This window comes from Salvelinus fontinalis, chromosome 17, assembly GCF_029448725.1.
Source record: "Salvelinus fontinalis isolate EN_2023a chromosome 17, ASM2944872v1, whole genome shotgun sequence".
In the NCBI taxonomy this organism is placed as follows: domain Eukaryota; kingdom Metazoa; phylum Chordata; class Actinopteri; order Salmoniformes; family Salmonidae; genus Salvelinus; species Salvelinus fontinalis.
In genome coordinates, this window is record NC_074681.1 from 23,959,885 (window position 1) to 24,104,063 (window position 144,179).

General features: G+C 42.2%; 4 protein-coding genes and 2 long non-coding RNA genes across 15 annotated transcripts in view; 2 read left to right on the forward strand and 4 right to left on the reverse strand.

The window, feature by feature from the left end:
- Window positions 1-17,446: 17,446 nt before the first annotated feature.
- On the reverse strand, window positions 17,447-21,551 carry LOC129814011 (uncharacterized). Its single transcript, XR_008753217.1, has 3 exons — window positions 21,396-21,551; window positions 20,794-20,873; window positions 17,447-18,175 (listed from the first exon to the last, which is right to left on the reverse strand). It is a non-coding gene; the product is annotated as an uncharacterized LOC129814011 (long non-coding RNA).
- An 18,091-nt stretch (window positions 21,552-39,642) lies between these two features.
- On the forward strand, window positions 39,643-42,024 carry LOC129814010 (uncharacterized). Of its 2 annotated transcripts, none has more exons than XR_008753215.1 (5): window positions 39,643-39,976; window positions 40,123-40,187; window positions 40,472-40,578; window positions 40,859-40,985; window positions 41,309-42,024. It is a non-coding gene; the product is annotated as an uncharacterized LOC129814010 (long non-coding RNA). The 2 variants fall into 2 exon arrangements; XR_008753216.1 differs by having other exon boundaries at window positions 39,643-39,971.
- Window positions 42,025-46,035: 4,011 nt separating this feature from the next.
- Window positions 46,036-91,713, forward strand: LOC129814007 (oxysterol-binding protein-related protein 1). Of its 5 annotated transcripts, none has more exons than XM_055866735.1 (14): window positions 46,036-46,343; window positions 74,004-74,213; window positions 79,962-80,037; window positions 81,257-81,391; window positions 81,535-81,632; window positions 81,831-82,013; window positions 82,291-82,398; window positions 82,609-82,698; window positions 83,175-83,301; window positions 84,077-84,193; window positions 84,439-84,562; window positions 84,673-84,763; window positions 84,928-84,948; window positions 90,248-91,713. In XM_055866735.1, the coding sequence occupies exons 2-14, from the start codon at window positions 74,161-74,163 to the stop codon at window positions 90,348-90,350; spliced, it is 1,326 nt and encodes a 441-aa protein (XP_055722710.1). In that variant the 5' UTR covers window positions 46,036-46,343; window positions 74,004-74,160; the 3' UTR covers window positions 90,351-91,713. The 5 variants fall into 5 exon arrangements, with proteins under 5 accessions (XP_055722710.1, XP_055722711.1, XP_055722708.1 ...); XM_055866733.1 differs by lacking the exon at window positions 46,036-46,343 and adding an exon at window positions 73,687-73,794; XM_055866736.1 differs by lacking the exon at window positions 84,928-84,948.
- Window positions 91,714-92,021: 308 nt separating this feature from the next.
- LOC129814004 (mucin-12-like) lies at window positions 92,022-112,493 on the reverse strand. Of its 4 annotated transcripts, none has more exons than XM_055866726.1 (13): window positions 101,760-102,177; window positions 100,734-100,787; window positions 99,639-100,541; window positions 99,055-99,513; window positions 97,998-98,957; window positions 97,447-97,848; window positions 97,015-97,299; window positions 96,227-96,880; window positions 95,906-96,052; window positions 95,301-95,771; window positions 94,635-95,159; window positions 94,377-94,550; window positions 92,022-92,790 (listed from the first exon to the last, which is right to left on the reverse strand). In XM_055866726.1, the coding sequence occupies exons 2-13, from the start codon at window positions 100,774-100,776 to the stop codon at window positions 92,120-92,122; spliced, it is 5,694 nt and encodes a 1,897-aa protein (XP_055722701.1). In that variant the 5' UTR covers window positions 100,777-100,787; window positions 101,760-102,177; the 3' UTR covers window positions 92,022-92,119. The 4 variants fall into 4 exon arrangements, with proteins under 4 accessions (XP_055722701.1, XP_055722700.1, XP_055722703.1 ...); XM_055866725.1 differs by lacking the exon at window positions 101,760-102,177 and adding an exon at window positions 101,403-101,753; XM_055866728.1 differs by lacking the exons at window positions 92,022-92,790; window positions 94,377-94,550; window positions 94,635-95,159; ... (5 more) ...; window positions 97,998-98,957; window positions 99,055-99,513 and adding exons at window positions 102,420-103,289; window positions 103,397-103,801; window positions 103,910-103,963; ... (3 more) ...; window positions 111,553-111,672; window positions 111,782-112,493 and having other exon boundaries at window positions 100,508-100,541; window positions 101,760-102,187.
- Window positions 112,494-113,038: 545 nt separating this feature from the next.
- LOC129814008 (uncharacterized protein DKFZp434B061-like) lies at window positions 113,039-115,269 on the reverse strand. The gene is made up of 2 exons (XM_055866737.1): window positions 114,282-115,269; window positions 113,039-114,146 (listed from the first exon to the last, which is right to left on the reverse strand). Exons 1-2 carry the CDS (start codon window positions 115,099-115,101, stop codon window positions 113,659-113,661), a joined length of 1,308 nt encoding a protein of 435 aa, XP_055722712.1. The 5' UTR covers window positions 115,102-115,269; the 3' UTR covers window positions 113,039-113,658.
- Window positions 115,270-120,977: 5,708 nt separating this feature from the next.
- Window positions 120,978-144,179, reverse strand: part of LOC129814006 (tetratricopeptide repeat protein 39C-like) — a 23,969-nt gene continuing 767 nt past the window's right edge. The window contains exons 2-14 of one of the 2 annotated variants that reach the window (XM_055866729.1): window positions 133,205-133,253; window positions 132,414-132,542; window positions 131,000-131,111; window positions 130,373-130,751; window positions 127,949-128,117; window positions 127,642-127,735; window positions 127,432-127,539; window positions 127,091-127,200; window positions 125,246-125,369; window positions 124,938-125,035; window positions 124,704-124,808; window positions 124,539-124,577; window positions 120,978-122,543 (exon numbers count right to left, since the gene is read on the reverse strand). In XM_055866729.1, coding sequence (XP_055722704.1) covers window positions 122,451-122,543; window positions 124,539-124,577; window positions 124,704-124,808; window positions 124,938-125,035; window positions 125,246-125,369; window positions 127,091-127,200; window positions 127,432-127,539; window positions 127,642-127,735; window positions 127,949-128,117; window positions 130,373-130,751; window positions 131,000-131,111; window positions 132,414-132,542; window positions 133,205-133,253 — 1,609 coding nt within the window. In that variant the 3' untranslated portion in view covers window positions 120,978-122,450. Of the gene's footprint in view, window positions 122,544-124,538; window positions 124,578-124,703; window positions 124,809-124,937; window positions 125,036-125,245; window positions 125,370-127,090; window positions 127,201-127,431; window positions 127,540-127,641; window positions 127,736-127,948; window positions 128,118-130,372; window positions 130,752-130,999; window positions 131,112-132,413; window positions 132,543-133,204; window positions 137,905-144,179 lie in introns of those variants that run through there. The other variant, XM_055866730.1, reaches the window with a different exon arrangement.

Below are 144,179 nucleotides of genomic sequence, written 5' to 3' on the forward strand. Positions count from 1 at the left end.
CCGTTTCTAGCTCAGTGTGCCCTCATTTTCGAGCTTCAGCCAGCCTCCTTCCCCTCAGATCGCTCCAAAATAGCTCCAAAATATCTCATCATGCTGATGTCTGGAAGGGCTCTCACCTGGCCTACCGCCGTATGGGAACAGCATCCGGCCACATGCACGAGCCTGGAGGGGTTCATGGGAGAGGTGAGGAAGGTCTTTGATGCCCCATTCTCCAGGAGAGAAGCTGCCCGGAAGCTGATCCGGACAGCTTCTCGGATTAGCTTCTGGAGAACGGGCATCCGTTCGGGCATCCGGGCTGGCTGGGGACGCGGCGATTCAGACAGTTAGCAGGCCGGGGCTAGCAAGCTAGCAGTTAGCAGGCCGGGGCTAGCAAGCTAGCATAAAGGCCTTAGAGGGATGTCGCAATGGGGGAAAAGTCTGTTTTTGCCTCCTCGTGCGGTGACGTCGATAGACGAGTCGTGGAATTAGTAGGGTTCCAAGTAGCAGAGGGGTTCAAGTCCAATTGGCAAAATGGGTTTAGTGGTCCAAGAAACTGGCCGGTGAATCAGCTAACAGTCCAATAGGCTATAGATAGCTAGCAGGCCGCGGTTAGCAAAATGGGCCTTCAGGGGACGTCGCGCCTGAGTGGCCTGTTGGGATCCTCGGGCAGATTATGTCGGTATTCCAGTCGTGAAGGATCGGCAGGGTTCCGTGCCCCGTACTAGCAGTAGAAGGGGTCCAGATATTGTAGCCGAGGAGTGGGCTTCAGGAGTAGCCCAGGAGCCCTAGTCGGGAGATGGGTCTAGCATGGACTAGCCCCAGGAAATGTTAGCCAGGAGTAGTCAACCCGGGTTGCGGTTAGCTAGCTGCCATGATCCAGATGAAAGGGTTCAGAGTTGCGGTAGGAATCCAGAGATATGGAGAGAAAAATAGGTCCGGTATGCTCTGGTTTGAAACGCGTTGTACGAACTGGCGAGAGCTTTCCGAGCTAAAGGTTAACTGACTGATAGCTGATAGCTGGTAGCTAGTTAGCTAGCTTCAGTTTAGGTATTCCAGCTCGGAGATAAATAGAAACACTTTCGGTAAAAAACAGATCCACACAACACTGAGTGAGGCGGGTTGCAGGAGAGTATTTTGAAGTTGAGGTTTATGAAAAATATTAAAAAGAATGCGAAAAAAAAGATATAAAAAGATATATACATGGGACGAGACAAGACAAAGACAAAGACGTCTGACTGCTACGCCATTTTGGATAGATATGTACAGGCCTCAGCTTACGTCCAGGGTGCAGCTGCAATGCTTCCTGGGGTTTGCCAACATTTTTCTCCGCTTTATCCAGGGTTACAGCACCCTGGTCTCCCCCGTCTGCCCTCACCTCTACCAAGGTTCCATTCACGTGGTCCACAGCCGCGGACCGGGTGTTCCAGGACCTTCAACACCGCTTCACCACGGTTCCAATCCTGGTTCATCTGGACCCTTCCCGTCAGTTCACGGTGGAAGCCAATGCTTCGGATATGGGGGCTGTTCTGCCCCAATGTTCTGCCCTGGACCATAAGCTGCATCCCTGCGCCTTCTTCTCCCATCGCCTCACCGCCACGGAGAGGAATTACGATGTGGGGAATCGAGAGCTTCTTGCGGTGAAGAGGGCATTGGAGGAATGGAGGCACTGGCTCGAAGGGGCGGAACATCCGTTCATTGTGTGGACCGACCACAAAAACCTGGAGTATCTCCGCGTCGCCAAGCGACTCAACTCCACGCAGGCGAGATTGGTACTGCTGTTTACCCAGTTCAACTTTCAATATCCTACCGGCCGGGGTCCAAGAACGTCAAGCTGGATGTCCTGTCTCGCCACTATAACCCCACGGCTACCACCCCGGAGCCTGAGACCATCCTTCCCACCTCGTGCCTGGCAACGGCACTCAGCTGGGGTATTGGGAAACAGGTCTGGGAGGCACAGTGGTCCGGGATGGGGGGGGTAGATAACCAGATGTTTGTGCCTGACACTGTCCGCTCCACGGTCCTGGAGTGGGCCCATTCCCCCAGGCTTGCCTGCCACCCGGGCTCCCGGCAGACCCTGGCCTTCGTGCGACAACGCTTTTGTCGTCTTTGTCACCACCTGCACGTTGTCGCCTTTGTCACCACCTGCACGGTCTGTGCACGGAACAAGACACCTCGACAAGGTCCGGCTGGCCTCCTCCAACCTCTGCCTGTCCCTCTCGACCCTGGTCTCACATCTCCCTGGACTTTGTCACGGTTCTCCACCCGTCTGATGGCAACACCGCCATCCTGACCGTAGTGGATTGCTTTTCCAAGGCTGCCCACTTCATTCTTCTCCCCGTGCCAAGAACACGGCCCAGCTCATGGTGCAGCACGTCTTCCGGAGCCATGGACTGCCCGTGGAAATGGTCTCCGACCACGGCCGTGGAGCGGGCGTTCTGCACCCTCATTGGGTCATCTGCCAGCTGGTCCTCCGGGTTCCACCCCAAGTCTAACAGCCAGTCAGAGCGAGCCAACCAGGACCTCGAGACCACCCTGCGCTGCCTGGTTTCCGCCAACTCCACCACCTGGAGCCAGCAGCTGGTGTGGGTGGGATACACCCGCAACACCCTTCCCTGCTCTGCCACGGGCCTATCACCGTTTGAGTGTTCCCTGGGGTATCAGTTCCCGCTCTTCCCTGAGCAGGAAGAGGAGGTCGGCATACCTTCTGCCCAGATGTTTGGCCGCCGCTGTCGTCATACCTGGAGGAGAGCCCGGTCGGCCCTCCTCAAGACCACCTCCGGGTATTGACGACAAGTGGATCGCCATTGAACCCCGGCTCCCCGGTATCATCTTGGGCAGTAGGTATATGGCTATCTACCTGGGATCTGATCCTACGGGTGGAATCCCGCAAACTCTCCCCCCAGTTTATTGTTCCATTCCCCATCTCCAAGTTCATTAGCCCCTCTGCTCTACTTTTGCCCCGTATCTTTCGTATACATCCCACCTTTCATGTGTCCAGAGTCAAACCCATGTCTCACAACAGAGCCCTTTGCCCTCTGTTGCCAGTTCGTCTTGTTCATTCAAGTCAACCAGCGTTTTGTGTCTCAGCTCCTGCTGTTTTGACCCTTGCCTGTCCTGACTCAGAGCGCCATGCCTGACCACTCTGCCTGCCCCTGACCCTGAGCCCCCCTCTGGATTCCCGACCTCTGCCTTACCCTGACCCTGCCTGCCGCCCGGCACCGTTGTCCCACCTCTGGTTTACTGACCACTGCCTGCCTTGACCTGTCTATTGCCTGCCCCTGTTGGAATATTAAACCATTGTTTATTCGACGTGGTTTGCATCTGGGTCTTACCTTCATACCTGATAGGATTGACTGACCTTCATGTTTTAAAGTAATGATGGACTGTAATTTCTCTTTCATTATTTGAGCTGTTCTTGCCATAATATGGACTTGGTCTTTTACCAAATAGGGCTATCTTCTGTATACCACACCTACCTTGTCACAACACAACTGATTGGCTCAAACGCATTAAGGCGGAAAGATAATCCACAAATGAACATTTAACAAGGCACACGTGTTAATTGAAATGCATTATAGGTGACTACCTCATGAAGATGGTTGAGAGAATGCCAAGAGTGTGCAAAGCTGTCATCAAGGCGAAGGGTGGCTACTTTGAAGAAATTAAAATATAAACTAGATTTTGATTTGTTGAACACTTTTTTGGTTAATACATGATTCCATGTGTGTTATTTCATAGTTTTGATGTCTTCACTATTATTTTACAATTTAGAAAACAGTAAAAATAAAGAAAAACCCTTGAATGAGTAGGTGTGTCCAAACCTTTGACTGGTACTGTATATATAGATGTATTTCTTTATTTGTGCCCATCTCAGTGAACTAATCCATTGTGGAGGCCTACACTAAAAGCCAATTTATGCTTGATTCAAAAATGTGGTTGGAGGCTCCATATGGAGGGTGTGATGCAATTGCAGAGCCTCCAGAGGCATGCAGAGGCCAACTCGAGTTCTATACCTCATCACCATGCGCCTCCCAAATCTTGTAACCATGCAGAAGGCTCTGTATAGCTCCACATTGACATGATTGATTGACTGTAGGTGGGGGTGGTACATCCTGTATAAACACAAACTCACTTCCTTGACAGCAGCTCTGCACTGCTCCTAGAAGCACAAGAAGTATGAATGTCCTGACTTCTGCTGAGGCCATTCTTGCCATGAGGTCATGTCACCGTAAATGCTGCATTGCCAATGCAGACTTGGGATTGATCCCAGATGCACAATGCACTTCTCTCTCCAGAATGCGCTCTCTCCCACCAATTTGTGCGCATTCATTGTTTCATAACTTCATTGTGTGAATTTTTTGAGTTTGATTGTTAGTGTACATCAATTCCCCATTAAATGTCACCAGTAGCAGATTTACTGTTAATTTCTATAATTTCTGATCTACAATGTTTGTTACTTTGGTTACGGTCATTTATTTTAATGCATTCAATATTATTATTCCAATCTTCCTGTTCTCATTGTCGGAGGGGACACATTGTTTGCGGAGTGCACAGCCTATGCTACACTTGTGAGAAACAAGTTTTGGTTTATTTAATTCCATTTACGAGGTCTGTCAATTTAGTCATTGTCTTTAGTTTGGAGTGCTCCTATAACTGTTGAGTAAGGACTCTAGTGCATACAAGTAGGCCTATAGGCCTATAGAAATGTGCCCATTTGGGGATCTGATAATATATCTGAATGGCTTAACGCACCACCACTAATGACCTGTGGAGTAATGTTTTCTTTACCTCAAGCAGCAAGCAAACAAAGTATGTTTTTACATCCATTGAGAATTACAGTAGGTCCCCTAATGTATTTGAAAAATCTTTCCAGCTGCCTCTCTTTCGATAACCACTCAGCATTAAAGTGAAAAATGTCATGCTCTGATCCAGTGGAAATATGATAAAATAGGCTTCTTATCAGTGCTTAACTTGGACTGAAATAGGTTCCGGTAATCATTTTGGGTGCTGGTACTGTTTATATTTAGGTGCAGGAGCTCTACAATACTTTTGAGCTAATTCTATATGAGGAACAGGAGCTCAAGCAGTACAACATTTGAGGTGCTGGTACTCGGCTCCGGTGAGCTCCTGTCCAAGTCAGGCACTGCTTGTTATCCCTTGCACAAATAGCCTACAGCTGTGTCTGTCCCGAGCTCACATGCATGGGAAAGTCTGAGTGCCCAGAATATTTTATAGAATTTTGAAAGTTTGCTGGCGCAAGCTTCAGGCCAGGCCCAAGTTAATAGTTGGTCAATGTTTCAAGTTCGTTGCAGACAGGCCATGTGTAATCAATGTGGTTTATAGGATATTTATTTTTATCTGGATATTTTCTACCTGCAATGTTATTATTTGTTGGCTTTATGTAGGCAATTTTTTACATAGATGGCAATAGAAGTAATGTTTTACATTTGTATCATTTTCATTGAGATTTGGATTTAATTTTGATTAATTGAGGTGTTATTATAAATTAAATGAAACTGTTCCACGAAAATGTGCATATGAAAATCATAACTGGCATGCAGATTGGTAGAAATGGAAAAAAAAAAAATTGTCATTCCACATGAGAAAGGTTGCCGGCAACTTCAGGAGAGTAATGGCAGAATCTGCGAAAGCCAGCAAGAGTGGGAGAAGAATAGTTGGGTCAGGGTGAGGTTATTTTCTTCTGGTTATCTAGATCTCTGGCACCCTCGAGGCATCAAACCCTACACTTAAAGCATCAGACAAGCTCATTGAATATATTTGATTTTATTAAAACACATAGGGTGTGTCTATATACTGTATACAGTTGAAGTCAGAAGTTTACATACGCCTTAACAAAATACATTTAAACTCAGTTTTTCACAATTCCTTAACTTTAACTTGGGTCAAACGTTTTGGGTAGCCTTCCCCAAGCTTCCCACAATAAGTTGGGTGAATTTTGGCCCATTCCTCCTGACAGAGCTGGTGTAACTGAGTCAGGTTTGTAGGCCTCCTTGTTCGCACACGCTTTTTCAGTTCTGCCCACAAATCTTCTGATGTGATGGCCACTCCAATACCTTGACTTTGTTGTCCTTCAGCCATTTTGACACAACTTTGGAAGTATGCTTGGGGTTATTGTCCATTTGGAAGACCCATTTGCGACCAAGCTTTAACTTCCTGTCTGATGTCTTGAGATGTTGCTTCAATATATCCACATACATTTCCTTCTTCATGAAGCCATCTATTTTGTGAAGTGCACCAGTCCCTCCTGCAGCAAAGCACCCCCACAACATGATGCTGCTACACCCGGGCTTTACAGTTGGGATGGTGTTCTTCGACTTGCAAGCCTCTCCCTTTTTCCTCCATTATGGCCAAAGAGTTCTATTTTTGTTTCATCAGACCAGAGGACATTTCTCCAAAAAGTACGATCTTTGTCCCCATGTGCAGTTACAAACCGTAGTCTGGCTTTTCTATGGCGGTTTTGGAGCAGTGGCTTCTTCCTTGCTGAGCGGCCTTTCAAGTTAAATCGATACAAGACTTGTTTTACTGTGGATATAAATACTTTTGTACCTGTTTCCTCCAGCATCTTCACAAGGTTCTTTGCTGTTGTTTTGGGATTGATTTGCACTTTTAGCACAAAAGTACGTTCATCTCCAAGAGCGGTATGATGGCTGCGTGGTCCCAAGGTGTTTATACTTGCGTACTATTGTGTGTACAGATGAATGTGGTACCTTCAAGGCGTTTGGAAATTCTCCCAAGGATGAACCAGACTTGTGGAGGTCTACCATTTTTTTTCGGAGGTCTTGGCTGATTTCTTTTGATTTTCCCATGATGTCAAGCAAAGAGGCACTGAGTTTGAAGTTAGGCCTTGAAATACATCCACAGGTACACCTCCAATTGACTCAAATGATGTCAATTTGCCTATCAGAAGCTTCTAAAGCCATGACATAATTTTCTGGAATTTTCCAAGCTGTTAAATGGCACAGTCAACTTAGTGTATGTAAACTTCTGACCCACTGGAATTGTGAAGTAGATGTTCAAACCGACTTGCCAAAACTATAATAATTTGTTAACAAGAAATGTGTGGGGTGGTTGAAAAATTAGTTTAAAACTTCTTGACGCTACGGATCCCGTTACCGGGATCATTTATCAACAACAACCGCTAAACTGCAGAGCGCCAAATTCAAAAGAAATACTAAAAATATTTATAATCATGAAATCACAAGTCAAATATACCAACACACAGCTTAGCTAGTTGTTAATCCACCTATCGTGTCAGATTTTGAAAATATGCTTTACAACTAAAGCAATCCAAGCGTTTGTGAGTTTATCAATCACTAGACAAAACACTAGCCTTAAATTAGCTTGGTCACGAAAGTCAGAAAAGCAATAAAATTAATTGCATACCTTTGATAATCTTCGGATGTTTGTACTCACGAGACTCCCAGTTACACAATAAATGTTATTTTTGTTCGATAAAGATTAGTTTTATAACCAAAAACCGCCATTTGGTTTGCGCGTTATGTTCAGAAAACCACAGGCTCGTTCCGGTCCTGAAGGGCAGACGAGGGCAGACGAAATTCCAAAAAGTATCCGTAATGTTCGTAAAAACATGTCAAAGGTTTTTTATAATCAATCCTCAGGTTGTTTTTAAAATACATAATCGATAATATTTCAACCGGACGGTAACCTATTCAATACTACAGAGAAAGAAAATGTCGAGCTACATCTGTCGCGCACATGAACTAATCAAAGGACGCCTGACGTGTTTTGGAAAATCTTGCTCATTTTTCAAAATAAAAGCTTGAAACTATGTCTAAAGCCTGGTCACAGCCTGGGGAAGCCATTGGAAAATGAATCTGGTTGATACCCCTTTAAAAGGAGGAGGGGCAGGCAACGGAACAGCGATTTTTCCAAATAAAAGGCACTTCCGGGTTGGATTTCCTCAGGTTTTCGCCTGCAAAATCAGTTCTGTTACACTCACAGACAATATTTTGACAGTTTTGGAAACTGTAGAGTGTTTTCTATCCTAATCTGTCAATTATCTGCATATTCTAGCATCTGCACCTGAGAAATAGTCAGTTTACCTTGGGAACGTTATTTTTCCAAATATAAAAATTCTGCCCCCTAGCTGAAAGAGGTTAATGACTCCAACCTAAGTGTATGTAAACTTCCGACTTCAACTGTGTATGGCAAAAATACACGTTAAAACGTTTTGAACAATCGATTGGTTGAAAGAACAGACGACATTCGGTCAACCAAGATTTTTTTGGGGGGGGGGACAGCCCTATAAGAAAAAAAGATATGAAGTCAGAAAGAGTTGTTGATTGCCATTGTTACTTCTAATGTTAAAAAGGGGATAAATCCAGTTTTTCTAAATTAGCTATCTAGGCTACTCACCATCTAATTAATCAAATTATGAATCTATCAATAAAAAAACGTATTATTTTGTAAGACATGTAAGGTATTTTTACATGTTGCAATAAAGTTGACTAAAGTAGAAGCTCATATATTGTTTTCACTTGGTAATGAGCATTAGGCCTAAGTAATTATATAGAAATAGCTAAATCTAGACCTCCTGGGTGGCGCAGTGGTCTAGGGCACTGCATCGCAGTGCTAGCTGCGCCACCAGAGTCTCTGGGTTCGCGCCCAGGCTGGGCTGGGTTCGCGCCCAGGCTTTGTCGCAGCCGGCTGTAACCGGGAGGTCCGCGGGGCGACGCACAATTGGCATAGCGTCGTTAGGGAGGGTTTGGCCGGTAGGGATATCCTTGTCTCAGTATGTATGTATGTAATAAATGTAATAAAATGTATGCATTCTCATCGCAGTGCTAACTGCGCCACCAGAGTCTCTGGGTTCGCCCCCAGGCTCTGTCGCAGCCGGCCGCGACCGGGAGGTCCGTGGGGCGACGCACAATTGGGCTAGCGTCGTTCGGGTTAGGGAGGGTTTGGCCGGTAGGGATTTCCTTGTCTCATCGCGCTCCAGCGACACCAGTGGCGGGCTGGGCGCAGTGCGCGCTAACCAAGGGGGCCAGGTGCACGGTGTTTCCTCCGACACATTGGTGCGGCTGGCTTCCGGGTTGGAGGCGTGCTGTGTTAAAGAAGCAGTGCGGCTTGGTTGGGTTGTGCCTCGGAGGACGCATGGCTTTCGACCTTCGTCTCTCCCGAGCCCGTACGGGAGTTGTAGCGATGAGACAAGATAGTAATTACTAGCGATTGGATACCACGAAAATTGGGGAGAAAAGGGGATAAAATTAAAAATTTAAAAATTTAAAAAAATGTATGCATTCTACTGTAAGTCGCTCTGGATAAGAGCGTCTGCTAAATGACTAAAATGTAAAAATGTAAATCCTGTGAAACATTACATATTACATTACCACTCTGTGGTGTACTACCACTCTGTGTGTGTTTATTTTTCACTTGGATGCCGCTTTCAGAAGCTGACAGTTAGATTGTCTGGATGGGTAACGTACTTTGCTGATACACTATAATTACAAGTCTATACCCATCATGACACACTTAATTTTAACCATCCAAATCCTGTGTAACACTGTGAATCCAAATCCTGTGAATATTACATGTACTCTATGGTGTACTATTGTGTTTATTCTCCCACTTGGATGCCGCTTCCAGAAGCTTTAAATTGAGGGCCAGGTTGTCAGGATGGGTAATGTACTGTATAAGTATATATTCGTAACAACTAAGTACCATGTAAGATAGTTCAAAAATAAGTGTAACAAATCCTGTGTAACAGTAATTACATTGTACTTAGGCAAACATTGCATGTATTATGCTTGGAAAGTGTATTATTCCTCATCTGGGGTGTCACTCGTACTAGATCTGTTTTTGTAAACCCAATCAAGTTAACCCAGATGGTACGCTTTATTTTGGGGGAAAGTGCTAGCAACAACGTATACTGGAGATATATTTTGAACAGTGCATATCCATGGTTAAGTATTTAGAGCCTATTGAGCATAAACTATAATCTCTCAGACACCCAGTACATCCACAAGGGATCCCAACCTGTCACAGTTGTTAATGAATCGGATAGAGCTGAGAAGTAAGTTGGTGAATTTATTGGAAACCTGCCCATTTCTAACAAGAATTTGTGTCATCGATCTACACACAATACCTGACAATGTCAAAGTGGAATACTGTTTTTAGAAATGTTTACAAATGAATAAAAAATGAAAAGATGAAATGTCATAAGTAATAATAATAATAAGTTGCATGGCTCACTCTGTGTGCAATAATGATTTTTATATGAGTACCCCATCTCTGTACCCCACACATCCAATTATCTGTAAGGTCCCTTTGTTGAGCAATGAATTTCAAGCACAGATTCAACCACAAAGACCAGGGAGGTGTTACAATGGTTAGCAAAGAAGGGCACCTATTGATAGATGGGTACAACAAAAATGTGCAGACATTGAATATCCGTTTGAGCATGGTGCAGTTATTAATTACACGTTGGATGGTGTATCAATACACCCAGTCACTACAAAGAGACAGGCATCCTTCCTAACTCAGTTGCCGGAGAGGAAGAAAAACACTCAGGGATTTTACCATGAGGAAAATGGTGATGGTGAAAAAATGTATGCTGAGATAGGAGATAACTGAGGATGGATCAACAACATTGTAGTTACTCCACAAAACTAACATAAATGACAGTAAAAAGATGCAACCCTGTACAGGATAAAAATACTCTGAAACAAGCACCCTGTTTGCAATAATGCACTAAAGTAATAATGCAAAAAATGTGGGGCAAATCCAACACAACACATCAATGAGTATTTTCAAGCATGGTGGTGGCTGCATCATGTTATGGGTATCGACTCGGACTATGGAGTTTTTTTTAGGATACAAATAAACGGAATAGAGCAAAGCACAAGCAAATAAATTCATAAAAAATCCTACAATGTGATTTTCAGGATTTTTTTTTCTCATTTTGTCTGTCATAGTTGAAGTGTACCTATGATGAAAATTACAGGCCTCTCTCATCTTTTTAAGTGGGAGAACATGCACAATTGGTGGCTGACTAAATACTTTTTTGCCCCACTGTATATACATATTGTGTAGATTGTTTTTTTTTTTTTTATGATTATGAAATAAATTTTAATCCCACATTGTCACACAACAAAATGTGGAAAAAAGTAAAGGGGTGTGAATACTTTCTGAAGGCACTGTAACTTGTTTGAGTTACACAATACATTTTGAGATACTTTAGGATGATTTGGACATGTAGGGCAAAAATAAAAAGAGGGGCCATACATGAACACCTCATCATACTGAGCATATCAATACTGCGATATACAATGTAATTTTGCTCAAATATTTTATTTATTTAAAATAAGATACCTAGACTTTAGCTTTTAAGAATCAATTACTCAAAAATGCACAAAATAAAATGTATACAATTAATTTGAACACACTAATCACTAATTTGGGAGGACGTTTTTCCCCAATAGTGGGGCAAAACAGCCCATTTCTAAAGTTTCTGTTTTTATTGAATAACAACAACAAAACATTCTGCCCACTTATTTCCCTTCAAAATGTGTTGGCCTAATGATAGCCAGTATGCACATATCTAAATCTTACCAAGCTTTGTGTTTTCATGTAACGTTTTCTCCCCAATTTACCCATTTCCTGCTTGCAATGCAATACTTCAACCACCAGTAATTGTGCGCATGCATGGTCTACAATTTGCGGGTAGTTAAGCACATTCTAACGTCAAGTAAATAAATGCCAGTTTTGGGGTATATTTTGTACGTACTCAGCGTTTGTAAATGAGGCCCCAGGTCCCTAAATCTGTCACAGAGGATGATGAGAGGAATGATTGATGGTCCCTCTTTGTACCTGTGCAGGGTTATGTTCAGTATGTGGAAAAAGTTTAGAAATGGGATAGTACTTTCTGAACTTGTCCAATTAGAACCCTTTCCTCTCCTGTTCCATAACATATTGTCCTGGCCCTACAGAACAATATTTTTTTCACAGCTGCAGAGAGAAGAGACAAAATCTTTGTATATTGTCTTCCCTTGCCTTAAGAATGTCTTCAGATTTCGTTATACTGCAGCTCAGTCATTCTCAACACATATCAAATCTGTGATGTTGCCAGAACACAACACACACCAGGAGGTGTAGATTGACTGCTGGAGAGTATGCCTGTGTTATATGAGATAGCTGTCCCCACTGTCCCATTTGGTTGAGACATTGATCGATTGATCGATGAGATGTGTACTGTCAAAATGTACAGTGGCTTGCAAAAGTATTCACCCCCTTGGCATTTTTCCTATTTTGTTGCCTTTCAACTGGAATTACAAAACAAAACAAAAAATCTGTGGGGGGGTTGTATCATTTGATTTACACAACATGCCTACCAATTTGATGATGCAAAATATTATTTATTGTGAAACAAACAAGAAATAAGACCAAAAAAAATAAAACTTGAGCATGCATAACTACATACCCCCCCCCCCCCCCAAAAAAAAGTCTGTACTTTGTAGAGCAACCTTTTGCACCAAGTACAGCTGCAAGTCTCTTGGGGTATGTCTCTATAAGCTTGGCACATCTAGCTACTGGGATTTTTGCCCATTCTTCAAGGCAAAACTGCTCTAGCTCCTTCAAGTTGGATGAGCTCCACTGGTGCACAGCAATCTTTAAGTCATACCACAGATTCTCAATTGGATTGAGGTCTGGGCTTTGACTAGACCATTCCAATGCATTTAAATGTTTCCCCTTAAAACACTTGAGTGTTGCTTTAGCAGTAAGTTTGAAGTCATTGTCCTGCTGAAAGATGAACCTCTGGCCCTGTCTCAAATCTCTGGAAGACGGAAACAGGTTCCCCTCAAGAATTTCTCTCTATTTATTGCCTCAATTCTGTCCAGTTTCCCAGTCCCTGCCAATGAAAAACATCCCCACAGCATGATGCTGCCACTACCATGCTTCACTGTGGGGATGGAGTTCTCGTGGTGATGAGAGGTGTTAGGTTTGCGCCAGACATAGCATTTTCCTTAATGGCCAAAAAGCTAAATTTTAGTCTCATCTGACCAGAGTACCTTCTTCCATATGTTTGGGGAGTCTCCCACATGTCTTTGGTGAACACCAAACGTGTTTGCTTATATTTTTTTCAAGCAATGGCTTTTTTTCTGGTCACTCTTCCGTAAAGCCCAGCTCTGTGGAGTGTACGGCTTAAAGTGGTCCTATGGACAGATACTCCAATCTCTGCTGTGGAGCTTTGCAACTCCTTTAGGGTTATCTTTGGTCTCTTTGTTGCCTCTCTGATTAATGCCCTCCCTGCCTGGTCTGTGAGTTTTGGTGAGCGTCCATCTCTTGGCAGATTTAATGGTACTCCGTGGGATGTTCAAAGTTTCTGATATTTTTTTATAACCCAACCCTGATCTGTACTTCTCCACAACTTTGTCCCTGACCTGTTTGGAGAGCTCCTTGGTCTTCATGGTGCCGCTTGCTTGGTGAACCACCCGAGCTACTGCCTGTTCACCCCGCTACCATCAAGAAGGCGATGTCAATACAGGTGTATCAAAGCTGGGACCGAGAGACTGAAAAATTTCTTCTTTCTCAAGGCCATCAGACTATTAAACAGCCATCACTAACACAGAGGCTGCTGCCTACATACAGACTTGAAATCATTGGCCACTCTAACAAATGGATCACTAGTCACTTTATGAATGCCACTTTATTAATGATGTTTACATATCTTGCATTACTCATCCCATATGTATATACTGTATTTTATACCATCTATTGCATCTTGCCTATGCCGCTTGGTCATTGCTCATCCAGATATTTATATGTACATATTCTTATTCCATCCCTTTACATTTGTGTGTATTAGGTAGTTGTTGTGGAATTGTTTGATTACATGTTAGATATTGCTGCCCTGTCAGGAACTACAAGCACAAGCATTTCGCTACACTCACAATAACATCTGATAACCATGTGTGTGACCAATAAAATTTGATTTGATTTGATGAGCACCATGAACCTGAATTGCCTTGAATTTATGAGTCCATGTTTACTGATTATATAGAATTTGCTTCCTTTGGCATAGGCTACACCACATTCATTAATAGACTTATGCATTTGGCCTCGCTACCTGCAACAGGCATGGTCATCCCATCTCACGGATGAATACTAATAAAAATACATTTCCATCAATTGACATGCAAGTTACATAACGTACAACCCTCCAGCCTGCTGAAATCCCAGGATCCAGGACCGCCTGGTGAGGGCACAGTGTTGGCATTTCCCTGCAGGTAGGTTAGAGCTAATTTAGATGCAAAAGGGCATGCCACATCATGACTACACTTTGAGCAGTTAAATGTTTTATTTAGTTAGGGCTGAATGCCGTTGTCGCCTGCTGGCTAATCCCATAGCAGTGTACCATGACACCCCTATAGACTGAAACAATACTGGATGAGACAAAACAATCACTAACTGAAAGTAACTGATCAAGAGGAACTGTGTTAGTTGAGGGTATGATTTCTCTAGCCTATTGTTATCTTGTTGTATATATATATTTTTAACATTGTATTGTATTCAAATTATTGCTTTAGTTAAGTTTCTATGATGTAATATTGGTGTACAATTCAGTCTATTACTTCGAGAAACCAATAAAATATAGCCTACTACTAGAGAAATATTAATCTGTTCAATATACTTTCATCTTGATATGTCATGGACAGGTGAGAACGACTGCCCCATCTCATTAAAGCCACGGAAGTTGCAGGCATTGTTAGCAGAAAACAGGATCCCCCATTTTAGTTAATGGAAAATGTCGATCTTCCTAATCAATCTTCGTGGTAATAAAAAACATTTTAGAAGACAATCATGGTACAAATAATTGCTGCTAATATACCAGATGTATGTTCTTGAACTGAATAGTTTTAAATCGCACACAGAAAAAGTTTAATAATTTAGTTGCATAATCCAGCCTGCAGTACCCCGGTCAGTCTTCAACTTCAGCTACACAATGAGAGGTGGCAGCACTGAGAGCTTGCAACGTCACCTCATGGAGTAGCTCAAACTGCACATGTTATGTCTCCATGAGATGCCATCTAGACCAACTTAATTTGGCTTCAATTCGTTACTGAGTCTTCACATAAGAATGAACGGTGTCACGTGATCAATGGCTTTGTCATTGGTCATGGGCTGACAACACTGGTGGAGGCAAAACAACCAACAGATGATTGGCATAAAATAAGGTCCTGTTTTAGGAGTGAATAAACAAAACAGAACACAACTAAAAGGCCTCTGGCAGGTTAAATGAAGATGACCTGCATGCATTTTGATTTTCTATGGCAACACTTGCCCCCACGAACGTGTATATAAGGGAATTTTTACTTTTCTTAGACAGCTCATGGTCACCTTACTGCTTACATTTAATGTTTGTCAGCATCTCCACATACAGCAACCTACCGAAAAATAAAATAAAAACTCCCTCACTTCTTAGCTTCCTGCCAAAAAATCTTTGTTTCCCAGACAACCACGTGACCTTCATGACCTCTGGTACAACAGTAAAAGCCTAACTGTGTGATTTGAATTCAGACCTGATGCTTCATGTTTTGCACATCCTCCAGCAGTAGGGAGCAACATGTGCCTACCAACTGGGGAAAAAATGGTTGAATCAATGTTGTTTCCATGTCATTTCAACCCAAGAATTCACCGTGATGACATTGAAACAACCTCAAAAACTGATTGAATAATACAAAATAAAAAAGTAATCAACGTAAGGTCTTTTCACCCAACTTTGAACTTAAATCCAATAACATGGTGAAATGTTTTGTTGATTTCATGTTTAAATCATGTTAGTTGACAAGTCAACCAAATGTAAATCAAAACTAGACGTTGAACTGAAGTTTGTGCCCAGTGGGTAAGCAGCACGCTGTGATCAAGGCAGCTACCAGTATGTCTGGAGTGTGTGCGTGTGTCACTATGTATCCGTTTGTCACCCCCACCCCACCCCATCGGTCTGTCTGTCTGCCTGCTATATGAGGGATCACAGGTCTCCTGCCTAATATTATGAAGTAAACAAGAGGAAGGTGCATTTCACTGTTGGGGGAATACATTAAGCAACTGCGTTGAAGCTTTTCTCTACTCTTTAACAGTATAGCAGTAGTTTGGCAAAATTGTATAGTTGTATTCACATCTTACCCGTGGCTGTTTCTTTCCTTAGATGTTTTGAGTGTCCTGCTCATTAGTACAGATAAGGCACTCACCTTAGCTTTGAACTAGTTGCCTTGGAAACATGTAAATTTACATCCTCTAAAAAAAAATCTAATGTACTATTAAAAAATAAAATATAATTTTACTTGACATATCATACAGCATTCACTCATATGATATTGGTTTTAAATCAATGCAATACATTGTGTATCTCTCCATAATAAGTGTTGGGATATTTAAATTAACACAACTATGAGGACTAAGGTACAGTAACTACTGTGAAACCACATTTAGTGGATTTCAGAATGATATCTCTATCAATCTTCCTCCCTCGCTCTCTCCCTAGCCCTCTCTCCCTAAAAGGTCCCTTTGGAGGATTCTATCCGCAGGTTCCGTAAGGAGCAGTGGCCTCTCTCTGGCTCCATTATCTTGTAATTTGAGGACGATTATATTCCAGAGCACACACGGTCCAGACTGACGCTAAATAACTATTACAGCTTACAATAATTGCAAATCTAATTAGAGGGAACGAGTTCAGCATCATTCCCCCTATTCTCCCTGACCAGTCCTGGTTTGATGAATATGGTTTGATTAATGCATGCGGTGGAGTGGCGTGTTTTTGGTGACTTCCCTTTCTCTGAATCAAGTTCAAAGCCATCATCATGCCTATTAATGACACTTCTAGAAAACACTTCAAGTTGATTTGTCTGTAGTGATTATAATGCAGGGGTCTCCAACCTTTTCTAGCATGAGAGCTACTTTAAAAAAATGAAACGTGGCGAGCTACTAAATCTTTTTCTGCCGATCAAATAGGCACATTCTTCTCTTCTTTTCACCCTTGAAACTCTTCCCCAGGTCCTTAGTGTACAAGATAAAGTAGTGCCTATGTTATCTGTCAATATAGCTTGTAAAATAAAGATGAATAAAAAACTCTAAGGGACCATGTCTTGCCAAATAATGTCCCCCTGTATCACAATGGGATTTGAGAGTCCTTTGCTAGGGCCGTTGCTAGAACATGCTATGTAATTAAATACGTGAATCTCTTTATTTAGCTAGGTAGCCAGTGTCTTTTCAGAATACCCCCAAAGGTAGAGCAATGCTAATTCATATTAATATTACCCATGCACCATGATAGTATATTGCAACTGAATTGAAAACTATAACAAAGTACAAACAGCTGTAACTGTCACACCCTGATCTGTTTCAACTGTCTTTGTGATTGTCCCCACCCCCTCCAGGTGTCGCCCATCTTCCCCATTATCCCCTGTGTATTTATACCTGTGTTCTCTGTTTGTCTGTTGCCAGTTCATCTTGTTTGTGAAGTTATCCAGTGTTTTTGTATTCAGCTTCTGCTTTTCCACAGTCTCTCTTTGCTCATCCTGTCCTGACCCTGTACCCGCCCCACCTGACCACTCTGCCTGCCATCCTGTACCTTTGCCCCACCTCTGGATTACCGACCTCTGCCTGACCTGACCCTGAGCCTGCCTGCCGTCCTGTACCCTTGCCCTTGTTCCTATAATAAACATTGTTACTTCGACACGGTCTGCACCTGGGTCTTACTTTGATTCCTGATAGTAACAACCTTAAACAATGAACAGCAAAATGAGCATTACATCACATCTTTATCGAAATAAGAAGGTACAGTATTACACTGGTAATAAACACTCACAGGTTAACATATTAAAAGTAGCATGACTTTCCCGAGACCAATTAAGAACTGATAGGATTTCTACTCCACAGTCTGATGAGGAACATCACAAAGAGCCATCCCACTTAGCGAAATTGGTTTTGGTATGGTGACAGCGTTCCCTGTTATTGTCAGTGTGTAGGGTAGGGTGTGATGACATCACTCCTCTACCCCACTCTGGTCATCTTCTCTCCTCTGGTCTTCTTCTGTTTTGGGTGGGCCCTCTTCTTTTTCCTACGCCTCGGTCAGAGGTCAGCTGCTTTCACCTCTTGATGTATTTCTCAATTTCACCATCAGAAGCTTTGGTACTATGGTGGTTTCAGCAGATAGCCCCTTTGATAAACGGAGAGACAGAGAATCCCCAGAGTAAAACAACACATTTCAAATCAAATCAAATGTTATTTGTCACATGCACCGCATACAACAACGTGTAGACCTTACAGTGAAATTCTTACTTACAAGCCCTTAACCAACCACGCAGTTCAGAAAAATAAGTTAAAAAAATAGATAAGTAAATAAGAACTAATAATTCAAGAGCAGCAGTAAAATAACAGTAGTGAGGCTATATACCGGGGGTACCGGTACAGAGTCAATGTGCGGGGACACAGGTTAGTCGAGGTAATTGAGGTAAAATATACATGTAGGTAGAGGTAAAGTGACTACGCATAGATAATAAACAGAGTAGCAGCAACGTAAAAGATGGAGGGTGTGGGACGACAATGCTAATAGTCCTGGTAGCCATTTGATTAGCTGTTCCGGAGTCTTATGCCTTCGGGGTAGAAGCTGTTGACTCTGTACCGGCTGTACCGGTTGGACCTAGACTTGGTGCTCTGGTACCACTTGCCATACGGTAGCAGAGAGAACAGTCCATGACTAAGGTGGCCGGAGTATTAGACCATTTTTAGGGCCTAGCTCTGAGGTTTTTACTTCCAGGGTCCTTAGCTTAGTGATAAGCTTTGAGGGCACTATGGTGTTGAACGCTGAGCTGTAGTCAATGAATAGCATTCTCACGTAGGATGTTCCTTTTGTTCAGGTGGAAAAAGGCAGTGGGGAGTGCAATAGCGATTTCATCATCTGTGGATCTGTTGGGGCAGTAAGCAAATTGGAGAGGGTCTAGGGTTTCTGGGATAATGGTGTTGATGTGAGCCATGACCAGCCTTTCAAAGCACTTCATGGCTACAGACGACTGTGTGATCACGCTCTCTGTAGCCAATGTGAATAAGACCTTTTAAACAGGTCAACATTCACAAGGCCACAGGGCCAGACAGATTACCAGGACGTATAGTCTGAGCATGCATTCACATGGCCCTGTGGCCTTGTGAATGTTGACCTGTTTAAAAGGTCTTACTCACATTGGCTACAGAGAGCATGATCACACAGTCGTACGGAACAGCTGATGCTCTCACGCATGCTTCAGTGTTGCTTGCCTCGAAGCGAGCGTAGAAATAATTTAGCTCGTCTGGTAGGCTTGTGTCACTGGGCAGCTCGCAGCTGTGTTCCCTTTGTAGTCTGCAATAGCTTGCAAGCCCTCCCACATCCGATGAGCGTCGGAGCCGGTGTAGTACGATGAAGTCTTAGTCTTGTATTGATGCTTTGCCTGTTTGATGGTTCGTCAGAGGGCATAGCGGGATTTGTTATAAGTGTCTGGGTTAGAGTCACGCTCCTTGAAAGCGGCAGCTATACCCTTTAGCTCAGTGCTGATGTTGCATGTAATCCATGGCTTCTGGTTGGGGTATGTACGTACGGTCACTGTGGGGACGACGTCATCGATGCACTTATTAATGAAGCCAGTGACTGATGTGGTGTACTCCTCAATGCCATCGGAAGAATCCCAAAACATATTCCAGTCTGTAGCTTAGCATCTGCTTCATCTGACCACTTCTGTATTGAGCGAGTCACTGGTGCTTCCTGCTTTAGTTTTTGCTTTTAAGCAGGAATCAGGAGGATAGAATTATTGTCAGATTTGCCAAATGGAGGGCGAGGGAGAACTTTGTACACATCTCTGTGTGTGGAGTAAAGGTGGTCCAGAGTTTTTTTCCCCCTCTGGTTGCACATTTAATATGCTGGTAGAAATGAAGTAAAACAGATTTAAGTTTTAAGTCCCCAGCCACTAGGAGCGCCGCCTCTGGATGAGCATTTTCCTGTTTGATTATGGCCTTATACAGCTCATTGAGTGCGGTCTTAGTGCCAGCATCGGTCTGTGGTGGTAAATAGACAGCTACGAAAAATATAGATGAAAACTCTCTCGGTAAATAGTGTGGTCTACAGCTTATCGTGAGGTACTCTACCTCAGGCAAGCAAAAGATTTTGTGCACCAAATCAAACCAAATCAAATCAAATGTATTTATATAGCCCTTCTTACATCAGCTGATATCTCAAAGTGCTGTACAGAAATCCAGCCTAAAACCCCTAACAGCAAGCAATGCAGGTGTAGAAGCACGGTGGCTAGGAAAAACTCACTAGAAAGACCAAAACCTAGGAAGAAACCTAGAGAGGAACCAGGCTATGAGGGGTGGCCAGTCCTCTTCTGGCTGTGCCGGGTGGAGATTATAACAGAACATGGCCAAGATGTTCAAATGTTCATAAATGACCAGCATGGTCAAATAATAATAATCACAGTATTTGTCAAGGGTGCAGCAAGTCAGCACCTCAGGAGTAAATGTCAGTTGGCTTTTTATAGCCGATCATTAAAAGTATCTCTGCCGCTCCTGCGGTCTCTAGAGAGTTGAAAACAGCAGGTCTGGGACAGGTAGCACGTCCGGTGAACAGGTCAGGGTTCCATAGCCGCAGGCAGAACAGTTGAAACTGGAGCATGATACCGATGATACCCCCAGACAGGGCCAGACAGGATGGATATAACCCCACCCACTTTGCCAAAGCACAGCCCCCACACTACTAGAGGGACACCAGCTTGTTTACAAATATACACAGACCGCCACTCTTTGTCTTACCGGAGGCAGCTGTTCCATCTTGCCGATGCAGCGAAATCCCCGCCAGATGTATGTTATCCATGTCGTCGTTCAGCCACAAACTGGTGAAATATAAGATAATACGGTTTTTAATGTCCCGTTGGTAGGATATTCGTGGCTCGTTCATTTTGTTATCTTATGATTGTACGTTGGCTAATAGAACTGATGGTAGAGGCAGATTACCCACTCGCCATCGGATCCTTACAAGGCACTCTGACCTACGTCCCCGATATCTCTGTCTTTTCTTTATGTGAATGACGGGGATTTGGGCCTTGCTGGGTGTCTGAAGTAAATCCTTCGCGTCCAACTCGTTAAAATAAAACAAGCATTGTCCAGTACGAAGTGAGTAATCACTATCCTGATATCCAGAATCTCTTTTCGGTCATAAGAGACGGTGGCAGAAACATTCCGTACAAAATAAGTTAAAAATAACGCAAAAACACACACAATAGCACAATTGGTTAGGAGCCCGTAAAACGGCAGCCATCTTCTCCGGCACCATTATTCACTCCTTTTAAGATTAATGTATAAATTGTGACATTTTGCCTGTCTTCCCCATGCAGTAGCCCTGAAAGGGAACTTACTGAGAACTATGCCTTTCAGGGCAAGCCGTTCGAATGCCTGCTTCCCATTGGCCCCTCGCCAGTTCATCTTCATGGCCAGGGCATTTGTCAGGAGTTTTGTTAGTATTCTCCACACAGTATCGTTCCTTGGTGGTCATTCCTCCGGCCAGTCCAAAAGATGTGATCTGAAAGACAACAAACTGGTATGTCATGAAGATAATACTGATTAGAGTACTGCTTCAGAACAGGGTTATTCATCAGAAGGGGTAAAGTACCAAGGTAATGGTAAACCCAGGCCTTGAGGTGGAACTGCGTTCGGGGTCAGATTGAACGGGGTTTGGTTCGGGTGAATAGCTTTTCAACACTATATATATATATATTTTTTTTTAAATAAATGTAACCTTTATTTAACTAGGCAAGTCAGTTAAATACAAATTCTTATTTACAATGACTGCCTACCCTGGCCAAACCCGGACGATGCTGGGCCAATTGTGGGACTCCCAATCACGGCCAGAAGTGATGCAGCCTGGATTTGAACCAGGGACTGTAGTGACACCTCTTGCACTGAGATGCAGTGCCTTAGACCGCTGCGCCATTTCCCATACCAGGTTCTATTTGAGGTCTGGTTGCCCAGCAATCCTTCCCTAGACTCTCTTCCAGTGTTCCAGCGAGGACCCCAGAAACCCAAGGTCGGTCACGTCCGGAACCTCTGATGGTGTTGAACCATTCAACTGCAGCCTTTGCAGTTGCAGCAAAATCAGCTGTTGTTGTTGCTTAAATTTGTCTAATAATGTTAAAATCTCAGGAAGAACTGCTGCAAAAAATGAAGAACACACATTTAACCCCAAGTTATCATATCTCCTAATTTCCCAAATGTCCAACCAGTTGTGGTTTATCCCTCACATGTCAAGAAAAAAGAATGAGCCGACGCAACCACAAAAATCTTGGTAGAGGGGCTGACTAACAGAAAGTAAAACTTCTAAAAGTACATTTAAAAAAGTTGCACACTAAATATGCTCCTAACAATTTTGGTTGTAAACATTCAATTGTTGGAAGAATAATTATATTTTTACCCCTTACATGTAACACATTTACGATCACACATTGGCTGCTGCGGCAAAAGGCTGCTGTTGAATACTCTGGCTATCTAGTGGCTCAATCCTCACTGGTATCTCTCTGCTACACTGTTGAGGTCTAATGACTGGTGCAGGAGGTAAACTCTGCCTCTATGTGGTCTTGGACTGGGCATTGCTTGGTGGTTTCTCAATTGGCTCACTTTCATCCTCACTGGTTATATGCATATTAGTGCCTCTGATGTTGAAAACACATGAGGCTTATTACACTCATAAGAAATTGTAGTCAGGCAGTTGGCAAACATATCTACCAACTAATGCAGAGAGATATTTAAGCCATCATGTTGTTTTAAGAATATGAAGGAACTCAAAATTATATTTGACAATTGGTAGTTATACCTTCCTTTTCTTTTAATGTATGCTCTGTCTGAAAATCAGAATGGACCACAGCCATAGGCAACTTACTCCTTGTGTCATCATATGTTTCTGTAAGAAAACATTTCATATACACTACGGGTCAAAAGTTTAATACCACCTACTCATTGAAGTTTTTTTTTTATTACTATTTTCTACATTGTAGAATAATAGTGAAGACATCAAAACTATGAAATAACATATATGGAATCATGTAGTAACCAAAAAGTGTTTGAAAAACAAATCAGAATATGTTTTATATTTGAGATTCTTCAAATAGCCACCATTTGCCTTGATGACAGCTTTGCAAACGTTTGGCATTCTCTCAACCAGCTTCACCTGGAATGGTTTTCCAACAGTCGTGAAGGAGTACCCACATATGCTGAGGAATTGTTGGCTGCTTTTCCTTCACTTTGCGGTCCGACTCATCCCAAACCATCTCAATTGGGTTGAGGTTGGGTGATTGTGAAGGCCAGGACATCTGATGCAGCACTCCATTCCTCTCCTTCTTGGTCAAATAGCCCTTAAACAGCCTGGAGGTGTGTTAGGTCATTGTCCTGTTGAAAAACAAATGATAGTCCCACTAAGCTCAAACCAGATGGGATGGCGTATCGCTGCAGAATGCCCTGGTAGCCATGCTCGTAAGGTGTGCCTTGAAATCTAAATAAATTAGCAAAAGTGTAAATAGCAAAGCACCCCCACTCCATCACACTTCCTCCTCCATGCTTCACGGTGGGAACTACACATGTATCATCTGTTCATCTGTTCACCTACTCTGCGTCTCACAAAGACACGGCGGTTGGAACCAAACACCTCAAATTTGGACTCATCAGACGAAAGGGCAGATTTCTACCGGTCTAATGTCCATTGCTCGTGTTTTTTGGCCCAAACAAGTACCTTCTTCTTATTGGTGTCCTTTAGTAGTGGTTTCTTTGCAGCAATTCGACCATGAAAGCCTGATTCACGCAGTTTCCTCTGAACAGTTGATGTTGAGATGTGTCTGTTACTTGAACTCTGTGGAGCATTTATTTGGGCTGCAATTTCTGAGGCTGGGAACTCTAATGAACTTATCCTATGCAGCAGAGGTAACTCTGGGTCTTCCTTTCCTGTGGCGGTCCTCATGAGAGCCAGTTTCATCATAGCGCTTGATGGTTTTCGCGAATGCACCTGAAGAAACTTTGAAATGTTCCCGGATTGACTGACCTTCATGTCTTCTCTGCACTACGGATCCCTTTTACGGGATCATTTTCCTAAACAACCACTGAATTGCAGGGCGCAAAATATTACTAAAAATATTTATAATCATACAATCACAAGTGAAATATACCAAAACACAGCTTAGCTTGTTGTTAATCGACATATCTTGTCAGATTTTGAAAATATGCTTTACAGAGAAAGAAATCCAAGCTTTTGTGAGTGTATCAATCAATGCTAGAACAGCTAGCCCCAAATTAGCATTGCCACGAAAGTCAGAAAAGCAATAAAATTAAATCGCTTACCTTTGATAATCTTTGGATGTTTGCACTCGCGAGACTCCCGGTTACACAATAAATGTTCTTTTTGTTCGATAAATATTACTTTTATAACAAAAAAACGCCACTTGGTTTGCGCGTTATGTTCAGAAAACTACAGCCTCGTTCTGGTCCTGAAAGCCAGAAGAAAATTCCCAAACGTATCAGATTCAAATATATTACAAAAAATATTTATAATCATGCAATCACAAGTGAAATATACCAAAACATAGCTTAGCTTGTCGTTAATCCACCTATCGTATCAGACTTTGAAAATATGCTTTGCAACGAAAGCAATCTAAGCTTTTGTGAGTTTATCAATCAATGCTAGAACAGTTAGCCTTATATTAGCTTGGTTAGCTTGGTCACGAAAGTCAGAAAAGCATTAAAATGAATCGCTTACCTTTGATAATCTTCAGATGTTTGCACTCACGAGACTCCCAGTTACACAACAAATGTTATTTTTGTTCGATAAATATTACTTTTATAACAAAAAAACGCCATTTGGGTTGCGCGTTATGTTTAGAAAACCAAAGCCTCGTTCCGTTTGACGAAAATTTCAAAAAGTAGCCGTAATGGTCGTAGAAACATGTCAAATGTTTTTTATAATCAATCCTCAGGTTGTTTTTAACAAACGTAATAAATAATATTTCACCCGTACCATAACCTAATCAACAAGAGAGAAAAAGAAAATGGAGCGCTACCCTCTCGCGCGCAGGAACTAATCTGAGGACACCTGACTACTTTGAAAAATCTCGTTCATTTTTCAAAATAAAAGCCTGAAGCTATGTCTAAAGCCTGGTCACAGCCTGAGGAAGCCATTGGAAAATGAATCTGTTTGACACCCCTTTAAATGGAATAAAAACGGGCCAGGAAACAGATTTTTCTTTTTTAATCACTTCCGGGTTTGATTTTCTCACGTTTTCGCCTGCAGAATCAGTTTTGTTATACTCACAGACAATATTTTGACGGTTTTGGAAACTTTGGAGTGTTTTCTATCCTAATCTGTAAATTATATGCATATTCTACGATCTGGACCTGAGAAATAGTCTGTTTACCTTGGGAACGTTATTTAAAAAAATATATATATAATAATCTGACCCCTAGCGTCAAGAGGTTAAGTAATGATGGACTGTCGTTTCTCTTTGCTTATTTGAGCTGTTCTTGCCATAATATGGACTTGGTCTTTTACCAAATAGGACTATCTTCTGTATACCACCCCTACACCCCTCACAATGCAACTGATTGGCTCAAACACATTAAGAAGGAAAGAAATTCCACAAATTAACTTTTAACAAGGCACACCTGTTCATTAAAATGCATTCCAGGTGACTATCTCATGAAGATGGTTGATAGAATGCCAAGAGTGTGCAAAGCTGTCATCAAGACAAAGGTTAGCTACTTTGAAGAATCTGAAATATAAAAGATATTTTGATTTGTTGAATTTTTTTTGGTTACTACATGATTCCATATGTGTTATTTCATAGTTTTGATGCCTTCACTATTATTCTACAATGTAGAAAAGAGTAAAAATAAAGAAAAACCCATGAATGAGTAGGTGTCCAAACTTTTTACTGGTACTGTATATATACTTATAAAGTATGGTTACATTTAATTTGCTCTGCTTAACCTCCCCTTTTTGAATGACTGATAGCAACAGTGAATATATTTAGTTATTAAGATATCTCTCAATAATCATTCTCAGAATTGCACAGTGGTAGTAGTCAGTGACAAATACAAAAGCTAGGCTTAGTTAAATCCCTGAATGGGACACCTAATGAAATGTTGTAGATCAACTCTCCAGTAAGAGGTGCTGCCCAGACTAAAGATTTTTTTCCTGATAGTGGATATAACATTGAAGATCTGATGTTGTTTCAAAGATACTAATTCAAAATATGTTTTATACAAAGGTTTATCTATGTTGAAATGGGTTACAATAATGACATAATCCAGTGGTTGAATTTAAACCCTCAAAACAACAGTTTATTACTTTTTTCAAATCCAATGTATTTTCCACATAGATTCCATGTCACAATATGTTGACACATTACATTTGAACAATGATGATTCAACCAATTTGTGCCAAGTAGGTCACTTCCACAATCAGGAAATTATACAGATGATCCTTCTGTTTCAGAACACAAAATCAATCAATAATTTCTAGCAATCAACAAATCAACAATTTGTACCCTTTTTGCTCAGACATGGATAAATATATTTGGACAGTCTTCCACACATGATAATGTGTAATTGTCCGACTTATAGCAGACAGATAATGAAGTTCCACATTATTTCTGTAGTGTAAGCCTATTAGACTCTCGTATACAGCACACACAGGGAATCATGACAATTCACGCATGCAGGCAATGCATTTCTGTATTAGCACCATGGCCTTGAATCGCCTTGAATTTATCAGTCCATGTTTAATGATTATACAGCATTTGCTTCCTTTGAGCAGAAACCCTTGCAAAACCCATTAGGCATAGGCTACAGCACATTAATTAAATAGACATGCGTTTGGCCTCTCTACATTTCCATCAATTGGTAAATAACTTACCCAGTGTGTAGCTGCAATCACCATGACCCTCCAGCCAGCCCAGGATCCAGGACCGCCTGGTGAGGGCACAGTGTTGGTATTTCCCTGCAGGTAGGTCAGAGCTAATTTAGATGCCAAAGGGCATGCCACGTCATGACTACACTTTGAGCAGTTAAATGTTTTATTTAGTTAGGGCTGAATATCAGTGTTGCCTGCTGGCTAATCCCATAGCAGTGTAGCAGCACACCCTTAAAGACCGACAACACTCGCTGAGACAAAAACAAAATCACAAACCGAAAGTAACTGATCAAGAGTTGGTTGAGGATATGATTTCTCTAGCCTATTGTCCGAGCGGTGCTCAATAAAAACATTTGTCCAAGCTACAGAGGGCTATATCGGTCCACTAATACAAGACTAGTAAAGGCCCAGTGCGCTACTTTTGTGAGAATTTGTATTTAATTTTTAATACAGTATATATATATATTTGTTGATTCTTCAGGAGGTGCTGCAGCACCCTCAGCACCTCTACTTCCCGCGGCTATGCAGAAGTAGTTATAAGGATCACAAGGAACTTGTTCTCAACTGGTCTACCAGGTTAAATAAAGGTGAAATAAAAAAATATAGAAATAAAATAAAAGAAACATTTAGTTGCTCATGGCAGCCTGCCTTCAACTTGAGCTACTCAATGAGAGGGGGCAGAACAGAGCTAGCCTGCAACGTCACTTCAAGGAGTACTCACTTGGCAGATGATGTTGCACTTCACAACTGCTCACTCAATGACCTTAATTGCTTAGATTGAGACCCATTTGCATTGGCTTAAACGTGCCATCAAAATCCATTGGTACAAGTGACGAGGCGACTGCTTGAATCAAGCCAAGTGAAGCATACTGTACTGCCAAACACACCCAACCATACAAAAATAACATGCCATCTTAACCGACTTCATTTGGCTTCAAAGCACTATTGACTCTTCACATAGGAATGAATGGTGTCACGTGATAAATGGCTTTGTCCATTCAGATACACAGTCATTGGTCATAAAATAAGGCAACGTTTTAGAAGTGAATGAACAAAACAGAACAAAACTAACTGGCCTCTGGCAAGTTATCTGAAGGTGACCTGCATGCATTGTGATTTTCTATGGCAACACTTGACTCCATGTACATATATAAGGACATTGTTACTTTTCTTAGACAGCTCATGGTCACCTTACATTTAATGTTTGTCAGCATCTCCACATACAGCAGTCTACAGAAAAACAAACTCCCTGATTTAGCTTCCTGCAAAAAAATTATTTGTTTCCCAGACAACCATGTGACCTTCAAAACCTCTGGTACAACAGCAAAAGCGTGACTTTGTTATTCTAATTCAGACCTGATGCTTTATGTTTTGCACATCCAGCAGTAAGGAGAAATACGTGCCTACCCACTGGGCAAAAACTGGTTGAATCAACTTTTTTTCCACATCATTTCAACCAAACAATGTTATGCGATGTTGAGTCAATGTGGAAAAGTGATTGAATTTAAAAAAGGAATCAACGTAATGGAATTTTGTCTCTTTTCACCCAACTTTTAACCTAAATCCAATGACATGGTTTAATGTTTTGTTGATTTCACTTTGAATTCACGTAGTTGAAAACTCAACCAAAGGAACATCCAAACGAGACATTGAACTGACGTCTGTGCCCAGTGGGTAAGCAGCACGCTGTGATCAAGCCAGGTCCCAGTGATGTGTTCACACTGAGTCAGGTGTGTGTGTGTGTGTGTGTGTGTGTGTGTGTGTGTGTGTGTGTGTGTGTGTGTTTGTGTGTGTGTGTGTGTGTGTGTGTTTGTGTGTGTGTCTTTCCATCACTCTCTGTATGGGTCTGTCACCCCACCCCACCCCATCTATCTGGTCTGTTTGTCTGCTATATGAGGTTTCACAGGTCTTGTCGATCACATCAGGAAGTAAACAAGAGGAATTAAACAAGAGGAAGGTGCATTTTCTGAATAATCAAAATACATTAAGCAACTGTTTAGAAGCTTTTTTCTACTCTTTAACAGTATAGCAGTAACAGTAGTTTGGCAAAATGGTATACAGTAGTTGTTTGCACATCTTGCCCATGGCTGTATCTTTCCTTAGATGTTTTGAGTGTCCTGCTTATTGGTACAGACCTTTCACAACCCTTGGCTTTGAACTAGTTGCCTTGGGAACACAAAGATTTTTAAAAGTGGCAAAGTCGGGGACTTATTTCCATTGTGGTCCCTATTTTGTACATAAATATACAATTACATAGATAGACATATTACAGAGATAAAGACAAAAAATGCTCAACCTCCGGATGAGTATGAGGGGGGAGTTTAAGTAAAATTCTTACAAGCTTGTTTGGCAGGTAGCTTATATTTAGATGTTGGGGCTGCTGGTAAACCATGATGTGCAGGAATAATCAAAGTGACACTGGACTAGCGCAATTGCCAGTGTCTTTAGTGTGTCTATAGCTAGGTTTCCATCCAATTGGCCACAGATTGTCATGCGAATATTCTAAATCTTCATAAAAAACAATAAGCCATTTCAGAGTTTCCTTTAGGAAAATTTGGTGCCATACAACATGACAGGGAAGATTTTTATTTACCGGACATCTTTACATTCATATGCATTCAGATCCGACCTGGCGCAGCCAGCGCCATCAATTAACGAGGGATGTTGACCAAATGAACCACATTTAGTCTTTAAAAAGAGCTATAACAAATTACAAAAACACTATTACGTATGTTTCGATGTGTAGCATATGCAAAACTATATAGCCTATTTTTGGGGAGGGCTACTTTCCTAAAATAACAATTGTCCACCTGTTAGAGACTTAAGCACTAAATGTATCATGACATTGCATAGGCCTAGGTGTCCACTATGTGACACACACACACACACACACACACACACACACACACACACTGCCCCTGCAGCCATAAGAAGTTAACTTGGGTCAAATGTTTCGGGTAGCCTTCCACAAGCTTTCCACAATAAGTTGGGTGAATTTTGGCCCATTCCTCCTGACAGAGCTGGTGTAACTGAGTCAGGTTTGTAGGCCTCCTTGATCGCACACATTTTCAGTTCTGCCCACAAATGTTCTATGGGATTGAGGTCAGGGCTTTGTGATGGCCACTCCACTGCCTTGACTTTGTTGTCCTTCAGCCATTTTGCCACAACTTTGGAAGCATGCTTGGGGTCATTGTCCATTTGGAAGACCCATTTGCGACCAAGCTTTAACTTCCTGACTGATGTCTTGAGATGTTGCTTCAATATATCCACATAACTTTCCTGCCTCATGATGCCATCTATTTTGTGAAGTGCACCAGTCCCTCCTGCAGCAAAACACCCCCACAACATGATGCTGCCACCCCGTGCTTTATGGTTGGGATGGTGTTCTTCGGCTTGCAAGCCTCCCCCTTTAACTCCAAACATAACAATGGTCATTATGGCCAAACAGTTCTATTTTTGTTTCATCAGACCAGAAGACATCTCTCCAAAAATTACGATCTTTGTCCCCATGTGCAGTTGCAAACCGTAGTCTGGCTTTTCTATGGCAGTTTTGGAGCAGTGGCTTCTTCCTTGATGAGCGGCCTTTCAGGTTGCTGAGCGGCCTTTCAGGCATTGTCATGGTGTTTATACTTGCTTACTATTGTTTGTACAGATGAAAGTGGTACATTCAGACATTTGGAAATTGCTCCCAAGGATGAACCAGACTTGTGGAGGTCTACAAAAAAAGATTCTGAGGTTTTGGCTGATTTCTTTTGATTTCCCCATGATGTCAAGCAAAGAGGCACTGAGTTTGAAGGTAGGCCTTCAAATACATCCACAGGTACTATTAGCTAAATACATTAGCATAATCCACCATCTTTTCTTTGTCCACCAACACCAGTAGCTATCACCAATTCGGCTAAGCTAAGATATTGATAGCCACTAACCAAGAAAAAACCTCCTCAGATGACAGTCTGATAACATATTTATGGTATAGGATAGGTTTTGTTAGAAAAATGTGCATATTTCAGGTAGATGTCATAGTTTACAATTGCACCCACCGTCACAAATGGACTAGAATAATTACAATGAGCAACGTATTTACCTAACTACTAATCATCAAACATTTCGTAAAACTACACAGCATACACTAATCGAAAGACACATATCCTGTGAATACAGACAATATTTCAGATTTTCTAAGTGTCTTACAGCGAAAACACAATAAATCGTTATATTAGCATAGCACATGTGCAAACATTACCCCAGCATTGATTCTAGCCAAAGAGAGCGATAACGTAAACATCCCCTATAATATATTAATTTTTTCACTAACCTTCTCAGAATTCTTCAGATGACACTCCTGTAACATCACATTACAACATACATATACAGTTTGTTCGAAAATGTGCATATTTAGCCACCAAAATCATGGTTAGACAATGAGAAAAGTAGCCCAGCTGGTCAGAAAATGTCGTGCGCCATATTAGACAGTGATCTAGTCGTATACATAAATACTCATAAACGTGACTAAAAAATATAGGGTGGACAGCGATTGATAGACAATTTAATTCTTAATACAATCGCGGAATTACATTTTTTTAATTATCCTTACTTTTCAATACAGTTTGCGCCAAGCGAAGCTACGTCAAAAAAGATGGCGTCCTAAGCCACTAACATTTTTCGACAGAAACATGATTTATCATAATAAATTGTTCCTACTTTGAGCTGTTCTTCCATCAGAATCTTGGTCAAAGAATCCTTTCTTGGGTCTAATCGTCTTTTGGTCGAAAGCTGTCCTCTTGCCATGTAGAAATGCACATTGCGTTCGGCATGAACTGGAACGGTGCCCAGAGATTCACAGTGGCTCAGAAATAAATGTCCCAAAATCGCACTAAACGGATATAAATTGTTATAAAACGCTTTAAATTAACTACCTTATGATGTTTTTAACTCCTATAACGAGTAAAAATATGACCGGAGAAATATAACTGGCTACACTAATGCTTGGAAAAACAGTAGGTCGGTGTCCTCCGCGCGCCTGACGCACCTAGAAAAGAGTTCCTTTTCATTTATAGTGGCTGTGATTGGGCAATCGATACCATTCAAAGCGTCATCACGTAAAGGCATCCAGGGGAAGACGTAAGCAGTGTCCGTATACTCATAGCAATAACAGTGGCCTTAAAACTGACTCCAGAACAGGGGCCAAAATGTGTGAAATCTGACTCCATGTCAGGGAAATTGCTGTAGAATGAGTTCTGTTCCACTCAGAGACAAAATTTCAACGCCTATAGAAACTATAGACTGTTTTCTATCCAATAATAGTAATAATATGCATATTGTACGATCAAGAATTTTGTAGGAAGCTGTTTAAAAAATTACACGATTTCCATAAATAGTGACAACAGCACCCCCTAGCCTTAACAGGTTACAACAGGCCTACAAGCCCTCAGTCCAGCCTCTCTCAGCCTATTGCGAACAGTCTGAGCACTGATGGAGGAATTGTGTGTTTCTGGTGTAACTCGGGCAGTTGTTGTTGCCATCCTGTATTGTCCTGCAGGTGTGATGTCCGGATGTACCAATCCCGTGCAGGTGTTGTTACACGTGGTCTTCCACTGCGAGGACAATCAGCTGTCCGTCCTGTTTCCCTGTAGCGCTGTCTTAGGCGTCTCACAGTACGGACATTGCAATTTATTGCCCTGGCCACATCTGCAGTCCTCATGCCTCCTTGCAGCATGCCTAAGGCATGTTCAGGCAGATGAGCAGGGACCATGGGCATCTTTCTTTTGATGTTTTTCAGAGTCAGTAGAAAGGCCTCGTTAGTGTCCTAAGTTTTCATAACTGTGACCTTAATTGCCTACCGTCTGTAAGCTGTTAGTGTCTTAACGACCGTTCCACAGGTGCATGTTCATTAATTGTTTATGGTTCATTGAACAAGCATGGGAAACCCTTTACAATGAATATCTGTGAAGTTACTTGGATTTTTACAAATTATCTTTGAAAGACAGGGTCCTGAAAAAAGTATGTTTATTTTTTTGCTGAGAAAGGTGTGTGTGTGTATATACACTAACACACACACACAAATAAAGGAAGAGTAACATAGGCCTAACCCCAGAGAGATATGCCGGTGGCATGCTATGACACCAATATGCAGTTCCTTATGTTATATGGCTACTGCATCTGCTATACAGATATAGGACGTACAGAAGGAGGCTAATTCGTTAGCTTTCAATCAGAATATTTTTTATAAAGATAAGCATTATTTTGTTAGATTATAGGAGTAACTCTGGTAGGCCTGAATCTCACTTCCTCACCTCAAGTTCACCTGTCAGAGTCAGTTGGAGCGCCGGGGCGCACTGCCTTCATATCATAGGCCTGCAGTAGCTAAAGCTCAATAATAGCCACACCATACCTTCACAAACATTTCAAAACTTTATTAGGGTAATATCAAAACTAAGTCAAGACATTGTTTATAGAGAAAATGTGAGCAGAAGTGTGAATGTAAACCAGAAAAAAAATAAAAAAAATCCAAAGAAAAAAAGTTTGCCAACCCTCCCCTATTTTTGACCCCCCCCCCCCCCAACAAATTTAAATCGGTTCCTAAATTAAATATATAATTTAACTTTACATATACAGCATTCACTTGTATATTATATTGCTTTTTAATCAGTGCGATACATTGTGTATCTCTCTATAATAATAGATAAGTGTTGGAATATTTAAATTAAACAAAACTATGAGGACTGAGGTACAGTAACTACTGTTAAAAAACATTTAGCGGATTTCAGAATATTATCTATCTCCATCTTTCTCCCTCTCTCCCTAAAAGGTCCCTGTAGTGGATTCTATCTGCTGGTTCCTTAAGAAGTGGTGGCCTCTTTCTGGCTCCATTATCTTATCATTTGAGGTGGATTATGTTCAAGAGCACACTCGGTTCAGACTGACTCTAAAGAACTATTACAGCTTACAATAATTGCAAATCTAATTAGAGGGAACAAACTCAGCATCATTCTCCCTGACCAGGTTTGGTTTGATGAATATGGTTTAATTAATGCATGCGGTGGAGTGGTGTGTTTTTGATACTTTCTCTTTCTCTGAAAAAAATTCAAAGCCATCATCATGGTCTATTAATGACACTTCTAGAATACACTGAGTTTATTTGTCCGGAGTGATTCTAATGGGGAAAACTGAGGCATAGAATTCAATTCAAATCAAATAAAAATAACTAATGAAAAGGATGGATGGGGAGAATGAGTAAGTATAAGCAAATGTCCACATAGGTCACCACTATTCAGTCAAAAGCACAGAAGCTCTCTACTGTCCTCCCTCCCTGAATACTAAGTTACAACTACACTCATCTCTGCCTGTCACGTCATTTCCTAAGTGGCCTCTGGTCACCCCCTTGGAACGGCCCTTAATGGCGTGCCATGCCCTGCAGTGTGCCCGACTTTCAAAGCCCCAGGAGGAGAGTGTGTGGCCCCCTGCGCCAGACAGGATAATAATCCTCATTAGTCCCAATGGCTTCCGGGACTCACAGCATCACTACTAACGAGACCGATCTCTGTCTGTCTGCCTGCCTGCCAGGGTCCTCATTTATCAACCTTGCATACATTTCTTACTACATTCTGGTATACATGTGGAGATTATAGGATTTGCTTGCCAAACAAATTTATCAAACTGTTTCACGCAACATATACACGTTTTCATTGATAAATCAGAGCCACACTATATTTATGCTCTCGTGGACGAGCGCTACAACCCTGGCTGGAAAACGCCCTCCATTCACCTTTTATCATAACAAAAACACCCTAATTTGTTGTATGATTTTGAGATGTTGGAACTGGATCATGATAGATTCTAAAAGAAAGCGCAATGGTATTTTGATCACATTTATTTCAGATGTTTTCGGAATGTGGGCAGTGCTGTCTTAGCTTCAGGAGGAAGCAGGTTACAACATTGGCGTGCCAGGACGGAGAAGAGAATTTACTGGGCTGAGCAGGAGCTGCCCTTCCGTAGGTGTGGGAGGGCCAAAAGACCAGAGGTGACAGAACAGAGTGCTACGGTTGGAATGTAGGGTTTGAGCATAGCCTGAAGGTAGGGAGGGGCAGTTCCTCTTGCTGCTCCACAGGCAATTACCATTGGCTTGTATGCAAGCTTGGATGCAAGCTTCGACTGCAAGCCAGTAAAGTGTGCGGAGGAGTGTGGTGACATGGGCGATCTTGGGAAGGTTGAACACTATGCGGGCCGGGCTACAGCATCGGGGTGAGGAAGGGATGTGAGAGGGGGGGCTTTGGGATTATTCAAGATACTCTTTGAACAGGTTGGGTTTCAGATGTTTTCAGAAGATGGGAAGGGACTCTGCTGTCCTGGCTTCCGGAGGAAGCTGGTTCCGCCATTGGGGTGCCAGGACAGAGAAGAGCTTGGACTGGACTGAGCGGGAGCTGCCCTCCTGTAGGGTGCAAGGGCCAAGAGACCAGAGGAAGCAGAACGGAGTGCTCGGATTGGGGTGTAGGGTTTAAGCTTAGCCTGAAGGTATGGAGGGGCAGTTCCTATTGCTGCTTCAAGTACCATGGTCTTGTAGTGGATGCGAGCTTCAACTGGAAGCCTGTTGAGTGTGCTGGTGGGCTGCAGCATTCTTTATGAGTTGCAGGGGTTTGATGGCACAAGCGGAGAGCCCTACCAACAGCGAGTTACAGTAGTCCAGATGAGAGAAGACAAGTGTCTGGATTAGGACATGTGCCGATTGCAGAGAACAGAGAAGAGACCACATCGTGTTGTACAGAGTCCCGCCAAGGTTCTTTGAGTTCTGGGAGGGGGACACAGTGATGGAGAGGTCCTGGAGTGGGCAGCCTTCCACAGGAGGAAGAGCAGCTCCGTCTTGTCGAGGTTGAGCTTGAGGTGGTGGGCAGACATCCAAGCTGAGATATCTGCCAGGTACGCGGAGATGTGTGTCACCACCTTGGTGTCAGAAAGGGGGTAAGGAGAAAAATAGTTGAGTGTCATCCACATAGCAATGATAGGAGAGACCATGTGAGGATATGAAGAAGCCTAGTGACTTGGTGTATAGAGAGAAGATTAAAGGGCCTAGAACCGAGCCCTGGGGGACACCAGTAGTGAGAGTATGGGGTGCAGACACAGATCCTCTCCATGTCACCTGGTAGGAGCGGCCTGCCAGGTAGGATGCAATCCAAGACAAAGCCTGAGACGCCTAGCCCTGAGAGGGTGAAGAGGAGGATCTGATGGTTCACAGTGTCGAAGGCAGCAGGGAGATCTAGGAGGATGAGAACAGAGGAGAGAGAGTCAGCTTTGGTAGTGCAGAGAGATTCCGTGAAACAGAGAAGAGCAGTCTTGGTTGAGTGACCCATCTTGAAGCCTGACTGGTTAGGGTCAAGAAGGTCATTCTGAAAGAGATAGTGAGAGAGTTGGTCAGAGACAGCGTACTCAAGTGTTTTGGAAAGAAAGGATACCGGTCTGTAGTTTTTGATATCAGAGGAGTTGAGTGTTGGTTTCATGAGAAGGGGATCAACTCAGCCCAATTTGAAGTCAGATGGGATGCAGCCAGTGGTCAGGGATAAGTTGATGAGGGAAGTGAGAAGGTCTCCAGAGATGGTCTGGAGGAGGGGATGGGGTCGAGCTGGCAGATTGTCTGGCGGCCGGACCTCACAAGTCGCAGGATCTCATCTGGTTAGAGAGGGATGACTTTGTCAACCACTTTGAAAAGAAGGTTGACGACATCCGCTCCTCATTCACTCAGCCTATTGAGTCCACTGGTCCCACTCACAAAGAACTACCCTATGCCTGGAGGTAGGGAGGGGGTGGTGGGTTAAGGGGGGAAGAGAAGGTGGAAAAGAGTTTCCTAGGATTAGAGGCAGAGGCTTCAGATTTTGAGTGATAGAAAGTGGCTTTAGCAGCAGATACAGAGGACGAGAAGGTAGAGAGGAGGGACAAAGGATGTTAGGTACTCCGGAAGTTTAATCGAAACTCAATTGTTGCTCAGCTGCCTGCAGTCCTGTTCTGTAAACTTGCAATGAGTCACTCAGTGACAAAGCAGGAGGGGAGGGCCGAGCCAGCCGGGAGGAAATGAGACAGTGCGAGTCAATGGAAGTGGAAAGGGAGGAGAGTAGGGTCGAAGAGGCAGAATCAGGAGACCGGATGGAGAAGGATTTAGCAGAAGCGAGAGATGATAGAATAGAAGAGGAAAGAGTAGTGGGAGAGAGAGAGAGAGAAAAGATTGGGATGGCGCATGGCCATCTGGATAGGGGCTGAGTGGGTGGGGTTAGAGGAGAGAGACAGAAAATAAAAAGTAGTGATCAGAGACCTTAAGGGGGGGCTGCAGTGAGATTAGTAGCCTAACAGCCTCTAGTAAAGATGGGGTCAAGAGTATTGCCTGCCTTGTGTGTGGGAGGGGACTGGAAAAGGGTGAGGTCAAACAGGCAAGGGAAAGAGTGCAAGAGAAAGAAATGAATCAAAGGCAGATGTCGGGAGGTTGAAGTTGCCAAGAAGAGCGGTGAGCCATCATCAGGAAATGAGCTTATCAAGGTGTCAAACTCATTGAAGAACTCTCTAAGGGCACCTGGTGGGCAACCTACCAGCTGGTGGGCGATGTAACTTTTTGGGCGACCGACCAAATTCACATAGAAATGTAAGTTATAGATCTGTCATTCTCATTGAAAGCAAATCTAAGAAGCGGTAGCTCTGCTCTATGTACTCTAATTCTATGCTTTCCATTCAAACAGCGGAAAACACAATATTTTTGGTTATTGAAAAGATATTTCACAGCAGTTTAGATAGGTAAAATGATTCTCTACACAATGCATTCCTTGTGTTGTCACAAACTGAAATTAGCCAAACTACTGTATTAGAATTTTAGCAACAGAAAATGGTGGAGTGATTAATGCATATTGCACCTTTAAGGCAAGATGGTGGTTGGTCGGGGTCGGTGGGTGGGCATATATGCAAACAAATCTCATCAAGGACAACTTTAGCCAATTAGCTACATTGCAATCACTTAGCATGTTAGATAAGCCTAACCTTAACCCTTTTAGCTAACCCTTCCCCCAATCGTAACCCTTTAACCTAACCACAACAAATTGCCATTCGTAACATATCATACGTTTAGCAAATGTTTAACATATTATATTTTTGGCAAATTTGTAACATATTGTACAAGTTGCAATTGGTAACATACTGCACAAATTGCAAATTATTACATATCATACGAATTGTAATTTGGAACATATCATAAATGGATGATGGACATCCACAAATGAATATATACCATACAAAATGGAACATATCATACTAAAGACTGTCTCAGCTTGACATACAAAGACCACCTTGCGCCCATAGACACCAGTGATAGCAGCTGGGTCTAGCCTCTTAGTTAATTGACTTCCATAGAGCCCCACAGTGGAGGTGTCATAATACCCATAAAACATAGAGGTCAAACAGAAAAATGCTTCCAATCGGTTTTCCACCATTAATCTTTCCCTTGGGGGATTGTAGAAACACTAAAAATAAGGTCTGTGATTCGTGTAGGCTTACACTGGCGTGACATTTTGATAACCATGTAAATCTCTCTCGGACAAGGTGACTTATCAATATATTTGGCTGTATTTACTCTCAGATTAGAAAATTCTAATTAGCATCAAAGTAGACATCATGCAAAACTACAAATCCCTGAAAGCTCCTGCACATCATCTCTAGCTGAAACCTTTGCTATCAGTTATTGTGTCAATTTACAACTTACACAATACAGTTCACACAATTGTCCATTTAAAGACATGTTGCCAATGTGTTCATTACTACATTTAGCTAACAGATAATTCATCCAGAGATTCTTACCTCAGCAGGCTTGTCCAGCTCATCATGGCATTTGTAAGTCCTTATGATAACCACATTACCAGCTAATTAGCATTTCATTTGTGTGTGGGGGAGGTGTAAATACAGCTGAATATATTTATAAAATGTCCCCTTGTCCTAGAGAGATTTACACAGTTATTAAAACATCATGACAGGGTAAGCATACATGCAACACAGCCCTTATTTTAAGTGTTTCTATTATCCCCTATGGGGAAAAATTATGGTGACAAAACAATTGGAACAATTTCCCTGTTTGATGTCTAGATTTTATGGGTATTATGACTCTGTGGTATTATATTATAAAACACAAAATGAGGGAGTGCCATGTCTGGCTTCCTATTCTGTCTTTGTAAATGTCAACCTTTGCGGGAAATCTTATTGGTGCACACAAGCTTTAGAGAATTGTATGTGTGTAGGCACCTTTGATAAATGAGGCTCCAGAAAGAGTTGGCAAGAGTTGGCATTGCTTTACTTTTTTTCCCTTCCAGGTAGGCTTGTGTTTTAGTGTGGAGGTAAAAATGATAGAATGACCCCACACAAATAATCACGTACAATAATTGTTTACCTTAAAACAATCTAGGAAGCTTGGGGTTGATCTTTCATTGACGAAGTGTACATTTTGTCTAATGCCTAATGGCCTGAACAATGAAACCACACACAGTGTGGGGTTCATTGCAACAGTGCCATCTAGCGTACAATTGGAAAACAACACTTGCTCAAATGCGTGACAGCATGTTCTATTAAATCGGTTTTCTTAATTCTCTGTGATTTTGAAATTTAGATCAGCTTTGTTTAAAAACATATTTTCAACAAAATAACGTGTTTCTTACAGTGACGATGAAACGCTTTTAATTGATCACGTGCGTCCACAAGTTCCACGTTCCAGTCCTTGTCAGCTGATATCCAATTTCACTATATGCGCTGTCAATTGTCAACCTTTTCTATAGTGGATGTTCTTTACTGCGAAACTAATGTAAGTTAGAATATATGTCCTGCTCAATATTGAAATTAAGTTAATAACGAACGTTTAGAAGCAAAACAGTCTAGCGTAGCCGACCACACACTCCTCTAAAACGGGACTTTTCTGTGGGTGACTGTTACAACCACCAAATATTGATTTCATGTCCCGGATATCAAAGCTGATTGCTGAATGTTTTTTTAATCACCTGTTGCGCATGGAATCTAACAATAACAGTTTGCCCAGGTGAGGTGAGTCAATATGAACCCAGAAGTGTCTATTTATTTTCATGATGTATGCTAATTAAGTCACAGCACAGATTGTAACGTTGTTGCAGATTTAGTAAGTGTCAGTCTGTAACGTCAGATAGGCTACTTATTGAGCAATTTGTTGTCAGGTTGGATACGTCTACATCTGGCCTGCTACTTTGGACACAAAGATGTGGTGGAGGAGTTACTCAAGGTGAGAATACGGACTTACTTATCAATTGTTAATGTATTACACATCATTTTACTTATATAGTACTTAGTTGTATTCAAATGAATGTTTAAGCCTTGTGTATGTGTGTTATTAGGATGGTACTGATGTGAATTTGCAGAATACCTTGGGAATAAACATTTAATCATTTCATGTGATTTTCCCAGTACTTTCACATGTGTGTACAATATAATGTGTTCAGGTGTGCGGTATGCACAGCTACTTAGTATTGCATTTCTATGGAGAATGTAATCCTGTTTCTTTTACAGGAAGTAGTTATTTTGCTGTTACGATACCTGTGCCACTGTCATCAACGGGACAGCCCAGGTCCCTATATCTGTCTGCGAGGATAATGCGACCATCGCCATGCACGAGGGTAAGTTGTGTGATTGATGGTCTCGCTTTGTCCCTGCACTGGGTTGTGTTCAGTAGATGAAAAAAGTTTTGAAATGGCATGGTATTTTCTGAACTTGTCCAATAAGAACACACATTTTCAGTGGGTCGAGTGAGATTTGAAACAGAATTAAATGGGGAGGTACTTCGTGAACTTGTCCAATAAGTACACATATTTTCCTTTCCTGTTGCATAACATTTTACTACGGTTTGCCCTACTGAACACGACCCTGGTTTACAAACGCTATTTAATTTGTCCACAGCTGCAGAGATTAGAGAGGAGGAAGGAAGAGAAGCTTCTGGAGGTGGACAGAGCGGGAGACATCAGCCTGTCTCAGCTGGTCAGCATCTGATCATCCCTGGCCCTCCACTGAACCTCTCAACCTCAAGGTGGAGTAGAGTAGAAGCCTGGCTTTCGGCTGACTGCCCAAATGGTCTCCTTGATGATTAACACTGTATATCATGTTATATTTCATCTTACATTGTCATCAGCTTGGTTACTGACTTTGCAATTGAAGAGGTCAACCTTGTCCTTCAGGAGAGGAGGCAAGATTCTGCCACAAAAACTTGTTTGGTTTTATACAAATTTAGTTTGCACATTTATCAATTGCTTACATGCAGAGTTAACTTACATGTGTCATTCATGTTAAGTGGATGTATAGACACCATGTGCTTAATTCATTCATTCACTTTTGCTGTCTTACCTTTCTCAGCTCTGCAAGATGCAGCCTCCAGACATCCACTGTAGAGACCTGCCTACAGGGGGCAGAAGCAGTGTGTCAGAAAGATGCTGAAGTTTGGAGCCAGCCCCAGCATCAAGAATGAGCATTATGTAGCAACTGATATGTCCAAAGAAGAAATTAAACACATTATTTTTATAACTATGGTATACCTTTTTAATAAATATTAAATAGGCTTGTGACTTACATGTTTGGATGGATACAACTTAGAGCCTGGATGCAGTTTCAAATCACTTGCATTTCATAATGTATAGAACAGGCTTATAGATTTTGCCTAACATTTACAAAGCAAAATCTACTTAGTCGGTGTCTGTGGTTGAGTCCCAAATGACACCCTATTCCCTACATAGTGCACTGACTTTTACCAGAGCCCTATTCTCCCTGGTCAAAATAGTGCACTAGAATAAGGTTCCATTTGGGACGCATATGTGTTGTATTCACTGCCTCCCTCCCTGTCAGCTAGCAGGATGTCATTGATAAATTACTGATAAATGGCTATGTTCTGCTGCAGACCAAACCGTTTTTGACCTGCCCTGCAGTGAGGAGATTAAGCAGATTCTGGTGGGCAGTCATGACAAGGTGAGATGCGAGAGGAACATTGGAGCAAAAAGCTGCTGATTCTGTGATTCTACTGAAACAAAAACAAAAAATTCTTCCCCTAGAGGATACGACTTGTGTTGTGCCGAACGTTGAAGGCCTCCTATGTATGTCTTTTGTATTTATTCTAAGCAAATATGAATATACACTGCTCAAAAAAATAAAAGGAACACTTAAACAACACAATCACACTTCTGTGAAATCAAACTGTCCACTTAGGAAGCAACACTGATTGACAATACATTTCACATGCTGTTGTGCAAATGGAATAGACAAAAGGTGGAAATTATAGGCAATTAGCAAGACACCCCCAATAAAGGAGTGGTTCTGCAGGTGGTGACCACAGACCACTTCTCAGTTCCTATGCTTCCTGGCTGATGTTTTGGTCACTTTTGAATGCTGGCGGTGCTCTCACTCTAGTGGTAGCATGAGACAGAGTCTACAACCCACACAAGTGGCTCAGGTAGTGCAGCTCATCCAGGATGGCACATCAATGCGAGCTGTGGCAAGAAGGTTTGCTGTGTCTGTCAGCGTAGTGTCCAGAGCATGGAGGCGCTACCAGGAGACAGGCCAGTACATCAGGAGACGTGGAGGAGGCCGTAGGAGGGCAACAACCCAGCAGCAGGACCGCTACCTCCGCCTTTGTGCAAGGAGTAGCACTGCCAGAGCCCTGCAAAATGACCTCCAGCAGGCCACAAATGTGCATGTGTCTGCTCAAACGGTCAGAAACAGACTCCATGAGGGTGGTATGAGGGCCCGACGTCCACAGGTGGGGGTTGTGCTTACAGCCCAACACCGTGCAGGACGTTTGGCATTTGCCAGAGAACACCAAGATTGGCAAATTCGCCACTGGCGCCCTGTGCTCTTCACAGATGAAAGCAGGTTCACACGCACGTGTGACAGAGTCTGGAGACGCCGTGGAGAACGTTCTGCTGCCTGCAACATCCTCCAGCATGACCGGCTTGGCGGTGGGTCAGTCATGGTGTGGGGTGGCATTTCTTTGGGGGGCCGCACAGCCCTCCATGTGCTCGCCAGAGGTAGCCTGACTGCCATTAGGTACCGAGATGAGATCCTCAGACCCCTTGTGAGACCATATGCTGGTGCGGTTGGCCCTGGGTTCCTCCTAATGCAAAACAATGCTAGACCTCATGTGGCTGGAGTGTGTCAGCAGTTCCTGCAAGAGGAAGGCATTGATGCTATGGACTGGCCCGCCCGTTCCCCAGACCTGAATCCAATTGAGCACATCTGGGACATCATGTCTCGCTCCATCCACCAACGCCACGTTGCACCACAGACTGTCCAGGAGTTGGCGGATGCTTTAGTCCAGGTCTGGGAGGAGATCCCTCAGGAGACCATCCGCCACCTCATCAGGAGCATGCCCAGGCGTTGTAGAGAGGTCATACAGGCACGTGGAGGCCACACACACTACTGAGCCTCATTTTGACTTGTTTTAAGGACATTACATCAAAGTTGGATCAGCCTGTAGTGTGGTTTACCACTTTAATTTTGAGTGTGATTCCAAATCCAGACCTCCATGGGTTGATAAATTTGATTTCCATTGATCATTTTTGTGTGATTTTGTTGTCAGTACATTCAACTATGTAAAGAAAAAAGTATTTATTCAGATCTAGGATGTGTTATTTTAGTGTTCCCTTTATTTTTTTGAGCAGTGTATTTTGAAATATACTGTACAATCTTGAACAGAATGGAATTATTTTATACCTACTATAGAATTACTATATTTGGGAACTGATGTTTAGTGTTTCTGAAACTTCTGAAAACTGACATTGAAATGTAGTGATGCTGTGTTTGACCCTCACAGAGTGACAGTTTTCTGGGATGGCATTCCTATTGGGTGGTCATTCAAAATGGAGTTCTATTCTGGTATCCAAGACAGTGAGTCTTTAAGCTACTTCCACCCTTACTCTCCTCTCCCTCCTTCCCTATTGGATACACAGCAACCCGCTCCTCTTTTCCCCTGAAGAGCCTGAGGCAGTGCAGGGATATCTTTGTGTGTTTGTTTCCAAAGATGATGCAGTGGCTGGTGTCCGGAAGCGAGGCTCCAAGGTTCTGATGAAAGCTCACTGCAGAGTAGATAGGCACCAGGGCACTGTGTTCTCCATGCTCTACCACACATTAAGATGTGGACAGCACAACAGACAATTAGTTAACCTTTCACGGTTATGTACAGGCCTACCCTCCTCCATTCTTGCAATGCATATCTGTCACATTATGTTGACATTAGAAAAACCTACTGTCATATCTTTAATGTCTATTGTTTTTATGTCCGTCACTCTTAGGTTTTATGTCATTCATGTTCCTCTCCAGGTTAAAGCATGGGACTAGTGCTTCTTCAGCCTCCAGTGCTTTGATCTTTGGTCTCCATCACTTTAAGGTGTCATCCAAGATGGATCCAGAGGCTATAAGAAAAGGGGACTAGTTCTCCTAGTATAGATTACTTCATAGTTTACAACACATAGGCCTAGTTCTGTGAAGTGTTTTTATTTGTGCTTGTATGTACATGTGTACAGAGATGGTTGGATGCCCTGGAGGAGCATGTGGCCAACAGCAGCTGTCACTCTACCCAGGAGCAGACAGATGAGGGGGATGAAGATGGATATTGGCGACCTCTGTCGTGGTAATTTCCTGTATTACTAAATGATGAGAGTTTACAAACCACACACAAGTCAGAGTTATATTTTAAATTCCATCTTTAATTATATGAGCTTCACCATAGCTCTTTTGACTCTCAGATCAATTCAGTGTCTATAAATGAATTCTCTGAGAGTGCTTACAAAACAATTCTTAGTATCTTTTATAGCCAAGATACACCCCTCTCAACTCACATGACGAACCACAGATCTTAGGAACTTCACAAAGGGCCTTTTACTTGAAAGAAGAGTATCCCATAGCCAGATAGCATTAGCTGTACATTATCGTTCAGTTTGGTCTCTTAGACGAGGTTCTACTTCTCGTTCTTGGTACTTCATAGTACCAAAACATTACCTCATCCAATGGCATATATCAATTGTCAATTCTAGATACCCTCATCTCAAATACAACCCCTCTTCTCCCCACTCCTGGAGAAGCTCACTAAGGGGAGTGAACCTCTAGGTCATATACTATGAGAGATAAGTTCAACATCAGAGGGGTGGTATAATGGTTCCAGACACTGCCATACTCCTCCCCCCAATGGGAAAATGAGGGTATGACTGGAGTACAGACATAGTGGAGCCCTTCACATGGTTTCACAGATATATTCACCTATGAAAGACAATGTTCAAACCTGACTTCTCCCTTTCTGATATTCTGCCTATTACCAGACATGTAAAAGACAAGCCTGACCTCTCCCCTCTCTGGGCCCCAAGTGACTTTTCCCTAGAGAGAGAAAGGAAAATGCAACTGCCAACAGTATAGTCCAAAAGAAGACATTCTAATGACAAGTATAAAGTAAATAAAACATCTTATTTATCTATGTTACCTAACTAATTCTGATTCAGCTACGACACCTCACAGACTCCCTCCAGGTCAGATGAAGTCAACACCAGCGGTTCCCAAATATTTCCGCTCCGGAGCCCACCAAATCACTATCAAAAGCTCTTGATCTAAAATAAACACTAAAACATTTTGCAGACCACCTGTACTGCGGACCACAGTTTGAAACCACTAGTCTACACGCACAAACCCAGACCGGAACTCAAACCAACACAGATTCCGACTTTTTCAGGGCTAGCCAATCACAGAGTTCCATTGTTACCTTATTTTTAATATTCTACTCCAGAAAAGTGACAGTTGGTTTCAGTTAGCCTTGCTTGTGTGAACACAAGCTAAGCTAGCCCAGGCCCATTCAGTTGTATTGATGCTTACACAATTGTTTACAAGTGGGCTGTGTTCTTATTGGCTCATGCATTCATGGTGAATGTGTTATAGAAGCCTCAAGCCCCTCCCCCTGCTGTGACTGGCCAGTAGCTGTGTGTGACAAGGGAGGGGTAGTGAATTGGCAGGGGCTGATGGCTGTGTATGTATAGAAGGGAGGGTTTGTGTGTGTGTGTGTGTGCACCTGTCCTAGCGGCCGTGCCCTTGGGACATCAGTAGAACAGAGTGGTAATCACTAGCGAGCCTGTAGCAAGGACACAGCCGAGCAAGATCCGCTTTTATGCTGAGCTCTGCACTCTGCTTGCAGATCAGTGCAGGCACACACACACGCTCTTGCTTAAGGGAAACGCTAGGCATTTGGAGTCGGAACTGTTGCACGTGCTTATTAACACTCAGGTAGAGACACATGCTTTCACACACACACACAAACACACACATGCGTGCGTTCACAGAGGCAGGGACACTTCTACCACCCAGCAGAGCATCCCGAGGACAGGAGAAGGAAAAGTGACAGCAGCACCCTCTATCCACTCAGGTACAGACAAACATCCTCCCTTTGTTTTTCATTGTCTTCTGAACTACTATGGGTCTATTTGCATTAGGCTGCTCTTTATAATCTGTGCTTGTTTCATTCTGAGGCTAAGTACTTGAAGGTTGTTCAGGTGAGTGTTTCTTAAATGTATTTACTTTACCTTTTATTTAAACAGGGAGTCACCATTGAGACCAGGGTAGGGTCTCTTTTGCAATGTACATAGATAATTAAAAACAGGCATTTTACATTCAGAACAAGTCATCTTAACTGCTCTGATGGTGAAGTGTGCCATTGAGTGTGCATGAAGCGGGTTTTGCATAGTGTTCAGTGAATTTACAACTTTTATCTGGTAATATGCATTTTATGACATTGGGTTTTATTGCAGTGTACTCTGTCATGTTGTTAGAGCATTATAAGAGGTACCTGACGAAGAGCTGAAACTGTTTGTTTTGGGGAAAAATTGAAAGAGTAGAGAATTAGTAGAGGATTTAGCAATACATTTTACATACAGTAAGGACAAGCTGTGCTCACAGTGCTGCTGTATTTAGTGAACTTGGACTTCAACATCTGGTGCTATGACATTTCCGGAGGGAAGGTTGTATGACAATAGAGTCCCTCTGCAATACAGAAAGAGCAAGGCTGAAGTCCTGGTTTGAATGTAGTAAGTCACTGATGATATGGCTGCAATAATCAGCCAGTATTTCAGCAACTTCATGGTAAGAAACCTACACTACTTGCCACCTTTCCAACAAGTCAATTTTTCCCATTTGTGCCCTGCTAGAGCATCCCCGGTCAACTGTAAGTACTGTTATTGTTAAGTGGAAACGTCTAGGAGCAAATATGGCTCAACCGCGAACTGGTAGGCCATACAAGCTCACAGAATTGGACCGCCAAGTGCTGAAGCGCATAGTGCGTCTGTCCTCGGTTGCAACACTCACTACTGAGTTCCAAACTGCCTCTGGAAGCAACGTCAGCACAATACCTATTCGTCGAGAGCTTCATGAAATGGGTTTCCATAGCAGAGCAGCCACACACACGCCTAAGATCACCATGCGCAATGCCAATTGTCGGCTGGAGTGGTGTAAAGCTCGCAGCCATTGGACTCTGGAGCAGTGGAAACGTGCTCTCTAGTGTGATGAATCACGCGTCAGCATCTGGCAGTCCGACGGACGAATCTAGGTTTGGCGGATGCCATGAGAACGCTACCTGCCCCAATGCATATTGCCAACTGTAAAGTTTGGTGGAGGAGGAATAATGTCTCGGGCTGTTTTTTTTATGGTTCGGGCTAAGTCTCTTGGTTCCAGTGAAGGGAAATCTTAGCACTGCAGCATACAATAACATTCTAGATGATTCTGTGCTTCCAAGTTTGCCGAAGGCCCTTTCCGGTTTCAGCATGTCAATGCCCCCATGCACAAAGCGAGGTCCATACAGAAATGGTTTGTCAAGATCGGTGTGGAAGACTTTGACTGGCCTGCACAGAGCCCTGACCTCAACCCCCTCAAACACCTTTGGGATGAATTGGAAATCTGGCTGCGTACAGGTCTAATTGGCCAACATCAGTCCCCGACCTCACTAATGCTCTTGTGGCTGAATGGAAGCAAGTACCCGCAGCAATGTTCCAACATCTAGTGGAAAGCCTTTCCAGAAGAGTGGAGGCGGTGGTATAGTAGCAAAGGGGCGACCAAATCCATATTAATACCCATGATTTTGGAATGAGCTGTTCGACAAGCATTTGGCCATGTAGTGTATGCTTGGAAAAGTTTGTATTTCCTTCTCACCTTTTCGGATTTAAAAAAGACAGTTTTGAGCTGGCATTCAAATGACTCCACAGTGGTTGGATACATTGCCTTCTGCTTGCTGGTCCTGGGCTAGTGCTGTCTGATAGCGCTCAGAATATCTAGCAGCATTCTAGAAGATTCTATCCATAGTAAGCAATGCAAAGTGAGTGTCATAAACAAGGCTCACTGGCCAGACAGTCAACAGGATTGGTTGCTTGGACAACGGATCACCGAGATGTCTGAACAAGCACAACGATGTGTGTCGGCTCCATCTGAGTTGGATGTGTGAGATCAGACTAATGGGATTAAGACACCTAGCAGAGTGTCCAGGAGGGAGAGATGGACAGTATTAACACTAATCCATCTCCATCCCTCTGTTCCTATCACGGCACAGCTCTCATACTGTTTCTACTGCTGCAGCTTCTGCCTAAATAGCCATTCTTGGCCTGTTGATGATGATAATAATTTGATTGGTGCTTATATTTGTCATATTTCTACAAGTGTGTATTATATACACGTGTGAATTGGAAATGTGTTTTTTGCATATCCCAAAGTGCCCTAAGTGTTTCCTGACTGTATCTGACCAAGGAAAACTCAGGGCCACAGTCATGTAATACTGGTGGAGCCGGTAGTTTTTCCGGACTGCTTAACTGATCAGGAAAAACTCCTGACCCCATGTCATGTTGAACTGGTATGGCCAGAAGATTTTCCTGACAAAGGAAACATTATGATCAACATCCAAAGTAACATTGAGCTCATGTTGTTGGGTTTGTTGTGATTTGTTGTTGCGTTATGGGCAGCTTTTAGTTCTCACAGATGTGTGATATGAAGATGATGTGAGTCATTTGGGGGTTTAGCTGCAGTTACAGTCGTCCCCCCAGTGGGTGAATATTCCCTGACCCAGATCATTCATTATATCCAGATTTGGACTATTAGCAAAGAAGTCAAAATGATTTCTCTCAGGCAGGGGGAGAGAGCGTGTGATTGGCCTTTGAATTGTGGATGTCTCATTTGTCTTTGTTTTTCCTGCTTTGTTTTCCTATGTAGGCGGTGCAGAAACTCCTTAAAGTGGAGTCTGATGCCCACATACACAAACTTCTGTGCAACTGTCTCAGCAACATCTTTGACACTTACCCACACCTAAGTCACAACAAAAACACTGGCTCCATGTTATGTTTTTTTTTTACATCTGTAGAAACAAAAACAACTGCTGTCACTTGGTTTTTGTCACCAGTATCAGTGGTTTTGTTTGAGACTTCTAAAGTCATTCACGTACAGTATGTCCACAAAACAGGATGACAGCCGCCTCCAACCCCTCAGGGAACAGCATCACAGACAGATGCCAGGCAGCCATAACCCCTCGTCTCCTCAATGAGTCACCCTACCCTGTCTTTCATCTCTCACCAGGGGAGATGGTGACCTGAGCCCAGGTCTGTGCCCTGCTCTCCGCACTGACCTCTCTCAGCGGGCCAGCTCACTGCACGGGACCTGAAGATGAACCTAAACACTTCCTGTCTCTTTTACAGTCTGAATTTTGTCGCTGGGATCACAGCATGTAGAACCAGGCTGTATTCGGAGGTCAAATGTTCAGATATGTTAAAAATACAGTTGAAGTCAGAAGTTTACATACACTTAGGTTGGAGTCATTAAATATGTTTTTTAACCACTATACAAATGTCTTGTTAACAAACTATAGTTTTGGCAAGTCGGTTAGGACATCTACTTTGTGCATGACAAGTAATTTTTCCAACAATTGTTTACAGAAAGATTATTTCACTTAATTCACTCTATCACAATTCCAGTGGGTCAGAAGTTTAAATACACTAGGTTGACTGTGCCTTTAAACAGCTTGGAAAATTCCAGAAAATTATGTCATGGCTTTAGAAGCTTCTGATAGGCTAATTGACATAATTTGAGTCAATTGGAGGTGTACCTATGGATGTATTTCAAGGCCTACCTTCAAATTGAGTGCCTCTTTGCTTGACATTATGGGAAAATCAAAAGAAATCAGCCAAGACCTCAGTTTTTTTTAGTTTTTTTAAACCTCCACAATTCTGGTTCATCTTGAGAGCAATTTCCAAATGTCTTAAGGTGCCGCGTTAATCTGTACAAACAATAGTACGCAAGTTTAAACACCGTGGGACCACGCAGCGGTCATACCGCTCAGGAAGGAGATGTGTTCTGTCACCTAGAGATGAATGTACTTTGGTGCGAAAAGTGCAAATCAATCCCAGAACAACAGCAAAGGACCTTTGAAGATGCTGGAGGAAACGGGTACAAAAATATCTTTATCCACAGTTAAACAAGTCCTATATCGACATAACCTGATAGGCCGCTCAGCAAGGAAGAAGCCACTGCTCCAAAAACGCCATAGAAAAGCCAGACTACGGTTTGCAACTGCACGTGGGGACAAAGATTGTATTTTTTGGAGAAATGTCCTCTGGTCTGATGAAACAACAATTGAACTGTTTGGCCATAATGACCATCGTTATGTTTGGAGGCAAAAGGGGGATGGTTGCAAGTCGAACAGCACCATCCCAACCATGAAGCACGGGGGTGGCAGCATCATGTTGTGGGGGTTGCTTTGCTGCAGGATGGATAGGTGCACTTCACAAAATAGATGGCATTATGAGGCAGGAAAATTATGTGGATATATTGAAGCAACATCTCAAGACATCAGTCAGGAAGTTAAAGCATGGTCGCAAATGGTTCTTCCAAATGGACAATGACCCAAGCATTCTTCCAAAGTTGTGGCAAAATGGCTTAAGGACAACAAAGTCAAGGTATTGGAGTGGCCATCACAAAGCCCTGACCTCAATCCCATAGAACATTTGTGGGCAGAACTGAAAACGTGTGTGCGAGCAAGGAGGCCTACAAACCTGACTCAGTCACCAGCTCTGTCAGGAGGAATGGGCCAAAATTCACCCAACTTATTGTGGGAAGCTTGTGGAAGGCTACCTGAAACGTTTGACCCACGTTAAACAATTTTGAAGGCAATGCTACCAAATACTAATTGAGTGCATGTAAACTTCTGACCCACTGGGAATGTGATGAAAGAAATAAAAGCTGAAATAAATCATTCTCTCTACTATTATTCTGACATTTCACATTCTTAAAATAAAGTGGTGATCCTAACTGACTTAAAACAGGGATTTTTTACTAGGATTAAATGTCAGGAATTGTGAAACTGAGTTTAAATGTATTTGGCTAAGGTGTATGTAAACATTTACATTTAAGTCATTTAGCAGACGCTCTTATCCAGAGCGACTTACAAATTGGAAAGTTCATACATATTCATCCTGGTCCCCCCGTGGGAATTGAACCCTGGTCCCCCTGTGGGAATTGAACCCACAACCCTGGCGTTGCAAGCGCCATGCTCTACCAACTGAGCCACATGGGCTCAGTAAACCTCCGACTTCAACTGTATAATAAATAGAGATGACTTGATTAGAATGTTCAGTAACATTGCACTCTACTAAACAGGCCCCAGGACCTTTTGTTGTTGTTTCCATGTTTAGTTAATTCTACTCCATTATGTAAATATGTTTAGTTAAATGCACAATTGGGAGGGTAGTGAAGAGACGAAACCGCTTAGTGCAAAATAACCCCATTTAGATGTATCATGGATGTCAACACTGTACAGTAGTGTATCTAGTATTCAATAGGAACCGTTTGAATCAGAATCTCTTTCCTCTCTAGCGTGAAAACAAAGTTAAACCTTGCAGCTTCAGGGTCCCGGGCAGCGAGACTGGGAGCTGTGATTCTCCGAGGCTTTCGAAACAACCACAGAGCCTCAGCGGAGCTTAAAATAGCGCTGTGTGTGCTGAGGCGAGAGGCTGGAGGGATGGGATAGGGGGAGGAGAGGAGAGGAGGGTAAGAGAGAAAGAAAGCACTGGGGCACGTTACACAACAAAGTATTCCCGGATGGTTCTCCAGAGCCAAGCTACCGCTTCAGATGGTCTTGTGAGCCTTGGCTCGGGCTCCTGCTGCAACGTGAGCTCAATTAGTTTCTGTAGCTACATAGATGAGCAAGACTACTTTCTTCTGAGTAGAGTGAGTTTAGTGTTTACAAGTGCTTGTTTTATTTCACAGGCAGAGTGAGAATGAATATACTATTTGTAAGGATGTTCCATCTGGTGGATATAAAAGGCAGCATATGTTATGCTAATCAAAATGGCAGTTTCTCATCATTTATGTCATAGAATTAAATCTAGAATGTTCTACTGTTGATATTCCTTGATCTAAGTTGAAAATGGAGAGGGGTAGATGTGGGGGGAAAAGCATCTTTCAGCATTAAACAACTGGCCTTGGTCAATAGAGAGGCTCATTTCTAATTGAAATATCTGATATTTTCCATTATTTATGCTACATCTAAGCAAATCCCCTTCCAGAGCATACGGACTGGAACTAACCCTCCTTCTCGCTACAGTACCAACTCTCCTTAACCTCCATTGAGATCTCTAGAGGATGTCTTTTTAGCTGATGTGAATGTGTTGACAGGCCTACTGCACTGTAACTTGTATGGGGAGGGGGGGGGGGGGGGAGACTAAATGGACTGTTTCTGACACTATGGTGCCAGACAGCAGAATCAAAGGCATCTATTCAGCAGAATGTCAAAGGCATCTATTTATAGTATGGATATAATTCACCCGCATTTCTTAAAAGAAATTGATGTTCCACCCTTCAGAAAGTGAGTCCCAATTCTCCACCCCCAACGTGTGAACTTGCCCACTCCCATTTGGGAGGACACAGCCATTCTACATTCAAACTAGACTTTTTGTAAGTCTGACACAAGGAATGGGTTTGACAAAAATGAATCCTGTTGTATTGAGTTCAGGATTCAATTCTGATGTGGTTTCAGGTATTGTATATAAAATGTGTTTACCTGGCCTTTTACCTTGTTTGATGTGTTGTTCCATCAAAGGATGGATGGAAAGTAAGGATCCTATCTGTTTTTTTAGCATCCCACCTGCCAATCTGATCATGTATTGATCACAAATAGAGCTCTTTTTGAAGCAGCTCAGCACAACCTGTGTTAGCATATTGATTCACAGGAGTCTTCCTCATCTCTCTGACCTCAGCCGCAGCACTGGAGCCGGCTGGGGTAATTAACATTGGGCTAGACTCCAATTAGAGCCATAGAGAACAGATGGAGTGTATATTATGATAATTGTCTGATCTATCGTCTGGGTTAGAAGGGATGGAGAATGTTTTTGTATGAATCAGCACCTACTCTTGTGAACTTACAAGGCAATTACTTTGAGTTGTCAGTTTACCATCTACCTATGTAAGTGTCCTGACATTTTAAGAAACAATCTGAGGACTTCAACATTCTATCAGAGTCACTGCACCCTCCAGTGACTCTTCTGGTATTGAAGGGGTTTTGTTTATCATCCTCTGTATTGAAGTATTCTGTCTTGGAATTGCTATCTGGCCTCTGGGTTTAAAGTGGTTATTTTTCCTCCTTGTTATGTTCAAGAGCCATGATATATAATATTCACTAATCCTTTACGTCATCATATAGAATAGATAACAAGTATCCTCTCACTCTGTCCCCCTACCTCTCAGGTAGCTATGACCTAGTGGTTATTAAACACCACTGATTACAGGATGAGTTGTACATTAGTGTTTTGCTGAGGTTGTGGTATTGCTTGTCCACATGCCCTTTTGACTGTGACGACAACAAGCTCAACAATGTGTGCATTGTACCACAATAAGTCATACAGTAACACACCAAGGTGAATGTCAGACAGCCACAATAGGTTGTAATAAAGGAAACATCACCTATTATTAGAATCTGCCCCTCGGGGAGGGAGTATGTGTGTGTGTGTGTACATGATTGTGTGTAGGCTACGTGCGCAGTGTAATGTGAAACAGTCCTTCAGGCAGGATAATTTAAGTTTTTTTTTTCTTCTTTTTCTCATAACTTTAATTGAAGATGGTGGCCGCTCTCGCTATCTAAGATTTACAGCCTGATTTACGGGCTCCAGTTTCTGATGGAGACTTATCAGCTGAGGCTGTTTGCCTGTCATCCTTTCCCATGGTGACTTTGGCATCTTTTCACTCTGTGGAGACTTGGCTCACTTTGTTTTCGTCTTCAGTTACTGTGCTTTCTTTACTCATGGAATTCAATCAACTTCTCCCCTCAGTAGGGAAAGTATTTTAGACAAAGTATTTATTTATTTACCATAGTAGTTATTTTCTCTGGAAACGCATCAAAGGAGAAACTGTATTAATGTAACTCGAAGTAGGTTGACTTTCTTTCCAGCGGTCTCTTGAGTGGTCAAAGCCCGGGTTCTGACTTATGCTGTTGCTTGGTAAGTGTTGTTTTGTCATAGTGCCTTTTACTACTGTCCTCCTGTTAGTGGAGGATCCATAACAGCAGCATCAGACAGGGGGGAATGGCCAGCAACCGAGCTCAGGTTGCCCAGGAAAGACACTTGATCCTGGCCCACATTGCTCTCTGAGATGGGGGTGTTTGGTTCCGAGTGGAGGAAACTGGATCTGTAGGACGGGGTTTAGAACAATGACCTGCCTACCCGTCAGGAGCAGCTTCAACTACAAACTCTACAGAGGGAGTGATCAATAACACACAAACACATCTTTCACTGTTTATCAGATCGATTAAAACAAATGTCAAATTAATGTTGTGTGGGATAGTGTTTGTAATGGCATGCTGTGCCATGTCTCGTCTAAAGTGCCAATGTGTGTGTGAAGTTGGAACAGGAAGTAGAGAAGAACAAGCTACTGTCAGAGGCTCTCCAGACATTAGCTACAGAGCACCAGGAAGTAGACCAGCAGTCCCTATGTAAAGCCACACTATACACACTCACAGAGGATGACTTCTATGATGCCCTGTCAGGTCAGTCAAATCCAACTGGTCTTCATTAAACACTTGGGATGCATCCCAAACGGCCTCCTATTCCCTATATAGTGCGCTACTTTTGACCAAAGCCTAATGGGTAGAGCACTAGAAGTACACTATATAGGGAATAGGGGCAGTATAAGTTCTCCAACATCTGATATTTTCATTCAGAGTATTCAGATTTTTAATTGCAGGCTATTCTGTTTTTCTTTGACCTCTAACTGTTGTTGACTCGGATCATTTCTGAAAGACCTCTATACAAAACGATCTATTAACGCTTCTGGAGTACACAGCCAGTTTATAGTTTCAACGTTTCTTTGCGCAGGATACAGCAGGTGTAAAACAGTACAGTGAAATGCTTATTTACAAGCTCTTTCCCAACAATGCAGTTCTCAATATTCAGTATCAAGGTGAGAGGAAATAATATAAAGTACTAATATAAAGTAAGAAAACACACGAAGTACGAAAAGAAAAAGTAAATAAGTGCCAGTACCATAATTACAATGTGCAGGGGGTACTGTATATGTATACAGGTAAAATGGATACATATTAATGGTAATATTAATCAATATAGCAGCAGCGTGAGTGGGTTTGAATAAATAATGGGCTGACTATCGTGGCTCTGCAGCAATTAACTATAAAGCTGAGTTGAGTCCTTCTGTCTGAATTGTTCATTGAAACTACCTGGCTCCCTAACCATAGCTCGTCCCCACTTGTCAGAAGTGAAAACAACTTCCCCTGTGGAGTTGTTCCTGTGTTGAAGAATAGGCTGGATCCTATATAAACGCATTGTTTATTTTTATCAGCAGCACAGACACCTTTAGGCTCCAGCAACACACATTTCTCCAGCAGACAGTAGGCTCTGGGGCTGAGGAAGATTTTACTCTTTGTTTTGTCCTTTATACTGTAACTGGTTGGCAGTATTCTTTGGCAAAGAGTTAATTATTGTGTTGTATGATTTTCTGCTGACTGTCATAGCAATGGGTAGCCTATCCTTCAGATGGTCCTCGTAAACACACATTTTCACCATCTTTGATTGTGCAATATCATAAAACCTCAATTGTATATGGATAGCTCATGACTATAGGGAGCTCTATCAGATGAGAACATCACACAAAGAGCAAGTTGAAGTTAAGAGCAACTTTAGAGTATGTGTCTCGGAACATAATTCACCACACATGCTAAAGCGCCCACAGCATGGTCCATTGCCCCAGAAGGTCCACAGGGCACCTCAGCCACCCCAGCCTCCCTCCACATCTTCCTGTCTAATGACCAATCCCAGTGATGCATTGCACGGCTGGTTACCCAACCTGCTACACTGGCTAATTGTCTCCATGTTGGGCTCAAATAATTGCCCTTAGAACTAGTGTCACAGAGAAGTAACAACCTCAAAATGGCCTCTGCTAATGAATCCCAAGGCTGAGTCAGCTAGCTGTTGCTTCTTCTTAAGGCTGAAATATTATCCCTTATTGAAAAGATATGTAAGAATTTAACAAGATTCTTATGTTCTACCTGGAACTTGTAAGTAATACATATGGCAACAAATACACATACAAGATTCATAGAAGAGTCCTGTAATATGACTTAAATGGGTGGATGACATTTAGACATAACTGAAATGTTGCACGTATTGTATATAAAAAACATACAAGAGACATGTAACCTAATCGTTCTAAGGTCTCTCATACATGGGACATACACATTTCTAGCAACTTAGATCATAGTAATAGCAAGCTGTTGCAGGTGACATTTTAAGCTAAAAGCCAATTTATGCTTGTTCCAAAAATGCGATTCCGCTCCAAGTGTGACGCAATTGCGGAGCCTCCGGAGGGTTGCGGAGGTCAAATTGAGCTCCGTACCGCATCACCATGCACCTCCCAAGTGTTCTAACAATGCTGAGGGCTCCATATACTGTAGCTCTGAATTGACACGATTGGTTGACAGTAGGTGGGGGCGGGAGGTCCTGTATAAACACAAACTCACTTCCTTGACAACTTACTTCACAACAGCTCTGCTCCATGAAGCGCAAGAATTATGAATGCCCTGAGTTCTGCAGAGGCCGTATCACTGTAAATGGTGTACGGCCACTGCAGTTGTCGGATTGACCGTGCAGAACCTTTAAGCCATCTAATGTCTCACATACATGTGTCATGCACATTTCAAAGCACTTTCATACCACTGTCTGATGTCATTGACGCATGCAATGTTTCTTATTGAAGAAAGAAGCAAGTAGTGCCCAGCAAGGTAACGTGTCTAAATAACTATCGCCCGTAGCACACATCTGTAGCCATTAAATGCTTTGAAAGGCTGGCCATGTCTCACATCAACACCATCATCCCACATACCCTGGGCCCACTCCAATTCAAATACCACCCCAACAGATCCACAGATGAGGCAATCTCTAATACACTCCGCACTGCCCTCTCCCACCTGGACAAGAGGAACACCTATGTGAGAATGTTGTTCATTGACTATAGCTTAACGTTCAACACCATAGTGACCTCCAAGCTCATTACTAAGCTCGGGACCGAACACCTCCCTCTGCAACTGGATCCTGCACTTCCTGACAGGCCGTCCCCAGGTGGTGAGGATAGGCAGCAACATCCGCCACACTGACCGTCATCACGGGGGCCCCTCAGGGTTGCGTGCTTACTTATCTCATGTACTCCCTGTTCACCCACAACTGCGTGGCCACGCACGACTCCAACACCATCATCAAGTTTGCTGACGACGACAGTGTTTGGCCTGATCATGACGACGATGAGACAGCCTATAGAGAGGTGGTCAGTGGCCTGGCAGTGTGGTTCCAGGACAACAACCTTTCCCTCAATGTCAGGACAACAACCTCTCCCTCAATGTCAGCAAGACAAAGGAGCTGATCGTGGACTACTGGGCATGCCCCCATCCACATCGACGGGGCTGTAGTGGAGCTTCAATTTCCTCAGTGTCCACATCACTAAGGAATTATCATGGTCCACACACACCAACACAGTTGTGACAAAGGCACAACAACTCCTCTTCCACTTCAGGAGGCTGAAAATATTTGGCATGGGCCCTCAGATTCTCAAAGTTCTACAGCTGCACCATTGAGAGCATCTTGACTGGCTGCATCACTGCTTGGTATGTCAACTGCTTGGCATCCGACCGCAAGGCGCTACAGAGGGTAATGCATATGGCCCAGTACATCACTGGGGCCGAGCTCCCTGCCATCCAGGACCAATATACCAGGCGGTGTCAGAGGAAGGCCCTAAAAATGGTCAAATACTCCAGCCACCAAAGTCATAGACTGTTCTCTACCGTACGGCAATCGGTACCGATGCACTAAGTCTGGAACCAACAGGACTCTGAACAGCTTCTACCCCTAAGCCATAAGACTGCCAAATAGTTAGTCTGGGTAGGTTAACTAATTAACTATCTGCATTGACCCCTTTTTGCACTAACCTGTTTGATTCATCACATACGCTGCTGCTACTGTTTATTATCTATCCTGTTGCCTATTCACTTTATAATAAGCTATATGTACATACTGTATCTACCTCGTACCCCTGCAAATCGACTCGGTACTGGTAGGCCGTGTATAAAGCCAATATATCGTTACTCATTGTGTATTTATTCCTTGTGTTATTTTTCTATTATTTCTCCTTTTTTTCTCTGCATTGTTGGAAAGGGTCCGTAAGTAAGCATTTCACTTTTAGACTAGACCTGTTGTTAACGAAGCATGTGTCAAATACATTTGATTTGATTTTGATAACCAGAGGAAATGGAATTGTTATCTACAGTAATTACTCTATGCTTGGCCTTTATGTGAACTACCAATGCTTGAGTACTGAATTAGATATAGCACTCTGTAGTGGCTAGCTCCAGCACTGTGTACAGTGCATTCGGAAAGTATTAAGACCCCGTCCCCTTTTTCCACATTGTGTTACGTTGCAGCCTTATTCTAAAATGTATTTAAATATTTTTATTCCTCGGTATGTACCCCATAATGACGAAGCGAAAACTTTTTTTTGTGTGCAAACAAACAAACAGAAATACAAAATTTACATAAGAATATAGACCATTTGCCTTGAGACTAGAAATTGAGCTCCATTGCATCCTGTTTCTCTTGATCATCCTTGAGTTGTTTCTACAACTAGATTTGGAAAGGCACACACCTGTCTGTATAAGATCCAACAGTTGACAGTGCATGTCAGAGCAAAAACCAAGCCATGAGGTTGAATGAATTGTCCATAGAGCTCCGAGACAGGATTGTGTCGAGGCACAGATCTGGGGGAATGTACCAAAAAATGTCTGAAACATTGAAGGTACCCAAGAACACAGTAGGTGCCATCATTCTTAAATGGAAGAAGTTTGGAACCACCAAGGCTCTTCCTAGAGCTGGTTGCCAAGTCAAACTGAGCAATCGGGGGAGAAGGGCCTTGGTCAGGTAGGTGACCAAGAACCTACTGGTCACGCTGACAGAGCTCCAGAGTTCCTCTGTGGAGATGGGATCAGGCCTTTATGGTAGAGTGGCCAGACAGCAGCACTCCTCAGTAAAATGGACATCACAGCCTGCTTGGAGTTTGCAAAATGGCATCTCTAAAGGACTCTCAGACCATGAGAAACAATATTCTCTGGTCTGATGAAACCAAGATTCAATCAAGTTTATTTTATATAGCCCTTCGTACATCAGCTAATATCTCGAAGTGCTGTACAGAAACCCAGCCTAAAACCCCAAACAGTAAGCAATGCAGGTGTAGAAGCAGATTGAACTCTTTTGTCTGAATACCAAGCATCACGTCTGGAGGAAACCTGGCACCATGCCTACGGTGAAGCATGGTGGTGGCACCATCATGCTGTGGGGATGTTTTTAAGCGGCAGCGACTGGGAGACTAGTCTGGATTGAGGGAAAGATGAACGAAGCAAAGTACAGAGAGATCCTTGATGAAACCCTGCTCCAGAGCACTCAGGTTCTCAGACTGGGGCCAAGGTTCACCTTCCAACAGGACAACAACCCTAAGCACACAGCCAAGACAACGCAGGAGTGGCTTCGGGACAAATTTCTGTATGTCCTTGAGTGGCCCAGCCAGAGCACAGACTTGAACCCGATCGAACATCTCTGGAGTGACCTGAAAATAGCTGTGCAGCAACACTCCCCATCCAACCTGACAGAGCTTGAGAGGATCTGCAGAGAAGAATGAGAAACTCCCCAAATACAGGTGTGCCAAGCTTGTAGCGTCATACCTGTGACTAATTATTTTCTTGTTTTCCTTAAGACGTCGGTGGGCGGAGCTGTTAGGGTCATCAGCAATCGGGTGTGTCCCGGGGATAAACACACCATTCCCCCATACATCAAGGAGACTCTCCACGCAGACACACTGTTGTTTTTTTTGTTGTGGCATTTTAGGGCTTCTTTGTTTGTTTGTTTGTTTGTTTGTTTTTGGCACCACTCAACACCCCTCATTATCAGCATCTTTGCACACATCCACTCACTTACACTACTGACTACGCACACTATTGTTACTTGTATATTGGTTACTTATATATTATTGTTATTTCTTTATCTCTGCGTTGTCACCCTCTTTGTTACGGGTTAAGAGCCTGTTCGTAACAAGTGAGGCCTCGTCCGTGATATAAGGTTGGTTCATAGACATTTTGGCATATAGTATTTTGTTGCATTATGATGGGTTAATGCTAATTGGGATGCGCTTTGGTTGGTATTCACTGCCTAGTCTTATTTTTATTTAACTTTTATTTAAACAGGGAGTCCCATTGAGATTAAAATCTCTTTTACCAGAGCCCTGTACACATGACAATAAAAACAAAATATTAAAACAACATACACGTGTATAAAACAATACAACAAAATTAAAAATAATAGACATTTAATAAAAGCAATCACATTCAACTACATAGAGGTGCCAAATCAATAATTTAAACTGCCTGAGAAACACCTGCACATCTTAACTGCAGTGAACTTTGCAGATTGTTCCACAAATTAGGGACATAAAAACTAAACGCAGATTTTCCCAAATCTGTGGAGACTAGAGGGATCTCTAGTGTTATCCATTCCTGTGAATGGGATTGGTAACTTGTGATTTTTATCTTAATTAATGACGTTACATATAGAGGGAGTTTCTGTAAGATTGCTTGATAAATAAATAAGAGAATGCAGCTTTCTTCTAACAGACAGAGAGGTCCATCCCACATTTTTGTACAAAAATTATCCCCGGTGATAAAACGTTTTGCTGAATGCTAGACTGCGTGCAAGGGTTTTAAAACAGGTTGCTGCATTCTTGTAAACAATATCACCAAATTCCAATACAGGGAGAAGCTTTGTTCAAACAATTTTTCTCCTATTTTTAATACTAAGGCTGAATTTTATTTCGATATAACAAAAACAATCTTGAATCTTAGCTTCTTAGACAGATTCTTTATATGCGTTACGAAGGACAACTTGTCATCAATCCAGACACCCAGGTACTTATACTGAGAAAGAAGCTCAATTTGGGCTCCATTTATAGAGCAAATATGCAGGTCCTCAGGGTCAACATTTTGTGACTTAGAGAACAGCATGAGCTTGGTTTTCCTTGTATTTAACACTAGTTTTTAAGATCTGAAAGTGATTTCTATATTGAATCAAAGTCATGCTGAAGTTCACAAATGGCCTGCTGCACTGGGGTGGCACAGGAATACAAAACTGCATAGAGATGAATGTTACAAGTATTAACAGTGTTTCCTATGTCATTAATATACGAAGTAAACAATAATGGACCCAAAATCGAACCCTGAGGAACACCTTTTTGAATCTCAAGAATTTCAGATTTAACCCCATCTATTAAGATGGCCTGAGTTCTGTTGCTAAGATAATTCTGAAACCATAAACAGGCTGTATATCTCAGGCCTAATCTTGATAATTTCTTCAGCAATACAGAATGATCACGTGTCGAACGCCTTTGACAGGTCAATGAACAAGGCAGCACAGCTCTTTTTAGCATCCAAGGCATTGACAAGATCATTAACAACTCGCGTTCGTTGGTGTGGTAGTACTATGCCCAGGCCTAAACCCTGATTTGGTTTATATTAAGAAAACAATTATCAGATAAAAAGGAACAAAGTTGTACAAGGATTCACAAATCTTAGCTAAACATGGTACTGTAGTCTTGAAATGGGGCGATAGTTGTCAAGATCATTTGTATCCCCACCCTTATGGAGTGGCAGCACATATGTGGATTTCCATGCTGTTGGAATACTTCCTGATTAAAAAAGTGGGCTACCGAGCCAGCAATAAGGGGTGCTGCACACTTAAGCAGACCAGGCTCCAAATGATCAGCCCCTGTATGTTTTTTTTGTCTGTTAACAAAGCATACAGGACTTCTTTATCAGTGAATTTTCTGAAAAGAAAACTCCTGACCAGCATTTTCCCCATCTACATCCAAACTACTCTTTTCAAGAGCTGGCTTTGAAATACATTCAAATATAAAGCCTGCAGAGATAAAACTGGTGATTTAAATGCATTAATGATATCAATTTGTTCAGTGATAGGGCCAGAATCTAAATTCATTTATTAGGGGAGAGAAAAGGAGACACAACCCTTCAGTGATTTAACAGCTTTCCAGAATTTCGCTGGGTTCCCTGTACATTCAGATAATGTATTAACATAATTTGATGTTGCTTTTTGAACTAGTTTTACACACAGAATTCTCAAATTGCCTAAAACACTGCCAGTCTGGGCTCAAGCCTTTTTTAAAGGGAGCATGTTTATCTACATTACAATTAAAAACATTTGTGAAGTGGTTAGATGCAATACAATCAAAGTCACCAAAATAAAGGTCACAAAAAAAGGCCTGTTCATTGATTTTTTTTAAATGCCTCTTGTTGATAAGACAAGGTTTGGATCGAGGCATCCGTATATCCCTGACACATACAATGGGACAGTGGTCACTAATATCTAAAGCAAATAGCCCACTCAAAGCATATTTCTCTGGAGTATTTTTAAATATGAGGTCAATCAAAGTCGATTTCGTAGGGTCCTTTAAGTTTGGATGAGTGGGTTTTGTAATCAGCAGGGTCAAATTTAAATTAGTACAAAAATCATTTAAACAGTCAGCATCCTGCGTTCCCCATGCAAGATTAAAATCTCCGGCGATCAACACCTCTGGGTTAATAAAAATGGCAAATAAATCAGTGAGTTTGTTTAGTAAACACTTCTTGGCGGAGGGTGGACGATACATTCCTATAACTGTTTGAGTTTGAACCCAACTGAAGACTTAAAGCTAACAATTCAATTTGTTAAGGACTGGAGGTAGCCTTTAAGGGAGACGGAAAGAATATTCCTTGTGTAAATGGCAACACTACCACCTTTGCCTTTCCTTTCAGCCCTAAACACATTGTAACCATCCATAGAAACCTCAGAGTCCAGGGTTTTATCAGTCAATCAGGTTTCAGATACAATAAAATAATCAGGGTCTGCCTGAGAGGCCCAGATCTTGGCATGATCCATTTTAGGAAATCAACTACGAATATTAAGATGTAAAAATGTCAAACCTTTTCTGCATTTAAAATCATACGGAGTTTCAATACAAGTCGGATTACTTTGAAATTTCATAACAACAGGAGACTCAAAGATCGGATTATACCTATTAGGAAAATTAAACAAATTAGGAATAGAAATTACATTTCTCCGGTTAGCACTATTTGGAATGTCACCATTTTCAGATACAACACGTTGAACTCTCATAGAGACCAAAGAGGGGATGGTAAAAACTGACTTCCAGTTGAAGTCGGAAGTTTACATACACCTTAGCCAAATACATTTAAACTCAGTTTTTCACAATTCCTGACATTTAATCCTAGTAAAAATTCCCTGTTTTAGGTCAGTTAGGATTACCACTTAATTTTAAGAATGTCACCAGGCAGTGATGCAACCGGTCATGATGCTCTCGATGTTGCAGCTGTAGAACCTTTTGAGGATCTCAGGACCCATGCCAAATCTTTTTAGCTTCCTGAGGGGGAATAGGCTTTGTCATGCCCTCTTCATGACTTTCTTGGTGTGTTTGGACCATTCTAGTTTGTTGTTGATGTGGACACCAAGGAACTTGAAGCTCTCAACCTGCTCCACTACAGCCCTGTCGATGAGAATGGGGTCGTGCTCGGTCCTCCTTTTCCTGTAGTCCACAATCATCTCCTTTGTCTTGGTTACATTGAGGGATAGGTTGTTATTCTGGCACCACCCGGCCAGGTCTCTGACCTCCTCCCTATAGGCTGTCTCGTCGTTGTCTGTGATCAGGCCTACCACTGTTTTGTCGTCTGCAAACTAATGATGGTGTTGGAGTCGTGCCTGGCCATGCAGTCATGGGTGAACAGGGAGTACAGGAGGGGACTGAGCACACACCCCTGGGGAGCTCCAGTGTTGAGGATCAGCGTGGCAGCGTGGCGTGGATGTGTTGCTACCTACCCTCACTACCTGGGGGCGGCCCGTCAGGAAGTCCAGGATCCAGTTGCAGAGGGAGGTGTTTACTTCCAAGGGTCCTTTGCTTAGTGATGAGCTTTGAGGGTACTCTGGTGTTGAATGCTGCGCTGTAGTCAATGAATAGCATTCTCAAATAAGTTTCCCTTTTGTCCAGGTGGGAAAGGGCAGTGTGGAATGCAGTAGAGATTGCATCATCTGTGGATCTGTTTGGGCGGTATGCAAATTGGAGTGGGTCTAGGGTTTCTGGGATAATGGTGTTGATATGAGCCATTACCAACCTTTCAAAGCACTCCATGGCTACGGACGTGAGTGCTACGGGTCTGTAGTCATTTAGGAAGGTTGCCTTTGTGTTCTTGGGCACAGTGGTGGTCTGCTTGAAACATGTTTACAGACTCAATCAGGGACATGTTGAAAATGTCAGTGAAGACACCTGCCAGTTGGTCAGCACATGCCCGGACACATGTCCTGGTAATCCGTCTGGCCCCGCAGCCTTGTGTATGTTGACCTGTTTAAAGGTCTTACTCACATCGGCTACGCAGAGCGTGATCACACAGTCGCCCGGAACAGCTGATGCTCTCATGCATGCCTCAGTGTTGCTTGCCTTGAAGCGAGCATAGAAGTGATTTAGCTCGTCTGGTTGGCTCGTGTCACTGGCAGCTTGCGGCTGTGCTTCACTTTGTAGTGTGTAATAGTTTGCAAGCCCTCAAATAGTATTTGGTAGCATTGCCTTTAAATTGTTTAACTTGGGTCAAATGTTTCAGGTAGCCTTCCACAAGCTTCCCACATTAAGTTGGGTGAATTTTGGCCCATTCCTCCTGACAGAGCTGGTGTAACTGAGTCAGGTTTGTAGGCCTCCTTGCTCGCACACGCTTTTTCAGTTCTGCCCACACATTTTCTATAGGATTGAGGGCAAGGCTTTGTGATGGCCACTCCAATACCTTGACTTTGTTGTCCTTCAGCCATTTTGCAAAGAGGCACTGACTTTGAAGGTAGGCCTTGAAATACATCCACAGGTCCACCTCCAATTGACTCAAATGATGTCAATTAGCCAATGATGTCAATCAGAAGCTTCTAAAGCCATCTAAAGCCATTTTGCCACAACTTTGGAAGAATGCTTGGGGTCATTGGAAGAATTCTTCCATTTGGAAGAACCATTTGCGACCAAGCTTTAACTTCCTGACTGATGTCATGAGATGTTGCTTCAATATATCCATATCATTTTCCAAACCTCATGATGCCATCTGTTTTGTGAAGTGCACCAGTCCCTCCTGCAGCAAAGCACCCCCTCAACATGTTGCTGCCACCCCCATGCCTCACGGTTGGGATGGTATTCTTCGGCTTGCAAGCCCCCCCTTTCTTCCTCCAAACATAACAATGGTCATTATGGCCAAAAAGTTCTATATTTGTTTCATCAGACCAGAGGACATTTCTCCAAAAAGTACGATCTTTGTCCCAACGTGCAGTTGCAAACCGTAGTCTGGCTTTTTTATGGCAGTTTTGGAGCAGTGGCTTCATCCTTGCTGAGCGACCTTTCAGGTTATGTCAATAGAGGACTCGTTTTACTGTGGATATAGATACTTTTGTACCCATTTCCTCCAGCATCTTTGTTGTTCTGGGATGGATTTGCACTTTTCGCACCAAAGTACGTTCATCTCTAGGAGACAGAACGCGTCTCCTTCCTGAGCGGTATGACGGCTGCATGATCCCATGGTGTTTATACTTGCTTACTATTGTTTGTACAGATGAACATAGTACATTCAGGCATTTGGAAATTGCTCCCAAGGATGAACCAGACTTGTGGAGGTCTACAAAAAACAAATCTGAGTTCTTGGCTGATTTCTTTGGATTTTCCCATAATGTCAAGCAAAGAGGCACTGAATTTGAAGGTAGGCCTTGAAATACATCCACAGGTGCACCTCCAATTGACTCAAATGATATCAATTTGCCTATCAGAAGCTTCTGAAGCCATGACATCATTTTCTCTAATTTTCCAAGCTGTTTAAAGGCACAGTCAACTTAGTGTATGTAAACTTCTGACCCCCTGGAATTGTGATTTTATCCCCTTTTCTCCCCAATTGTCGTGGTATCCAATCGCTAGTAGTTACTATCTTGTCTCATCGCTACAACTCCCGTACGGGCTCGGGCCTTGGTTGGTTGTCCTCCGAAGCACAACCAACCAAGCCGCACTGCTTCTTAACACAGCGCGCCTCCAACCCGGAAGCCAGCCGCACCAATGTGTCGGAGGAAACACCGTGCACCTGGCCCCCTTGGTTAGCGCGTACTGCGCCCGACCCGCCACAGGAGTTGCTGGAGCGCGATGAGACAAGGATATCCCTACCGGCCAAACCCTCCCTAACCTGGACGACGCTAGCCCAATTGTGCGTCGCCCCACGGACCTCCCGGTCGCGGCCGGCTGCGACAGAACCTGGGCGCAAACCCAGAGACTCTGGTGGCGCAGCTAGCACTGCGATGCAGTGCCCTAGACCACTGCGCCACCCGGGAGGCCCCCAAAACTATAGTTTTTTAACAATAGATTTGTGGGGTGGTTGAAAAATGTATTTTAATGACTCCAACCTAAGTGTATGTAAACTTCCGACTTCAACTGTACATGTAATGCTGATATTGTCCTGACTTCAATTTAGTTGACCAATAACCTTTCCAATATTTGATGACTACAGCCAAGAGCCATTTTCACTGCGGTGAATTCCGTCTTCCACAAAGTAGCCAGACCTATTCCAGAAGGAGTAAAAATTGTCGTCGAAGGACATGCCCGAGTCTTTGGTCAGATGCATTAACCACTGGTGAAGAGACCAAAGATGGCTAAAACAGTCCCACAATGGCGAGGAGATGGAATTGAGCCCGAGACAATTATATGTCCTGCAAATTTCTGAGCATTCTCCAAGAGTTGTAAGAAATTGTCTCTTAGTTTTACAGATTTCAAAAGCATAATATCATTAGACTCAATATGCAACACAACTGTTTTCAGAGCAGGAATCTGTTTCTTGATGGTGGGCATGATATTTAATAAATCCAATCCCTTAGCTCCAGGAAAACAAATTGTACAGGTATTTTTGGACTTCCACCAATCTAACCATGGAGCTTCCCATACTAATGGTTGATGGCAGTTGTCCATGTAGAGCCGTAACCCTCAGCCCAACCCTAGCCCCAACTCGCCCCCCCCCCCTCCCCCCCACACAAATGATAGGAATAGCAGAGCCCACCATAGACCCCCTGTGAAGCAGAAACCACCTTAGTCCCCGGCGATGCCATCACGATGTACTTGTCACGGTTTTCTTGTAGTGATTGAGCGGACCAAGGCGCAGCGGGTGGTGAATACATAATGAATTTATTTACAAACAGACGAAACATGAAGAACACTTGAATAAACTACAAAACAAATAAACGACGTAGACTGACCTAAAACATGAGAACTTACATAACACGAAGAACGCACAAACAGGTACAGACTACAACAAACGAACGAACAAACGAAACAGTCCCGTGTGGTGCACAGACACAAACACGGAAGACAATCACCCACAAACAAACAGTGTGAACAACCTACCTTAATATGGTTCTTAATCAGAGGAAACGTAAAACACCTGTCCCTGATTGAGAACCATATCAGGCTAATAGACAATGAACCTAAACATAGAAACACATAACATAGAATGCCCACCCCAACTCACGCCCTGACCATACTAAACAAATACAAAAACAAGGAAGACAGGTCAGGAACGTGACAGTAGTCCGATACAGAAGGAACCGAAGGAACCTCCGATGCTCCATGAGAAGATGCTGAGACATCAGGCTCCAGAGCAGCTAAGCTATTCAATGTCGGCAGCTCATTCATGAATCCCTTCACTGCAGAGGGCTCAAAGTGGAGGACGCCGACCTCAACTTCCACTATGAGCGGCGACGTGTCTCCCTGTCTGGCCACCCAGGTTCAGTAGAGGATCATCCCGCGATTCAGCAACAAAGGTCCCGCCGACTCCATTCTCCGTTGGTGAGCGATCACTTCCAAGCAGCGGCCAGTCCACCCAAGAAAACCTGCCCGATGGCGAGACTCCCATCAGCCCAGCGCGATGCACGGCCCTCTGAGTGGAGAAAAAAGAGAAAATTGCAAGTCTTGGCTTTCTCAGTAGCCTGTGCAAATCAGTAGCGACTTCCTCTCTGTAGCCCTCAGTGAGCAGGCAATTGTTGGAGTGAAAGTCAGGGCATTCGACCCCATCCCGGAACAGGGCAAAGTATATACAATTCCTGCAGCATTGATCACCCGTGAGGTGGTTGTGTGCTTCGTTGGAGAGAGGAACATTGGTTAGTTTCCAGGCCCCTGCCCAGGCTGGAAACTGCTCGCAGTTGGGTGCGAGGAGGTGAGTGCAATCTGCTGTGTAGGGTAGTGCCATTTGCTACTCGGCGCTACAGCCTTTCTTTTCCCCTTTTAGGCTTAGCGACGTGTTCCACTTTGGAATACGTTGGGCAAGGTTATTTTGTTTGCTATTTTTGTGTGGTGTCCGTGGACGGAGCAGTTGTCTTGGGAGGCACATCCGCCAGCGTGCTGGGGGGGTTCTGTGCCAGCGGGCTACAGTGCGTAATTACCCACTGCGAATCCACACAAAGACTAGGGTTGAGTTATTGTAGGATTCGGGGAAGCTCCTTCTCTCATCTCTCTCTCCTGTGGTGCCCAGTGTGATTGGCACTTCTCTTGTTGTGGTCCGGTCTAGTGTGCTCAGCAGTGGGGAAGAGCGAGATTTTATTTTGCAGTTACTTGTGACTATGGCATCTAATGTAGATGAGTTCATTTGCGTTCCATCAAAGGAACTATTAGAATGATGTACTAAAGAACAGCTATTTAAGATCGCTGAACACTATCAGGTTGAAATTGGTGATAAATGTCCAAAAAAAATTGAAGGCCAATCTGATGGAGAGTGGTATACTCGTAGTTACCACTGGGGCAGCCTCTGCCGAGGACTCGCCACCTCCCCAGCTATCTCCCCGTTTTACGACAATGGCCGCTCCGTCTATTAGCCCTAGTCGTCTTTCTTTTGAACAGCAGAAAGAACTGCTTCTGTTAGTTAGAGCATGATTGCATATTGTTTTACGCTAAAGCATGATCGTGTTAAGCATGAAAATAAATTGGAATTTAAACAGGAATTGAAGCACGCTAAAATCAAGCTGCAACAAGAGCGGTTAGACGTTGGTTAGGGATGGAAAGCTTTCGGGGGAGAGTTTGTTTAGGGAAGATGACCCTGATTTACCTAGGGGTCGCTCCCCTCTCGGTTGGGCCCCAGACACATTTGATATTGTTGGAAACTTACGGCCGTTGACAAGATTTTATGAGAAAGACCCTGAGACGTTCTTTTCATTGTTTGAGCACGTTGCTGACGCTAGGAGTTGGCCTGATTCTGATCACACTTTAATGTTGCAGTGTGTGTTGACTGGTAAAGCGCAGGAAGCATATTCAGCTCCAACAGTGTCAGCAATGCTAATGGCTGTGTTTCAGATTTACGAATTGGATCCTGAGGCTTACCGCCAACAATTTCAAACTTTAAAAACAGCTGATAAACAGACTCATGTTGAGTTTGTGCGAGAGTTATCTTCACAGTTTAATTGCTGGTGTTCTGCCTCTCATAACCACACTTTCCAGGGGCTGTGTGATCTGATTATGCTAACGCAATTTAAGGACCCAATCCCTGATTGGATAGCCACGTACAGTAACGATTGAAGACTGAAGACTCTGAAGCTGTGGTTTTTGACAGACAAGTATGTTTTGACTCACAAAAGTGGCTTTGCAGAGCCCTGTATTCAGACTGAGTGAGGGCGTTTGAAGAGATTTGGGCCTCGCCCAAGGAGACACTGGTGTTTCTGCATTCATCAAAACCTGTCACACCTGTCAATTAATGGGTAAACCTAATCAAGCTATTAAGCTGGTACCGCTGTTTCCTATTCCCGTAGTCAGCCTCACTCTAAGAATCACTCTAAGAATGGTGGTAGTTACCTGTTCACTGTGATGTGTCAGACCACTAGGTTTTCTGCTGCCTGTCCTCTCCGGTCTATCACCACTAAGTATGTGCTAAAAGCTTTGACTCAGTTTCTCGCTGTTTGGAATCCCTAAGATTACTCAGAGTGTCCAAGGTTCTAATTTCACCTCTAATCTCTTTGGTTCTCCAACAACTCCATTTTAAACACAATTTTGCTAGCACTTATAGTGCACAGAGTCAAGGAGCGCTGAAACGTTTCCTTCAATCACTTAGGTCGTTGTTGAGAGCTTATTGTACAGAGATAAGGATTGGGAGGAGGGGTTGCCGTGGTTACTGTTAGCCACCAGGTAGGTTTCACAGGAGAGCACAGGTTTCAGTCCAAATTGCCTAGTGTTCGGACATAGTGTGCATGGGTTTCTAGCAGTGCTCCAGGATGACTGGAAGTCTCCCAAGCCACCTCAGTCCCTATTATCTTATGTGTGTGATTTCCAGCTACGCCTGTACGCCGCTGGTGAGATGCTGAAGAAAAACTGTCAGCTTCACAGGGGAGGATGAAAGAAATATTTTATCGGCGAGCTGAGCCTCGTCCCTTTTTAGTCCAGGTGACCAGGTTCTTGCTCTGCTGCCAATTGTTGGTTCTCCTTTTAATAAAACACGATATTGACGAAGGGGAAGCTGACCCCATCAGTCAGCTGTTCTATAGAGTTTCTTCAGAAAAACTGAGTTGTCTGGATGCTGAGATCAGGTACACGCTGGAGAGTGATATTGCAGAGCCTTCTTTCTCCAGCTGGGCTTCTCCCTGTATCTTGGTCAGTAAACCGGATGGGACAAACAGATTTTGTATGGACTACCGTAAGGTAAACCGTGTCACTAAGCCAGATTAATTTCCTCTTCCTCAGATGGAGGACTGTGTTGATCAGGTAGGAGCAGTGAAGTTTGTGAGGAGGTGTCATTGGCAGGTGTCACTGATGCGTGGGGCATGCAAAATCTCTGCCTTTATTACACCCTCCACTCTGTACCCAGTTATGAGTTTCAGCCGGCTTAACAGCACCTGACACTTTTCAGTGCCTTATGAATAGGGTTGTCTCAGGTCTGGTCGGGATGTGCTGTTTATCTGGATGACGAAGAGGTTTATACAGATACTGGTGGACACGTTTTCTCATGTTGTTCCTGAGTGTTGTGACGTATGCATGTCGCTGACGTGACCGGCCACTGTTTATTTTGTGTATTGTGTTGTCCTGTCATCTGTTCCCTGCTGTCCTCATTTTATTTATTTCCTCTTCAAGGTTGCTTCCTGTGCGCAAAGGTTTCTGAGGTCTGGGGAGGACGAGGTTGGTTGGGGCAGTGGGGCAGCTTAAATACAAACATTCTTCCCTGGTGAATATATACATTTTTGGGGGTTTTGGTTGGTGTGGTGTTCTGGGGTCCAACAGGACAATGACACCAAGCACACAGCCAAGACAAAGCAGGAGTGGCTTCGGGACAAGTCTCTGAATGTCCTTGAGTGGCCCAGCCAGAGCACAGACTTGAACCCGATCGAACATCTCTGGAGAGACCTAAAAATAGCTGTGCAGCAACGCTCCCCATCCAACCTGACAGGATGGGAGAAACTCCCAAAATACAGGTGTGCCAAGCATGTAGCGTCATACGTGTGACGACCCTCCCACTTGGTCTGCCAAATTCTTTCTCTCTGCTCTTGTTTTCCTTCATAAGATGTCGGTGGGTGTGGCTGTGAGGGTCGTCAAAAAAATGGGACACACCTGGGCTCGGGTGTGTCCCAGGGATAAATACCCCTTTCCCCCATACATCAAGGAGACTCTGTCCACACAGACACTGTTTTTTGTTATGGCATTTTGCGGCTTTGTGTTTGTTTGTTTTGGCACCTCTTAACACCCCTCATTATCACCATCTATGCACGCATCCACTCACTTAAAGTACACTACTGACTACACACACCATTGTTACTTGTATATAGGTTACTTTATTTAATAAATATATTTTTGTTATCTCCGCGTTGTCTACCTCTTTGTTACGGGCTAAGAGCCGGTTCGTAACATACCCAAGAAGACTCAAAGCTGTAATTGCTGCCAAATGTGAGTCAAAAAAGGACTGAATAAGGGTCTGAATACTTATGTAAATGTTATATTTACTTTTTTTTTTTTTTTGATAAATGTGCAAACATTTCTAAACCTGTTTTTGCTTTGTCATTATTGGGTATTGTGTGTAGATTGAGGGGAAACAAAACAATTTAATCAATTTCAGAATAAGGCTGTAACGTAACAAAATGTGGAAAAAGTCAAGGGTTTGAATAATTTCCAAATGCACTGTACCTTAGAGCAGGGTTCCCCAGCTGGTGGCCCACAGGTGATTATTTACATTTTTTTGTTGGACATAAAATACTGTAAAAACACCAGAAAATCGTCTCCAAGTGATTTTAATTTTGGGAATCTGTTCCAAAGTATTCCCTCATAATAGAGAAATGTGTGATTGTATACAAATGTAAGCAAGGTTTCAAATTGTTTTATTCAAATATGATCTGTTTGGCTGCTTTCGGTCAATTTGCAGTTTACAAATTATTTTTAATTATATTCCGGACCCCTGAACAACCACTCAAGAAGAAAATTGTCCCAAGGCTGAATTTAGTTGATCTCTGCCCTAGTGCCTTGCAGTATAGTGGTTGATATTGTATACAGGCTACAATAGGAGCGTGCTGCTGTGCTATACAGTTTGTGCCTTTTAGAGTGATCCCTGTTACTCTAGGATTGTTGCATTATTCATCCATCCACAGTTATCTACTGGTCAGAGCTCTCTCTCTCTCCTCTTATAAATATACCATGCTTACTGTATCTATAATGAAATGATGATAAAGATCGACCAGCATGTTATAGAGCATTATGAGACCTGTATCTTGTTTGTTTACATAATGCGTTGATGTATCTTTATTATGTCCATTTCTTTGATTGAACTTTAGTTTTGGATTAAGCCACATGACCCACGTTTATAAATAGCATTACTCTATAACAAGAGATTTGAAGCTTTGTTGTTCCCATAACTGATCATGCCAGCTCCATTTTTGAATTTAAATGCTTTATTGTCATGCCAAAAAAATGCATTTGTATTGCCACTATCATTAAGTTCTTGAATATTTGATTAGTCATGCCAGCTCCGTGACCCCAGTATCTCAGCTCCTCCTCATTGTTTAGAGATTCTGTTTCCCCTCCCCCTTTTCCTGGGTGTTAATACCTGTGTTGTCCCTAGTAGCAGTAGAGTGAGGTCTAGGTTAGAGGCGGAGCCAGAGTACTGTACTAACCACAGCAGACACCGCACCCGGAGGAAGCAGAGCATCTATGTGGCTTCTCATTGGAACACTATCCCACAGGTGGGGTTTCGCAGGCTCCAGGGAGGGAGAGGAGGAGGAAGAGCGAGTTCAGTCAGTCACTACTGGGTGGAGGAGTGTGCAGGCAGGTTGCAGGTCTAAGAATAGAGTTTTTGGGCTAGGTTTCAGCTAAGCTTACCATGTTTTGGACTGAGCTCAAAGGTGACATGACCCCCTCTGTCTCTCTGGCCACTGGCATCCTTCTCATGCAGATTCCGAGACCAAGCGTTCTCTCTCTCTGAACGGCTTCCTGTTTGTGGTCGGACACTCGTTTGAAGAGGAGGAAGAGGAAGAGGGGAGAAAGCCCCCTCTGTTCAGCAGCAGCCTCCATTGCCGTACCACCCTCAGGGAACGTCCACCGCCAGCGGAATGTCCGGGGAGGGTAACCAGAAGGCCCAGTGCAATGGAGTAAAGAAGCACAGGTAGGATCACGCTCTACTTAATGTGATGTAACGGCTTGTTTCCCACATGGTTTCCAGCTTAGTTTTCTTGTCTCCTTTCTTCTCCAGTGTGTGTAATAGCAAGGATTGTTTCAGTGTTTGGCTCAATTACTCTAGTATATTCCATTATTTTTATTTGATCGTTATTTTTCATTTCAAAAGTGTGTTTTTATCCCATGTGACGTTTTGTAGGAAATTACTTTGTAGGAAAGACTCACCAGTCACAATGTTGTTACTGCTAATGTCAATAATGTCATTATAATTTATAATATTTGATCACTTAGCATAAGTCTTTGATGACTGTTGTGGTGTTCAGAATAGACTGTCAGCAGCCAGCGGCTCTGTAGTATACTGTATGTAATGGGATACCCCAGTCTGTCTGTCTTTCTGTTCCAGTGTTTTTTGTTTGAACACCCAAGCCCCATAGACAGGTTTCTCTTGTTTTTCCATCCACAGTTATGTCATTCAGATTCAGCAGGCTAGTGGCTTATTGGCACTTCGTACACTGGGTCAGAGCAGAAATCTTTTTGAAGATTGGCCAATCTACTTTCTTTACGTGGATGAGGATGGTGGCATGCCCTTTTTCTTAATCCAACAATTGAACAATGAATAATTTAGTTCTTGCCAGCTTAGAGAAACAAAGAGCGTGGAAAGAGGTGTGTGTGCGTGTGCGGGGTGGGGGGGGGGGGGGTGCAGGTCCATCCTGTTTCCATTGATCATCCATGAGATGTTTCTACAACTTGGTTGGAAGTCACCTGTGGTAAATTCAATTGATTGGACATGATTTGGAAAGGCACACACCTGTCTATATTAAGTCCAACAGTTGACAGTGCATGTCAGAGCAAAAACCAAGCCATGAGGTAGAGGAAATTGTCCGCAGAGCAGCGAGACAACAGGATTGTGTCGAGGCACAGATCTGGGGAAGGATACCAAAACATGTCTGCAGCATTGAAGGTCCCAAGAACATAGTGGCCTCCATCATTCTTCAACGGAAGAAGTTTGGAAACACCAAGACTCTTCCTAGAGCTGGCCACCCAGCCAAACTGAGCAATCGGGGGAGAAGGGCCTTGGTCAGGGAGGTGACCAAGAACCTAATGGTCATGCTGACAGAGCTCCAGAGTTCATCTGTGGAGATGGGAGAACCTTCCAGAAGGACAACCATCTCTGCAGCACTCCACCAATCAGGCCTTTATGGTAGAGTGGCCAGACAGAAGCACTCCTCAGTAGAATGGACATCACAGCCTGCTTGGAGTTTGCCAAACGGCACCTGAAAGACTCTCGAACCATGAGTAACAAGATTCTCTGGTCTGATGAAACCAAGATTGAACTCTTTGGTCTGAATGCCAAGCATCACGTCTGGAGTAAACCTGGCACCATGCCTATGATAAAGCATGGTGGTGGCACCATCATGCTGTGGGGATGTTTTTAAGCGGCAGGGACTGGGAGACTAGTCAGGATTGAGGGAAAGATGAACGAAGCAAAGTACAGAGAGATCCTTGCTCCAGAGCACTCAGGACCTCAGACTGGGGCGAAGGTTCACCTTCCAACAGGACAACAACCCTAAGCACACAGCCAAGACAACGCAGGAGTGGCTTCGGGACAAATCTCTGAATGTCCTTGAGTGGCCCAGCCAGAGCACAGACTTGAGCCCGATCGAACATCTCTGGAGTGACCTGAAAATAGCTGTGCAGCAACACTCCCCATCCAACCTGACAGAGCTTGAGAGGATCTTCAGAGAAGAATGGAAGAAACTCCCCAAATACAGGTGTGCCAAGCTTGTAGCGTCATACCTGTCACAACCCTCCCCCTGTGATGAATTATTTTCTTGTTTCCTTAATAAGATGTCGGTGGGCAGAGCTGTTAGGGTCATCATATACATCTTTCCCCCATACATCAAGGAGACTTTCTCCACGCAGACACACTGTTGTTTTTTTTGTTGTGGCATTTTGGGGCTTCTTTGTTTGTTTGTTTGTTTTTGGCACGACTCAACACCCCTCATTATCACCCTCTTTGCACACATCCACTCACTTACACTGCTGACTACACACACTATTGTTACTTGTATATTGGTTACTTATATATTATTGTTATTTCTTTATCTCTGCGTTGTCACCCTCTTTGTTACGGGCTAAGAGCCGGTTCGTAACAAGTGAGGCCTCGTCTGTGATATAAGGTTGGTTCATAGACATTTTGGCATATAGTATTTTGTTGCATTATGATGGGTTAATGCTAATTGGGATGCGCTTTGGTTGGTATTCACTGCCTAGTCTTATTTTTATTTAACTTTTATTTAAACAGGGAGTCCCATTGAGATTAAAATCTCTTTTACCAGAGCCCTGTACACATGACAATAAAAACAAAATATTAAAACAACATACACGTGTATAAAACAATACAACAACAAAATTAAAAATAATAGACATTTAATAAAAGCAATCACATTCAACTACATAGAGGCGCCAAATCAATAATTTAAACTGCCTGAGAAACACCTGCACATCTTAACTGCAGTGAACTTTGCAGATTGTTCCACAAATTAGGGACATAAAAACTAAACGCAGATTTTCCCAAATCTGTGGAGACTAGAGGGATCTCTAGTGTTATCCATTCCTGTGAATGGGATTGGTAATTTGTGATTTTTATCTTAATTAATGACGTTACACATAGAGGGAGTTTCTGTAAGATTGCTTGATAAATAAATAAGAGAATGCAGCTTTCTTCTAACAGACAGAGAGGTCCATCCCACATTTTTGTACAGACTACAATGATGAGTCCTAAAATTGAACATCTCTGGAGAGACCTGAAAATAGCTGTGCAGCGATGCTCCCAATCCATTCTGACAGAGCTTGAGAGGATCTGCAGAGAAGAATGGGGAAAAAATCCCCAAATACAGGTGTGCCAAGTTTGTGCGTCATACCCAAGAAGACTCGAGGCTGTAAACCCTGCAAAAGGTGCTTCAACAAAGTACTGAGTAAAGGGTCTGAATTTTTATTTCAATGGGATATTTCATTATTTTTCATTTTTTTGCTCAGATTTTAAAAGAAAATAACCGTTTTTTGCATTATCATTATAGTGTATTTTGAGAAGATTGATGAAGAAAAATGTTCTACCATACCGTATGGAACTAGTTTTTAATTTGATACCTCAATTTGTAATCCCTTGTGATCCTCTTTGGCCCAAAAGCGTACGATAAATACTTGATTATGCGAAAAGGCGAATTTAGGCTTGATTTGATTCGACAGGAAATGTAAAACATAGCTATGGGAAGTGAATGAAGCTTTAGACTGAGTGTACGTAGTTACAGGAGGAGTCAGTTCATTCAGCCTAATATGTTATGCTGTGTTGTGTAGCCGACAGAAGTACTGCTTCGCCATGCTCCACTGGCCTGCTCATTCCGCTGTTGAAAAGAGGGTTAGGATTTATCCCCACGGCCCTCCTCTTTCCTCAATCTCCCTCTCTCCTCCTCTCCCTCCTCTCAATTGCATGTTGTGTCTGTTTAGTTTGAGCGTCAGTATTCATTGTATGTAGCTGCTTCTCTACTCATCTCTGAGCAAACACACCGTCTGACTCATACATACACACACACTAGTGATGCGCGGGTTGACTCATAACCCGCAGCCCCCACGGTTATATCTGCGGGGAAGGTGGGTTTAGGTTATGAAATATAGTGTGGATGAAGGGCCGGTGTCTGGCGGTCGTGTTGAATAAAGAGGAAATAATACATCAAAAAAATCCATAAATATATCACTCTTGTGCATCCATAGGCAACATTGAGGTTTTTCTTTCATTATTTTGAGGCTATCTGGCATACTAATAGCCTACACGCCAATCCCCAAATAGCCTACACACCAAACGCTTTTGGGAACGGGCAGTGAAAGTTAACATTGATCGACTGAGGCAAAAAGAACAATGTCGGAATTGAATTCAATAAGTTAAAAAGCTGTGAAATGGAGAGTTGAAAATAAAGAGAAGGGAGGGCCAGAAAAGTAATGTTTGTGAAAGATTTGGTGAAGTGGTAAAAGAGGATGATGGCAGTGCCGACTATGTTGTGTGTGATGATTGTGAGGTGCTATAACAATTTGACAGTCAAGACGTGGTCTTCAAATAGACATATGGCACGTCAAGGAAACTGTAGCATACTGTTCAGATGGGTTAAATGGAAACTGAAATCTGGACACTCACTGTAGGTCTATAACCTCTCACATAGTCTTAATATTACTCCTGCAGAATTAAGCATTTCTTGCAATAAAATGATATATCAAAGGTACATTTTGACTCGGAAACAGGAATGGAAAAATGGGATTTCTTTCATTATCTTGAGGGAATGCGAATGCGCATTTAGGGACTGTCTGTAGAGGTGTTATTTTGTTTAGCATCATAAAAGCAGATAATATTTCAGCCATATTTTGCACAGAAAATATAACATTTTTGGGGGGAGAATAATTGCATCTTCTCCCCTGTCCCTAAACGTATTTGCTCTGCGAAAGAAGCGGACATGACAGAAAACGTTACTGATGTCAACTAGATAGAAGCATTCATTCTATCATTTATGCCATTATTCTCATAAGCAAAGGTTTATTTAGTCTTCTATGGCAACATATAATGACATAAGAGAAGCTGCATGTATCTAATTATGGACAAGTTGACTAACAAATAGACTACCAATATGTTGGAAATTATTAGCAGAAACATATCTAAATGAGGCAAAAAATAAATCCTGCACCCCAAGGCAAAAAATCGTTATGCCGTCTCTGTAGTCTACATCACATGTTCTATATTTGCGGGTTAAGGTCGGGTGTGGGCTTCAGATGTTCACTTTATCACATATAGTCGGGCCATTGCAGATGGGTTATTAGCAATTGCGGGCGGGTGAACAAACCGCTGACCCGTGCACCACTTATTCATACATACACACACACACAGGAACACACGCACACTCTCTCATTTAATCATGGTTATTGCACGAGGCTTGACCGCAGCAGCTACAGTTAGCTCATTAGCTGTCAGGTGTCAGGTAACTCTGTTTCCTAATGGCAAGGCAAGACGAGGCAACTCAGTTTCCAAATAGTACGTCAAGCCCTCGCTGATATTCCAGATAAGGTTAATGTAATACAGCTGTTTGCATAACTAAATTGTGACTATTTTTTATTTTAGAAACATGCCAAAATGTTAACAGTCCTGAAGACACAATGATAAAGACCGTAGTTGTATATTCTAAATGGTTCTCCATGAACAAAGTCGAGAACATAAAACCAGGGACACAACCTTAAATACAAAATGTACATACTTAAAAAGTGGAGACACACCTCACCAACAACAACAAGATACTGTTCCACTGTCTGATAAATGTGATAGCCTGGAGTGTTGCTAAAATGTAGGAGGAAGAGCGCTATGCCTTATCTATACAGTAGCTAAATCTAGGTATTGGTGAAAGTATGCCACTGTAAGAGACTCTGGCTTAAACCCCTCATCAATTACTCTGTCACCATAGTCCTTGTTTGTATTCTCCTGACACTGTCTCCTAGCCTGGTCCCAAATCTCTTTGTGCCGTTTGGCGTGACAATGACCATAGGAGTTGACCATAGTAGTTGGTAAGACAGCACAAACAGATCTGGGACCAGGCTAAGAGACAGGGTCAGGAGAATACAAACAAGGACTGTGTCTGTTTCAGTGGGAGTACTACATTTAGATTTGACCTTGTTGTTTGTCCGTTTCTGTTCTATCCCACAGAACGTCTTTACCAGCGCCCATGTTCTCCAGGAATGACGTCAGCATCTGGAGCATCCTGAAGAAATGCATTGGCATGGTGAGAATTCACACTCATTATTTATTTAAAGAAAAGTACAGTACTGTGTTGGCACATCCCAAAAAGCACCAGAGCTGGATACAAATGTATCAGGCTGGGCAAAGAAAGAAAGGGATGTTCATTCACTGTTTCCTGTTCCCCCCAAAAAAGTTTAAATCAAACAGTGAGCGAACATGCCTTTCTCTCTGCCAAGAATTCAAACACAAACAAACAGGATTTCCAGGACTGAGTTTGAGAAACCCTGCTGTAAAATACTCTGGCCGTCAGTAGTGGTCTGTAGGGATCCTAATACCCTCTCTCCACTTCCAAGATGAAATTTGATTGGATCTACAGTCTACACTTCCTGTAAATCCACCAATTAAAAGGGTTGATTTCCACCTAATCCTGGGCTGCGTCTCAAATGGCAACACTATTCCCTATGTAGTGCAATACTTTGACCTATGGGCCCCGGTAAAAAGTAATGCACTTCATAGGAAATAGGGTGCCATTTGGGACACAGCTCTGGTGTAGAGGAAAATGCCACCATTGGCAATGGAGAAACAACCTTGACTATGTTTGTCCTATATATGGGGCTTAATGAGTTAGATCCATGGCACTCTATTATTTTAGCCCAGGGTTCCTGCTTAAATGTGGGCCTTTAATGACACTCTAGAGACCAGTCAGTACTGGTGTCAAACAGTGTTCCAGGTTGAGGTCTAGACTATAGCTTTTTGCTGATGCTATTTCACACCTCTCATCGAAACACCATTATGTGTGCTTTACAGGGAATTTCACTCTATTGCCAGTGTAGCTTAGCGGTTAGAGCGTTGGGCCAGTAACTGAAGTTTGAATCCCTGAGTCGACTAGGTAAAATGTATCAATCAGCAAGGCACTTAGCCCTAATTGCTCCAGAGTTGCCATCAATAATGGCACTTTCCGAGGGTGTCGCACTCCCCCCTTTTGCCTTTAGAATAGCCTCAATTTGTTGGGGCATGGACTCTACTGTACAAGGTAGGTGTCAAAAGCATTCCACTGGGATGCTGGGCCATGTTGACTCCAAGGGATCATAGCTTTCACCTGGATTTACCTGGTCAGTCTATATCATGGAAAGAGCAGGTGTTTCTTAAGTTTTGTACACTCAGTGTATATTTGTCTGTGGGCTGTGAATGAACTTCATTGCTTGTGTATTTTCTTACCCCTGTCTCTGACTCTTCGGCTCCTCTCTTCTGTCCCCAACCAGGAGCTGTCTAAGATAGCAATGCCAGTGATCTTAAACGAGCCCCTTAGTTTCCTGCAGCGGCTTACAGAGTACATGGAGCACACGTACCTCATCCACCAAGCGAACACCACCACAGATTCCATGGAGAGGATGAAGGTAGCGAGCACCCATTATCATCATCCTCTTAGATAGACACACAAGTTTTCACTCATAATTACAGCCATAGTACCTACTCTTTTTGCTGTGCTCATCTACAGCCATTAACGTTACAAACGCCTGTTCATCTGTGATGGTTTCAGTGTGTTGCAGCGTTTGCTGTGTCTGCTGTAGCTTCACAGTGGGAGAGGACGGGAAAACCCTTCAACCCACTACTGGGAGAAACCTATGAGCTCATCAGGTTTGACCTTAGGTTGACTTTTCTGTATTTGTTGTGAGTTGGTCTGGTACCACTAGTCGTACTAGTTTGTGACTCAAGACGTCTTCAAAATACCTCTCATCAAAATACATCTCAACATGTCAGATGTCTGAAGACATTTGAAGACAGAAGGTGATGGCTAAGTATGTACCATTAACCCCCTCCCTTCTGTCCCTTCAGAGAGGACCTAGGGTTCAGGTGGATGTCGGAGCAGGTTAGCCACCACCCCCCCGTCAGCGCCTTCCATGCTGAGGGCCTGCAGGAGGACTTCCTGTTCCACGGCTCCATTTACCCCAAACTCAAGTTCTGGGGAAAGAGTGTGGAGGCGGAGCCTAAAGGCATCATCAGCCTGGAGCTACCAAAGTGAGTCTGGAGCTGAGATTCCCTCCACAGTGTACATGTAGCTTTCCCTCACTGAGGGTTTGGCTTGGAGTGTTCTCCAATTGGCCTTTATCTCCCAGTAAAGCTAGCAATAAATCTATTCTGGGAGTTTTTTTTGAAGGCTGAATGAAATTAATAAATTGAAGCTTAAAGGACATTTGTAATCTCCCTGAAGTAGTTTGGTATGATTTGGCATCTCTAAGTGGACATGGTTGGTGAGAGATTATCTGCTGCTATGACATGTTCTCCGTCTCTGCAGATACAACGAAGCGTACACCTGGACAAACCCTACCTGTTGTGTCCACAACATCATCGTGGGCCAGTTGTGGATCGAGCAGTACGGCAATGTGGAGGTGATCAACCACAAGTAAGGGAGACTACCTTGCCGTGTGTGTGCAGTAGTGTGGATCCACATTTGTTTCCAGTTGATTGAGCAGTGTAACAGAACTGGGACAGATACTTGCCATTACAAAGGCGATAGACTGAGCAGCTACATGGTAGTTGTTTGAAAGCATTGTGTCACAGTGGGAAATGGTGAACGAGAATATGAAAACAAAGCCTTGTCTTTCTGTGACAGGACCGGAGAGAGATGCAGCCTGATATTCAAACCATGTGGCCTCTTTGGCAAAGAGCTGCACAAAGTGGAGGGCTACATTCTAGATAAAAGGTATTGTGGCTTTTCTTTTGTTACGAATTGAAGGTTTTTTGTATTGCATTGCTGGCCAGGTAAAAAGGTAAAAAGGTATCCTGACCTCAAATGGGACTCCCTGGATAAATAAAGGTTAAAGCTGCAATATGTAGCTTTTTGGGCCACCCAACCAAATACACATAGCAATGTGAGTTATAGATCTGTCATTCTCATTGGAAGCTAATCTAAGAAGCGGTATATCTCTTCTATGTGCTGTATTTCTATACTTCCCATTCTTAAGGTTAATTTTTGCGTCTTTTACTTTCGGTTTTGTACACCAGCTTCAGCTGAATTTTAGCAACCAGGAAATGCGATTTCTGCATATTGCACCTTTTTTTAAATAAATGCTACAACCTGATTCTTTCCGGATTGTGTTCCTCACTGATGGGACATCTAATTACCAAAGAAAAGGCTACAACACATTTTGAGGGCCCGTGTGACGCTTGTGTGTGCAGCAAAAAGAAGCTCTGTGCCATCTACGGTAAATGGACCGAGTGCTTATACACTGTGGACGCTGACACTTTTGATGCTCATAAGAAATCTGACAAGAAGAACTCAGAGGAGAAGAAAAGCAACATGCAGGTACAGTATGATGTGCACTAATCAGAAACACACCATATCAAAAACAAGGAAGTGCCTCGAGCCCCATTGGGGTGATTATGTAACTATTATAATCTTTGAATTATTTTCCTTATCTGCTACGTGAAATAAGCTATATACTATACCTTATGTCAGTCCAGTGCTGTTCAGTACTATTCATAGATTCAGATGATAAATGGAAATAAATATTACTCAATAAGCCACTAAAGGTGACATTTTCATTGTCCAAACACCATGGTAGCATTCCCCTGCTCAGATATTGCATGCATCAACCAATGGTTGCATGCCACGTCATCGACTGTGCCATCGGGCACCAGATTGCAATAAAATGTGATTTAGCTGAAATCTTAAAATACCTTTCCATAAACCTTGTAATCTGGCAGTGTGATTTCATTTCAAATTTTTATGGAACAATGTGTGTTATAGGGAGGTGAATATTTGATTTGAGTTTAGTAAACTGAGCAATACATAAATAGTAACTTCTTAATGGCGCACATTGTTGAAGAAACATTTCAAATTAAATCGTGCTGCTAGATTACAATGAGGTTTATAGTAAATTTGGCACTTAACACATTGCTTTCGCACCATGAAAATGTTGCCTGAAATGGATCCCTTTGCTCCATGCTCATGAATGAGTGGTATTTAAGCAACCTTTAAACTAGTTTTGGAGTGAAAACCCTTGATATGACCCAATAAGTAGCTACTGTAAGCCATACCTGTTTTAAGGTTGCGTGTGTCCCCCTGTCTGTCCCTCCAGACCAGTGTAGACGAGGAGCCAGAGGAGATGCCCCTGCCTGACGGAGACACGGTCCAGGTCATCCCAGGAAGTGAGCTGATCTGGAGGATAGCCCCCCGGCCAGACAACTCTGCAGAGGTGAGAGGGGAGGAGCGGCAGGGGGTGAGAGATAATGGGACAAGAGCAGTTCTGGGGGATAGCCCCCCGACCAGACAACTGAAGGGCTCACAGGCATAATAGAGTACTGTATTAGGAGGATTACTAAGAAGCAGAAATCTGGGATGTACTGATGATATTTTAGCCTGCTTGAGTGATTCAACTGGTTGTCAGTTTGACTCAGTTATTGATTTTTTTCAAATCCTCTCTCTCTCGCTCTCTCGTAGTTCTATGCTTTCTCCACATTTGCCATGCAGCTGAATGAGCTGGAGGAAGGCATGAAGGGGGTCCTACCCCCCACAGACTGTCGACTCAGGCCTGACATCAGACACATGGAGAAAGGAGACATAGGTATGATGATAAAGTTATATAGGGCATTGTGTTGTTGTGAATGATCAAAGCATTGTGTCCACATCTGGTGTTCAGAAATGTATATTTTGATATGTTAAAATATTTCTCAGACTCGGCAAGTGCAGAGAAGAAGAGGGTAGAGGAGAAACAAAGATTGTCCCGGAAAAATCGCTCCAAATCAACCGAGGAATGGAAAACAAGGTGAGTGATTGGGTCCTCTCCACCTCCTGGAACCGTTGCTTCTGCTGTGCAAAACTCTCCTTGGATGTATGCTAACACTATGCTAGGCCTGCTTTGCTAATTATCCCACATTTGTGTCATAATGTGCTGTGTGTTTTGCTCTCCCCTGTGTTGTCATTGTGAAGGAACCCAGCTCTTGGCCCCAGGTTTGGCTCTGCTTGTCTGCTGTGTCTTTTGGTTGTTGTTGTGGTTCACTGTTTGAATGCTGCACTATACTGCCTCCCTCAGGACAGCTTTAGAATGGCAGCAAATGCATTGATTGAAACACTGATCATGCATCTGCACAACCTGAATGTAGTTGACTCCTGAAAAGTGCAGTGCCTTCAGAATGTATTCACACACCCCTTGACTTCTTCGACATTTTGTTGTTACAGCCTGAATTTAAAATGCATTAGATAAATATTTGGTGTCACTGGCCTACACACAATACCCCATAATGTCAGTGGAATTACGTTTTTAGAATTTTTTACAAATTAATTAAAAACGAAAAGCTGAAATGTCTTGAGTCAATAAATATTCAACCCCTTTGTTATGGCAAGTATAAATAAGTTCATGAGTAAAGATTTGCTAAACAAGTCACATAAGTTGCATGAACTCACGTTGTGTGCAATAATAGTGTTTAACATGATTTTTCCAATGCCTTGCAAAGGGTAAAAAAATAAATAAGATATTGACTATCCCTTTGAGAATTTTGAGAAGATATTAATTACACTTTGGATGGTGTATCAATAAACCCAGTCACTACAAAGACTACAAAGGTAACTCAGTTGCTGGAAATGAAGGAAACCACTAGGGGATTTCACCATGAGACCAATAAAATAGTTAAGAGTTTAATGGATGTGATAGGAGAAAACAGAGGATAGATCAACAACATTGTAGTTACTCCACAATACTAAGCTACATGACAGAGTTACAAGAAGAAAACCTGTACAGAATAAAAATATTCCAAAACATGCATCCTGTTTGCATAGTCACTAAAGTAAAACTGCAAAAAATGTGACAAAGTAATTCACTTTATGTCCTGAATACAAAGCGTTACGTTTGGGGAAAATCCAACACACCACTGATTACTGTCATGTTATGGGTATGCTTGTCATCGGAAAGAACTAGGGCGTTTTTTAGGATAAAAAATAAATGGAATAGAGCTAAGCATGGGCAAAAACCTAGAGGAAAACCTGCTTCAGTCTGCTATCCAACAGACACTGGGAGATAAATTCACCTTTCAGCAGGACTATAACCTAAAAGACAAGGCCACATATATACTGAGTATATCAAACATTAGGAAAACCTTCCTATTGAGTTGTATTTTTCACCTGGATTCACCTGGTCAGTCTATGTCATGTAAAGAGAAGGTGTTCTTAATGTTTTGTTCACTGGAGTCGCTTACCAAGATAACATTGAATGTTCCTGAGTGGCCTAGTTACAGTTTTGAATTAAATTGGCTTAAATCTGTTGCAACACTGGAAAATGGCTGTCTAGCAATGTTCAACAACCAACTTGACAGAACTTAAAAACATTTTTAAAGAATAATGTGCAAATATTGTACAATCCAGGTGTGCAAAGCTCTTAGAGACTTACCCCGAAAGACTCACAGCTGTAATCGCTGCCAAAGGTGATTTATTGACTCAGGGCAGTGTTGTAGCACTTGACCGACCACTTATTGAATGTCTCAGTATTGGATACATTTGTACTCGGTCTTGACTCGGTCCCGGATAGTGAGGACTCATAATTTCTTCCTGAGACCAGCGGAGTAAAAAACTCATAATTATATCAGCTTCCATTAAGTCAGCACATAAAACCGCTTCACCAGGCCAAATATATATACTACTTTCTTGAAACATTATCTTAACAGCCTTTATACTGTAACTATTACAGACATGTTTGCGCATTGGCGAACCTATAGGCCTTCAGTGTGTGACAGGTGCGTAATTCTGAAAGGACAGCAACCGTAATACCAGCGCACTCCTGTAGGGGGGTGCACTTTTTGTAGAACACAAAGGGCCAGTGGTGTAGTGGTGCCTTAGTATACGTAATATCCAAACATTTTAAGAATTTATGAAAACATGACCATATCTAAGTGGTCGCTTGTCATAAAAAGTGTCATTCTTCCTGGGGGTGTATGTGAACAGATTTTAATTCGATTTCATGTTGCTAAAATGCTGTCAATTCCACTTTAAATGCAACAACGTTTCACACACAAGCTATTTTGGAAGAGATGACTAACAACCGTAAGTGTGCTGCTATAAAAAAAAAACTGTTCCATTCATCAGATGATGATCATTTGAAACTTAACTTCTTGTTGAAAGTTATTCTTGAAAAGGGAGAAGCTAACAAATTAGCAACATCCTCTTTGATAACACCTGCTACAGCCGCTGCAAACTAGCCAAAAACATTAACTAGCTACAGTAGCTAGACCGTAGGAAAACTACTGCTCGCTATTGCACAATGACCTGTTGGCCTTCAAGAAGGCAGATGTTTCCATACATTTCTGTAAAAACAATTCCATCCATTAAGTCAAAATGTGATTCCACTATCACTCCCAAATTTTGCCCTTATACAGTTGAATGGCAGATGCCTTTATCTAGCTTCTAGTGGCCTAGCCAATGGCTGATTTAGCTAGTGTCGGGTTCACCTAGGGGTCATGATAAGGGTGTTACCAAAATGTTTGATGTATTAGAAAAATAGATTATGCTTATGTTTTATTAATAGAAGGGGAGGGGTTATAAAGACCCCTCCCTCCTTACATTTATAGGGTTTTAGACTAATGATTACCAATATATATATATATATTCATTGTAGAAGTTTAGTATTGTTCTACATTTGTATTTTTGTTTTCTCTCTCGCTTTTTCTGCCTCGTTATAATGTGTTACTTAGACAGAACTCTGAAGGGGAGTGAAGGAGATAAGACTAGGTAAACATTCCACAATGAATCAACTTTGGGGAAAGGGGACATTTACTGCTAAGTGTTTAGCTAACAATAAAGGCCCTATTTATACAGCTTTGTAGGCATGGTTTTGGTCCCAGGAGTAGAGTATGATGACCTAGGCAGTGACATCACCAGGGCGCGATTTAGAGTTTAATAAAACCACTGGAGACCTTTTGTTTGATGCAGAACTTACTCAGCAACATTCATGCTATGTTCCTGTTTGTCAACTTCTGTCTGCAATTGCATTAATAAAGGTTTTTGAATGATTTAATTAAAGATATTGTCATAATGCTAATTTCACCAATGAGTAACTGATTGATAAGGAAACGAGGAAACTAACCCTAACACTAGCTAGATTTATCTCCCCAGAGACAAGTAAAGAAAAATCATGATTGGATCTTTTTTCTCTTCAGTGTCAACCCTTTCCAACAAAAACCGAAGAGATTAAATCAGAACATAATTTAAAATAATATCATTATTATTATAATTATTATTTTATAAATCCTTAGCCCTTCTCTGAAGGCGTAGAAGGCCCATTGTTCCCAATAGAGTGGCTCTATTTTTCCGCAGCATGCATTTTTTTCACTATTCTTAATGTCTTAAGAATCAATGTGTCGTTCTGAAATATGAACACAGAAATACTGGACATTTACTGGACATCTTGATATTGAGTCGGTCTTGCTTTAGGTAGTCTTGAACACAACACCGACTCAGGGCTATGAATACTTAAGTAAATGAGATATTTAATTTTCAATAAATTTGCAAACATTTCTAAAAACATGTTTTTTCACTATGTTATTATAGGGTATTGTGTGTTGATGGGTGATATTTTTATTTTATTTTATCCATTATGAATTCAGGCTCCAACAATATAAGTCAAGGGGTAGGAATACTTTCTGAAGGCACAGTACACATTAAATAAGCTAAAATAATATGTTGTATTTGCAGTGCAATTCACCTGTCCAGGATATCTGCATGTTCCAGTTTGCATGAATACACTTAAGGCCCAAGTTATATGGAGAAACACATTTTCAATTGAAGCGCTGGAAGGGATGGCTGTCATTTTACAGACTCCTAACCAACTGTGCTATTTTGTTTCTATTTTCGCATTGTTTGTAACTCATTCGGTGCATTATGTTGCCACTACCGTCACTTAATACCGAAAAGAGCTTCTGGACATCAGAACAGCGATTACTCACCCCGAACTGGACAAAGATGTTTTTCTTTAATTAGACAGACGCAAAGGATATATTGCTTTATCGAGACAAGGCCCAAATCCCTGTCATCCGTGTGAAGAAAAGACAGAAAAAGGGGGAGGAGGGCGGGGTGCCTTGTAAAAATTTGCCGGCGAGTAGGTACACCATCACTATCCTCCGTATTATTGGCCAACGTGCAATCATTGGAAAGCAAACTGGACGATCTACGATTAAGACTATCCTACCAACAGGACATTAAAAACTGTAATATCTTATGTTTCACCAAGATGTGGCTAAATGACAACACGGATTATATAGAGCTGGCTGGCTTCTCTGTGCATCGGCAGAACAGAGCAGCTATGTCTGGTAAGACGAGGGTGTCTATTTGTCAATAACTGCGGGTGCGCGATGGCTAATATTAAAGAAGTCTCGAGGTATTGTTCGCCTGAGGTAGAATGCCTCATGATAAGCTGTAGACCACACTATCTACCAAGAGAGTTCAGATGGTAGTGTGTACAGCCCAGTACATCACTGGGGCAAAGCTTCCTGACGTCCAGGACCTATATACTAGGCGGTATCAGAGGAAGGCCCCCCAAAAATTCTAAGACTACAGTTACCCCAGTCATAGACTGTTCTCTCTCTGCTACCGCACTGCAAGCGTTACCGGAGTGCTAAGTCTAGGAACAAAAAGCTCCTTCACAGCTTTTACCCCCAAGCCATAGGACGGCTGAACAATTAATCAAATGGCCACCCGGACAATTTACATTGACCCCCCAATTATTATCTATGCATAGTCACTTTACAATTACCTCGGCTAACCTGTATCCCCGCACATTGACACGGTACCGGTATACCCTGTATATAGCCTCGTTATTGTTATGTCATTTTCTTGTTACAATTTTCTTTTACTTTAGTTTATTTAGGAAATATTTTCTTAACTCTATTTCTTGAACTGCATTGTTGGTTAAGGACTTGTAAGTAAGCGTTTCACGGTAAGGTCTACACATGTTGTATTCGGCGCATGTGACAAATACGATTTGATTTGGTTTAAATCCCACCATCAGGAGTTGACTACTGTATATTACGAAGTTTGTTGGTGTGGGTTTGTATTTATCACATTCATCATGTAAAACACTCATGCATGTGCCTGGACACTCATGCCTGTGCCTGGACACTAATGCCTGTGCCTGGACACTCATGCCTGTGTCTGGACACTCATGCCTGTGTCTGGACACTCATGCCTGTGCCTGGACACTCATGCCTGTGCCTGGACACTCTGTTGTAGTTTATCTGACTTGGTTCCTCTTGTTGCTCCCATATAGGTGGTTCCACCAGGGCACCAACCCCCACAACAAAGCTCAGGACTGGCTCTACTCCAACAGCTACTGGGACCGGAACTACTCCCTGCTGCCTGATATATACTGACCTACAGGACACACACCACACACACATCTCTATCTGTACACACCTCGTCTTAACTCTCTCTGCAATTTTTTATATTCTGACACTGGAGCTTTGACATTTTTCTCAGAGGGTTCATCGAAGGGGGAGAAAGTTCATCCTAGTCAAGTCATGCGGTCAGGAAAAATGTGTTATGATGTAGATGATGTCAACATAGGCAAGGTCAAGGGAGAGTTATGGCTTTAATCATTTCAAAGCCTGCTCTGGACCGGCTACAGTCCTTTGCATGGGTAAGGATGATGCTGGGAATTGAATGACCGTAAAGGCAACAACCATTCAGCAGTCCCTAAACATATCTCCTGTCTCACTCAAAGCACAATTGTGAAGCCCTCATGAGTCTATAAGCGATGGTCATCGACCAGTGTGTATAGAATTCTAATAAAACTATAAGGTGTAACCTGCCAGTCATTTTAACAATGGGAGTGTTTTGAATGGAGTGGATTGAATGGGACACACCTCTTGTCTCTAGTATCTCTCACCAAAACACTTGTGAGAATTATGTCCATTTGAATGTGTTGTGCTCAGTTCTGTTACTTACAAATGTGTGCAGCTACAGTATCAATTTAAGAAAAATAGAGCTTTCAAATAGTGTGTGAAATAGACTTGTTCCAAGTTCCTTCAGTCCCTGCTATATGCTAACAAACTAAACTGTCATTATAACACACTGTATCACAGCTGCTTGGACCTCAGCAACTATGGCTGAGGACATAAATGTCTGTATATATTATTGGATAGAGCTCTTCTATTCTTCTGAGCTGAAATACAATGTATAGAGGAGAATAGCTGTACTGTACTTAGAATTATGGCTCTTGCTTCCATAACACTTGAGAACTTAAAGTTTGATCACTTGGCTCAATATGAATATATTTTTATGTGTGCAAAAGTTTCCTCTAAAGTAAAAATGTAAATCTGAGAGTTACATGTAACTGTTTTAACTACCCCTAACACACTGAATGCAAATACAGTACAAGCACAACGTTGACTATGCAAGCATTAGCTGTACTACACCCACAGACACACAGTAAAACTATGTCCCAAATGGCACCCTATTTCCTACATAGCGCACTACTTTTGACCTGAGCCCTATTGGGGAAAAGGGTGCAATTTGGGACACACAGGCCACTGTTCAACTCACTCATCCACTGCATAACATTCCTCTCCTTGGTTGTGAATAGCTGCTGTTGTAACCTTGGTAAAGCGGTAGTTTAGGTTGGATCATCAGTACAGTAGACTGGACCTGCAGTTTTAGCTAGAGGCTACTCTCACTTTGTGTTTAGCACATTACAGAATAAAGATTGTTGCTAAATAAAAGCTTCATGTTACCTTAGTTTGTGTCCTGCTTCTCTTATTTCCACCACCCTATCTGCATTTCCCTGAAGCATTACATCAATTGTGGATTGAATTCCTTGCATAATACTAACATTCCTCGGGGCACACACTGGTTGAATCAACATTGTTTCCACGTCAGTTCATTGACCAACATGGAATAGATGTTGAATTGATGTCTGTGCCCAAGAGGATGGTTGAAGTTTGGCCTTGTTGAGCTCGTGAATTTCCTTACTTTTTCAGCTTCAGACTAGCCTAAAGTCTCACTTAAAACATGTGTTTATTTAATGAAGAGGGAGAACGTTTTAAATGATATACACACATGTTTATTGATACTAGACAACAGTCCCCTACCAATTAAATGGGGCACTAGTTGGCCACCTCCCGGATCCTTCCTGGTCCTCTTTCTATGTGGGTTCAGAGGTGACAATGCGTATGAGAGCGGGGGAGTAAACAGTGTTTCCTTCATCACTGATGACCTGCAGGGACTGGGCCTGACCGTCCCGACCGGAACCTCCGCTAACCATCTCCATTGGAACGGAGAAGGACAGGTACCCCGGGGGGTCGTCCGCCCTGACCACAGCAGATCTCGACCTGGAAAACATTGCGGTCGGAACACTACGAGCGCTCTGGCTCAGGGACACCTGGTTGCAATCGAGGAACAGGAAGTTGTTGGGGATGCTGATCTCCAGATTGAGCATAGTTGGATGCTGGGGTGGAGGGCGGAGGGTTGATCTCTGTGACCTGGGTGTGAAGGCCCTTCTTGGGTACATTGGGAAAGGTGGTGGCTGGGGCTGTTGTCTGGGTCGGCCACACCAGGACTGGGGGTCAGACTGCTGAGGGGAAGGGGACCTCTCTGCCAATAACACATGTCCAGACCCAAAGTTGCGAATGAAAGCACTTCCATTGAACGGAGGCTGGGAGATAGTGTTAGTGGACAGTGTGCCCTCCTCCGTCTCATTGGCCAAGTGGTACAGTGTCCAGACCTGATTGGTAAAATTCTCGAAGGCAGGCTGAACATCAGGAGTGACACGTCCTGCTCCAATAGGAACGCTATGCGAGGGTGGGCCATGATAATCTAAAATGACAATAGAATGCAACAAAGTTCAAAATGTCAAAATCCACACATACAAAGAATTCAGAAAGTATTAATACCCCTTGATTTATTCAATTTTTTTTGTGTTACAGCCTAAATTCAAAATTGATTAAATATGATTTTTTTTCTCACCCATCTACACACAATATCCCATAATAAGAAAGTGAAAACATGTTTTCAGACATTTTTGCAAATGTATTGAAAATCAAATACAGAAATATCTGTATTCACAACTCTGAGTCAATACAAGTTACAATCACGTTTGGCAGCAATTACATTTGTGAGTCTTTCTAGTTAAGTCTCTAAGAGCTTTGCACACCTGGATTGTACAATATTTGCACATTTAAAAAAAATATTCTTCAAGCTCTGTGTCAAGTTGGTTGTTGATCATTGCTAGACAGCCATTTTCAAGTCTTGCCATAGATTTTCAAGATGATTTAAGTCAAAACTGTAACTAGGAACTCAGGAACATTCAATGTCATATTGGTAAGTAACTCCAGTGTATAGTTGGCCTTGTCTTTTAGGTTACTGTCCTGCTGAAAAGTGGATTTGTCTCCCAGTGTCTGTTGGAAAGAAGAACCAGGTTTTCCTCTAGGTTAGCGCTATTCCATTTCTTATTATCCTAAAAAAACACCCTAGTCCTTGCCGATGACAAGCATACCCATAACATGATGCAGCCACCACCATGCTTGAAAATGTGAAGAGTGACACTCAGTGAGGTGATGAATTTGCCCCAAACGTAATGCTTTGTATTGAGGACATAAAGTTAATTTCTTAGACAATTTTTTGCAGTTTTACTTTAGTGTCTTATTGCAAACAGGATGCATGTTTTGGAATATTTGTATTCTGTACACGCTTGATTGTTTTCACTGTCATTTAGGTTAGTAATGTGGAGTAACTACAATGTTGTTGATTAATCCTGTTTTCTCCTATCACAGCCATTAAACTCAGTAACTGTTTCCTTCCTCTCCGGCAACGGAGTAGGGAGAACGCCTGTATGTATTGATACACCATCCAAAGTGTAATTAATAACCACACCATGCTCAAAGTGATATTCAATGTCTGCTTTGTTTTTTTTTACCCCTCTACCTCCTTGGTCTTTGTGCTTGAATCTGTGTTTGAAATTCACTGCTCGACTGAGGGTCTTACAGATAATTGTATGTGTGGGGTACAGGGATGAGTTAGTCATTCAAAAATCATGTTAAATACTATTATTGCACACACAGTCCATGCAACTTATTATATGACTTGTTAAGCACATTTTTACCGCTGAACTTATTTAGGCTTGACATAACAAAGGGGATGAATACTAATTGACTTAAGGCATTTTAGCTTTTCATTTTTAATTAATTTGTAAAAATGTGTAAAAACATAATTCCACTTTGACGTTATGGGGTATTGTGTGTAGGCCAGTGACAAACAATCAGAATTTAATATATTTTATAGTCAAACTGTAACACAACAAAATGTGGAAAAAGTTGAGGGGTGTGAATACTTTGGCATTGGAGGGGAAATCCCCAAATGTCTTCAAAACAATTATTAAAGTTGAATTCTGAGGGGAAATATACCTGGTCCAGTCTGCACACTCTGTGACTGTGTGTTTTGAGGCCCAACCATATTGGGTAGAGAAACTCCTAGAGAAATTCCAAGTTGCAGGATCTGCACTTCTGTAGGGTGGGCAGTCACCTCTTCATGAAGGCGGACTGAAGTTCCTGAAACTTGTGTACTGTTGTCCAATAATCCTATGAGATTGGGAAGAGAAATCTTTAGAAAATATTTTGGTTTTCTTGCTAATATTTCTGTAATGTATTAATCTTGATACTTGCCTGATTCAAAATATGTTTGTGTTTCTGCTGCTCTCCTTGCACTCTCCTTTCTACTGGGTATCCTGACTGTATCCTGAGCTGTTTCCATTGCTGCAGTGTGAGAGGGAGCTTGTGCAGTGATGTCACTCATTGGTGTTTTCACCTGGTCAGACTCCATGTCCAAGACCTCAAGACAAAGGCCTTCAGCAATGGATGGTCTGTACAAAACTGCCACATCAGAAAGGACTCTTGTCTTAGATGTTGCCAAAGGAGCTGTGAAAGAGACTTGTTGAGTTGTGTGACTCTCTGTTGTTTCTGCTGTTCTCTCCACACTCTCTTCTCTGTATACTGCTTTAACTGTTGCTTTTTCAGAGGAAGCACTTTCTAACAAACTATTTCTTGAAGATCTTGAAACTGCAGGTGAAATTCTTTCAACAGAAGCAGATAGACACATCAGTAGCTCCTCTATTGATGCTGCAGATGGAATCCCGGGCAGACTGGATTGTGGTGCAATGTCTGTACAAGACAGAGATTCACCAACTTGAGCTGTGGATGAAGATACAAATAATAAAATGTCATTTAGCAGACGCTTTTATCTAAAGAGACTTACAGTCATGCGTGCATACATTTGTCACATACTGTAAACATTTCAACCAAACTGTTTGTAGACAATTCTACAAATTGTACCTGATAGAAGAGATGTTTGTGGAGAAAATCTTGGAGAAACTCTTGCAGAAGTTATAGGAGAAACTCTGAGAGATGTCTGTCTCTCTGGTGTCTCTGCTGTTCTCCCCACACTCTCCTCTCTACTGGGTATCCTGACTGAGGACACTCTCTGTGCTGCATCAACTAGTTCTGTTACAGAGAAAGCTCTTCCTAATAAATCATTTTCAAAATATCGTATGACTGTTTCAGAAGGAGCTGTTTCTGAAGATGTTCTTGAAACTGCTGGTGAAATTATACCAACAGAAGCAGATGGAGACAACAGTAGCTCCTCCATTGATGGTGCAGAGGGATGCCTGTCCGGACTGGATTGTGAAGAAACTCTTTGAGAAACTTTGGGAAATGTGTATCTGTCTATTGATGGATCAGAGGGAATCCTAGGCAGACTGGATTGTGGAGAAATGTCTGTACCAGACAGAGATTCACCAACGTGAGCTGTGGATGCAGATACAAAATTAGGCACATACTGTAAACATTTTGCCTTACAAGTTTTGCAATTTTTTCCTCAAAATGTCTTATTAGTAACTTATTAGTAGAGCATTCCTCAGAAATATGGATGACAATTGTACCCGATGTACGAGAGGTTTGTGGAAAAACTCTTGGAGAAGCTCTTGGTGATACTCTGGGAGATGTGTGTCTCTCTGGTGTCTCTGCTGTTCTCCCCACACTCTCCTCTCTACTGGGTATGCTGACGGAGGAGGCCGAACCCTGATTCTCTAAAATGACAATATAATGCAACATCAAAGTTGAAACTTTCAATTTCAAACATATATTGAAAAAAATTAATATATAGAAATGGATTTAACACAATAAAACAAGAAATTGGCACAATGTAACATTGTGTATTCAATTATTAAAGCTGAATTCCTGTATTATAATGGAATATTTACCTGGTATTTTAGTCGGCATAATCTGTGACACATCTTTGAAACACACTGGCCCAACCACATTGGCTGCAGAAATTCCTAGAGACATTACTAGAGAAACTCCACTCTTGGCTGGAGATACTCTGCCAACAGCAGCAGATGGAGACACCAGTAGCTCTTCCATTGATGGTGCTGATTGAATCCTGGCCAGACTGGATTGTGGAGAAACTCTGGGAGAAATTCTGGGAGACATTCTAGGAGAAACTCTGGGAGATGTGCATCTCTCTGGTGTTCTCCCCACACTCTCCTCTCTACTGGGTATCCTGACTGAGGACACTCTCTGTGCTGCATCAACTAGTTCTGTTTTAGAGAGAGCTCTTCCTGATAAAACGCTTTCAGAATACCTTATGACTGTTTCAGAAGGAGCTCTTTCTGACAAACTACTTCTTAAAGATCGTCTTGAAACTACTGTAGAAATTCTATCAACAGAAGCAGATGGAGACAACAGTAGCTCCTCCATTGATGGTGCAGAGGGAATCCTGGCCAGACTGGATTGTGGAGAAACTCGTTGAGAAACTCTGGGAGATGTGTATCTGTCCATTGATGGTTCAGAGGGGATCCTAGGCAGACTGGATTGTGGAGAAATGTCTGTACCAGACAGAGATTCACCAACGTGAGCTGTGGATGCAGATAAAATGTATACATTACATGCCTGATTTTGTATCTTACAAGTTTTGCTCCTTTTACCTAAAAAATGCTGTATTAGTAGCTTATTATTAGAGCATTCTTTAGTGTATGGATGACAATTGTACCTGATACAAGAGAGGTTTGTGGAGAAACTCTTGGAGAAGCTCCAGGGGATGTGTGTCTCTCTGGTGTCTCTGCTGTTCTCCCCACACTCTCCTCTCTACTGGGTATCCTGACTGAGGACACTCTTTCAGAACCGGCTGGTGACATTGCCCACTGAGAATACAATGGAGACGCCAGTAGCTCCTCCATTGACAGTGTTTTGTCTATCTGAGCTGGTTCTTTTGCACCACCACTGAGAGACACAGAGGGAACCCTGGCCAAACTGGACTTAGATGCCAAGCCTGTAGCTGTTGGAGTAACATCAACATGGGTTGTGAAAAGACAGACCAGATTACATTATATGAGTATGCTGTGGTATTTTAAAATTAATTTCACCCAGACTACTAACATGACAACTAACCTTATATTTCATTCAAGATATTTGAAAACTGTACCTGAGCTCCAGGATGTTTGTAGAGGAACTTTAGGAGGTACTCTGGAAGATGTGTGTCTGCCTAATGCTGTTTCTGAGGGAGCTTTTTCTGCCGATTCACTTTGTGAACATCTATCAGACACTGCTGGTGAAATGCCTCCAACAGCAGCTGAAGACCCTGGTAGGTCTACCATTGATGGTGGTTTATATGTCTCATCCATATACAACAGTTCTCTAGAAGCTGATTCTGCTGCTCTTTCACCAGTAGAGGCAGAAATGCCATCCCCAGAAGGAGTTGGAGGAACAATCTCCCCCATAGATAGTGTTGTATAAGTCTCCTCCATATTAAAGATGACTTCCAAAGAGCCTGACTCTGTTAGACAATCACTCAGAGGGGGCTCTGGCTTAGATGACAAGCCTGTAGCTGTTGGAGTAACGTCAGCATGAGTTGAGGAAATCCAGTTTTTTTTTTGTCTGTTGTGATGCTATCCTGACATTTTCTTAAACATTTTACCCAAATTAGTGACATGGACCTTATTAGTAGTATATCACAGAGTTGGATGAATACTGTACCTGACTCTGAAAATGTCTGTGGAGATACTCTGGGAGATGTGTGTCTCTCTGGTGTCTCTGCTGTTCTCCCCACACTCTCCTCTCTACTGGGTATCCTGACTGAGGACACGCTCTGTGCTGCATCAACTAGTTCTGTTTCAGAGAAAGCGCTCCCTGATAAACCACTTTCAGAATATCTTACCCCCTCCACTGCTGTTTCTGAGGGAGCTCTTTTTGACAAAGTACCTCTTGAAGATCTTGCAGACACTGCTGGTGAAAACGCATCAACAGAAGTTGGTAAAACCAGTAGCTCATCCATTGATGGTGCAGAGTGCATCACTCTGGGCGCTGAGTCCATTACTGCTGTTTCAGAGGAAGCTCTTTCTGGTAAGTCACTAGCAGGACATATTGCAGACACTGCTGGTGAAGCCTCACCCACAAAGTCAAGTGCAGTTGGTGACTCTGATAGCACTGCTGCTCCCAAAACTACTGTTTCAAAGGGAATTCTTTCTGATACATTACTGGCAGAACACCTTGCAGACACTGCTGGTGTAATCTCCCTAACAGAGATTGCTTCTCCCTCTACTGCTGTTTCAGAGGGAGCTCTTTCAGTGATGTCACCTTCTGAGCGTCTTGCTGAGGCAGTAGAGAATTCCTCTACAGCTGAAAGCAAGTGAGAGAGATCCTTATAAGAGAGAGTGTTAAGAGACTGAGACACAACCACAGGGTTGGATGAGGCCAATTCAGAGATTTCCATCCCTGAGCATTGTAATTTTTGGTTCACAATGTCTAAAGCCTTGAGGGCTACTTTATCCACGAAGGATGCTGATGTCTGCAGAAGCTCCTCCCAGGCCAGGTCTATGCTGGGTGAAGTAATAGGAGAGATATTTTCTGAGTGGGCCAATTGGACTGCTTTCTTCACTGAAGCAGAGTGAGTGGTAATTACACACCAGTCCTCTTCTTCAAACATCACTGGAGAGTCTATAAAACACAGAAATTACTTTTAAAATCAACAGAGAATACAGAACATCTATAATGCATTTTCTTTCATTTTTCAGAACTGTGAAATGTTCGTTACCTGACACAAAAGATGCTTGTGGAGATACTCTGGGAGATGTGTGTCTCTCTGGTGTATCTGGTGTTCTCCCCACACTCTCCTGTCTACTGGATATCCTGACTAAGGACACTCTGTGTGCTGCACCAACTATTTCTGGCTCAGAGAAAGCTCTTCCTGATAAAACACTTTTGGAATATATTGCAGACACCTCTGGTGAAATTCTACCAACTGAAGCAGTTGAAGAGACCAGTAGGTCCTCTGTTGATGGTAATGTGTAAGTCTCCTCCACATTAGAAAATACTTCTTTGCAGGCTGGTTCTGCTGCTCTCTCACCAGTAGAGACAGAGGAAACACTGGCCAGACTGGATTTAGGTGAAATAGTTGCTGCTGCCTCTCTCTCACCACAAGGTGCAGAGGAAACCCTGGCAAGGCTGGAGGTGGATGGCTTGTATGTAGCCTTCAGATATTCAGGAGAATGAGCTGTGAGGACAGAGAGGATGCAATTGCAAAGGATTTAAACATTACTATACATCTTGTAATACATTGTCCCTAAACAGTTTGTATCAAACTGGCAATACATTTTTGAGTATAGATTAATATTATACCTGACAGAAGAGATATTTGTGGAGATGTGTATATCTTTAGTGTCTCTGCTGTTCTCCCCACACTCTCCTCTCTACTGGGTATCCTGACTGAGGACACTGTCCGTGCTGCGCCGACTCCCACTATCTCTGAGGAGGATACTTTCTCTGTGTTTGCCTGCTGCAAAGCTGCAGCTGAAGCCACCATCTTAATGGACGGCGAGCCAGACACCACATTCTCCAGTAAGAATTCTCTGCTTCTCATCAACTGATCCACTGTTTCCTCAGCAGCTAAAGAGATATTACTCAAGGCAGACGGCGTGCAGGGCAGGTTCTCCACTGAGGGCACTTGGTGGAACACCACCACATCAGACATCACCTCTGTTGTGTCATTCACCCCAATCTTAACAACCTCACCAACCGAAGGAATCCTAGTCAAACTACCTCGGGGAGATACACCTGAATATGGACGACTGTCGCTTCGGAAGACAATGGTCTCCTGAAGGTTCGCAGAGTGGACGATGATGACGTCATCGGTTGGAGCGCTGATCAAGACTTGAGAGTGGTTGGCCTCCAGTAGACTGTCCAATGATGGAGCTCTCTGGAACACGACTGACTGCACAGCAGAGCCTGGCCGGGCCTGGGCCTCCTCTTCCACAGCTGGGCTGGGTTGACCTCCAAGGTCGGTTGGGCTGGACTGAGGTCCATCTCCAGGGTGGGCTCTATGGTGGGTTTCTCCAGGGAGACTGCTCAGAGTCTGAACCTGCTTATCTGGCCCACCCATGGGCTCGCTGGAGGGGACCTTGAACCCCTGGGCCGACCTTGGATTGGTCCTCTGGCTGACTGACAGGGTCTCCTCAGCCAGGCAGCAGTCTATGGCAGCTTGTGGCACTGGGCATACTATCCCGTCTTTGACGTAATTTGCCTCTATTGAATGAATAATAATTCCATAAATTGTGAGCCATGTGTGTGAAACATTCAACTGTATATATTTGAAAGCATTTTATGTGCGGGTTGATTTTAAACATTGGGCTTTAATGAAATTGTTAAATGCAATGAATGTGCAATGACAATGCTAAAGATAACATTGCGCACTATGACTGGCTGAATATTCCTTACCCCGTATCTCCTGGTACAGATGTGTAACATCCTTGGTATCCATCAAAGGAAAACCTGAAGCAAAAGAAAATAGAGTTAATTGCCTGTTCCACTTTAAAGAGATAGCCTTTAACATGTTAGAATGAGCTTGGAGACTATAGGCCTAGCCTACATGAATTCAAAATGTAGCTAAAATCCGCAGTTGAAACAATAACAAAGTGGTTGCCCCGCCTCTGTTTTGGTAAAAGGCTGAAGGATGGACTTGGAAAAATATAACCCTCTCAAAAATTCAGACAGAGCTATGGATGCAAGGTCTGACCATCCATGATATTACAATGATAGTTTTAAGCATGTTTTGAGGCTATCCAGTGTTTGTTCACATTTACACTGTGTACAAACATTGGAGTAAAACACGCTTATATTTGGGGTTCTGATGGGGTATGACAGTTTAACTAAGCTCATGAGGCATGTATGGTCTTCAAAAATCAATGGGTAGACCTATATATCATGAATTTATAAATCCAAAAATGGATGTAGCAACTAAGGATTCCAGCTTTAAATGTTATTAGGGTCTACTAAAAAAACGGTTCGGCTACTTCAAATAACTTGTGTGTTGGTAAACATCAACTACTTTTAGGTTTTTTGCAAACACTGTATATGACTGCATCTACATCAGTCCACACCACTCACGTTCTCTAAATTCCAACAGCTCAACGCAATAGGAGGCAATAAATTCCGGTATCTGCCTTGGTCCCTCAATTAATATGGCTCTGCAAAGACATTCTAGCCAACTCTTCAGCCCGTATGGGATGATGATGGTCAACGGGGGCTTGAAGTGTGGCGTATTCCTGGAAGCCATCTGGGAAAATGTCGTTGATGGTTTAGCTGCAGTGGTTGTTTACCTGATAATCAGACAGGCTACCCTGCTCAGCCTAGTGTACACTGTCTGTACAATCAAATGGATGCAGCCAATGTAATTGGTTAAGACTTTTATCAAGTCAGATTATTCGAAATTGATTCATATTTTTTAGATTAGTAAAAACATACCTTTGCAGATAGGCGTAACTCCTCTTGAGCCACATCGAGGACTACAATATTGGATTGATTAAAATCCATGATATAAAATTCCGCGGCTGCGTGACGTCACAATGATACTAACCTCATAAAAATGTATTGGACAAATTGAAAAGGAAAGTAACATTTGCGTATTTTGTGCAGCCTAGATTTCAACAATATTATAATCCATTTCAGCAAAATTAAATATTCAACATGCCACGACATATCAGCAGTAGAAAATGCTTACGTAATTACGCATAATAAAGCACAGTCGTTCTCACTGGCACTCTTTTAAGCATACAACACTTATTTTCAGTTCTACAATAATGATAATTAAAAACTAATCTGCAAAATACTTTATTGATCATAAAAATCGATGATAAAGTTGTAGGACTTTGCGTTCAGTCTGTCTGGGCATTCTGTAAAGAGAAAAATAATAGCAGTTTAGCCACCGGAGAAATCTTTATTCTGATTAACAATATTCTGTGTCTACAAATTCATATATCCATGACGAAGACTTTCCACTAGTTTAATTATACTACCAATTAACAAAAGCTTCAAGGCAAAATTGTATCAAACTGAAGACTTAATAAGATTAAATTCAATCAAAAAATGTGCAGCTATCCATTCACAGAATAACTAGTTCCAAACCTGTCCCTTATGCGGATGGGAACGGGCTATTCTGGTTCTGCGTGGTCAATGGAACAACCCTCCTAGTCGGGGCGCTGCATGGGCGCTGAGCCGGGGCATCCCTTCTCTGCAGTCCAATGGGGCACGGCACAGGGGCATACAGGGACCTTAGTGCACCGGCAGGGACTGGTCCATGGATGGCGTCACCCCCACACTGTCCTCGATGTCCACCATGATAGGAGGCCTGGGTGGCGGGCTCTGGCCCATAGCTAGAGCTGTCACTCACGTTGCAGGAAGTGCAGTTGAGACGTCTGGATGTGGGTAGGCACTCGCTCCTGCAGCCAGGCACACCTGTGGCCATCCTGGGTCTCTGCTTGGGCCTGTAGTAAAGGGAGCCAAAGTAGTTGGCGAGGACAGGCACAGGGATGTACCGTGAGAAAGGGCTCTGCACTCCATAGGGGCAGGAGGGCCCCATGGTTGGAGCCACTTGAATGCAGCTTGCAGAAGGGCTGAGGTGCTGGTGAGTGCACTGCGGCACTGGCAGTGGAGTGGCATGGTGGCACTGGGGCAGCACTGGCTGACCAGGGGGACGATATACCACTCTGCCATATCGCTGGCATCTGCAGGACGGCTGCACATATTGGCCAGACATGAGGTCCAAATAATAAGGATGAAAGCCTGGGAGGTAGGGTGGTGGTGGAGGGTATGTCGGGTAATTCTGGGGAAATCTGGGGTAGCAGGGTATCACTGTGGGCATGGGGGCACAGGCATACCCCCCCTCCTGGCTGGTGGGTGTGTAATGCTGGGGAACACAGGCCTGTCCAGAAATACTAGCCTCGCAGCTGCTGCTGGCCAATATCTCTGCTGAGCCAGGTTTGACTTGTGAAGCAACTGTGGGGAAAACAGTGGGAGGGAGAGGAACACATTAGATCCCTAGTGCAAAGCAGATTTGATTTTACCATACATAGTTGGGCCTAAGAATCTTAGAGCACACATACCTTCACCAGTCTTGTTCTCAGTGGATGCCAGACCTGCTACTGCCGTGGAGGATGACAGTGCCACATGTTGGGTGTTGGCGTTATTGTTGGTTGGTTGAAAAGGGCTTGATGATGTTGTGGGGACAATGTTGCCAACCAGTGCCCCTAGCTCCATAGCTGCAGCCCCCAGGGTTTGGTTCACCTGCTGGTCCATGGCGGATGGAGGTGTAATATTGTTCACTTGTTCTCCACATAGGCTAGTGGTGGTTGAGTACCGTCTGTTGATCTGTCTCTCACTACTGCCTAGTATTTGCAGGTCCTGAGAGGTGATCTCCAGGGCATTAAAAGTCACATCCTCCTTAGAGGTCACTTTGTATCCATACTTCAACATTTCCTCTTCATAGGCATTGTCACAGAGTCTCTCGGCTGGGGGGGGGGGGGGGGGAGAAATGTTTGGGAATGTGACTGCAAAAGTATGTGTTTTGTTTGCATCAACGACTATAGGAATACAGGGTGCATCATCTGTGGACTTACCTCTATGTTTATGAAATTCTTTCACCAGCTTGTTTGGTGAATAGGTCGGTATTTCTGCATTACAAAACAAAATGAAATCTTGTTCAGATGTATTTCTACAGAACGCTTAACACATGATAAAATGCACTGTACACTACGTAATCAGTCATATTTTTGTCTCTGTGGGACCATGGTGAGCTAATATACCATCTCTGTATTTCCGCAGTTCCATACAGTAGTACATGGCAAATAGCCCTAGGTCAGTTGGCCTCTTCCTTAGGTATGCTCGACTGAAGCCTGACAGAATGGTTATCAGGCCGTTTGGGATGAGAGGTTTGACGTGTTTAGACATGACCGTGTGGCGGACTGTAACAAGAAGAAACGCAAAGTAAATGCAACATCGCATTAAAGTAGCAACGGATTAGCCTGGGTACAAATCTGTGTAGCTAACATTCCACTCCTTGTTCTCCGTATCATGACAGTTTAGCATATGAGTGGAATGATAGCTAGCTAAACAGACTTGTACTGTGACTACCCAGACTAGCAATTGATCGCCCATGAGGCAGATTCATTCAACTGATCATGGCTCTGTAGCAAAATATAACAATCGAGACATATGAAAACTTACCTTGAATTTTCAAATTGTAAATTTGTCTGTCGATCTATGAGAGTAGGATCAGTTTACATGTTATTGGTCATAGCGGCTCATTTTGAGTTGTCTGAGTTGTCGACTTTCGTTGCTATCGCGGACCTACCAATGTTCTGAAGTAACTAAGTCATAATGGTTGGAATGGAATGGCCTTTCGCTACATTAGAATTCATATTACAAGAAGCTCTGAAGTTCTCAAATGTTATAATTTACGGATAAATATATATTTTAAAAATGAAAAAAAACATAAATCCATAAAATAATTAATCAAATAGCCAGGCAATCAATTACCTTTATAAAATCAGTTATGAACCGTTGAGACATTTTGTTTCAGTGGCGGATGAAGAAAAACTAAAAGCACTGGCAGAAATCTGCACTAGACAGCAGCCAAAAAATCGTCCTAGCACATCACTCCACTAGCTAAATAGGCCCTGTCCCTGGTGCTGATTTCTTCGCAAGTAATATAACACCACCGCTTTTCCCACGGTTGTCAATTATTAATACTTTGTTTTTTGACAAATGATCTAAACCTAGATTGTTAACTTAGGCTTATAACAAAATTATTTAGTATTTTACAGTCAAACTTGCAAATGTAAAGCATAAAAAAAGCCTACTTGAGAAAAGTGTTATTTTCACAACTGAATAGAGGGGAAACAAATCTGGAAATGTTTATTTTATGCAAATTTAAGTTGTCATGTTACTGTTTACAAATAAATACACCCAATTAATTGAAAAACAAACAGAAAAGTTAAGTCTTCAGATGAATTGCATTTATTATTTATTTTTAGATGCACTGTTGTAAAGTGGCTGTTCCACTGGATGTCATACGGTGAATGCACCAATTTGTAAGTCGCTCTGGATAAGAGCGTCTGCTAAATGACTTAAATGTAAATGTAAATGTATTACAAGAGTTCAATGCGGATGGAAAAACTGAAATTTGATCCATCACTTATCTTGGTTAACTTCTTCATCCCCCACACTCTGTCCTGTTTTGGAAGAAAATGTATAAATAAAGTTACCATGACGACAAAATAACATACTACAATACTGTAATCAATGCACTCAAAAAAAATAGTATTCACGTAGATCTTCTTTTGCATGAGGACAGCATAGCATTACATTTCTTTACCTTTTATGCTGATTCTAAAAGACCATTCCATGTGGGCGGGTGAAGTTGTCGGGCGTGTGTCTGTCCTCTCCGCGACCTCATCTGCACCAGGTCTGCATGGGTTGATAGCCTGTATGAACGGAGGGGAATAGACTACGTCTCCATCGTCGGTTGTGATCTGCAGGAACTGCGGTCGACAGCTCCACTCTGCTCCGCAGAAACTGTCAATTGGCACTGAGAAGGACAGGAAACCAGTACAGCGTCCCTTGCTGACCACACAACTCTCTTGATCTGCTGGCTTTCTCTCTTGGGAAGAAGCTATGTCCGAGGTTCCGGATGAACGTTCCACAAGGAGATAGTTGGGGATTTTGATTTGCTGAGTGTCGGGAGTGTCTAATTTACTGACAGTCTGCGCAGTCTGGCCTGAATGTTCCTGTGTCGGTCCACCCGTGAGTTGACCTGAGTCTAGACCTGAGTCTAGACCTGAATAGTTGGAGGTCCTCTTTGACAACACGACATGCTCTGGACCAACACTTTCGATGTCTGCACGACCAATGAACGATGCCTGGGACAACACAGGCAAAGACAAGTTTCCTGTCTCCTGAGCGAGGTGATAAAGGGTCCAGACTTTGCTGATAGAGCTTTCCCGAGCAGGGAACATATCTGGAGTTATGCATCCTTCTCCAACGGGGACACCCTGGAAGTTCTGCTGCTCCTCCGTTGCTGAAATAGGAAGATGGTAATAGATCACATGAATCATGGTGCTCCCAAAACAAACCCCACCACAGCAAGGTTATGTTATGCTAAGAGTGTATGATAGAACAATCAAAATAACATATTTTACATACTAGGTGCATTCATAAATTCCCTCTGGCTTTCGTCTTAGTGTGCTAGAGCGTAGGGGGGTCTGTAAAAAAAGTTTGGCCCGTGCTGCAGATGGCTACAATGTTCCGCTATTACAGGACTATTAATGGCCCAGTGCACTACTTTTGTGAGATGTATATATACACAGTACCAGTCAAGTTTGAACACACCTACTCATTCAAGGGTTTTTCTTTATTTTTACTATGTTCTACATTGTAGAATAATAGTGAAGACATCAAAACTATGAAATAATAAATCTGGAATTGTGTAGTAACCAAAAAGGTGATGAACAAATCTAAATACATTGCATATTTTTCTATTCTTCAAATGACAACTTTGCACACTCTGGCATTCTCTCTAGCTTCATAATGAATGCTTTTCCAACAGTCTTGAAGGAGTTCCCACATATGCTGAGCACTTGTTGGCCTCCCACTGATCTTTCTATTCTGGTTAGAGCCAGTTGGTGCTGTTCTGTGAAGGGAGTTGCACATGGCGTTGTACGAGATCTTCAGTTTCTTGGCAATTTCTCGCATGGAATAGCCTTCATTTCTCAGAACAAGAATAGACTGACGAGTTTCAGAAATAAGTTATTTGTCTCTGGCCATTTTGAGCCTGTAATCAAACCCACAAATGCTGATGCCCCAGATACTCAACTAGTCTAAAGAAGGCCAGTTTTATTGCTTCTTTAATCAGAACAACAGTTTTCAGCTGTGCTAACATACTTGCAAAAAGGGTTTTCTAATGATCAATTAGCCTTTTAAAATTATAAACTTGGATCAGTTAACACAACATGACATTTGAACACAGGAGTGATGGTTGCTGATAATGGGCCTCTGTGCACCTATGTAGATATTCCATCAAAATCTGCTGTTTCCAGCTACAATAGTCATTTACAACATTAACAATGTCTACACTTTATTTCTGATCAATTTGATGTTATTTTAAATGGACAAAAAAAATGACATTTCTAAGTGACCCCAAACCTTTGAATGGTAGTCTATATATATACTGTATATATATATTAGCATGGGTATTGAATGATACCAGAGGGTGGATAACAAAAAAAAGCACTAATATAAGAAGTGGACGGTACATGTTTTGTTTTTGGGCTGAATGTATACATTATGATTTGCCTCTGAACTGTATGTGAACTCCTCTGCAATCTACTGGCACTAACCATTAAAAACTAGGACTTCAACCAGGCTGTCCCTGTGCTATTTGCTCTCTTTCTCTCTTAAACTGCTAGCACAAAGCCGAAGTGAACATTTGGTTTTTAACAAAAGAAAAAATAAAATAACTGGCCCAAATCAGCTCTACATAATTCAGCAGGGAGGTGTGCAACTATCACACATTATACTAGTGGATAAACTACATCACCTACATAGGTATTATCATATCTCTTTCAATTCACATTCCTTGCAGAAATAAGTATTTACAAAACTTTTAAAACATCCAAAGTCAGTGGTCTTAGAGGGGTATTTATACTTTCAAATACATGTTTTATGTGAATGGATGTGGATGAAAGAATTCTGCAAGTGTTTTAATGTCCTAGTTTAATCTTTTTTTCTTTACCTCCAACTCTATACATCCAAGTGAGCCTATGAGGACCTTGGGGTTCAGATTTACCATTATACCCATTGATCAAACGTATAACAGACAGACACTGCACAAAATGAGTTGTTTGTGATATCTACACTCAGTTGCCACTTTATTAGGTTCACCACCCTATTCACGAAAATACATTGCTCCTACATACACCAAGTCCAGTGGTCTTGGCTTGCTAGACACTAAAGCATGAAGAGAAGTATTCAGGTATTCTGTTACTGTTTGTTTGAACTTTAGAATGTGCAAAATGACAGCACAGTCTGGATGGTCTTTTGTAACTCAGAAAAGTTACAAAACTTGTATTGACTGTAATAAACTCCAACTGGACTTAAACAGTCTATCTCCTTTTCCAGTTTCATCAACAGTTTTGAATTCACACTGTTCCAGATGCAAAGGTGTTGTACCTAATAAAGTGACCACTGAATCTGTAGACTTTCCAGAATGTGTTCTGAGAATACCCGGGGTATTAAACATTTGGCTGTAAGTGTTGAACAGTTGAATCTATTACATCAGGAGATGGTACCATTCAGCTTGTCTGGGGATGACAAAGAAGGACTTCAACAAAGCCAAAAAAGAAAATGATTGGAAGAGACCTCTTTCTGTTAAATTAGAGGTGTATAAATAAATGACTGTTGTGCCTTGTAACTACTTTAAAATGTGGATCTGTTGCACTAAAAATGCAAACATTGATTTAGGATACAATTAAAGATTGTAAACATTGTACAACTTTATGTGAACAATGTCTAACTTCATATAGAACAAATTGAACTTGAAATTAAAATTTCTTTAAAGTTGTTGCAAATAAATGCATATTTTCACTTTTTTTCTGCGACAATCACTAAATTAGTTATTGATTTTGTCACGCCCTGACCATCGAGAGCCTTTTTATTCTCTATTTTGGTTATGTCGGGGTGTGACTAGGGTGGGTAATCTAGGTTGTTTCATTTCTATGTTGGCCTGGTATGGTTCCCAATCAGAGGTAGCTGTTTAGCGTTGTCTCTGATTTGGGATCATATTTAGGCAGCCATTTCTCCACTGTTTTTTTTGTGGGATCTTGTTTATGTGTAGTTGCCTGTGAGCACTCCATAGCGTCACGTGTAGTTTATTTCTTTATTATTTTGTTGTGCGGTTCACTTATGATAAAAATGTCGAACCGATTTCACGCTGCGCTTTGGTCCGAATGTTCTTACGACGATCTTGACAGATTTCTTCATCTTTAAATGCAATATTGGAGATTTTATGTATTTCTACCAAATCAAAACTTAAATTTCTACTCAAAGCAAAGATTGTAAAAGTATACTGGACATTTATAGAAAAATCATACCTAGTTTGATGATTATGCCATAATCAGTGAAAACGTTATTGATTTATATAAAACAAAAGGTTGTAAAAGTATGCTAGCATTTATAGAATAAATCATATCTAGTTTGATGATTCTGTGACAAACAGTGAATTAGTTATGGATTTTTACATTTTGAAATGGATTTTGGCGAATGTCGAATGAATGTCTGTTGAATATCTGTTGAATGTCCGAATGTGTGAATATAAAACCAACTTTACCTCGGTATGTAAGATAGGCAACAGCATTAAGAACGGGCGGGGGGTTGGAAAGGAGAAGTCCATATTTTCCTATAGGAGCAGGCATATCTTAACAGCTGGCTATATACAGTACATCCTGACAAAATACACCATATGAGTGGCCTGCTAATGTACCTTTCTGGACATTCTAAACTGTCGAGAATAGACACAAACGGATCCAAATAGTTGCATAATCAGGCCTAGGATGTAGGCCTATGCAGTTATTTTGGCATGAAACAAAAGAGGAGTTTGACTACCAAGGTAAAATGTGTTATATATTGGATATTCGGTGGATATTCGGTTTGTATTTTTGGTATTTATTATTATTTCTGCTTTCAATCTTCAATTGCTCTAAGACAAAGCGTGCCATGATTATGAAAATTATATATTCTGAATCACCAGAGGATGCACAGAAATACACAGCTTTTAAAAAATGTACATTTCGTTGTTTTTTATATATAATTGTCATAGTGTACGTTTCTTTGTGTAAGATCTATTGAAGATTGACAGCAAAACAAAAGAAGACATTTCCCAAAAAATAAAAGCAGTGGATTTTATCCAATATACATTTTTTTTTACCTAGGTCATTTGGGAGGTTATTCAAAATTAGCCTACGTCACTGCAGTTTATAGCCTATGGACAACAATTGTGTACGCACTTGATAACAATAATAAATTCCTCATTGCACTGTGTTGTTGTAGCACAGATAGGCTATAATAATTTTCTTCTCTAAAACCGTAGACCTAGGCCTACTTATAAATAGTGGAGCTTTGTCTGCCCAGGGATCATAGAGTGCAGGCTGGATCTGCCATTCATAACTGTTAACTTTTTTTCTTGCACTTTGACAGGTACATATGTAGCCTACAGTCCTAAAACAGTATTTACACTGAACAGAAATATAAACTCAACATGCAACAATTTCAAAGACTTTACCGAGTTACAGTTCATATAAGGAAATCAGTCAATTGAAATAAATGCTTCGGTTGTACAAACCCACAGTTCCATTAGTTGTCTCTAAAACAACGTTGGAGGCAGCTTATGGTAGAGAAATTAACATTCAATTCTCTGGCAACAGCTCTGGTGGACATTCCTGAAGTCAGCATGCCAATTGCAAGCTCCCTCAAAACTTGAGACATCTGTGGCACTAAAGTGGCCTTTTATTGTCCCCAGCACAAGGTGCACCTGTGTAATGATCATGCTGTTTAATCAGATTCTTGATATGCCACACCTGTCAGGTGGATGGATAATCTTGGCAAAGAAGAAATGTTCACTAACAAGGATGTAAAAAATTTGTGCACAAAACTTGAGATAAATACGCTTTTTGTGCAATGGAACATTTCGGATATCTTTTTTTTCAGCTCACGAAACATGGGACCAACATTTTACATTTGTGCTTATATTTTTGTTCAGTGTATTTCAATTGACCGATTTCCTTATATGAACTAACTCAGTAAATTATTTTAAATTGTTGCATGTTGCATATATATTTTTGTTCAGTGTAGTTATTGTTATATTTATTGGCTTACCTCTGACACAACACAACTAACGTTATTATCACAACAGAGCTAGCTAACATTAGTGGACTTGAATTACATAAATATAAATTATACTTATACTCAAATAATTCAAATAATTTACTCTCGCAAGCTTGCGACAAGCACGCTACAGTAGGGAAGTAAAGCAGAAGTCAAATCCATCACTTCTGTTGTTAGGCTGTGCCCATAGCAACGTTCGAAAATGAGGTGGATAGAAAATACATGTTTCAGAGGTGTCAATAATAAAATATCAATGATCCTAGGAAATATCATACGGTACGTTTTTAGGGCCAGTAATCTTTTATCTTATCAGATATATAATAACCTGTTAGGCTCAACATTCGTTTGATGTTGGGTTGTGGGGCTGTCTGGGACCTTTGCTTCATCAACTGGGACAGTTGGACGTGGGACACTTCTCTCACTCCGGTAGCAGACTTAGACCCATCTGAAATAGACAACATGCAGAGGCCATTAATGTATCACCTCAACATAGTTTACAATGCCCTCACCAAACACAAAGTACTGTCCCTTGCAATGTGAACTGCGAGCCTTACCCAATCTGTTCTTCAGTGGGTCTGACTTGGCAAGTCTCTTGATCAGGTGGTTCCTCTCAGCGACAGCCATCTTGATCAGGTTAGCAGGTTTGGTTCGGTTCTGCTGACGGCCCTCTGCAGTATGAACTGGCAAGAGGAACTGAGGTGTGGGGACTCTTGGGAAAGACTCCTCTGGTGTCTTGGTGGTTAGTTCCACCTGGACAGACTCCTCCTCTGGTGTCTGGGTGGCTGATTCTTCCTGGATCATCTGTGGTGTCTCTGGCCCAGGACAGGGTGGAGCATTGGTAGTGTCTTCAGGCTGGGGTTTGGAAGTTACCTCCACATTTGATGTTTCGACATTCTCTTCTGTTTCAACACTCTCTTGAGGATTTTCAAATGTTAATGCCGCTTCATGTGGTGGACAAGCCAATCTTGATATTGGTGCATTCTCTACATGTTGAGTACTGACCAATTCTGGTATTGGTGCATTCTCTACATGTTGAGGACTGACCAATTCTGTTATTGGTGCATTCTCTACATGTTGAGGACTGACAAATTCTGCTATTGCTGCATTCTCTACATTTTGAGTACTGACCAATTCTGTTATTGCTGCATTCTCTACATGTTGAGGACTGACCAAGTCGGATGATTTGCTGGTTTCTATGTTGTCTTGTTTGACCCACTCTGCTACTTCAGTAACATTCTCAGCAGGATTCTGATGTTCCATGGCAGCACCGTCTGTAGTGAGAAAACATAACACGTTTTAGGATTCTGATGCTCCATGGCAGCGTCGCCTGGTAATGAGAAAAACATAACACATTTTAGGATTCTGATGCTCCATGGCAGCACCGCCTTGTAGTGAGAAAACATAATACATTTTAGGAATCATACATAGAAAGACTCATGTATATGTACTACATAAGCTATAAAAAATAAAGTTGCACACTCCATATATAAACTCACAGTAATTTATTGGGTAAATCGCCAACGTTTCGGCATCAAAGTGCCTTCTTCAGTAATGCTGAAACGTTGGTGATTTACCCAATAATTTACTGGGAGTTTATATGTGGAATGTGCAACTCTTTTTTTTATATCTTATGTGGTACATATACATGAGTCTAGTTTTTCTGTGTATAATTCCTAAAATGTATTATGTTTTCCCACTACAAGGCGGTGCTGCCATGGAACATCAGAATCCTAAAATGTATTATGTTTTCCCACTACAAGGCGGTGCTGCCATGGAACATCAGAATCCTAAAATGTATTATGTTTTCCCACTACAAGGCGGTGCTGCCATGGAACATCAGAATCCTAAAACATGTTATGTTCGCCGTTAGTCAGCACCTCCACATAAAATAATTTTCTCTGGGTGTGTGCCAGCTCATGTTTTTTATATGTATATGTACCCCAACAGATAAATGGAATTTGATCATATCAGATTATAGTACAAAGAATAGAATAGATAACGAGCTGAGTAATTTTTCCATATCCAAAATTACCAGGCAGAGGAGAGGCTGAGGGTAACGTTCGGGAGGACGCTGGTCCCTCTTCAGTTTGTGTAGATCCATGCAATGCTAGTCTTTCATCAGTTTGTGCAGTTCCATGGAATGCTGAAACTTCAGTTTGTGTAGTTCTGTGGGTTGCTGGTCTCTTCTCAGTTTGTGTAGTTCTATGCAATGCTGAAAGTTCAGTTTGTGCAGTTCCATGGAATGCTGAAACTTCAGTTTGTGTAGTTCCATGTGAAGCTTGTCTCTCCTCAGTTTGTGTAATTCCATTGGTCAAGTTGTGAAAGGAAATGCATGCTTATAACAATAATATCAATTGTAAGGCTTAAGCCATGGTTCATTCCAATATCTATAAACACACTATAATATCAACATAGACCCCCATCAAATCAATCAATGTAAGAGTTGATTAAAGTACATCATCTCACCAAACTTGAAATCTTCTGAATGCAGAGTTGAGGTTGTCAGTAATCTTTCAGATGTCTCCGGATTAGTCACCTGATCATCAATCATTGCAGAAGATGCTTGTGGAGATACTCTGGGAGATGTGTGTTTTTCTGGTGTCTCTGCTGTTCTCCCTACTACTGTTTCAGAAGAAGCTCTTTCCGACAAACTACTTCTTGAAGATCTTGAAACTGCTGGTGAAATTCTACCAACAGAAGCAGATGGACACACCAGTAGTTCCTCCATTGATGGTGCAGGGGGAATCCCCGACTGACTGGATTGTGGAGAAACTCTTTGAGAAACGGGGTGTCTGTCCATTGATGGTGCAGGGGGAATCCCTGACTGACTGGATTGTGGAGAAACTCTTTGAGAAGCGGGGTGTCTGTCCATTGATGGTGCAGGGGGAATCCTAGGCAGCCTGGATTCACCAACAGGAGCTGTGGATGCAGATACAAAATTTGCCGCATACTGTATACATTTCACCTTAGAAGTTTTGCCAATTTTTACCTAAAACATTTCTTATTAGTAGCTTATTAGTCGCTCATTCTTCAGTGTATGGATGACAGTTGTACCTGATACAAGAGAAGTTTGTGGAGAAGCTCTTGGTGATACTCTGGGAGATGTGTGTCTCTCTGGTGTCTCTGCTGTTCTCCCCACACTCTCCTCTCTACTGGGTATCCTGACTGAGGACACTCTCTGTGCTGCATCAACTAGTTCTGTTACAGCTTTTGCAGTAATATCACTTCCCGAACATTCAGGGGAAACAACTGAAGTTTGCTTCATAGGTGATGTTGACTGAGGCAGCTCTTTATAGGAAGGGGCCTTCCGAGGAATAATCACATCAGATATCTTGTCCACAGCCAGATCCTCAAAGCTGCTTGTTGAATTTCTCATCTGACCAGATGATTCTACCTCTGAGGCTGCTGAGAAAAAGACCTGAACAGACTGAGTGCCAGACATTTTCTCCTGCGAGGGAAATGCGTCACTGCTTGAGGATATATCCTCATCAGTCACAGTCTCCACAGCAGCAACAGAGGGGAGTTCCCCCATGGACGGTGGGTGAGGCAGGTCCTCAAACAAGGGAACCTTATAAAACATGACCACACTAGACACTCCCTCTGGTTCCTCCCATTCCTCATCACCAGGGACAGGACTAGGAGCAGGGTACAGGTCACATGTTGTGTGGGATCCGTTGGATGAAGGCAAGGCTTTGCTGTGGAAGATGAGCGTCTCAGGGAGACACTCGGAGTGAACTATAATCACATGCTCGGACGGAGCCCTGGAAGTACGGATCAGCACAGTGTTCTCAACGTCGACCACGCCGCTGACTGACGGATCTTTCTGGTACACAGCAGACTGGACCACTGAACTGCTGACCGCATTATCCTCCATGGCCTGGTGGCCAGGCTCCTCACAGTGTACATGGCTTGATGATGTATCAGATGCAGACAGACCTGGTGCTGCGTTGTCTCGTTCCTCAGATATTTTGTGAGAGCATTCACTCAAAACAGATTCTGCCAGACCAGTGAAGGAGATGGTTTCCTGGTAGTCATTAGTGTGACCTCCTACCAAACACAACACAACCCCACCCCCACCAGAGAGATGGGAGTTAGAAAACACATCTCATTACATTACCAATCTATTGCATATTTTCAGTGGAATTATGGAATATTATGGAAAGTGTAGGGTATACATTTTGGTATTTTGGACTTGTGGAACAAGGAAGGACTTACCCCTTAAATCTCTGAAGATGTATGAGAGCTCTTGAATATCAAGATTTGGATGTTCTGCACAATAAACCATAACTAATTACATGTAATTCAACTGCACAGATAAATGTTTATGTAGCTTAGAGTTCATATGAATATACTAAACATTGTTTGGGGAATTTGTTAATGAAGTGTGAATTAATTTTCCTATAAGCACTGCACCTTTCTTCAATTGCAGAAGCTGGCCGCAGTAAGACGCTATGAACGCCAGGACATTTGGAGGCTCCTCCAGTAGGACCGCGCGACTGACGGCAACTAGCCAGCTCTTCAACCCCCAAGGTAGGATAAGCGTCAACGGGTGGTTCATTTTCGCAACCAGAGACACTTGTTTGAAAGTCAATGCAATCGTGATGCACCTGCTATTGCTTATCTCTATTATGGTGAGATGAAGAGAAGAGCGGAGAGCTAAATATTTCAGGTTTGATTCCATTCCGCACACAGCCTAGATGCATTTAGACTAGCGTAGGTCATATTATAGACTTATAAATTACTCGTTTCACACTTACCTCATCACTGTGTTTACAGGACGGTTCTCAAAACATGGCAAACATGCCGTATTTTGTTGTTGGTTATATACAGTCCGTTTGCGCGTAAAAGTTGGCGTTGACGTCGGTGTCACAATTGGGGGGTTACATACAGTGCTTAGGCTACGTCATAATAATGCTTGATTTTACATACAGTAGATACAACGTCGATATTTACATTTACATTTAAGTCATTTAGCAGACGCTCTTATCCAAATCTGACAGATGTGTTAGGTTATCGGTTTCCATTGGCTTTATCAGCATTGTGATTGATATTAAATGAGATTCAAACACACTTATAACACACCCTGTTGTTTTGGAAATATTTTCACCCTCTTTCTAAATCTATAAAACCCTCTGGATTTATTGACTTATTCATCCAAAGATTTTCTCTGACCTCTTATTGAATAACAGTAGTTATTTATTTTAAGATTTACAGTGTCAGTTGATGCCTAAGTTATAAAACACAGCAAGAAAAGCAGCAGCTGTATGTTTGCAAGGAGCGGTTTTATTTGCAATTGAAGATCCACCAAAGGGTCAAGTAAAGTTTAGCTGTCTGCCTGTGAAAACAGACAAAGGGTCATTACTGAATGCAGATCCTTGTTTATCCAAAACATCAATCCATCTCATTAAAACAGTGAATTACTGTATGATACCTCATTTACAAAGCAGTTAAAAGACAATGTACTGGTAGTCAAAAAGGGGAGGGGCATTTTTCCCAAGGGTAGCTGCAGTGGAGGAGGCTACTAAAAGGAAATCTTTGCTTTCTGGAAGTATTCATAGTGGTGCCACAACAGAGGGGTATATTGTTTAAAAAAAAAAGAAGTTAAGGTGGAGTACCTCTGCAACATAGGCCTATCAGTGGTAGGGAAGGTTGGGGTTCACAGTTGGCCAGGCATACTCCATGGGGCCCTTACATCACAACCCCAGGAGGAGGACACTGTGGCCCCATAAATACAGGCACGTGGGTCTGAGGTCTGGCCACCACAAGCACACTGTAATGGGCTCCACTGGAATACTGATGACCCCCCCTTTATGCCCTCAGAAAAGCCTCAATTCGTCAGGGCATGGACTACAAGGTGTCAAATGTTCCACAGGTATGCTGGCCCATGTTGACTCCAATGCACCCCACAGTAATGTCAAGTTGGCTGGATGTCCTTTGGGTGGTGGACCATTCTTGATACACACAGGAAACTGTTGAGGGTGAACATCACAGTGGCTATCAGTTCTTGAAACAAACCGGTTTTCCTGGCACCTACTACCATACCCTGTTCAAAGCCACTTAAATATTCTGTCCTGCCCATTCACCCTTTGAATGGCACACATACACAATCCATGTCTCAATTGTCTTAAGGCTTAAAAATCCTTGGATTTTACAAGTGAGAGATTATAGCTTTCACTTGGATTCACCTGGTCAGTCTATGTCATGGAAAGACCAGGTGTTGTTAATGTTTTGTATACTCAGTGTATATAGTTAGTGTGTGCAATAAAGGGATAGCAGAATAGATTATGTTAGTGCTGGTAATGCTGTATGGACCCTATTTGTCAATACTTGTAATACATCCAGCCTGCTAACATAGAATGAATATACAATATGTTTTTCACCAAGTTGACTGTTTCCCTTTTGAATACCTTGCTGCATCTTTGCTGTACCATTCCCACAGGGGCAGGGTTGACCACTGTGACCTTGACCCCAGGTGGATGGCTGAAGGGTAACATCCCTACCACGTCTGATCTGTGGCCTGCAAAGGGGGGGCTGGAGAATTTGGCGGGCTGGCTAAATTTCTGCAGCACCACTATCCCTGCACTGGGGTTGTCCAGCTTTATCTTGATGGTACAGTGGCTGGTGCAGCCTGACACACTCTCAGGGATTGGAGGTAGGGACGTTGTCATTGGGGGAGGACTGGAGGCCTTGATGAGGTCCCCTGGGGTAGCAGTAGGAGCAGCAGCTGGATGTGAAACTACTTGTGTCACAGGTTGTGACCCATAACCAGGGATGGCATTAAAACGGACAGGTACAGAAGAAGGGATATCTCCTGGTTCTAACTGACCCGCCAGGCGAACCAGGGCACTCTGCCTGTTGCTGGGCAGAATTGTGAGCTCAGGATTCTCTGATCCTTGGCGGATCAGAATGTTCTTCATTTTCTCTGACATTATGTTTGTGGGAGATTTGACCGTCACCTTTGGTTCTGAACCAGCTGTTGTCCCAGTTAGATTGGGGGGACTGTACGTTGGCTCAGTGGGGGATGCAGGTCCGACTGTGGAGTTGAAATCCCCCTTCATTGGACTGGCAATGGGCACTGATGTTGACAGTGTTGTTTGTTGTTGGTGGTGGTAACTGGCAGTGGGCACTGGCATGGAGAGTTTTGCTTGTTGTTGCTGGTGGCAACCGACAGGCATGGGCCATATGGTTGAGATTCCATTACTTGGCTCATCCACCACTACATAGCCAAAATAAAATGTTAGTGTAGCTATCACTTTCTAGTCTAACGTTACGGTATCATTGTGCTTTTCTCTAAATACATATGTTCTAACTTATTCTCATTAGATGTGGATAATAAAATATGTTGAGCTTCAGTAGCAGGAAAACAAACAGATAGCTACTTGTAGGCTAATCTAGATTTTTTAAAATGCATTGCTTACCCCATGCAAAATATGGATCTGCATCACAACAGCCTGGCAAACAGGTCATTTTGAGTTCTGACAAGTAACTGAGCAGATGTTAAAAGGTTCAAATTGCCTTAGGCTCAGTCACTCCAGCCTCTGTTGATCTCAAGCAAGACAGATTTGAAAGTTAATGGTGATTGTTTTGTTTATTCAACCCACATTGACACCCATGGAATCTGTTACTAAGCAATGTGGATGTGACATTCTATGGCTCATTTTGTGAGTGTTCCAATGGTTCTAATCATAGATTGAGTGGACAGCACTGTGTGCATTTCAATGAAAAATAGTGGTCTTAAACAACAGCCCCAATACTGAAGCTTCACATTATCAGTCTTTTGTATCAATGTGGAAGTTTACCCTCCATCTACAGCATTTATATAGCTGCAATTACCTTAAATTCTATATTTTTGTAGTGATTGATTGCGTGATTGTACAATATCAAAATTGAGGCAGATAACAGAGATATACAGATAATTCATGCAATGCAGGAATTAAATATCTGTATTGATTATTATAATCTTAAAAGAATGCAAAGGAGAAAATGCCAACTACAAAAAGTAGGTCCTAGCATAAAGACAGGATTGGTTGCCCTGGGGATTGTAGTTCCTAACAGCATGTGGCAAGAACAAAAGAGTCCATATATAACAGCATCATAACACAGCTTCTTCAACCACTTCTAATACCATAAGTTTATGTTCCTACATACATGGTAGTCATGGATGAAATTCATCAATATATAAACAAAAAATTACAACCATACATTTCATAGAGGCAACACATGTATCTATCTTGATTGTTGTTCGAGTGTGTGTCTGATCCTTTGCTGTGAAGCGATTCGCATCTGCGGATACTGTCCTTCTGCTGTAACCCTCCCTGGTTCTGTCACACGTTGGTGACAGGGACCCAGCGTGAGGAGCCCACCCTTTGAGTTCATCCTGGTGCCCACATGAGAGCAGGGAGTGGGCACTGGAGAGGGCACAGCCCCTGGGTCTGCTGCCTCACCTGGAAGGGTGAGCTTTGCTCATTCCCTCAATCAAATCCTTGAATCCCGTGGGAATACTCTACGCGTATGAGGCATTTAACTGCTAATGAACACAAGCGTTGACGCACGAAATTAAAAAGTAGTTTTGTCTACTTCCAATGGCCAATGTTAAAATATAAATGTTGGATTATTTATTTACAATTATTATTTACTGGTCCAATTAATTCCTTGTCTGACTTGAATTGATGAGTGCAAGTTCTCCCACTTAAAAAGAACCTTGTGAAGACTTACAAAAAACGTTTGACCTCTGTCATTGCCAACAAAGGGTATATAACAAAGTATTGAGATAAACTTTTGTTATTGACCAAATACTTATTTTCCACCATAATTTGCAAATGAATTCATAAAAAATCCTACAATGTGATTTTCTGGATTTTCTTTTCTCATTTTGTCTGTCATAGTTGAAGTGTACTTATGATGAAAATTACAGGCCTCTCTCATCTTTTTAAGTGGGAGAACTTGCACAATTGGTGGCTGACTAAATACTTTTTTGCCCCACTGTAAATAGATGGCTGCCCTTGAGATAACATGATCACGCTCACTTATGATTGCGTCATAATGTCAGGTGTATTATTGCCAAGAAATAATGACGTTTTCACACGCACGGAGGCTAGCTAGTTTTCAGCTGTAGTTTAGTTCTTTGGCAGTTTACATTTTTTATGTAATCACAGGCTTTAAAAGAATAGAAGCAATAAATTATAATTAGTTATAAAATAATGATTGACTGTGGTTTTCAGGCAGGCCTTCAGGTTCTTTACAGTTGAAAGTTAAATCAACCCTTGCCGATAGTGATGGAAATGTCCAGATTATTTGATGTAGAAATATGATAAATTGCCAGGCAACCTATCTGATATGCCTCGTTCAAAACAACTGGTAACTCGGAGCTCGGAAAACTGTCAACTTCTAATTTAAATTATTTTCAAGACCACTGGCAACTGCGAAAAAACGCGCTCCGACTGGGGGAAAATTGATTTGAACGGTCATCCAACTTGGAGTTCCAACGCGGGAAGTCGAGCGTCTTTCTAGAGCTCAGGCTTTACGATCACTGACATGATTTGATCTCGTATTTTTCCGAGTTCCCAGTTGTCATGAACGCAGCAATAGTTGGATCGAGTGCTGCACAGTAGCAGTCCTAATTTTAGCCAAATCTGCCATTTACAGAAATGTTAATTGAGATGCACTGTCCCTTACAAATAAATAAATCATGAGACGACATGCATCTTAAAACACATTATGGAAATAAAATGACCATAGATTTAAGAGATGTATTGTTTTAACACATGATTTTATACATACAAAACTAAAAAACAAAGCAACAAAGGAAAACCAGTTTCCAGCAAATACAAGTACAGCAGAGTGTAGATGTTATACCCATAAGTGAGTGCCAAAAGGACAATGTAATTTAGCTAGTAACATATCTATAGTATTAAAGTACAGTTACATATTTACACTGATATGAAAAGGTGGTTTCCCTTTAAAATATCAATACACTTGTTATTAAAACCAGATTTTTATTTTATTTAAAACATTTTAAGTAACAATGTTGTAACATGTTTGAGGAAATCTGCTTATATTACCATCTATAATGGATTCACAATGCCTATAACCTAAGGTGATTAAAGGGTTGGCATCAATTTACAGTAATAAAGTCCAGGTGATGAGTAGTAGCATAGGGATTGTGCATTCAGATTGTTTACTACTGTAAGAGCAACAGGACATTGAGGTCATCTGGCAGAAACCAGATGTCAGTTGGGTTGCTATGGCACAAGTTCACTGCTTTATAGTGAAGTGTCATACACAATGGCATACAGTTTTCAATCTGAACCCTTTCATATCTTATGGGAGAGAAAGATATTATTGTACTATTCACATTTTAGCCATTTAGCAGACGCTCGCATCCAAATCGACTTACAGGAGCAATTGGGTTAAGTGCCTTGCTCAAGGGCATGTTGACAGATGTTTCACCTAGTCGGCTCAGGGATTTGAACCAGCAACCTTTCAGTTACTGGCCCAACGCTCTTAACCATTAGACTACCTGCTGCCTCACTGACAGATTTTCACCCAATATATTTTTCCTTGGTAAAAAGAGTTACGTTTGCCTCCCAGCAGCAACTACTGTAGATATTTGATCTGGTTGAAACACACGATTACACTCCAGTAGTCTGCACTATCCCTCCAGGAGATTTACTCTAAACTACGCATTACAAACTTGATGGCACATTCATTATACAAACATAAGTCAACTAAAACAAACACATTGCAGTGAACCATCACAGTGCTGTGAAGATCAAGATGGCTTCTGGAGTCGTTTCCAGATCCTTCTACCCTCAACGCAAAGCTAGGGTGGATGTATGGTGGAGGAATGGGGCAGTAGTCAGGGTGGGGCCACCTCCTTCCTCATGGAAACCAGAGCTGAGTGGATGTATGGTGGAGGAATGGGGCAGTAGTCAGGGTGGGGCCACCTCCTTCCTCATGGAAACCAGGGCTGAGTGGATGTATGGTGGAGGAATGGGGCAGTAGTCAGGGTGGGGCCACCTCCTTCCTCATGGAAACCAGAGCTGAGTGGATGTATGGTGGAGGAATGGGGCAGTAGTCAGGGTGGGGCCACCTCCTTCCTCATGGAAACCAGAGCTGAGTGGATGTATGGTGGAGGAATGGGGCAGTAGTCAGGGTGGGGCCACCTCCTTCCTCATGGAAACCAGAGCTGAGTGGATGTATGGTGGAGGAATGGGGCAGTAGTCAGGGTGGGGCCACCTCCTTCCTCATGGAAACCAGGGCTGAGTGGATGCGTACATGGAGCCTGTTCTCAAAGTCATAGCCAGCAAAGTCATCCTGTAGAAACAAACACAGATTACTACATCACATATAACATCCTCAAAAGGGCACATACAGGTAAGGAAATATACCTTACAGTGAAATGCTTACTTACAGGCTCTAACCAATAGTGCAAAAAAAGGTGTTAGGTGAACAATAGGTAAGTAAAGAAATAAAACAACAGTAAAAAGACAGGCTATATACAGTAGCGAGGCTATAAAAGTAGCGAGGCTACATACAGACACCGGTTAGTCAGGCTGATTGAGGTAGTATGTACATGTAGATATGGTTAAAGTGACTATGCATATATGATGAACAGAGAGTAGCAGTAGCGTATAAGAGGAGTTGGCGGGTGGCGTGACAATACAGATAGCCCGGTTAGCCAATGTGCGGGAGCACTGGTTGGTTGGCCCAATTGACGTAGTATGTAAATGAATGTATAGTTAAAGTGACTATGCTAATATGATAAACAGAGTAGCAGCAGCGTAAAAAGAGGGTTTGGGGGGGGGGGGGGGGGGGGGGACACAATGCAAATAGTCCGGGTAGCCACTTGCTTACCAGTTCAGAAGTCTTATGGCTTGGGGGTAAAAACTGTTGAGAAGCCTTTTGTCCTAGACTTGGCACTCCGGTACCGCTTTCCATGCGGTAGTATAGAGAAGTCTGACTGGGGTTGCCGGGGTCTTTGACAATTTTTAGGGCGTTCCTCTGACACCGCCTGGGTGTAGAGGTCCTGGATGGCAGGCAGCTTAGCCCCAGTGATGTACTGGGCCGTACGCACTACCCTCTGTAGTGCCTTGCGGTCAGAGGGCGAGCAATTGCCGTACCAGACAGTGATGTAACCAGTCAGGATGCTCTCGATGGTGCAGCTGTAGAACCTTTTGAGGATCTCAGGACCCATGCCAAATCTTTTTAGTTTCCTGAGGGGGAATAGGCTTTGTCGTGCCCTCTTCACGACTGTCTTGGTGTGTTTGGACCATTCTAGTTTGTTGTTGATGTGGACACCAAGGAACTTGAAGCTCTCAACCTGCTCCACTACAGCCCCGTCGATGAGAATGGGGGCGTGCTTGGTACTCCTTTTCCTGTAGTCCACAATCATCTCCTTAGTCTTGGCTACGTTGAGGGATAGGTTGTTATTCTGGCACCACACGGCCAGGTCTCTGACCTCCTCTCTATAGGCTGTCTCGTCGTTGTCGGTGTTCAATGTTGTGTCGTCTGAAAACTTAAATGATGGTGTTGGAGTCGTGCCTGGCCATGCAGTTGTGGGTGAACAGGGAGTACAGGAGGGGACTGAACACACACCCCTGCGAAGCTCCAGTGTTGAGGATCAGCGTGGCAGATGTGTTGCTACCTACCCTCACCACCTGGGGGCAGCCCGTCAGGAAGTCCAGGATCCAGTTGCAGAGGGAGGTGTTTAGTCCCAGGATCCTTAGCTTAGTGATGAGCTTTGAGGGTACTATGGTGTTGAACGCTGAGCTGTAGTCAATGAATAGCATTCTCACATAAATAAGTGTTCGTTTTGTCCAGGTGGGAAAGGGCAGTGTAGAGTGCAATAGAGATTGCATGTGGATCTGTTTGGGCGGTATGCAAATTGGAGTGGGTCTAGGGTTTCTGGGATAATGGTGTTGATGTGAGCCATTACCAACCTTTCAAAGCACTTCATGGCTACGGACGTGAGTGCTATGGGTCTGTAGTCATTTAGGCAGGTTCCCTTGGTGTTCTTGGACACAGGGACTATGGTGTTCTGCTTGAAACATGTTGGTGTTACCGACTCAATCAGGGACATGTTGAAAATGTCAGTGAAGACACCTGCCAGTTGGTCAGCACATGCCCAGAGCACATGTACTGGTAATCCGTCTGGCCCCGCAGCCTTGTGTATGTTGACCTGTTTAAAGGTCTTACTCACGTCGGCTACGTAAATCATTTTGAATGCCTGTCCCACATCATTCCAGATACTATAACTGACAACTACAAGTTCCAAAAATACACTATAGGTTAAGGAAAGTTCTACTGTACCTTGGCCTGAAGCATCAGAGCTCTGCCCTTCGCTTCAGACTGAGCAGAGAAGAAAACCACAATCAGATATACTCAATCAACTACTGTATTTAACATACACTCTCTCCTCCGGGTTGACACATTGCACAATACAATATAGCAACACACTGTATACACTGAGCTCACCTCAGGGCTGTCCAGGAAAACACAGCCCAACTCGTAGCAGGAGTAGGGCTGCACATAGGAGTTGTTCTGACGACCCACCTCATCTCCGGCAGCCAGATGGAAGCACTGCAATGTTCAATGAAATATAATAAAGAGTAGTAAAAATTCACTATTCTCATTGCACTAATATTTGCAGATACATATGACGTGTGTACTTTGTTTTCAATACATATCAATAGGATGGTGAGACAGAACCTCAATGGCGTCTTTTATGTTGCCGAGACATCTGTGTATGTCACCAAGAAGCAGGTTTTTCAGGCCAGCAATTGAGACGTCATCTAGTTCCTGCAGAACTAAGGAGACAGACAACCCACTGAGTTTCCTTCCACATTCACAGGAATGCACTTTTATGGCACCACAACAACAACTCACACACATTGTTCTGTTGGACCTTCACAACCAAAAGAGAATAGGCTATACTTGATTTGTGTAGCAAACATGGTAGTTGGGACTGGGAGTTTGATCATGTGTAGTTTGTCGTTGCATGTTCTCACACTGTGTACCTTGGCTCATGATCTGTAGCTTAGAGGTGCAGCAGTTCGGCAGAGCCTTCCACAGGTAAAGTACCTCGATCACAGCCAGGACACACAGCTCTCTGGATGGGGTGTGTTTCCTTAGCCTCTCCGCCTGCACACACACTACCATCTCAGTCAAGAAGCAAAATTCTGCCTACCACATAATCCACTGCCAACTTTCCTCCATACAATGACTTCAGATCACCTTGAAACTGTACAATGATGAAAAGATTAATTCTCATTAGAAGTAATAATTCACATACACCACCATTCAAAAGTTTGAGGTCACTTAGAAATGTCCTTGTTTTTGAATGAAAAGCACATTTTTTGTCCATTAAAATAACATCAAATTGATCAGAAATACAGTGTAAATATTGTTAATGTTGTAAATGATTATTGTAGCTGGAAACGGCTGATGTTTTATGCAATATCTACATAGGTGTACAGAGGCCCATTATCAACCATCCCTCCTGTGTTCCAATGGCACGTTGTGTTAGCTAATCCAAGTTTATCATTTTAAAAGGCTAATTGATCATTAGAAAACCCTTTTGCAATTATGTTAGCTCATCTGAAAACTGTTGTGCGGATTAAAGAAGCAATACAACTGGCCTTCTTTAAACTAATTGAGTATCTGGAGCATCAGCATTTGTGGGTTTGATTACAGGCTCAAAATGGCCAGAAACAAAGAACTTTCTTCTGAAACTCGTCAGTCTATTCTTGTTCTGAGAAATGAAGGCTATTCCATGCGAGAAATTGCCAATAACTGGCTCTAACCAGAATAGATAGAGGCCCCGATGCACAACTTAGCAAGAGGGCAAGTACATTAGAGTGTCTAGTTTGAGAAACAGACGCCTCAAAAGTCCTAAACTGGCAGCTTCATTAAATAGTACCCGCAAAACACCAGTCTCAACGTCAACAGTGAAGAGGTGACTCCGGGATGCTGGCCTTCTAGGCAGAATTGCAAAGAAAAAGTAATATCTCAGACTGGACAAAAAAAATAAAAGATGAAGATTGTTCTTTTGCCTGAGGAACTCTGCCTAGAAGGCCAGCATCCCGGAGTCGCCTCTTCACTGTTGACGTTGAGACTGGTGTTTTGCGGGTATTATTCAATGAAGCTGTCAGTTGAGGACTTTTGAGGCATCTGTTTCTCAAACTAGACACTCTAATGTACTTGTCCTCTTGCTCAGTTGTGCACCGGGGCCTCCCACTCCTTTTTCTATTCTGGTTAGAGCCAGTTTGCGCTGTTCTGTGAAGGAAGTTATACATAGCGTTGTACGAGATCTTCAGTTTCTTGGCAATTTCTCGCATGGAAGAGCCTTCATTTCTCAGAACAAGAATAGACTGACGAGTTTCAGAAGAAAGTTCTTTGCTTCTGGCCATTTTGAGCCTGTAATCAACCCCATAAATGCTGATGCTACAGATACTCAACTAGTCTAAAGGCCAGTTGTATTGCTTCTTTAAATCAGCACAACAGTTATCAGCTGTGATAACATAATTGCAAAAGGGTTTTCTAATGATCAATTAGCCTTTAAAATTATAAACTTGGATCAGCTAACACAACATGACATTGGAACACAGGAGTGATGGTTGCTGATAATGGGCCTCTGTACGCCTATGTAGATATTCCATTTAAAAAATCTGCCGTTTCCAGCTACAATAGTCATTTACAACATCAACAATGTCTACACTGTATTTCTGATCAATTTCATGTTATTTTAAATGGACATTTTTTTGTGCTTTTCTTTAAAAAACAAGGACATTTCTAAGTGACCCCAAACTTTTGAACGGTAGTATAGATCTATAGAAATGTGCTGTTGCCAGTCCCACATTCACCCTCTTCATAGAGAACTGTTCTATTTTATTGTTCTTCCGTTTCAGCAGCGTATGAACATCCTTGAAGACAGCGGCAGCCCCTTCCAGATCTCCTGATGCTCCCTGGGACACTATAGTGGACCACAGAGACAAGGCCCAGGGGTTAGAATCTGCAGGGTACCTCAACGCCAACATATTACCGTTATCAGGGGATGTATGCCATTATCACTAATAGGCTCAGAAGCTTTTCATTCAGCTGAATTAGCATTCCCAGAATTTATTTTATCTTTGAAAAGAAAGAAAACAAGAGGACGTTTTAACCCAAACAACAATTGAGTGACCTCTAACCTTTGCCCTCTCACCTCCAGTTAGGTAGGCGTAGTAGCACTGGGACCAGTGTGACTCAGTTGCCAGACGCTGAAAGGCCCTGTAGGCGTCACTGTACCTCAGCTCGATCATACTGCACCACCCTGAGAAGAGCAGAGAGAATGGACTGTCACTCAGAAACAACAAGGCAATGGAGAGCATTAGTTAGAGATGATGTTGAAGTGAAGAGGGATAAAAGCGTGTACCTATTTCATACAAACACACATGCTGGATCTCCCTCTGGTCTGTAGCCAGCTCCAAGGCATTTTGGAAGGACGTCAAGGCACTGTTGATCTGGCACTGGAAGTGGAGAGGAAAGAGGGGGAAGAGAAGGACGAAGACCAACACACTACAGCCACAGTCCTAGACACAGGTTACCTTGTGTTGTTATTTATACTAATTTCTTGGCAGGGTACACTATAGCACAAGAATAACTTAGAGACGTTCAGGTTGTACCTCGTTTAACTCATTTTAAAATCTTTTCCCTCTACTGAACATGACCCAGGTCATTACCTCCAGGCGCTGCACCCTGCCCTTGAAGAACAAGAAGAGGGAGGAGTTAGGGTATACAGGGTCCTTCCTCTGGAGGATAGCCTTAGCCTCCATCAGGCCGGCCTGTGTGTCTGAGCCGTCCAGGGCAAAAAAGGGTTGCACTACCGTATAGTACCACAAGAGGGCCAACCTGCCACAGAGGGACAGAAATCCTTGTTATTGGGAAAGGGAAAGGACGATACCTAGTCAGTTGTACAACTGAATGCCTTCAACTGAGATGTGTCTTACGCATGTAACCCAACCCCTCAGCTTGGGGGATTTGATCCAGCAACCTTTCGGTTACTGGCCCAACATGACAACAGTGACCACGTTTACATGCGCACAGTATTCCAGATAGTACCTCATATCCCACTTAAGGGATAGTTCAGGATAAGCTGTTTCCAGGCACTTTTGATATCCCGCTCACAAGTATCCATGAATAAACAGAATATTTATCATTTAAGTTCATATGCGTTAAATGGAATGTACCTGAAACATGGACACTGACTGTAGGCCTATAACATCTCACATGTAAAGTAATATAATATTAACTCCTGCAGAATTAAGCATTTCTTGGAGTAAAATTATACAAATGTAAATTTTTCCTTAGGAACAGGAGTGGAGAAATATGATTTTTTGCTCTCAGCATCCCTTGAGAAAATGCTAATGTATTGTGTTAATGTTATGCAAGCAGATAGTATTTCAACCACATAACATATGCACCCAAGACAAACTGAAGTATTATCAGAAATGTTTAATCGTTTTCTCAGTTTTTCATTTCCTTAAAACCGGTCAAACTGATGACATTTGGAAATTTTGCACAGGACAAATCTTTCCACTGTTTTGGGGTTATTGCCTGTTCTACCCAGTTCCTAAAAGAAACATAGTACTTTACCATGTTAACTAGATTACTAATGCATTCATTCTTTCTATCAAATGCTAGAAATTCTGGTGAACACTACTTTATTTAGTTGTCTCGGGCAACAAGTTATGACAAGAGAAGCTGCATGTCAGCTCTAACTATAAGTAGAAAGTTGTCTAAATTAGGGGTGAATGTAGCCAGTAGTCTATACGGTCCAGTACGACGTATCAGCAAATAAATTATGGAATTATTGAACTGCGTAGGTAGCCTACTTTTTGAAGTGATTTGTTTGATAATCAGATGAAAACACACAAATGTATCCCGTCTAAGATCAGGATTCACAGCCATTTTATCTGGGTTTCTCATAACCGCTATAAACTTTTTGGGTTATTGTAAACGGGATATGATATTTATATGCTCCAACTCAAAAACAGAATACTTGAGCATCCAACATAATAATTGGATATTGGTGTGCATGTAAATGTGTTCATAAGAGTTTTACTGGTGAATATCAGCATTCAGAGGGTCAGTCAAGAAACCAAGACATATCACATCTGTCGGTAAACATGTGACCAATTTCAAGTTGAAAAGCTTGCTACCAAACTCAGCAGATAAGTCGGCTGATAACACAATCAAAATTCTGCAGAATCAACCGTTACATGCAGCTTAGATGTGAAAGCAACAGCACTTGATTATCCAAGAAAAATTTCCTTCAGGCACAATAAAGATACGATTATCTTAAAATGTTGAACATGTGTACTCTAATTTTTTACATTTTATTTAACTAGGCAAGTCAGATATTGTAAATAAGAATTTGTTCTTGACGGCCTACCCTGGCCAAACCCTAACCCGGATGACGCTGGGCCAATTGTGCGCCGCCCTATGGGACTCCCAATCACGACCGATTGTGATACAGCCTAGAATCGAACCAGGGTCTGTAGTGCCGCCTCTAGCACTGAGATACAGTGCCTTAGACCGATGCGCCAATCGGCAGCCCCTCCTAAAATAATCTTTGTTTTCTGCCAAAGCATTGATGGGAGGCATCCGTTTAACCAGGGGCTAGGGTCAGCTCCTCTCGATTATTACAGCAGTTTACATTTTAGTCATTTTGCAGATGCTCTTATCCAGAACAAATTACGGTTCAGTGCCTTGCTCAAGGGCACAGACAGATGTTTCACCTAGTCGACTCAGAGATTTGAACCAGCAACTTTTCAGTTACTGGCCCAACGCTCTTAACCACTAGGCTACCTGCCGCACTTCATCTTGGCCTGACTAATGGGTTTCAGGCCTGTTAAAGGCTGTAGTTGCCTTTCAAATGGCACCCAATTCCCTATATAGTACACTATTGATAGTAGTGCACTATATAGGGAATAGGATGTCATTTGGGAGGCAGAATGTGTCTTCTGCCTTCTGCTGTGGATGTGTCGGCAGAATCAAACAGTCACCACAGTCAAAAAACAGAAAAAGTCTAAATAAACCAAGACACAAAAAAATGCATTTTGACACCCAATGTCCCTGTGGTCGGTAGTGGTACCCCTACTCACGTAGCTAGGGGGGCCTTCATGTCCTTACTTTCACTGGCATACGTAAGGGCGGACAGCCCCTGGTGACGGTCGCCAGGGAAACCCAGAAGGTTGACAATCTTCAGCAGGTGTGGCGGTACCATGGAGATGCACAGGTGGAACAGGCCGTAGCCAAAACTAACCGAGCCCTTGAGCCTCTCCAGTGCCTCCGGGCTCACCCCATTGGTCCTCTGGGTTGGGGGCGTGGCGTGGTTACGGTTGGCCTGGTCAGTGGATGGAGAGGGAGACCCTTGCTGGTCGGAGGACCTCTTGCTGCAATCCTGCAGCTGGCTGATGTCGCTGTAACACTTGTTGTACATCTTCCAGGCTTTGCGGAGAATCCAGCCTCCTCTGATGTATGCTGGGCGGGATTGGGAGAGAAGTCCATGAGAAATAACACACATAAACCAGGACGTTTGAGTCCTGAGAGACATGGTCTACATACCAATGTGCATTATAGAATACAACTTATTGGACATGCATTATAAATCAGGATGCAAGAGCAAATACTGAAACAACACAGTGCAGCCAGTCCGTCAAATACATATGGTTCATCAGTCAGCTATAAGCCTACATGTAGGTCAAGGTAGAAGTGATGAGGTGTCTCACATGAAAGTTCCTGTTTGATGAAAGAGAGGACAGCGAGGTACACCTGGCAGTCTGCCACAATGATCTGTCTCTGGAGACGGTCTACTATTGCCACCCCTGACCTCTGGGAGTCCTGGAGGAAGGACAAAACACACAGTGAGCACAGTGACATCTATAGATGACAGCTTCCAAGTTTTAGAGCAATGCCAAATACGCATGTCAGTAAACATTGTCAATGTTATATACAGTTGAAGTCGGAAGTTTACATACACTTAGGTTGGAGTCATTAAAACTCGTTTTTCAACCACTATACAAATTTCTTGATAACAAACTATAGTTATGGCAAGTCTACTTTGTGCATGACACAAGTAATTTTTCCAACAATTGTTTACAGCCAGATTATTTCACTGTATCACAATTCCATTGGGTCAGAAATTTACATACACTAAGTTGACTGTGCCTTTAAACAGTGGAAAATTCCAGAAAGTTATGTAATGGCTTTAGAAGCTTCTGATAGGCTAATTGACATAATTTGTGTCAATTGGAGGTGTACCTGTGGATGTATTTCAAGGCCTACCTTCAAGAGTCAGTGCCTCTTTGCCTCTTTGAAGGACAACAAAGTCAAGGTATTGGAGTGGCCATCACAAAGCCCTGACCTCAATCCCATAGAACATTTGTGGGCAGAACTGAAAAAGCATGTGCGAGCAAGGAGGCCTACAAACCTGACTCAGTCACCAGCTCTGTCAGGAGGAATGGGCCAAAATTCACCCAACTTATTGTGGGAAGCTTGTGGAAGGCTACCTGAAACGTTTGACCCACGTTCAACAATTTTGAAGGCAATGCTACCAAATACTAATTGAGTGCATGTAAACTTCTGACCCACTGGGAATGTGATGAAAGAAATAAAAGCTGAAATAAATCATTCTCTCTACTATTATTCTGACATTTCATATTCTAAAAATAAAGTGGTGATCCTAACTGACCTAAAACAGGGAATTGTTACTAGGATTAAATGTCAGGAATTGTGAAAAACGGAGCTTAAATGTATTTGGCTAAGGTGTATGTCAACTTCTGACTTCAACTGTGTGTGTGTATATATACACACACAAATAAAATACACAGACATACATACATATATTCCTGGAAATAGTTAGCAAGCTGGGTGCTTGACTGCCGTTGTGAGGTCAGAACACTCGGATCAACCCTACTCCTCAGCCAGAGTGTCCAGTGTGCGCTCTGAACACTCCGAGAGTGAAACACTCAGTTTACGAACAAACAATCTGACAACACTCTGAATTTACAAAACAACAAGAGTGCACTCTGGCAGTCTCGTGTGAATTTAGAGGGGCTGTGTGAGGTGCTATGCAGTCAATAGGTATGAGCTCCTTGGAGGTTCATTAGGTGTGTATGTGTGTGTGTATTGCACTTCACCCACACTCCTCCTGATCTTTTTTTTTATGGTCTCTATGACCCCAGTGTTGTCGCTCTCACACAGTCTCTCAGTAGCTCGGAGGTCATCAAAGGCCATCTGCATCTTCTCCTCCTCAAACGTCATCATGGCATTCTACACACATAGCCACAATCACAGTACCAGTCAGTCAGGGCCTTTCTCTGAGAGTAATACACAAAGCATAGCGGTCATCTCATTCGTCATGATATCATCCTGTAGCAGTCATATTGTTTGAATAGAAACACAGATCCTATCAGCAGCTACATAAAACAATACAAAGCACAGCTAGACAACCAACTATATGAGTCATGGATTTCTCTGAGTAATATTTAATCCAAATATTTTCAGAGATGTGCACAAATCATTTTTTCCCAGTCAGTTCTCTAGCCCACCGTGAGCCAGTTATATAAGGTTGGTGAATCATTGATGATTCAGTATGTGGGCCAGCAGCAGGGGATGCACAGCAGGACTACTGCTCAGGATATCCCTAGTGTGCTATTATCTGTGTGACCTTCAATTTATTCAGCCAATCTGTACATCAGATGCTTTATGACTAGGTCTATGTTTAAGATAGAGACGTACTGTCAAAATCCAACAACTGAACACGTTGGCATTCAATAAAAAACATACAACATTACAGACTCCGTAATACATAGATATCTTCCTGTTTCCTAACTCCAATGGTCTGCAATGCAGATGTATCAAATGAGAATAGCAGTGATAAAGTAAATCAGTAAGAGATGTTGACCTCCTCTGTCCTCTCCACCACTACTCACCAGGAAGCTGACAAAACTGGCTCCGAAACTCATCAGTGGACTGTGGGTCCTGGAAGAGAGAGTCTCACAAAGACACAGAGGTTGGAACCACAAATCTCAAAATTGGACTCAGACCAAAGGACAGATGTCCACCGGTCTAATGTCCATTGCTCGTGTTTCTTGGCCCAAGCAAGTTTCTTCTTATTATTGGTGTCCTTTAGTAGTGGTTTCTTTTCAGCAATTTGACCATGAAGGCCTGATTCACACAGTCTCCTCTGAACAGTTGATGTTGAGATGTGTCTGTTACTTGAACTCTGAAGAATTTATTTGGGCTGTAATTTCTGAGGCTAGTAGTGGTGTAAAGCTTGCCACCATTGGACTCTGGAGCAGTGGAAACACATTCTCTGGAGTGATGAATCATGCTTCACCATCTGGCAGTCCAACGGACGAATCTGGGTTTGGCGGACGCCAGGAGAACGCTACCTGCCCCAATGCATAGTGTCAACTGTAAAGTTTGGTGGAGGAGGAATAATGGTTTGGGCCCTTAGTTCCAGTGAATGCACATTTTTTATCTTTTAGTATAGTGTATTTTCTAATTCCTGCCCCTCACGACAGAGGATAATGAAAGTCACAGAAGTAACAATGAAAGCTTTTGTTTATGAATTATTAAGTGATTACATTTTATGCATTTAGCAGACATTTGTCTCCTATCCAAAGCGAATTACAGTTAGTGCATTCATCTTAAGATAGCTAGTTGGGAAAACCAAATCACAGGGATAGTAAGTACATTGATTCACTACACACTCCAGAGTGCAATAGCGGGGACAGTTATTGGGCTGACGTTCCAAACTGCCTCTGGAAGCATCTCTGTAGTGATTGCTGCATCCGAGGACAGACGATTTTTAAGCGCTTTGCGCTTCAGCACTCGGCGGTCCCGTTCTGTGAGCTTGTGTGACCTACCACTTCGCGGATCAGGCGTTGTTGTTCCTAGATGTTTCTACTTCACAATAACAGCACTTACAATTGACTGGGGCAGCTCCAGCAGGCCAGCAATTTGACAAACTGACTTATTGGAAAGGTAGCATCCTATGACAATGCCACGTTGAAAGTCACTGAGCTCTTTAGTAAGGCCATTCTGCTGCCAATGTTTGTCTATGAAGATTGCATGGCTGTGTGCTCAATTTTATACACCTGTCAGCAACAGGTGTGGCTGAAATAGCTGAATCACTACTTTGAAGGGGTGTCCACACATACATACAAAAGAATCTTAAAGATTTAAAGGTTTTTGGTAAAGGAATTTCAAGGCACAAGGCAATATTTCTTCAACTTAGAGGTCAGAAAAATGTCTACAGAACTAAATATAAAAGTGTTGATATTAGTTGGAAGGGGTCTTAACGTCAACATTTTCATTTGATGCATTTCTAATACCTTAAGACTTTCTAGTAGATGTTTTTTTAAGCCCAATTTTCTATATTTTTTACCAGAAATCAAAGCCATTGCATATTCCTAATTTTTAGAATGGAAAATGGTTGAAAAATGTATTTATGCCTCAATTTCTCAAGAACATATACAGCTTTTCATTTGACACCCGACATACTCCTATGAACTTCATGTTGGTGCTCATGGATCCTTTTACATGCAAATGACCAGGAGACTTTAAAAGGCGCGAGTCACGCAAAAGCAAGTACTTAAGAAATGTGATTTGTACTCCAAGATAACATTTCATAGTAGTTGCATTCATTCCTCAAAGTCTGGAAGGTTATTCATTTCCAAGAATGTAGTTGGCTAGATTCTATCCATGTTATGTTTTAATTTTGAAGCCTGCAATATAGAAATATGGGATGAGGGAGGTGACCAGAAGTTTGATCAGCCTGGAATTTGTCTACAGCGGTATACTTTCACTTCCCTCCATCTCTTATGAAGTACAGTTCACAGTATGCCGCTCTCTCTGGAGTTCTGAGCTCAATGTAATTAGTGAGAGAGGTGACATTTAAGCAATCAGCAGGAGACAAGGCTGTGTGTGTGTGTGTGTGTGTGTGTGTGTGTGTGTGTGTGTGTGTGTGTGTGTGTGTGTGTGTGTGTGTGTGTGTGTGTGTGTGTGTGTGTGGATCTAACTAAGCCTGCTGTGTTTAATCTGTAATCACAATGACTTTCACTGATTGGCACTTCACCTGCTGCCTTTGTAGCTTAGTTACAGTACATTGCCTAATACTATTGCCTATCAAGTTTTAGAACAATGCTATTTTTAATATACAGTTGCGCTCTAATATATTGGCACCCTTCAACGTTTTTAACATGATTCACTACTTCCTTTGAAAATAATTTGAAATTGAAAACTTGTTTGGTGTTCACACATCCATTTGATTGATTTCCAACAGCACAGAAATCAAAACTGAAATTCACCTCAAATAAATACAAATAAATGTTCTGGACTAAATAATTCAGAAGAATTCAAATTCATTTGGTTGGTTGGAGGCAGGTGATTCTCGTTTATTGTGTAATTTCTCTCACCTTAAGTTGCAGGTGCTTACAGGGTAAAAATATCCATTGAACCAGTTTTGAAAAGAGAAAACAGAACATTTTACTCCATTGTAAAGCGCAAGGGTGCCAATATATTAGAACACAACTGTAAGTCACTTTCTTATAATTCCAACGCAAGACCTTTCATAGTGAGACAAGAACTCTGACTCAGGCCTAATCACGCTGTAGATCTAGGTATGGACAGTGATGACAATTATTAGGTTGCCGATGATATTTGAGGAGTGAGGTGGTACTAGTAAATCATGTGAACAGCTTGGGAACACCAACTTGTTTGCTCTCAGTGTAACCTTAGTTAAAGACCATTTAATGACTGACATGACAGGAATGTTGTGGCCTGCTTGCATAGCAGCTAACCACTGCTAACTCAGATGCAATTCTCCCAACTGGTTTGAGATCTTGGCTAAAAAGCAAGTATGAATAAGTTATTTGATAAAGTACAGATGTACAGCAAAAAAAGTAATTAAACTATCATTCTAATATACAGTGGACTTTGAAACGGTACACTGGCTGAGATTAAAGTGCAGACTGTAAGCTTTAATTTGAGGGTACTTTCATCCATATCGGGTAAACCGTTTAGAAATGACAGCACTTTTTGTACATAGTCCAACAATTTTAGGGGACCAAATGTATTGGGACAAATTCACTTATGTGTATTATAGTTTAGTATTTGGTCCCATATTCCTAGAACGCAATAGATTACATCAAGCTTCTGACTTTACAAACTTGTTGGATGCATTTGCTGTTTGTTCTGGTCGAGTTTCAGATTATTTTCTGCTCAATAGAAATGAATGGTAAATAATGTATTGTGTCATTGTGGAGTCACTTTTATTGGAATTAAAAAAGATGATGTTTCTATACACTTCTACATGAATGTGGATGCTACCATGATTATGGATAGTCCTGAATGAATCATGAATAATGATGAGTGAAAAATGTACACGCACAAATATCATACCCACAAGACATGCTAACCTCTCACCACTACAATAAGATGGGAGGTTAGCATGTCTTGGGGGTATTATATGTGTACAGCCATTTTTCTCACTCATCATTGGGGTTGGACATTTTGGGGAATATTCAGAGGTGGAAACTTCCCGTGGGAATATATGCAAATGAATATTAATACCATTTAAAATGTGGATGTTTTTTTTTGCATTGGATATATTTAACATATCATATGGAGACAGAAACATAAACCTTTTACCTTATAAGTAGACATAATTGCAAATTATTAAATCCTTCCAATAGAAATAAAAAAAACTATTTAGTTACAAATGTAACTTTAATTGAATGAGTTGGCTCTTTACATGGGATAATTTCACTAAACAACAAAGGGAATATTGAGTGATCCATTGCATCTCCCAAAAACGTTTACAACATACATCTGTAAAATGATAGTCTAGAACTAAAGCTTTGGTTGTCTTCCTCTCAGGCTTCCATGTCTTCTCCCTGGACCTCCTCAATGTCCACCTCTTGATCATCAGACTGGGGCCTCATCTTCACTCACTTTCCAACCTTGTTGAGGATGGCTTGTTGTCAGGCTCAAAGCCTCAAATTTGCCCGGATGGCCACCTATTTTTCAACCCTTGTATTGGTCAACAGGGGAAAGAGCCTCCCTTCCACCAGGTGGCTGATGAGATATGTTGGCACGACTGCCATACTGCATTTCCATCCCAAAGCCCTTGCTTGGACGTGTACTTCGCCAGACTGCCAAGAACCTTGTCCTCATCCAGGCCAAGATGGCGAGACATGGAAGTGATGACACCATAGGCCTTGTTGATCTCTGCACCAGACAGAATGCTCTTGCCAGCATACTTTGGGTCCAACATGTACGCTGCGGCTTGTATGGGCTTCAGGCAGAAGTCTTCATGCTTTAGTATGTATTTCAGAACTGCAGTTTCCTCTGCTTGGAACAACAGTGAAGTGGACAGGGCAGTACAGATTTCTCCTCTTACATCTGCAAACAGAGTCTGAACATCAGACAGGATGGCATTGTCTCCCTCAATCCGTGCAATGGCTACTGTTATAGATTTCAGAAGTTTCAGGCTGCTTACCACTCTTTCCCAAAATACATAATCCAGGAGGATCCTCTTGATGGGGCTGCCCATATCGGCAGACTGTGATATGGCCATTTCTTGGAGAGACTCCTTCCCCTCCCGGAGACTGTCAAACATGACAACCCCCCCCCCCCCCCCCAACAGGTGTTGCTGGGCAGCTTCAATGTGGTGCTTTTATTCTTCTCACTTTGCTTGGTGAGGTAGATTGCTGCTATAATTTGATGACCCTTCAAATACCTAACCATTTCCTTGGCTCTCTTGTAGAGTGTATCCATTGTTCTCAGTACCATGATGTCCTTGAGGAGCAGATTCAATGCATGAGCAGCACAGTCAATGCAGTGAGGGTAGGACTCCACTTTAGACCAAGCAGCCTTCATGTTTGCAGCTTTGTCTGTCACCAGTGCAAATACCTTCTGTCGTCCAAGGTCATTGATAACTGCCTTCAGCTCATCTGCAATGTAGAGACCGGTGTGTCTGTGTTCTTGTAGAATACAGGTGGAGGGGTGGAGATTAGAGGTTGACCGATTATGATTTTTCAACGCAGATACCGATTATTGGAGGGCAAAAAAAGCCAATATCGAATAATCGGCCGATTTATATACATTTTTATTTATTTGTAATAATGACAATAATACTGAATGAACAATGAACACTTTAACTTAATATAATACAACAATAAAATCAATTTAGCCTCAAATAAATAATGAAACATGTTCAATTTGGTTTAAATAATGCAAAAACAAAGTGTTGGAGAAGAAAGTAAAAGTGCAATATGTGCCATGTAAAAAAGCTAATGTTTAAGTTCCTTGCTCAGGTCATGAGAACATATGAAAGCTGGTGGTTCCTTTTAACATGAGTCTTCAATATTCCCAGGTAAGAAGTTTTAGGTGGTAGTTATTATAGGAATTATAGAACTATTTCTCTCTATACCATTTGTATTTCATATACCTTTGACTATTGGATGTTCTTATAGGCACTATAGTATTGCCAGTGTAACAGTACAGCTTCAGTCCCTCTCCTTGCACCTACTTGGGCTCGAACTAGGGACACATCAACAACAGCCACCCTCGAAGCATTGTTACCCATCACTCCACAAAAGCAGGGGCCCTTGCAGAGCAAGGGGAACAACTACTTCAAGGTCTCAGAGCGAGTGACGTCACCGATTGAAACGCTATTAGTGCACACCACACTAACTAGCTAGCCATTTCACATCGGTTACACCAGCCTAATCTCGGGAGTTGATAGGCTTGAAGTCATAAACAACTCAATGCTTGAAGCACAGTGAAGAGCTGCTGGCAAATGCAGGAAAGTGCTGTTTGAATGAATGCTTACGAGCCTGCTGCTGCCTACCAACGCTCTATCAAATATCAAATCATAGACTTAATTATAACATAATAACACACAGAAATACGAGCCTTAGGTCATTAATATGGTCAAATCCATTTCGAAAACAAAACGTTGATTCTTTCAGTGAAATACAGAACCTTTCCGTATTATTTCTAACGGGTGGCATCCCTAAGTCTAAATACTGCTGTTACATTGCACAACCTTCAATGTTATGTCATAATTATGTACAATTCTGGCAAATTAATTACAGTCTTTGTTAGGAAGAAATGGTCTTCACACAGTACGCAACGAGCCAGGCAGCCCAAACTGCTGCATATACCCTGACTCTGCTTGCACGGAACGCAAGAGAAGTGACACAATTTCCCTAGTTAAAATAAATTAATGTTAGCAGGCAATATTAACTAAATATCCAGGTTTAAAAATATATACTTGTGTATTGATTTTAAAGAAAGGCATTGATGTTTATGTTTAGGTACATTGGTGCAACGGCAGTGCTTTTTTCACGAATGCGCTTGTTAAATCATCACCCATTTGTCGAAGTAGGCTGTGATTCGATGAGAAATTAACGGGCACCGCATCGATTATATGCAACGCAGGACAAGCTAGGTAAACTAGTAATATCATCAACCATGTGTAGTTAACTAGTGATTATGTTAAGATTGATTGTTTTTATAAGATAAGTTTAATGCTAGCTAGCAAATTACCTTGGCTTCTTGCTGCACTTGCGTAACAGGTAGTCAGCCTGCCACGCAGTTCCTCGTGGAGTGCAATGTAATCGGCCACAATCGGTGTCCAAAAATGCAGATTACCGATTGTTATGAAAACTTGAAAATCGGTCCTAATTAAATCGGCCATTCCGATTAATCGGTCGACCTCTAGTGGAGATGTAGTTAATTATTCCGTGCTAACGAACATTCGACCACCCATCAGAGATGATTGCAATACAGTCTGCTTTCTCTATGATTTGCTTGACCTTCACTTAAACTCTGCATCCAGCAAATTAGTAGATAAAGCATGTCTGGTTGGAGGGGTGTATGCTGGGCAAAGAACATTCAGAAATCTCTTTCAATACACATTGCCTGTGAGCATCAGAGGTGAACCAGTTGCATACACAGCTCGAGCAAGACATTCATCAGCATCTCTGACTAAGTTCCTCCATTGAGTAAAAAAAACTTCTGATTCCAGGAGGACCATGAGCTGTTGCTATCGATAAGGTGTCTGATTCATCCTTTTTACCTCAAATAGAAGTAATGGGACTTTTGTAAAAGGTTGCTTGTTGTGAGCGCTGAGGGAACTTTATGCACTTGGCCAGATGATTCTGCATCTTTGTTGCATTCTTCACATATGATTTGGCACAGTATTTGCAAATGTACACAGCTTTTCCTTCTACATTAGCCGCAGTGAAATGTCTCCACACATCAGATAGTGCCCGTGGCATTTTCCTGTAAAGATTAGGGGGAAAAATAGTTTTTATTTTTTTATATACACACACACAAAATCAATTTACATATGAATAGTTAAGCAGTTAGATTTAACTCCTTTGTAAGATAAATGTTTTCAATGAAACATGTATGGAAACAGGTGAATGAACACTTCAGTTAGCAGGCTCAAGCAAGCCAAAACCCACATGGTAGCAAAAACTAACTAGCAGAAATTGTTAACAAGTTAGAAATGTTTTAAACTAGGGATGCACGATATAAAAAAAAAAAAAAAAAAAAAATAATAATAATAAAAAATAAAAAAAATAAAAAATAAAAAAATCGGTGAACATGTCTAGTTTAATACCGATGTCAAAGCTGACGTGCATACCTATTTCAGCAAGACAACTCCAAGGCAAAATCCATTAAAGCCAAGATAATGGAATTCATTGCCCTTGACCATCAACCGTTCTCTGTCATGGGTGATGTTGGCTTTCGCCGACTGGCCGAGCACCGGTACACTAACAAGTGCGCTATTTTTCAGATGTTGCCCTACCGGAGTTACACAATAATAGCGTCACTGCTATTAGCTTCATGACATACATACTATGGAACGCCGTTTGGGTCTTTGCATGTCAAAAAAGATACAGCAGCACTGTCAATGCTGTACAAAACAAAGTCTGCAAACAAGCAAACACCGGCCACGAACGATGTGTTCACAATACTGCGTTGGTAATAAAGCATCATTTGTTCAACCGCAACTTCTGGGGTAGCTAGCTTTAGCTTGGTACCTAGCTAGCACCAATACAACCATCCTGAAAACAATGACTAGTAGAAAATGCTGTCATTTTCATTATTCTTAGCAATGATTTAGGAATCCTTGTGAGTAAGTATTAGCTAGGTTGCAACTTGTTGTTCTCCTATTGAAATTGAACTTCAGTTCATGAAAATAAATAGCTAGCCAGCTACTTAGCCCTGTTGCCCAAAGCTAACGTTATAAGCAGCCAGTAGCTTCATCTGGCTAATGAGTCTCGACCGCACCAGGTTATGCGTTGTGAAGCTAGCCACAATAAGCTGTAGGCACAATAGTGGAATTAGCGGTTTGCTTGGAAAATAAAAGTATGTCATTGACAGTGATGCAAATTAATACAAATAGTAGAACTATGCCATACTTATTTTGAAGGCTAACAACAAAGTCCACTATTGTGGCAAGCTTCACATAGATAGTTCTTATTTGATTAATGGTGGTCGGACCTGTCTTATACATTAGGGTTATTTTAGATGAGAACACCTAGCTATATAGCTAGCTAACTATAGCTACGGAAATGTTTGCAATGTTTTTGAAGAACAACATTGGCTAGCTCATGGATGCAAACAGCTTTTTTTATGACCAGCACTGTAGGTGCGCGAGACAACTTTACCAGCATCATAGCATACGTATCGATGAATCGTTGTGCCATGAAATACGAGTAATAGTGTAATCATTGTGTAACAAATAGTGTTATTTGACGTGCATCTTTTTTGACACGCAAAGACCCAAACAGTGTTCCATAGAAATCCTGGTTGAGAATGAAACGACTGAACAACGAAACAGCAAGTAAGTGATAGAAATAGGTTTTGATTATGTTTTTACTGCTAATGGGGACATATGTAAATGCCAACAAAAATACTTTTTGGTCAGTGTGGTGTGTGTGTAACCTTTATTTAACTAGGCAAGTCAGTTAATAACAAATTCTTATTTACAATGACGGCCTACCCTGGCCAAACCCTACCCCGTACGACGCTGGGCCAATTGTGTGCAGCCCTATTGGACTCCCAATCACGGCCGGATGTGATACAGCATGGATTCGAACCAGGGACTGTCGTGACAACCCTTGCACTGAGATGCAGTGCCTTAGACCGCTGCGTCCATGTATGTGTGCGTTAACTATTTAACTGTACTAGAATGCTTAAAAGGCCACTAAAAATGTTAATATCGGTTATGGGTGTCGGTTTATTAGCAAGGAAAATATTGGATATCGTCGCCACAAATGTCATATCGGTGCATCACTAATTTAAACACTTTGCTGTAGGCTACTATTTACTAGTTAACAAAAAATAATGTATGTCATGTACAATATATTCACCCCACCCAGTACTGTAATCAAAACCTACCAGAGAGCATGTCTACTTGGCTCAGACAGTGTAGTAGTGTGGGCTCCATAGCATCTCATTAGTGTGCAAGATCTTGAGAATCAGCTGTACATGTGATGGAAGAATGTACTGTGCATGCAGAGGGTTGCAATTCCATTGAATTGGGGATAGTTTAACCAAAATATGCCACAAGGTCTAAAATTACCTTGTGTATCCCACAAAAAAAGGTCCACTGTTGTAAGCTAATTTTTTTAATGAATTTAAGCAAAATTCCCCAAATTCCAGGGCTTAACTTCCCATGGAAAATTTCCAGATATTTACCACTAAGTTTCCGACCCTTCGCAATCATAATCATCATTCACGACTCATTCAGGACTATCTGTAATCATGGTAGCATCCACATTCATGTAGAAGTATGTAGAAACATATTCTATTATTTACAATAAGTTTTGAAACACAACCAAAACAAACAGCAAACATATCCAGAGTCACAAGATTGATGTAATCATTGCATGCTAGGAATATGGGAGCAAATACTAAAAACTTCTGAGTACTTTAATACACATAAGTGTATTTGTCCCAATACTTTTGGTCCCCTAAAATGGGTGCTCTATGTACAAAAAGTGCTGTAATACCCAAAACGGTTTACCCGATATGGATGAAAATACCCCCAAAATGAAAGGTTACAAATCAAAAATGCTGGAGTACAGAGCCAAAACAACAAAATTGTGTAACTGTCCCAATACTTTTGTAGCTCACTGTATATGTCTAGTCCAGTTTGGCTTGCTCATCACAACAAGCCTCTCAAAATAGCAGAATAGTGAAGTGATACTGATAGAAACTATTGCAAATGTGCTTGGAGTCAAGAGTTTTGCATTGAGGGGAAAAGGGAAACATTTCATAATACAGAACTCCAAGCAAACACTGAATGAAATGATCTAGCACGACACAAGAGTAAGGTGTATAAGAAGCTAGCTGTGGGGAGAAACAACATAAGGTATTTAACAACAGATTGACAGAACAAGTGAGCAGAGAGAAAAAGGTGTCTACAAACGGACAGAGCTCTGTAAGAGAGAGAGCTTGCAGGGGTGACAGAGACTGAAACTAGAGGAAGGTGCTTTGCTGCTATCTGCTGTGTAATAGACAATTTCACACTTCACTGAGTCATGGCTACAGTATGTCATGAGATGTGCAGGTTCCCTCAGTTGCACCCTCCTCCTTATTTGGTCCACTTGAGGATACAATAATAAAAGTGTTTGTGTACTTGGACTCGTGTGCATGCACACACTGAACAACACGTGTATAAGCACACACACAGAATACCACGTGTGTAGGCACAAATACTAGTCAAAAGGTACAAATTTGGCCCAAATGACTCAAATGTGATTTATTTTGTCTCATGTTTAAGCACCAATGCACACTGACAACTGATAAGGGGCAGGTTGAGTTCCCATTGTGATCTTGCACACTTGAATGGGCCACTTGGAACCCAATGTCAAG

Excerpts from the sequence above, each read along its gene's own strand:
- LOC129814008 (XM_055866737.1), bottom strand. The coding sequence starts at position 115,101 with ATGGAGGATAATGCGGTCAGCAGTTCAGTGGTCCAGTCTGCTGTGTAC. Across the intron at positions 114,147-114,281 it reads ACAAACTTCTCTTGTATCAG|CTCCTGTTGGTGAATCCAGG; the intron begins GTACAACTGTCA and ends CTGCATCCACAG.
- LOC129814004 (XM_055866725.1), bottom strand. The coding sequence starts at position 101,571 with ATGGCTTCCAGGAATACGCCACACTTCAAGCCCCCGTTGACCATCATC. Across the intron at positions 100,788-101,402 it reads GCTGTTGGAATTTAGAGAAC|GTTTTCCTTTGATGGATACC; the intron begins GTGAGTGGTGTG and ends CTTTTGCTTCAG. Across the intron at positions 94,551-94,634 it reads ACAAACATATTTTGAATCAG|GATTATTGGACAACAGTACA; the intron begins GCAAGTATCAAG and ends CCAATCTCATAG.
- LOC129814007 (XM_055866735.1), top strand. The coding sequence starts at position 74,161 with ATGTCCGGGGAGGGTAACCAGAAGGCCCAGTGCAATGGAGTAAAGAAG. Across the intron at positions 82,699-83,174 it reads GGCTACATTCTAGATAAAAG|CAAAAAGAAGCTCTGTGCCA; the intron begins GTATTGTGGCTT and ends TTGTGTGTGCAG. Across the intron at positions 84,563-84,672 it reads CATGGAGAAAGGAGACATAG|ACTCGGCAAGTGCAGAGAAG; the intron begins GTATGATGATAA and ends AATATTTCTCAG.